This window comes from Copadichromis virginalis, linkage group LG8 (genome assembly GCF_057382275.1).
Source record: "Copadichromis virginalis isolate Kocher_CV1m ecotype Utaka linkage group LG8, C_Virginalis_male_GT1.1, whole genome shotgun sequence".
Lineage (NCBI taxonomy): Eukaryota > Metazoa > Chordata > Actinopteri > Cichliformes > Cichlidae > Copadichromis > Copadichromis virginalis.
Window position 1 is genome coordinate 11,558,051 of NC_140625.1, and position 144,179 is coordinate 11,702,229.

General features: G+C 41.2%; 2 protein-coding genes and 1 long non-coding RNA gene across 3 annotated transcripts; 1 reads left to right on the forward strand and 2 right to left on the reverse strand.

Moving 5' to 3' along the window:
* Positions 1-19,781: 19,781 nt before the first annotated feature.
* Positions 19,782-21,690, reverse strand: LOC146702779 (uncharacterized). The gene is made up of 2 exons (XR_014921901.1): positions 21,208-21,690; positions 19,782-20,208 (listed from the first exon to the last, which is right to left on the reverse strand). It is a non-coding gene; the product is annotated as an uncharacterized LOC146702779 (long non-coding RNA).
* A 5,426-nt stretch (positions 21,691-27,116) lies between these two features.
* On the reverse strand, positions 27,117-111,231 carry trrap (transformation/transcription domain-associated protein). Its single transcript, XM_085465773.1, has 73 exons — positions 111,170-111,231; positions 110,429-110,600; positions 109,326-109,375; positions 108,609-108,719; positions 107,592-107,696; positions 107,257-107,340; positions 106,008-106,064; positions 105,699-105,824; positions 105,058-105,135; positions 104,675-104,763; positions 104,041-104,137; positions 103,295-103,433; positions 102,470-102,548; positions 101,637-101,871; positions 101,198-101,534; positions 100,907-101,004; positions 100,615-100,809; positions 100,318-100,509; positions 100,041-100,206; positions 99,701-99,957; positions 99,315-99,515; positions 97,802-97,953; positions 95,034-95,233; positions 94,558-94,775; positions 94,054-94,251; positions 93,564-93,824; positions 93,163-93,324; positions 92,823-92,919; positions 92,486-92,607; positions 90,914-91,084; positions 90,649-90,717; positions 89,377-89,397; positions 88,709-88,828; positions 87,814-87,933; positions 87,318-87,482; positions 86,971-87,152; positions 86,164-86,362; positions 80,650-80,778; positions 79,400-79,666; positions 76,672-76,878; positions 73,296-73,454; positions 72,803-72,940; positions 71,588-71,698; positions 70,803-70,949; positions 68,836-69,049; positions 68,017-68,145; positions 67,044-67,193; positions 65,739-65,938; positions 65,185-65,306; positions 63,823-64,036; positions 63,508-63,687; positions 63,087-63,233; positions 62,673-62,792; positions 60,982-61,269; positions 60,243-60,380; positions 60,034-60,146; positions 59,428-59,563; positions 57,065-57,256; positions 54,433-54,628; positions 53,609-53,727; positions 53,333-53,479; positions 52,537-52,637; positions 50,260-50,461; positions 48,906-49,067; positions 42,778-42,868; positions 42,313-42,518; positions 41,429-41,690; positions 35,980-36,205; positions 35,473-35,690; positions 34,444-34,628; positions 32,742-32,945; positions 30,429-30,623; positions 27,117-28,258 (listed from the first exon to the last, which is right to left on the reverse strand). The coding sequence occupies exons 2-73, from the start codon at positions 110,526-110,528 to the stop codon at positions 27,974-27,976; spliced, it is 11,553 nt and encodes a 3,850-aa protein (XP_085321899.1). The 5' UTR covers positions 110,529-110,600; positions 111,170-111,231; the 3' UTR covers positions 27,117-27,973.
* A 5,939-nt stretch (positions 111,232-117,170) lies between these two features.
* Positions 117,171-123,196, forward strand: nptx2b (neuronal pentraxin IIb). The gene is made up of 5 exons (XM_085465774.1): positions 117,171-117,908; positions 118,406-118,625; positions 118,939-119,183; positions 119,279-119,458; positions 121,774-123,196. The coding sequence occupies exons 1-5, from the start codon at positions 117,468-117,470 to the stop codon at positions 122,002-122,004; spliced, it is 1,317 nt and encodes a 438-aa protein (XP_085321900.1). The 5' UTR covers positions 117,171-117,467; the 3' UTR covers positions 122,005-123,196.
* The last annotated feature ends 20,983 nt before the right edge of the window (positions 123,197-144,179 follow it).

Below are 144,179 nucleotides of genomic sequence, written 5' to 3' on the forward strand. Positions count from 1 at the left end.
ATCATCAAACAGCTAAGGTCATGCTGTAAGTTTACCCCGCTCAGCATGCACACGAAAAACATGAAAATGCATGCTGACACCTGCACGCATAGCCTCCTTCACCAGACTGTTAAATGTGATTTATTAAAAGTGACAACAGCATCAGTGTTTTTAATTATTAATAGGGAAGAGTCCACGGGAGTCATCTCTCAATCCTCCCCACAAAGGTAATAGGGTTATTTGTTGTGGCGGAGGCCCGTATACTATGATTCATTTGACAACCGTCCCTTGTGTCAAGTGGAATTGCAACGGCACATAGATAAGGAGGCTATTCTCGGTGATCCAGTGACACTGACCTGCCTTACAGGAAGGCACACACACCTGCACACATCCACATTTACAAACACAAAGCCACACACTCACACACACGCACATTTAAACTGATTTGATCTGCCAGGCAGTATTACGCGTCCTCTTACCGAGATAGAGACACTATTACACAAGCTGAAGGTTAACATGTGACCTCTTTTGAATTGCACCTCGGCCGGACGGAATAAAACCAAACACATTAAGAGGTTAAATGAAGGTTAAGTGATGTTAGTCTAACTGTAATATCCGTGTGTGAATCTGAATGCCGATGCCAACGAATTCATATTTATTCAGATTTTAAAATGTGTCCGTGAATGCAATTTTGCATGGTTGCACACGGTGTTTATCATTCAAGACATCTGTCATGCTGCACAGGGGTATGCGCAGCATTTCAATCTGTGCTAATTACAACCCTCCTGTGAAGGAGCACTGTAGTCTGAAACCTTTTCACTGCTCTTTTTGCAGGACTGCAGGAGCCCAGAACAAATTAGTCTAATAGCCAGAAAGTGCCTCCGACGCAGCGGCAGAGGTCAACTAGTTGGGAAACGTAGTCAGCTCAGCTGGACAAGGACAAAGCAGAATGTTGCTCGTGTCACTTCATTTGGATCGGCCTCAAAGATGTTTCTGAACACCGGGCAAATGCAAATTAGAGGCGTAACATAAATATTTCATAAAATCTTTATTTAAAAGAGGAGCTACTATGTTCATTTTCAGATCCATATTTTAATTCTGCATTCTACTAAATAATTCAAATTTTATTTATATAGCACCAAATCAAATGTTTTATATTGTAAGGTAAAGACCCTACAATAAAAGCAAACTACACCATGTGTCTATTCTAAATCTTTCACATATCAGCACATAATTGAAAAAAAAAAAAAATCACCAGGCCTTAAAAATGGGTAAATACAATCTGACATGAACTACGACACACATGCAGCGAAAGTTCATGGAAGAAATTCACAAATCGATGGGGCTGCCTTCCCTAATTACCCATGGAAAACTTTGATTTTGGCAATAGTTTGGAGAAGAGGTGTAGCTAAGAAGTCCGGTTAATAGATCCTTTTCATCTCCTACAGCTAACGTCAGTATACAAAATTAAATAAATAATTACATTACTTTCCATCAACTTCCCTCAACCATCAAAGTATAAAATTTCCCATATTTTAAGCTTTAAAATGTAATTGGGATGGTTTTACTGCATGCTACATTAACAAATCTAAAGTAACCAGGAAATCCATCAGTGCCTGTGTCTAAGATCACGCCCCTGTGTATTTGTTTATCCCTCCAAATCCATCAGCCAACCAAATTAAAACTGATATCTTGGTGTTGCAGGTTTCCCAATATTATATCCAATCAGGGACAAAATTATTCAGCAAAGGTTGTCTGCTATAGTTGGAATAGGTGAGGTTGCATTACTGGGTGGGTACAGTGAGGGCATAATCAACTATAAAATGTGTAGTTATGTAAAAAATAGACTATGAATTAATGAAAAAAACACATGTATGTATAAATATACATATACATTTTAAAACTTTCTACTTAAAAAGAGTTTTAAAATGCGGTCACAAATTTAACATGATTTCACGAACGTGCAAAGAGCCATTCACAGTCAGAGCAGTACGCACAGTCGTAGACTGCCAAACACACCAACCTTAATCGCATTAGCTTGATAATTCACCACACTAACTCTACTCCAGCTTGGCACTAAATCTTTATGACCAGACATATTGCATATAGTTAACAGAAGCGACAGCTACTTACTAAACTGTTACCCCAATCTTCCCTCTTATAATAGATGAGAATGAGTTTGGTAGCAAAGCTAATGATTAAGGCACCGTTACCTTTTTGCACAATAGTTAGCGTTCAGCACACGTGCTTCTTTGGATGTAGGCAGATTTATTTATTCAGCTGTCAGATAGAGTTGGGGTTATTTGTTTGTTTTTCTTCTCTGTAGAGTCATTAAATGATTTATTGGTGACAGGGTTACACAAAAAGACGTACATATTACCACTGTACATGTTGTATTGCATGCTGTCTTTCATGGGTCATGTTTACCATTTACCACCATCATCTACTGTGTCTCACTGTGAGACTTTGTAGCGACCCTTTATATTTACTGTTATTATGCGATTATTGTATAGTATTGGTCTTAACAGGGGTAGTTCATGCGCGTGTTAAGTTTTCCAAATGAGGTATCGGCATTCAAGTAATTACGTTTTATTTATCCAGCAGTCCACATTTATAGCCGAGAAGACCATCAATGCATGTGCAAGTGCAAAAGGCTGTTTACCTAATAAAATGTACAGCTATTACATAGCTCACTCTTAAGTAAATATAATATAATTTCAAGCTACTTTAGAGCTACATAACCTCTTTAGACATGCACACTACTCTGATACTTAGTAACTTACAGACACCGCAAACATGCTGTTTGCCAAAATCTACTATTTTAGTGCTTTTATTGTTAATATAGAACATGTCTGTCACAGAGCAGTCCACATTTAACTACTCATTACTGATTGTGTTTGTGTTTTGTATCACAGATTCTTTTTCAAGATAAAATTCAGCAAAGGATCAAAAGTGGAGAAGAAGACTTCCAGAAAGCATCTGGCCATCAGTCTTTACTGGATAACAAAAAATGTGTGAACCTGCTCTCATCTGTAAAGATAATGGGGTGCCAGTGGCAGACCAGCCAGTTCCTGTATTCTCTGAGGAATGCCAATTGATCTACATGGTGCTGGGCTGTGAGCAAAAGTCCCGCTAAAGGACATCAGACCCTCATGGAATCCTCAGGGAGTCTGTTTCTGGCAGGCTGGTCATAAATATACACATGAGTAGCCCACTAGAGGTCATTTTGCAGTGGCTGTGGATGTTCTGTTCCTGTTTGCACAAAGGACTGGTCCTGCAGCTGGGCTGCTGCCCTTCTACAGCCTCATCCTACTCTCCTCGTGTAACGACCTGTCTCCCAGTACCTCCACCACATTCTTGCTAGTTGCTAAATTTTTTCATTTCATTTTCTGTTCTCGTTATTTGGCTCCTAAAAAGCCACTAAACTTTTTCATTTGTATAACAAATTGTACATAATTTTGAATTTTGTCATCAAGAATGTTGAAAGAAGGGGAAATATTTTCTCTTGTGTTCTATTTGTTAACAAGATTAAGTGTTGAGAACAGTGATGGAAGGTGGGATGAGGGTTTGAACCAGGAACCCTTTTGCTGTGATCGTGTGTAACCACGGTAACACAGTGCCATGCAAAAACACAACAACAACAAAAAAAGTATTTTAAATATTTGAATAATCTTACACTTCACATCATAGGTTTTATGCTCTCAGCTATAACAAGTCTCACTATCACACACTAAAACAAAGCTGCTTCACATTCATTCAGACATTTTCTAATCATTTCCTATATTTCCTCTCATGCTCATCCTTCAGCACCTTCGAAGTTAAAAAAATTTTTTCTGCAAATGTCACGGTGAGGAATATTGTCACCTGCCCTCCTTTCCTCCTACCCTGCCTCTGTCTCCATCTCCCACCGCGCTGCTTCGACAGGCAGCTGAGCCAGAATTACACAGGAGGTGAGGACTAATGAGCGGGTTTGGAGCACTTTCTCATATCTACCCAGATGAACCTGCAGGTCTCCTGCTTCTCCAAACCTCTCTTATTCTGTTGTTGTCTCAGGTTTTAAAAGGGGTTTCTTGTTGTCCTTGCTCTCACTCAAACTGAGACCCAAACGTCAGACTCTTAATAACATTAATAATAACATAACATAAAATTTTAGGTGTAAAACTAAGAGGCATCCAGGAATCCTGAATCGAGCCGTGACCTTTTAATAATAGAAGCAACAGCAGCAATTGTCACAATAAGGTTAGGGGTTTGGAAAGGACTGCTGCCTGATCATAGATAAATAAATATCAATTTCAGGGTTCCTGCTTCTGAACATTTTGATATTAACATTTTTTTATTCTGCCCCACTTAATAAAGACCTACAACCCCCCGTTTCCTCATCAAATGAATCACGCTTTTCTCTTTTACCAGCACTCTTGTGAAAGAGACATCATTGACTTTCAATTACTGAACGCAGGATATAACTGGCCTAATATGGAAATCTTGTAAAACGTTTCACTGGGGATTGCAAAATAGGATTTGTGCTAGATGTGAACATTGGACTTGCAAGGTAATGGAGGATATATCCTTCCGAATATCAGGCAGACAAAGGGATTTGCTTTCACAGAAAATCTTTCCGACCTTGTTCCAAACCCATTTGGAGGTGTAAATTCACCACGCTTCACTCTCACAAGTCAAATTTACCCCTACTCCCTTGATAATTTCTTCCGATCCATCACCCAGCATGCTGATGTGTTGTTAGTGTTTGTAGCTACCGTGCAGCTGTGTCTGCTGCAAAACATACAATCAGGCAGACCTAACAGACACAGAAGAATTTATTTGGTAAACAGGGTTTTATTTGATTTCCCGTTGTGCTGCGGCATACAGTGCAGGGGAACGATATTGTGTTCATTACTTTGTGTGCATTAGCAAAGGCATCTAATGGTTTATGCATACAAGACCAACAGCGGAGGGCTCGGATGATTTAAGATGATGCTCATTTTATGGAAATCAAAGCAAAAAATAAGAATAATTCTTGTAACGCACAGACGTTCTCCCTCCTTCTAGTTTTGTGTCTTGCGGTTGTCTCTGTCAAGACAATTCTCTGCCTTCCTCACCCTCTTCCTCCCCTGATCCTTCCTCACCTTCCCTCCATCCCTTTTTCTTGTTGCTGTCAGAACGCATTAGGACTTTGCTAACGAGTGACTTAAATTAGGATCCCCCACAGTCCTATCCAGGTGCGGGTAATGAGGTGGGAAGACAGGAGATTGGGGCTACCCCCCTAGTCCCCCCCAACCACCCTTCCACTCTTTGACTTGCTAAACAACAGAATAAGATTTTTCGCTGTGTTCCAGCAACACATCAAAATATTCCCCCATGTCCCTTAACAAGGTTATATGCTGGTGATGTGACAGACAAAATGAGCACGCCACAATTTTGGACATAAACTGATGAACAACACAAGCACTGACACTGGCGCATTTGTGACAGCCATTATTTGTTATGTATTGCTGTGGATTTATGGAAACTAGCACGGCAGACAGGCTTAATGATATGGAAATTGAAGTCGTAAGTTTGGGAAATGCAGTCATGAGTTCTCTTCTCAAGGCCATCAGTTAGATCTGAGCTCCGGTGGCTGATTGGCCGTGATCTGCTATCGTCCCTGTGGCCTGGCCTCTCACAGACAGGCTAAATAGGTGGTCTCCCTCCACTGGAGGTGGAAATGAATCTGGCCTCAGATCCCCACTCCTTTTCTGCTCCCTCTAACACCCTGCTTGTCTCCCCGTCTACCTATCTAGGCCATCTCACTTTGTTTGACGTGATGGATCCAAACGGAGAATATGTGTGTGTGTGTGTGTGTGTGTGTGTGTGTGTGTGTGTGTGTGTGTGTGTGTGTGTGTGTGTGTGTGTGTGTGTACCTCTGAGCCAAAGCTTCAACTTTCTAAAAGTACAGAATGATCGACTACAGCACAATTTTATTGAATCCAATTACCTTCAATTCTTTCTCAGGCTGATCTGATGCTCTGAAGCAGCAGTGTCAGCTAAACATTCAGGGACTCACATTTTTCCTGCTCTTCATCACTGTCCTTCAAGCCGCCGTGACTTATCAGAAGCAGCAGAGGCCTTGACAGAGTGACATAGTCGCAAATGATGGTCATGATCTGCCTTGCATGAAAGTTTTGAGAAAAACTAATCTTATTACCATCTCTCCTCGCTGCCTCAGCATGTTTCTGGTCCAGGAGCTTTTACTGTTTGAGTTACAGCAGGAGAAGAAGAGACGTGGAGCTGGACTTTCCATATATATATATATATATATATATATATATATATATATATATATATATATATATATATATATATTAAGGTTCACTTGTCTTTCTACCGGGTTGCTAAGCTGTCACTCCATATACAAGGCTTTGCCTCTTAGCCTCTGCACTCCTTTATTAAACTTTTTGCAGGAGGTCTGCTGTGTGGGGATAATAATGTTAAGTCAACTTGGAAGGTATCACTCACAATAATGCAGATGTCAAAGCTGAGAGCCCTGGATCTGAAGGAAGCTGCAGAGAAGTGGCCAAAAAAAAAAAAAAAAAAGGGTTAGCCAGAGAATAGAGTAGTAGATAGAAGCGCACTTGTGCATTTACATTAAGCTAGTTAGCTTGCCTTTCTGGATTCCTAGCTGTATTGTTGTTGTACTGCAGGACCACTTTTTCAGTAATTAGAATTGCTATTGTTTTTGCTTTATTAAATTAAACTAGTGGTTCAGTAACATTTACTCAAGTGTTGTACCAACTGGAGGCATCAGTACTAGGGTTTTTGCAATTTGTGCAACTTTATACTTCTATTCATCAGGCGCCAGGTTATCTTGGAGCTCTCTGCTCTCAGACTGCTGGCTTACTTGTGGTTCCTAAAGTATCTCAAATTACAATGGGAGGCGGAGCTTTCAGCTTTCAGGCCCCACCCTCAGCCTAGTTCTGCCAGAGGTTTCTTCCTGTTAAAAGGGAGTTTTTCCTTCTCACTGTTGCCAAGTGCTTGCACATAGGGGATCATCTGATTGTTGGGTTATCTCTCATTTATGCCTTACAATATAATGTGGCTTTGAGATAAGTGCTGTTGTTATTTGGTGCTATATTAATTGAATTTTATTCCCAATCACGCCCCTCTAGGTAGCACTGTTGTTGTCCACATAAACGTTGAAGTCTCCCAGTAAGACGACAGAGTTCCCAGATGGAGCACCCTCAAACACCCCATCCAGGAACTACAAGAAGGCTGGGTACTCTGAACTGCCATTTGGCGTATAGGCACAGACGATAGTCGAGACGCATTCCCCAACCTGAAGGTGCAGGGAACAAACCCTCTTGTCCTCCAGAAAAAAAACCCAACCCTACAGACAGAAAGCTGAGGGTATACTAAGATACCCACCCAAGCCCACCGCCCCACTAGACTGAGACAGAGTCCATATCCCAGTAGCTAGTCTCGGTAGATGGGATCAAGCCGCCAGGGGACGTCATTGGCTGAAAACATGGCACACATTACACCTGACCTCTACAGAGCCTCCTGTGGGTGGGCTAAGCCATATTTGTAATATTATTCAAGCACACAGACGCATGAGTGTTATTAATATCATCAATTTCCTTGTAGAGGAAAAAGAAAACGTGAGATTCCAAACAGTGTTTTGTATAATCAGTCTTTAGTGATATTTAAAAATCCTCATAATGAATCTGACTCAACCATGGATTAAAAAAAATCGATATCTGCTGCCACAGAATGCGAAGCATTGTGGAAATCTGTAAATAAGCCCTCTTGTACATATTCTGTGATCTCTAAATGCAAAGATTTGGACCTGATCAAATAGATATGAGAAATCTGTCACAGATAGAGGTAGATCTATCTATCTGTCAGGGTCTCACTGGAAGCTGACTGGACATACTGGACAAGCTCCAGCATGCTGTTGTGTAGAGAGTTGGTCCCCAGTAGCACCTGGTGCTTTGTCTTCACTTTGAACAGCTTCCGTCTTTGTAGCTGGCTCCCTTCCTTGACACAAATCTCCCCTGTGGAAAAGAGAGAAGTGAATTGGTGTCTGCCTTCCTCTCAGGTACATCCTTCTCCCACCTACACACTTCTCTTCCCTCCTCCTCCACTCTCCTGCAATCCGCTGCCCACTCAAGCAGCTGTCAAGGTGAGGCTGTTTTACATGGTGAGGCTCCAATGCCCTTGTCCAATTTCACTTTAGAGTGAAGCTGGGCTGAACATGCCAATCCTGATATTACCAAACAAATTAAATCACGCGGTTGGGCGCAGAGGAGAGGGAGAGTGCTGAGGATGCTGGGATGAAAGAGGGGAGGGAGGAGGGGGAGCAGTTGTCAACTGAGCTGAGCAGCTTTCTGCCTGCTCTGATCAGGACATCCTATGAGGAGAATCACTAATTGGCTTGGGATGGAGGGAAGCACTGGAGGGAGACCATTCAGGTACTGCTGGCCTTGTCCTTAACAAATCCATGATGGTCAGCAGTTAAAAAAAGAGCAAACTATTTCAGCTTGAGGGCCATAATATGCTTTAAATACCAAGTCTATCAAATCTTAAATGTTTACTACATCACGACCTACAAAGGTTGCACTCACATTGCGTGTGCAGTGCACTCTGGGCCTATGACATGAACCGGCTGCGCTCCAGAGCTATCATGACAAGTTCTCTAAAAGTCGGGATTATAAAAAGTATGAAAAAATGTCAGCGTGCGCTGCTCTTGGCTGAACTTCCAGGTCGAAGGAAACGAGTCCTCATTGCTTTCCTGTCAAGAAGAGCAGAACGGAGCGGGGAAGAACTTGGGGAGGGAGATAACTTTCAGAAAAACTCGTGTCTTCAGACAGCGACTAAACAATGGCTGTAAGAACCATGAATTTGACTAGGATTAAAATTTTTAAATGAAATTATTAGTAGAGTCCATGCATATTTTGGAATTAGGATGTTTTATCGAAAAAAAAGAGAAATTAGATCTGTACAATTACCTGCAACAGCTGCTGCCAGAAAGATGAGCTCTTTCTAAGAGACACCAAGGGTTTTGCACAGCGACTGCTAACATCCTGATTCTTTACCAGGCTCGTCTTAGTTTATGTGCTGGCATGCAAACATTTGCTTTGTACTTTTGGCTCAATTACAAAGTGAGCCTTTATATGAGGTTTTGCAAGCATTTCTAGCAACACCACCTAATAATAAAGCAATGAGTGAAGGAGATATAATGAATATCTTCCCCAGGTTCAATGTTAGCTTAGCTAATGGAGGCAAAACCAGGCAAACCATCGACGGAGATGACCTGATGTTTCCATTTGGGTCATTTTAAGTCCCTACCATGGCTAAAAGGCCACTTTTAAACTTTTGCCATGAAAGCCTTTTAATTCATCCTGAAATCCATTAAGAAACAGGGTTGTCGAATTCCCCACCAGAGTCGCATTCGGTGCAGAGCTTCCTGACTCCAGTCGTGCTGCTTTTTTATTTGAAGTGTCTAACAGGGAGTGAGTTTGAAGAGGAACAGCAGGTGTTTTCTATCTCTTATTAAAGGGCTGATTCTGGGAAAACAACAGAATGCGAAGACAGGCCATCACCACGTCCGAGGCTGTCTCTTGACTGGAAAACACGCTGCTTTGCCCTTACAACTTATCATCTATCATACAGAGTTTGCTGCCTCCTATAAGACACATACCAGGGTTGCTTATGGGAAAGTGGCAAATGTCTAATTTTAACTTGGAAGCAGATAAAACTGACGCACCAAAAAGTATACTAAGACACAGAAGAGCTCGTCTGATGACTCGATTGTAAGCTGGTGTATTTGGGGGTGAAATTTTCTTCAAGTAAATGTGGTGCACTATACTAGTAAATGTATCTCATCGTGGGACCATATCTCAAAGCTGATTATTATGTCTTCTATCCTTCTATTGTCTTTCTGCCACCCTCATTAACCTGCTCTCTCCTCTGATTGATCCCTAATTGGCTGATTGGCTTCAGTAAATGTATCATTGAGAGGGTGACCGGGTGAGTGTATGAGGCCAGACAAGGTGATGAAAGTTAGATCCGACTCGTTTCCTCTCACTTCTCCATCAGCTCTGGCATTGTCTTTCTGCTTTTGCATTTTTTGTTTATTAGTTAAGAGTTTATTGTTCATTTCCAGCAGTGCTGCTTTCAGTTTTGGTCCTATTAGTTGAGTTAACGAACACTAGTTTAGGGCAAAAAACAGAATCCACGACTCACTGTGGTTGGTTCTTCTTCTTGTTTTGTTTTCATTATTAAAGGTTTGTTGAACCACAGCAGTGTCGTGACATCTTATATGTTAAGTTCCTCTGAGCCATGGATTTAGGGAGTGTAACACTGGAGAAAGTGTGAAGGACTTTAAATTTTATTGGAACATATCTCATTGCTATAAAAATAATGGGAAGCCGTAGACTTTTCCATTAATTAAAATAATAACTGTGGTATGGAGCAAGAAAGCCGTTTGCAGAATCTGCAGCACTTGTTTGTGAGTATAAATGTGCTCATTCATAGCGCTGTGGAATTTTAAAAAAATAATATTAATAACTAAAAAAAAAAAAGTCTTCTGTTGCCATAAAGTGTACTTCAGCTTTTTTGCTACTGGAGCATTTCAGAGACCTCTCACTCATGGGTTCACACAGTCACCAAATCCATCACCACAACTTGCCTTACAGGTTTGAGAGCCTTTCTAGTGCCTTTCATGCCGCACTGCCAAGGGCAAGCACATTTCTAGCTTTGTACCTAATCAATGTGTCCAGCAGGAGCGGGACACCGATCGCTACTGCGCACAAATTGATTTCGGAAGCAGTGTGATGTGCTAAATAGTGTTTGACACCAGGAATCATGTAAACGGCGGTCAGGCAGTCACTTGTGTGATTAAAACAGGCTTGGATTTAAGGAGAAAATGGGCTTTTCTATTAAATGAAACTGAAGGGACACAAGAAAAGACAAACTGAGAGTGAAACAGGATTGAGTTAGAAGAAGCATGTTTAAAGGGAAAAGGCTCAGCGAGGCTCACTTTAGCACTACTACAAGTTCAGACGGTAAAAGAAGTAGAACAAGTATAAAACCAGATACAACGCGAAGGAGCGCAAACCTCCACCAGGGCAGCTCTCTCTCTGGGCAGTACTTACTTTTAAGGGAAGTGTAGTATGTTTAGAGATGCTCTTCTGCATACTGCCGTTGTAACTAGTGGTTATTGGAGTTACTGTCACCTTCCACATCATATTCAGAGCCACTTAGGTCACCTTTCTTAATCATTCTGATGCTCAGCTTAACTTTTAGCAGGTTGTCTTTACTATGTCTACATGCATAAATGCATTGAGCTGTTGCCATGTGATAGGCATGTTAGGTACGTATAGCTAACAAAGTGGGCAGGTACTCTGAATACAATAGAATACAACAGAATAGAATAGAAATATATACAATATATACAAAACAGCAGAAAGGCACACATTGAACAAAGTGCTTGAAAGTAGTGCAAAGGAGTATAGAGTCTGTATGTGAGTGGTCCGAGTGATGGGGGTTACTCAGGCTATGGCTCAGATGAGGTGGGTGGGCAGAGTTGGGGTGTATGTTAACAGTCTGAATGTAACAGGGGAAAAAGCTGTTTGTGAGTCTGGAGGTGTGGGACCTGATTTACCTGCAGCGCCGACCAGAGTCCAGCAGGTCAAACAGGTGGTGGGAGGGGTGCAAGGGGTGACCTGTGATGGTCCTGGTTTTCCTAGGACGGGAGGATTATGCGCTTCATGTCTGAAGTGTAGCTTCCCTTCATGCACACTTGTACTAACAACACTGAAGTGTGCTATTCAGGGCCGAGCATACTCCAAAATTAATCATCTTCTACTTTAACACACCAGCCAGAAGGCTTGTCTGTACTCCCTTTTTATTTTCGACTGAATTTTAAAAGAAATTACCGAGATACCGAGGATTCACAATACAGCACGCTGTAAATATAGAGCAACATGAAACACTGCACATGAAAAATTACAGACAGCTTAAATAAAAAACAAGGAATCAAAGAAGGTTTTGGCCCTTAACCTACTTTTAAAAAGCTTGAAATTCCACATACGTGCACCTAAGAGAACCTAGTTGATATTTTGTTTGTTTCTTTTTATTTCAACTTTGTTTTATTAATTTCAACAATGACATACAAAGTTAGCAACAGCTAAGTCCATCTTGATTTCAGAACAGTGGTATGTCCATTATACCCTCCAACCCCCCAACCCAAATTCTCCCCCTACCAGGTCTACAATAGACAAAACACTGCAGAAAACCAGTTTCTGCCCACACACACACACACACACACACACACACACACACACACACACACACACACAAAAACCCAAAAAATAAAATAAAAAAAAACAAAAAAAACCCCAACACCTCAGGACCCATACACATAACAAGCATAACCCCCAAAAAACAACAACAACCACAACTCCCCCCCCCCTCCCCCCGCCCCGTAACCAAACAGACAAACAAAAACAAACAAAACAAGAACAGAGAAAACAATAACAGAGAAAGGACCAAGCAAAACAAAAGGAAAAACAAATAGATAAGGTATAAATAAGATTTAAAAAAAAACAAAAAAACATTATAATGTAGCTTCACTCAGTTCACTGCAGACTCAGGAAGTAAAGTAATAGTGTCGACCAGCAAGAGAAATGATTTCCAGATTTTATTAAATTCCCTAATAGAACCTTTTAGAGAGAATCTAAGTTTTTCCAGCTTTAAGTTAAAGAGTACATCTCTCACCCAATGGTCATGAGTTGGGGGGTGGGGAAGCTTCCACTTCAACAGAATAAGCCTCCGGGCCAGTAAAGTGGTAAAGGCTATGGCCTGTTTGAGGGGACCAGATAAGTTCAAGTCAGGAGGAATGCCAAAAATTGCAGAGAGTGGGTTAGGAAGGACAGTCTGGCCATATGCTTGGCTAAGTGTGTTGAATATATTCCTCCAAAATGCACTCAGTTTCGAACATGACCAAAACATGTGGACATGGTTGGCAGGCGATAGTCCACATCTGCTACAGGCATCACTGATGGTTGGATAGATTTTAGATAATTTTGCGTTTGTATAGTGTACTTTATAGACCACCTTGCACTGAATCAAAGCATGACAAGCACAAATTGAAGACGAGTGAATCAATTTCAAAGCACGATCCCACTGCTGTTCTGGCAGGGTTGTCTGAAGCTCTTCCTCCCATCTCAGCTTAATATGAGAAATGGATTTGGGGACCAAAGCATCTAGTATTTTATACAAGGCTGATATCAGTCTGTTTTGATGAGGGTTCGTCTGCAGGATGATATCCAGATTTGTTTCTGGAGGCCGATTGGGAAAGTGAGGGAACTGCATTTTTACAAAATTTCTAGCCTGAAGATAGCGAAAAAAGTTGGAGTTAGGCAGGTCGTATTTGGACGATAGGTCAGCAAAAGATAGAAAGGTGTCCTGACTATACAAGTCCTTAACAGTCCTAAGTCCGTTATCTTTCCAACTACTAAAGGCCGCATCAGTGTTTGAAGGTGCAAAATTAAAATTTTTTGATAAAGGTGTTAGCAAAGACGGTCCAAGTAGCCCGAAGTATTTTCTGAACTGTCGCCAAATAGTTACTGTTTCCTTAGCTATTGGATTATCCCCAACAAAGGTTGGAGAAAAAGGGAGTGGTGAGCTGAGTATTGATGATAATGAGTAACAGCTAGATGCAGTTTCCATTTGTACCCAGGCTGTTACAGGGGGGTCGTTATGAACCCATTGTAAAAGTTTTTGTATGTTAGCTGCCCAATAGTAGTGTCTAAAATTGGGCAAACCAAGACCACCATCACTTTTAGAGGACTGAAGAATAGACTTGCAAATTCTAGCTTGTTTCCCTCCCCATATGAAATGTGACAGAATCTTTTCTAACTTGTCAAAAAATGCCTTGGTAAGAAAAATCGGGACATGTTGAAAAAGATACAAGAATTTTGGGAGGACACTCATCTTTATCAGGTTAACTCTCCCTGCCACTGACAATGGTAGAGAAGTCCAACGGTCACAATCTTTCCCAACATTTTCTAGTAGGGATAGAAAATTCTCCCTCATCATTTTATGTATAGAAGAGGAAATAAAAAACCCCAAATATCTAAATCCGGTTTCTGTCCACTTAAAAGGCACTATTGAGTGGGGAAGAGCACTGGCCAGGGAATTAAGGGGTTGCAACTCACTTTTTTGATAATTGACCTTATATCCTGACAGTGTACCATATTGGTCCAGTATGTCAAAAAGCACCGGGAATGAGTTTAGAGGGTCAGAAATGTACAGGAGCAAGTCATCTGCATAAAGGGAGAGTTTGTGAGTCACACCGAACCTTGTAATGCCTTTAAATCTATCCTCTGAACGCAGCCATATTGCAAGAGGCTCGATAGCAATGGCGAATAGGAGGGGTGAGAGAGGGCACCCTTGCCTAGTGCCCCTCTCAAGTGGAAAAGGCAAAGACAAGTTGTTGTTAGTACGAATACAGGTGGATGGCGAGGAATATAGTAGCTTAACCCAGAGAATAAAGTCAGCCCCCAAGCCAAACCTATCCATCACCTCATAGAGGAAGCTCCACTCGACGCGGTCGAAAGCTTTCTCCGCGTCAAGAGATACCACAACCTCTGGAATTGAGTTGCACGATGTATGGATAATATTCAAGAGGCGTCTTGAATTGTCATATGAGTGCCTGCCGGCCATAAACCCCGTCTGGTCAAAGGCGATAATTTGTGACAGAACACGTTGTAGCCTATTTGCGAGGATTTTAGATAGTATTTTAAAATCAATATTTAAAAGAGAAATTGGTCTGTAACTACTGCACAACAAAGGATCCTTATCCTTTTTCAAGATTAAACAAATAGTAGCTTCGGACAAAGTCTTGGGTAATTGACATTTTGAAAAGGCTTCATTATACATATCTTTCAACAACGGTGCCATAAGATCAGAATTGACTTTATAGTATTCTGCAGAGTAACCGTCAGGGCCCGGCGATTTACCTGTGTTTAAGGATTTAATGGCTTCTTGTACCTCTACTACAGTGATAGGTCCCCCTAATCCTTTCGTCAGATCTCTATCTATTCTTGGAAAATGTATATTTTGGAGAGTTTCTTCTGATAGAGGGGGAGAACTTGAAGTGTACAGATTGGAATAGAAACTTACAAATACTTCATTAATTCCCTCTGGGTCCGATATTATGTCACCAGCAGCAGACTTGACCTTTGGGATTAGCTTAGAGGTTGCTTCGGCACGGGCTTGATAAGCCAGAAGTTTCCCTGCCTTGTCGCCAGATTCAAAAAAGCGTTGCTTAGTCTTAATTAATTGAACCATAGCTGTTGCGGTGGTGGTTAAATTGAGACTGGCTTGAACTTTCACACGTTCTGTATAGAGGTTAGGATCTGGGTTTGATGCATATCTGCCATCTAGATCTTTGATCTTATTCAATAAACTGGACGTGTAAGTTAACTCTTTCTTCTTTAAATTTGACACAAATCCTATAAGCTGGCCTCTCATGTAGGCTTTCGACGTTTCCCATAATACACCTCTTGACACTTCAGTAGAATCGTTCAACTCAAGGAAAAGTGAGAACTGTGATCTCAAAAAATGTGTGTAGTCATCCCTTATCAACAGGCTAGAGTTAAATCTCCAATGTTTAATGGGTCGAGACGGGGTCGCTAATACCACATCAAAAGAAACTGGTGAATGATCTGAAATGGCGATAGCATGATACTGACAATGGCTAATTTTACAGAGAAACCTAATATCAACAAGAAAAAAGTCTATACGTGTATATGTACGGTGGGGATGAGAGAAAAAGGAAAATGCCTTAGTAGTGGGATTCGCATGTCGCCATGGATCCACGATCCCCAGCTGAGTTTTGAAAAATTCTAGGGTTTTAGCAGATTTATTCAGGGAACAGGCCTTAGTTGACGATCTATCCAGCAGAGTGTCCTGAACCAAGTTAAAATCACCTCCAATAATAAGATGATAGTTTTTCAGATTTGGAAGTGAAGAGAAAAGTTTAGCTATAAAAGAGTCGTCATCCCAGTTCGGCCCGTACACGCTAGCCAGTATCACAAGTGAGCCCTGCAAGTTTCCTGACACAAATGTGAAACGGCCATCTGGATCAGCAATAACTTTATGTTGCTCAAACAGAATATTATTACGAATAAGTATGGCTGTCCCTCTGGCCTTGGCGTTAAATTTGGAATGATATATATTGCCGATCCAGTTTCTCTTGAGTCGCCTCACTTCTCTGTTGCAGAGATGTGTCTCTTGAAGAAAAAACACATCTCCTTTAAGCTGCTGTAAATGCGCCATAACTTTGTTAACTTTGGTTGCATTCCTTTGGTTGCATTCCCCACCCCTCTCACATTCCAGGAGACAATTCTAAGACCATTGATTGTGCTCGACATACCTTACTATATTCAGACAGGTCTTTGGTTTGACAAGTTGACCGTGGCCAGGGGAAAGCTGGTGTCTGTATTTGAGGTAGTAGACTGTGAACAGAACAGAGGGGAAAAAAACAGAAAGAAAAATAAGTAAATAAAATAAAATAAAATAAAATAAATAAGACACAACAACAACAACAACAGAAAAAACATAAAACAAGGCAATACATACATGCAGATCGAACAACATAAATTGGACCTGGATACCCCCGAAAACAAAACTTGCAAGTGTCCATTGCACAGCAGGGTGTAAACATTCCCATGTGAAGACTTCGCCATCACAACTCTTATCAAATGGCTTGCTTCCCTGTGGCGGCAAGGTCTCACTATGAAAATATGCCTTGTCAATATTCTGCTAGAAAAAATTGAGGAACTAGGATGTATCTTACTATACAAAAACGGACAGAAGAAAAGCACAAAAAAGGCAGGCTGGGGTATTGTTGTCCCCCATTTGTACATGGCAGGAATCAAACTGTAGGAGAGGCAATAATAATGAAAAAATGTGTGTTTATATAAAGTAAAACAGTATATACATATATGTATACGTAGCAGACTAGCGTGCCAACAGTGATATTAGAACAAAATATAAACAGGTACGGTGGCTGGGAAGTGCAAAGCGCAACAAATTAAAAAACGGCAACAAATTAAAAATCCGCAACAAATTAAAAAACGGCAACAAATTAAAAATCCACAACAAATTAAAAAACGGCAACAAATTAAAAATCCACAACAAATTAAAAATCTACAACAAATTAAAAATCCACAACAAATTAAAAAACCACAACAAATTAAAAATCCACAACAAATTAAAAAACCGCAACAAATTAAAAATCCACAACAAATTAAAAATCCACAACAAATTAAAAAACCACAACAAATTAAAAATCCACAACAAATTAAAAAACCGCAACAAATTAAAAAACCACAACAAATTAAAAATCCACAACAAATTAAAAATCCTTGACGGAAAGGGATTGTCTGAAATACCGGAAGTCGAGAGTGATGTCACGAGAGGGGGCGTGGCCAGGATTTTTGGTTGAGGCGCCATGTTTCTGGGCCGAACAAAGCGCTAGCGAAAGAGGAGCGAAAGTACACGGATAACACCAGCTATGGTTCGTACTTGCTGTGCGGTCGGTTGTAAAGTTAGATCGCACGACCGGCAAGGGAATAAGGTTGAAAATGGTTTATCTTTTCATTCTTTCCCCACCTGGAAGCAACATGAGGCAGCTCATGTATCGGATGTTACCAAAAGAAGGCGTCTAGTCTGGATAGCAGCTGTGAGACCAGCTGATATCCAGTTCTCTTCCATCTCCAAATATCTGTTGGTGTGCTCCAGACATTTTCATTCCGGTAAGTTATAGATCTGTTCATATCACTCTTTATCGGTCTTTTAAGTCTGACATCACTAGCCGTGTCTTGGCTCAAACTCCCAAGAGCACCTGCAGGTCCATAAATCACACGATCACTGTGGCATCACTGAGTGTTGAAAAACTATCTAAAGTCTTTCATCTGTAATAAAATGATCAGCGTTCTGCTCTACCATGTGTAACAATTGAGTTTATCATCCAGGCATCCATGAAAACGAAATTAGCAGGAAGTTAGCTCGCTAGATTCCATCTAAATACAATATAGCATGTCCTAACTGAGGGATTTTGGAAACAAAGTCAAACGTACAGCTCTGCTATCACTTCCAACATAAATGAAGACAGAAAACTAAACAGCAGTGACGTTTGTAGGGTACTGAAGTTTGGCTAGCTGGTGTAAAACGATGTGCTACGTGACCGTTAGCGACACAGCTATGTTAGCATAATATAAACACTAACTTTTTCCACTTGATAAAAGTTATCGTGAGGATTCTCGGTGGTCAGGAACAACGGCGCTTCGTGTCCATCCCGTGTAGATGTTAGTGAAACTGTTGGGAAGACAACATGAACATTTTATTTATACTGTATAATCTGCAGATTCTGACAGAAATCTGCATATCCTTTGAAGCACCGCTCCTCTCTAAAATGGCAATAAGGATAATTATTAGGCCATATGTAAATAACAAAATAACTTAAAGCAAAGTCTGAAACAAGTCTTTATATTTGAGGGCCATCAGTCAAACAATACTGTTTGGTCTGGGTCTAAACGGAGCGTGTTGTGTGTGACATCTGCTTTTGCATATGTGGGCCACTTTGAGGGTTCACAAAGGAGCGCGTTTGCGGTCACATTTTATTTGTAGTGTGAACAAGCAGACAAAAAAATCGGAATTGAGCATTAAGATTTGCAGTGTGAACGTAGCCATAGTGAGTTCAGTGCATTGATGTGACATTGTCCTGAAGGATTTAGTTATTCTCAGTGGTTAAAGAAATTGCAATTATTTATTCATATTTATTAGAAATAATCCTAATTACATATCTTGCTTCCGTGTTTGTGTCCTTTGTCACAAAAATACATTTTTTACTATAATACATTGATTAATGACCTGCAGAATCTCCTTATCATATTACGTGTCCATAATTGTCACCTAAAGTCAAACTTTATGCTTTCTCCATAAAGTGATTACATACTTTAGTTTCATTTTCTGAAGTCAGGTTTCTGAAAGAGAACAGGCAGATTTGGAATATAACATGCAGCGTTCTATAGATGGATACATAAAAAAATGGAAAATTACATGTATGTGCTAACTTTCTAAACACTTTGTTACATTTATGATAAATGGATTTGAAAGTAGATAAAACACATTTATGTTGGCCTTAGCTCATTAGAGTCTTTGTCTTTAAATTAACTAGTAACTTGTATGTTTCAGGTACTGCACTCTCAAAGACTGAATGAACCAGCATTGCAGCCATGGGTCATTGTGAGCATCACAGGGAAGGTTGAAGCCGCCCACTGCACCTGTATGGCCGGAGTCGTGGAGACCTGCAGCCATGTCGCTGTTCTTCTTTTTAAAGTAGAAGCAACAATGCGGATCTGTGGCACAAGGGCTGTTACAGATGAACCTGCATACTGGGTTTTGCTGGGTAATATGACCAAGATACAGCCAGAGGTTGGCCATAAGATAGACTTCTCCTCTTCAGCTGCCCAAAAACGGCTCTGGATCAAAACATAAACAGACCATCCGTATTGACAGGTAAAAGGAGTCGTCCTCAAAAAAGAAAAATCCCACCTGCTACTGTGGAGGAGTTGTCACTGCTATTGGATACTTTGCTGGAGCACAGTAAAGCTGTGGGTTGTGGGAATGACCCATAATGTTTTATATAAGGGTCTAGATTTATGCCTGAAGTGCACTGCCATGTAAATAATTTGCATTTACTGAATATGTACTGACTGAGTACCACTGTTCAAAAGTTCAATAAAGAAACAAACTAATTTTTGCCTCTTTTTTATTATAGAACATCACATCAGTTACAATGTAGAATCCATGTCATTTATAGTTTATAAAAGACAAAATGTTTACACAAAATCATGACAGCATTTACACGATATCACCCACTACTAACACTACTTAATTTACTATCAATTACTTCAATTTATCTTCTGAAAAATTACCGCTATTTATACAGCACAAGACTTAAGAATATTTAACAGGAGCAAGTTTCATTTTCCCCTGGTTTTACTACCACACTGTTCATCAAAACGGCAGCAAACCTTCACCATCTTATCCAGAAGGGTCACCTCTTCACCCTCACATGGAAGAAGTAATCTGATTGGCATGGTGGTATGTTTGAAGCAGGTCCCTTGTGTAGCGCTGGAACCCAGTCACGATGTTTCATCCATTTCATTGGCTGGTCTGCTGCAATAATGCCAAATAATTAGCAAGTCTATAAATAGCACGTAGTTCTGCAAAATCACTCATTAGGATGTTTTTTTTTTTTCTAATTTGCTATGACCTCAGAGTGCATTGAAAAGAAAACTAATAGGCTATCTGGTCTTTAAGTGATGGCGTGACAAATCCTGCTTCCAGGCCTGAAGTAGTCTGCGTTTAATATGGGTTTTGTGTTGTTAACATGTTTAATGTTTTGTATTGTCTTCTATTTAATCTCAAAAAACTCCTAAAAACAGTAAGTGACCACTGTTGGCCTCCCACTGCTTCTATCACCACTAATCATTTGAAAGCTCAGTTTTTAAAACCTTACGATGTAGCTACAGCCCAGCCCATGCAGCAGTATATGAATGACTAATCCTATTCATCCTTGTGGATGGATTATCTCAGTTGTTCTCCTGGCTGAAGTTTGGTCCGTTTACAGCATCCTGCCATGCGATTACATTTGTTCCTGACCACCGAGAATCCTCACGATAACTTTTATCAAGTGGAAAAAGTTAGTGTTTATATTATGCTAACATAGCTGTGTCGCTAACGGTCACGTAGCACATCGTTTTACACCAGCTAGCCAAACTTCAGTACCCTACAAACGTCACTGCTGTTTAGTTTTCTGTCTTCATTTATGTTGGAAGTGATAGCAGAGCTGTACGTTTGACTTTGTTTCCAAAATCCCTCAGTTAGGACATGCTATATTGTATTTAGATGGAATCTAGCGAGCTAACTTCCTGCTAATTTCGTTTTCATGGATGCCTGGATGATAAACTCAATTGTTACACATGGTAGAGCAGAACGCTGATCATTTTATTACAGATGAAAGACTTTAGATAGTTTTTCAACACTCAGTGATGCCACAGTGATCGTGTGATTTATGGACCTGCAGGTGCTCTTGGGAGTTTGAGCCAAGACACGGCTAGTGATGTCAGACTTAAAAGACCGATAAAGAGTGATATGAACAGATCTATAACTTACCGGAATGAAAATGTCTGGAGCACACCAACAGATATTTGGAGATGGAAGAGAACTGGATATCAGCTGGTCTCACAGCTGCTATCCAGACTAGACGCCTTCTTTTGGTAACATCCGATACATGAGCTGCCTCATGTTGCTTCCAGGTGGGGAAAGAATGAAAAGATAAACCATTTTCAACCTTATTCCCTTGCCGGTCGTGCGATCTAACTTTACAACCGACCGCACAGCAAGTACGAACCATAGCTGGTGTTATCCGTGTACTTTCGCTCCTCTTTCGCTAGCGCTTTGTTCGGCCCAGAAACATGGCGCCTCAACCAAAAATCCTGGCCACGCCCCCTCTCGTGACATCACTCTCGACTTCCGGTATTTCAGACAATCCCTTTCCGTCAAGGATTTTTAATTTGTTGCGGTTTTTTAATTTGTTGTGGATTTTTAATTTGTTGCGGATTTTTAATTTGTTGTGGATTTTTAATTTGTTGTGGATTTTTAATTTGTTGCGGTTTTTTAATTTTAATTTGTTGTGGATTTTTAATTTGTTGCGGTTTTTAAATTTGTTGCGGTTTTTTAATTTGTTGTGGATTTTTAATTTGTTGCGTTTTTTTAATTTGTTGTGGATTTTTAATTTGTTGCGGTTTTTTAATTTGTTGCGGTTTTTTAATTTGTTGTGGATTTTTAATTTGTTGCGGTTTTTTAATTTGTTGTAGATTTTTAATTTGTTGCGTTTTTTTAATTTGTTGCGGTTTTTTAATTTGTTGTGGATTTTTAATTTGTTGCGGTTTTTTAATTTGTTGTAGATTTTTAATTTGTTGCGTTTTTTTTAATTTGTTGCGGTTTTTTAATTTGTTGCGGATTTTTAATTTGTTGCCGTTTTTTAATTTGTTGCCGTTTTTTAATTTGTTGCGCTTTGCACTTCCCAGCCACCGTAAACAGGGGTATTATAAAGGAAAATGAGAGAAAAACAGAAAAAACAATGAGGTTAGAATTACTCAAACCATGCTGTCCTCTAGGTACCAAACATCAAACTAAAATGTCATGAGCCCTTCTATGGAAGTGGCAGGATCCAACCATGACCCTCAGATCAGGTTTCCAGAATGTTAGAACTCAGGGGACGGTGTAAGGCGATATAGCTCCGAGCGTCGCCTGGTGACGCCAGTCGCTTCCGGTTCCCTTCGTCAGTCATAACGAACAGTTTGGCCGGGTAGCGAAGCTGAGGCTTGAGTCCAAGATCGTACAACTCCTTCATAACTCCGCGGTAAGCGGACCGTTGTTCCAGCACCTCAGGGCAATAGTCCTCGACAATATGGATGGGGGTGTCCTTATATTTCAGTTTACCCCGCATTTCCCGAGCTTTGCGCACAACGAGCTCACGGGTCTGGTAGCTATGGAAACAGACAACAACCGCTCGGGGTTTCGCGTTGGGGCCTGGTCTTGCCACCAGTGCCCGGTGGGCTCGATCCAACTCCGGGGCCGTTTTCAAAACGTCCACTCCAAATATGTCCACAAGCACCTGAGAAAAGAACACAGTTGGCCTGGGCCATTCATATTTTCAGGGACCCCCAAGAGGCGAATATTGTTGCGGCGGCTCCTGCTTTCAACGTCGATTAGCCTAGCTCTCAGCTTCTCGTTATCCTCCGCCACCACCGCTAACTTAGCCACCACGTTCTGGAGCTCTGCGCTCGTAGTTGTGGCCATAGTTTCCAAGGCTGTAATCCGTTGGTCATGGTTGTTGAGAGTCGTTTGGATGCTGTCCAGCTTGTTTTCAAGTCGCTGAACGGATGTCTTGAATTCTGCCGAAAGCGAGGCTTTGTGCTCGTCCAGCGTGGTCTGTTTGTTTCTTTTTAATCAAAGATGATTTGAGCTTTAAAGCTAATATAAGTTTTTTTTCTCTCTGAGATGAAGCCAAGTTTGTGCTGATGAAGCTAACTACCTACAGGCTCCCAGTCTCTATGCAATTCTATTGCCAAAAAAAGCACCGTTCACTCCAAAGCCCTCTGCTGTCCCTCTCTGCAAAATATATCAGAGCAAGTTTCATTCACAGAAGTGAGTCGTGGACGGGCCTGCCGCATCACTGTCACCCTGACAGAGAGAGTGACTTTGATTGCGTACCATGCTGCTGTGTGTACAGCTTGTGCAATTAAAATCATAATGGCAGATTTTCGAAACACAACTAATGAGCTCAACTCCTCTGAGTGGAAATGCCATTAGAGGTCCTAATGGGGCTCATTCTCCGAGCAACAAAACAAATCCTCAGCTGTTAGATATGAGCTGAGCTGCTTCCCTGGCTGGAGATCAGCACACAATCGTTTTTTGATTAATACTGTTTGTTTACATGAAGACACAAAGAATCGTCTCCCCCCACTGCGCTGCAAAGCCTGTGATATATAATTGAATGCTGGCTGCGAATCCTGTTCTTGAACGATAAATTGTGCAGCGAGGCAAGGAGTGGATTAGGCTGTTTGGTGAAGTACTTTTTCACCTCTGTCTTTTTTTCCTTTTCTTTTTACGCTCAGTACAGCTTCTCCCCAGACTCAACATCTACTGTACGTTTTCATTACGCCGTATCCAAATGTGTCTCTTGTGAAATATTATAGCAGCTTAGTTGCGACTTTGCTGAAAAATTTCCCTTCTTCCACTTCTCCGTTAAGCTCTTTCCCCTTCCCCTACCCTCCCTTCAGCCATCCTCCACGGGGCTGAGGATCATTGGAGAGGGGAAGATTTCATCATCTGGTCCTGCCAGGATCTATTCCTGCTTTGGCATGTCCTTTGAGAGATCTGTTCTGTGCCAGCACTGATGATGATCCAGGCTCTACACCTCCACTCCCAACGGAGCACATCAATCACCTCCACTCCTCACAGTTCTGGGGAAGGGAGGGAGGCGAGGGAGATTTTGTGTGGTGGCGGTGGTGAAGCCTTTGACTCCACTTCACTCATATGATGCGCAGGAAAAAGGGGAATAAAGGTGGAGACGGAGGTGTGGGTGCCGCAGCCGTCACCTCTGCTCCTGTGATGTCTGCCTGCACTCGCAGGATGCCGGGAAAAGAGCCCCAGGAGGCATTTTATGACACATCGCAGGGGAGGTGGTGGGGACGGAGGGTTGTGGGTTTTTGTATGTCTGTTGTGGATTTCATATGTCACGTAATCTCTTTAAAATCAGAACAGACACCTGAGGCGTGAAATAGATGCCTGTCCCTACAGAGGACACCCACAACTGCACACACACATAATTGTTCAAAGAGATTGGACCCCCCCCCCCAAAAAAAACGACTGAATGTGAGCCTGTCTCCACCTAAGTTAATCCTTTCATCATGTTTAGCATCTGAGACTTGACATAAATATCATTTTGTTTTTTGGAGAGCGTGATTAGTTTCAGGTCACTGAGTCCTGCCTGGATTCTGCCCAAACTGACGTGAGTCTGCTGGGAAGTGACGCAGCAGCTAGTGAGATGATGCAGCTGATGTTATGAGCTCTTATATCTAGAGATATATAGCTTATATTCTTATATAAAATCTTATATCTAGATATAAAACATATCTAGTTGTATATTAAATACAACTGTAATGAATATATATGCTGTTGTAAAGATAGCTGTGGTTTGTAGATGCACAAAAGCAAACAGTCATTATTAGAGCTGCTCAGCTTCTTTTTAATGCAAATATCTGATCAGTCAATCACATGGCTGGAGGTCAAGTATGCACTTATGCATGTAGACATGGTCAAGATGCCCTGACAGAGTTTAAATTAAGCATCAGAATGGGAGTAAAAATGGTGATTTATTAGTATTTGAGTGTGCCGTGGTTGTTTGTGCCAAACAAACTGGTGTGAGGATTTTCCCACACAGCCATTTCTAGGGTTTCCAGAGTCAGGAAAAATATCCAGTAATCGCCAGTTTTCTGAGTGAAAAGGTCAGAGCATGACCAGATAGAAAGGCAAACAGAAACTAAAATAACCACTTGTTACAATCAAGGTATGAAGAAGAACATCTCTGAATGCACAACACTGACAGCAGAAGAAGACCACACCGGGTGCCCCTCCTGTCAGCTAACAACAGGAAAGTTAGGCTACATTTTTTATAGGCCAACCAAAATGGGACAATACAAGATTTGAAAATGTTGCCCGTTCTGATTGTTTTGATTTTGATTGAAAGTATGGATCCATCCTGCTTGGGGGATCTTTTTGGCAGAGGGAGCAATTTGGGCTCCACAATACCAACTGAGCCACGACCTACATACAGTATTGTTGCTGACCATGTCCATCCTTTTATAATCAGAGTGTAGCCATCTTCTGATGGCTGTATATAGCAAGATAATGCACGATGTCACACAGCTCAGATCAGCTTACAGTTTTTTTTGTTTACTCTGCTGTGCAAATAGCCTTTGTAGTCACCAGATCTCAATAGAGCACCTTTGGGATGTGGTTAAATGAAGATTAACAACATTAACAACAACTATTTGGGCCTGACTAAGATGTCCTATGGAATTACCTAAAATATTTCAGATTCATGATACCCAAAGGACAAATCCTGTGTACTTAGATGATTGTGACATACCAGCTCAGTTAGACATTCATGGTTCCATGTGATCTATACTGATACTGGCTCAGCAACTATTGAATAAAATGCTTATAAAACTTGGTACATATATCCATACTTACCAGATACGCCCCCCTTCATCTTATCCAAAGGAATTACTCCAGTTTGCATTTTCCCCCTGCAAAACTAATTATGCAAGGATGCTAATTACAGCATGGCAAAGCCGGGTTTTGTAATGTCTGGAAATTCAGGAGCATCAAACATGTTACAGTTATTGTTTGAAAAGGAGAAATGAATTCTTCTTTAAACACGTCCTCTATCATGTTGTTAGCTTAACAAAAACTTAGTCACATTTGAGGGTTTGGGGGTTTAAGCATGGTTAGGGTTGGGTAGTTGCAGAGCTACATGACTTCAAACATCTGACTCACAATGCGAGGAAACAAGACAAGCTTCATTTCAGCTCGTCTTGAAAACATTTCCAAGAATGTGCTAAAGCCAAGAGAAATCCAACAGGGGGAGGGAAAAAAAATCCAACATTTGTATAAACGATCACAGATGCTTTCTGTGTGTACAAAAGCAAGCACCTACCAAAACACTGCAGCCTCTTATCCAAGACGCTTACTGAAATGACAGCTACAAAGAAGGATGTTCACGGTGAATGTTGGAAACTAGCAGCTGCTGCGACTCGCAGACCAAACGCTCTTTTCTTTTTCTTGTGTGGATCAGAAACCTTTGGAGGGAGTGTGTAAACACGTTGAGAGGCAGAGACTGTTTCTATAGAGGCAAACAGAGATATAACCTTTGTTTATGAGTGCAGGCGGGCCGGCTGACAGTGTGTATAAGTCAAGCGAGGCCAGCCCACTCGGAGATCTGCTGGCACGCATTAATCAAGCACCGGCGATGCCTCGCCACACCTCTGCAGGACTTTCTAACCAAAGCGAAGGGGAATGACCACAAGGTTACTGTACCTCCACGAGACAGAAGGCACGCTCTGATTCAACACTGCTGGGAAGAAATGCCTCCCCATAAAAGTCTGCTAACTGTGAACGGCGAGGATGACGGCAATAGACTTTAAACATCAGAGAACGGTTCGTCTGGAGTCATTTCACAGCAAGAGTTATTACAGCAATAATATCCAAGAGTGCGTCCTTCAGGGTGATTATGGCTGTGACAGTGATGCAATAGATGTGAGGCACAGAGGCACATTACTGGCTCTTATTTCTGTTTTACAACTCGTTTAAAAAAATGGGGAGAAGACTAATTGTTAGTTCTGCTTTATGGTAATTGTGAACACAGTTAAAACTCATTTTTGAGATTCATTGGTTTCTTTACAGTGTAAAGAAAACTGCAGGAGATTACAAGCAAAAGGAGCCAACACAGCTTCTCTATTAAAAAAATGAGCATTTTATTACAATAAAATGCTTATTTACAAGGCAAGAGAGAATTCTTCTGTTGGAAACGGTACAGTACCTCTAAAAAAATAAAAACAAAAATAAAGGGGTGGGGTCGGGGGTGCGAATAGCATTCACAGGCAGCTTGGGAATTACATATTTGCATTACAGTGGTCATATAGCTTACTACAACGCCAGCTGAATCCCAAAAAAAAAGAAGAAGTGGAGAACAGAAGCTTTTTACACAGGAATCCTCTGACATCTTAATACAGTTCAAGCAGTGGATGAAATAAAAGTCAAAGAGCAACATCTGTTATTCACAGGGCAACAATACTCCTCATTTAGAAGGTATAGCAAAGAAGCTACAGGTTTGGGAGGACACATGACCATCTGAGAAGAAAACAAATCAAAGTGGAAACGTTCCAAGATCTTGATGCGTGTAAAACACATCGCAAACAACAAACAAAGTGTTTTAATTAGAAACTTCCACAAGAGTAAAAGAGTGGGTACCTAAACAAATCCTTGTAATACCACTTTGTCACAGTAAAGAGAAGGGCCGCTGACATTACGCAGGATCCCTGTCATTCTGATACAAAAATAAATATACAATGAAGGAGGCTTGTGTGTTTTTTCTTCTTTTAAAATAAAAATAAAATAGTAACTGTTGAGAACACAGGCAAGCTCTGACAACCAGGGCTTTTGTCTCAATGTGAATTCACTTTCCAAAGAGCAACATAGATGTAACGACCCTTGTCTGTTTTAATCAAACTAAAAAAAAAAAAAAAAGTGTTTCCCCTTCATCCCGTGAACTCCGCTGTGCCTTTTCTCCTCTCTCGCCTCCGATTTCTCAGAGCCAGGGGTGCCAGGCTGGATCCATGCGACACAGATTGTCGAGGCTGTTTGCTGCAGCCACCAGAGTGTTGACCTTACTCTCGCCTCCCTCGAACTGAGCCAGGTTATGGAGGCGAGTCATGATTGCCGTGACGGCCTTCTGGACCAGCGAGACCAACTGCTGGGAGTCCATGTTCTCTGGCTGCCCGGCTGGGGACAGGGGAATGGACGTGTCCTCCTGGGTCTTTTTGTGCCACGCGATGATCTCATCACGAAGGACGGCCTTCAAGATTCCATCCACCTATGAGAGAAAGGAAATCAGGAGGTCACTTTCAGGAAACAGATTCATTTTTTAAGAAATATACGAGGTCTAGAATTTAAAACATCAACATCCTGATGATAAAACATTTGATTACTAAGGACTGACCACATCAGGATGCAAACAGACTTTCCCTTTTTATACTGCAATGCAACAAATGATGTAAAAACTGAAGTTTTTATACTGCAAACTACAGTCATAGAGTTTGTATGAAGCTCTCAAATATATGATTATATGCCAGTCTCCTGGGCAGTGTGTTCAAACAGTCTGCCGTGGAAATGAGAGCAGTGAAACGTGACAAAAACCTCAGTTTATTTAAAGTCCCTGCTAATTTCAAACATACATATAAAACAAAGCTGTTAACTCCAATTTAGGGCATGGCAGTCATCTGCAGGGAAATCTCTGAGATGTTAACAGCTCATTACGGTGACACAGATCTGAAACGCATAACCATCAAAACCAAGACCTGGCAATCATCGCCTGACTACGTACGCGCCGTTCCCTGCCCTCACCTAAAGTGTTTATTCGGTTTCAGACGGCACTAGACTGTTTAAATAGTTTAAGGCTTCACTATATCTGAGTGGATGATTGTTAAGTGTTTGTGTTTTCCTGTGCTCTGTGGTAATACCTCTCTGCTCTGGCCACAAGCAGCACTGGTCTCTGGCATTCAGTCCCAACTAGTTCACATGGTCAAGTGTTCTGTTTATTTGCATCTTAAGTGCTTCTGTGTCTGGAACATCAGTCAGACTTTAAGTATGAGCTTGACCCATACACAGACACTGCAGGCCTGTCATTACTGCCCTGCTTTACATATATTACACAACCCAACGGCTGCTACTGTTTTTCACTGCTTTGTTTTTAGTTAAGCCTCAGACCTAAACCCAGAGGAAGTTCACCAAGTTTAAGTGCCAGGCAATATCCGGAGAGCGCCGCAGGAGCTTAAATTTGACAACAAACCGCAACGCTCGAGTCACCGCGAGCAACAGCAATGGCAGCCGACTGACCCCACTTCTTCTAAAAGCTTCCAAGACTCATGTGAATAAGTTATATAAATTAAACAAATGTAATTCTTCAAATATATCTGAGATTTAAACGTAAACTCAACATTTTTGACAAGCTCGTGTTACTGAATGTTTTAACAGTGATGTGCTCCTTAATTTTCACGAGCCTAAAACTAACACAATGAGAGAGGTTTACAGTTAAGCTGTGATCTTTTGTGCGACGGTCAGTAGAAGCCAATCCTCTGTGCCATCTTCTGTGTTGTCTTATTAACAAACTAAGGCCAACATTGAAGCGACAAAAAGTGCAGTTCCTCAAATGACCACTTGAGGTTTGCTGCAGAAGTGAGTAAATCTCCTCAGGCTTGCATTTTAAAACAAACACCTTCAGGGATGAAGTTAACATGTTAGCCTCTGGAGATCATTTTTCACCCTCATAAGAACTGTTTAAGGCATAAAATTAGGGGCATGGCGGCACTAATAAACAGGCCGAGGTTGTAGCCAGAAGCAATGTGATAGACCTCACCTGTGCTGAATCACTGAACTGGATCTCACAAATATTATTCCAAGCTCTGAGGTACAGACCATCCAAAAAGCAACTGTACTGAACCGTTTTCAGCTCATAATTTAGCATTTTATTTGTTTGTCCAAGTAGGGTCGCTTCCAGCTCCATGGAAAAAAAACAACCTGGTTTGGATATGCATCATGAAAAGTGAAAGAGATTCAAAAGTGTCCCTCCCACTCGTCCACTAAAGTTAAACCTCCAATCAGAGGCTGTAATCAATCCATGTATTACTTGTTAAAGTACAGGATTTCAAAGTGCTGTGATTTTATGGCTGTTCACCTGTAACAATCAAAACACAGACTGTTAGAAAGAGCGGATTCATGAGCTTCATGTCGTTGGCAGGCAGTGTAACAGCAGCAGCGGCTGCAGTGACTCCAGACATGCTTGCAAAAGTATGATTATCGTATGGATGCATGCCGTGCGCCTGGAGGGGGAAACAATGAGCACTAGAGTTTTGTAAACTTCATATTCAGCCATTTAATTTCAAGTTCACTGCAAGCTTCTATGTCTATTACCCATTACTTTAAAAAGCCGTTCTGATACACTATGTAATGTATTTAAAAAGAAAAAAAGGAAGCAGACGTGGCACCTTAAAGTTTGGCTGTGCAAAGCACCGAGCCACAGCGATCATCGAGGCGGTGAGTGGGCCAGAGACGCCGATGGTGGTCAGGAACTCAGAGATGTTTGGCGTCAAGCGGAATGGAACGGGGCGATTAGCATCCAGGTCACCTGTGGCGTCATTGATGTCGAAGCGGAAGTAAGAAACGTTGAGCTTTCCTGTGTCCTGAAATCAGAGGAGGAAATAAACATAACTTTTATACAATGGCAAAAAACAGAAAATAATCAGGAAATATAATTTTCTGCAGTGTAGTCCACATTCCTTTAACCACATTAGCACCAAGAAAACAACTCCTCGTCTTCAGTAAAGCTGGGAGAGCTACAAAACAAGCTCATGCCAACAAAATGGCTGCAATTATTGATCTTCATGTCCCAGAAACAGTAACATGTCAAACTATCCGCAGCACAGCATCTATAATCCTTAACTCACCTCCACTGCCCCCTGTTCCCCTCCCCCTTTGCTCTCTGCTGACTTAAATATATACGGCCGAGTTTCATCTTTTAAGCCTGCATTTATGTGCGAGAAGGCCGCTACACAAGCGACAATTCCAGGAAAGATAAGCTCCCTTATATGAAAAAGTGAGTAGCTCTGACAGCTTTATAGCAGAGCATTTCATTCCAGCTTGCTCTCCTCCTCCTCTGTCTGGCCTCTTCCCTCCCTCCCTCTTTCTCCTTAACACCCCCCCCTCACCTACATTTCATTTGCTCCTCCAAGCCCCAGCAGAGGGCCTAGAGGCAGTGGGCTGAGACACCAGCAACTCCCAGAAGGGAGTTGCTGCAGACTGTTGGCTGTGAAGGCAGCGCTCAGAATGCTAAAGCACCAGACTAGTGGTCAGCGATGGCTTCATTTAGAGGCCGGTGTGAAAGGAATGATGCAACATTACTGTGCAACGTGAAGTGACTCGGGGCTGCGGGCTTGACGGTGAGAAACCTCAGTGGACAAATTCCACAACAAATGCCAAAGAGCGAAGACACTTAACACTATAAGGAAATTCAACTAATTCTCAAGGCATGATGGGATGCTTTTACTGACCCTTTTTTCCCACAATGGTGTAAAGTATCATATTGGATGATTTGTGATATTCTGGTGCAAAATGAAGATGCATGTTAAGAAAAGGAGGAGGGTTATTGTTGATATCTGGATACAACCTTTGCCTGCAAACTATAATGATGAAATAATGGCTCAAATGTCATTAAGACTGACTCATTTTTACGTTGTTCTGTCGTAAAAATGCTGCCATTGACGTCCATTTCTATCGTCACTGTATGAGCTCAATAATGGCACACGCCCACTGTGCTGCTCTGCACCATCCAGAAAATAATATAATTTCCTTGAGAAGCCCCTGTTCGTTTATTGAGCTGTTGATGTCATGTGTCATTGTGACTGGTGGAGCTGTTCCAGGGTGATTGACTGGTGGAGCTGTTCCAGGGTGATGATACAAGTGATCTGACTGACAAATAGCGAATTTATTAAGCACCACGCCCTCCAATTTATATTCAGTGTCAGTGAAGATGCCACACTGCCTGTGGTGTTTGTACTTGTTGTTGATGTGTAGTTAAATTTGGGCTTATAACTGAATTAAGGACCTATAAACATTGTTTAGCAGTATGCTTGGTGCTGATTCCTAATTGAGCTCTATATGAGTCAACCTTAAGTAAAATACGGTCTTTATTTAGTCAAGATGAGGCACTGCCGCGGGTTGTGATGTCCCGTCCTTGCACATACACTCTCAGTTTGTGTGTGTGTTTATATGTGCATACACTCTTCGCACTAAAATCCGCCTGTGTCTAATGGGATCTGTGGAGTGGAACAGGCAGAAAGGGGGCTTAATACTAGTGCTTAGCTGCCCGGAGGAACGCCTGTCAGCAAAGGCCGATTAGGATCAGAGGGGAGGGGTGGCCGACTGACACAATCATCTTTAATAATGACTTTGAGAAAGCCGCCTGCAGACCCTGAGCAGCAGACAGATGTGTGGAAGCGCACACAAACATGGCCTCTTCAAATTGAAACGTCTTTGATAGCTGAGCAGTGGGACTGAATATAACGCTCTGTCAAAACATCCTTTGCATTGACAGCGGCTGGCTGACTGATAGGCCTAGCGTGAATGTCATGGGGGAGAATGGTAATTCATACAGTCTGATATGGAGAGGGTAATGGAGATCTATTAATGCATCTAAGAGTGTGTATATCTATTGAATTTGCCCCTGTCAAACTGATTTCCCTTTCTCCTTCATAGGAAGTCCAACACATTGCTGTTTGTGTGTGTTTGCGTGCATTTCCCACCTGTGCTATCTGCAGCATCTCAGGGTTGAGTCTGTTGAGGTGGAGCATGAACTCTGCCAGACCAATGAGGGCCAGCTGGATGGTGAACATCTTTCGGAACGTCCAGTAATCAGTGGCGTTGGGGAATGTGTGGAGAGCCCACTCCTTCAGCATGCTGCGGGGAACCATGTTGCCCTGCACCTCTTTGAGAATGTCCCTCAGGACCTGGAAGTATACCATGAACAAGGATTGGAGGTTAGTTGGGCAGGGTCTTCTTTATTTGATACATCAATTGTCTTTTGCCATCATTATGAATTGCACCAGAGGTTTTAGTGGGTTCTCTTTAATAGCGTTATCTGACTATGGGAACGTCTCCTATGTGACCCCATCAGCAAGCTCAGCGATGGCCATGTTAGGAGAGGCTGCCCATGTTAGGAACCCCCTCCCTCATTTAACAGAGTGACATAGTGTGGGATGTCATTCGAAAACCACTTCTCAAATCTCAAGAACTCTGTTGGCAATTGGGCACTAAACTCAACTTTCAAAGGTTTTGAGCGCACCACTGGGACACTAGCACTTTGTTTCCAACATTTCAGTTCTACACGAGCTCACAGTACTAATACTGTTAGTGCTAGTGTTAAGTGGCAATGCTTGCATCCTGAAGAGCAAAAGATTTCCCAAAGTGAAGAAGCAACACTTCACTAATCATGGCTGCAGCTAACAACCCAAACGGAGGCTAGCTTGCTCGGCTAACCTGTCATCATTTTTCCTCCCTTAGCTGAGAGGGGATGGCCAGTGAGTGGCTCAACTTGTGCACAGCTCAATCAGGATCACAAACCATACTGTTGCAGTCGGTCTGTGGTGATTACTTTATCATTGCTTCAGGTCTTGGCTTAAAACTGTAAAGCCTTCTCAATGTGTATTTGGCAGCTATTTCATAAAGTCACAGTGGTTTTGAGGGAAGACCATAGGCTAGCATTTTGTGATACGGCATTTCATGAATGCTGCATGCCTTAAATTACTCACAGAAACAACCGGCTCCATTGTGAGACCTTCACGTAATATTAGCTGCCCTCTTCAGTTCCCCATTTGAACCCCTATAATAGGTTGATTAAAATTGCTTTCCTTGAAGACAGCTCTATTGATTACTTTAGCCTCAGCTAAGCGTGTAGGGGGGATCCATGCTCTCTCAGTGCATCAGACATGAATTCAGTTCTCTCTAGATAACACAAGGGTCAGCATGCAGCCTAACCCCACCTTTATCTTCAACGTTATAGGCATGCTCCCCTATAGATCTGCCTGCGTTTTAAGTGTGCATTAAGCTCAGCAGGTGTAGGAGAGAGTCAGGCTGAACCCAAGAGCTAACAATCTAATATTTTTGCAATTAGATGACATAACAGCTTGCAAAATCAATTTGTTCTTTTCACTTTATTTCATCACTTTTTAGAGAAAATCCTCCCCATCCAGGGAAAACTGAAATCTCAACAATTGCAGATTTTCAAATTAACTTGGGGTTTGAGGGTTTCTTTTCAGGCTGAGAAATTAGTGCATTTCTTATGCTACATTAATCATTTAATATCAATTATTTAAAAATACCCACAGAGCTGAAAACAATTTTCCCCTTAGATGATTAAAAGTTAAGTTTAGCTCAAGTGTGATGTGAAATTTCAAATCAGACACTCTGGATGCATGTTAATGCAGAACAGTACCACAACACAGTTACCTGGTGGCTAGCTTGTGTGCCTCTAGCCTGCACAGTGGCCAGGCGATCGTAGTACCGGGAGATAGGGTTGTCATGTTCGATGCCCTTCTTGGCACAGCGCTGCTTGTAGATTTCTACCAGTGACAGAGATGAAGGATTGTCCTCAACTAGCCGCATCTGAGGCGACACTGCCACCACTCGGGGCACTGAAGAGATGGAAGAAGGAAAAAAAGGTGGAAAACAGGCAAAGGAGAGCAGAGGAAGGAAGTAAAATAGAAAGAAGCACAAGAGAGAAAAATAAGTGGGAGGCAGTGATGGGAACACAGCCACATGAGTGACGCAGAAACTGTAAATATTTGTCTCCGCTTGCTAGATAAACTCCGAGTTACCATTGGAAACCATAAACCTGCAGCTAAAATACTCTGGAGTTTGGGAAAAACAACACTGAAGGCATGCCTTCAGTCAACACCAAGCAGGGTCAAAGAAGGTAAAAGGCTGTGCACAGGTCACACAGTAGAAGCAGTCCAAACATTTACATGCAGTGACACCTCAAATCAAATCAATACCAGCAATTCATGTTTGAAGGAACTGGGTTGGTTTGGGCTGTTTAATGTTGTGTGCAGATTTCCCCTTAAAGACACCAATGAGCAAATAAATGTGTAAAACAAACATCTGCAGAGAGGCAAACCTCTTATGTAATCTCCTCACATAAAGATACTCGAAGAAATTGGTTAAAAAGCAGTATTTTCCAATATTGGCCATGTTGACTGATAATGATATACTGACAAGACATAAGATTACATGTTTTTATGTCTCTGTTTTCATAGTATTTATATGAAGGCCACTTATTTTAATATTGAAGATGTCTTTGTTTTCCTGGCACTAAGGAGGAAAATAACAACTAACAGGAAAAATTATTGGGATTAGTTACCAGCCAAAATACTATTTTAAACATCAGTATCGAGCCACAATTTCACAATCAGCAAATCTCTAAACAAAATCATCCCCTTTCTATTCCTAAAATGCGCCCATGCCTCATTTTAGTCATACCAGTAAAGAAGAGGTGCCTCTTGGTGGTCTCCTTTCTCTTCTCAAGACAAGGGTTTAGGAGCCGGAGAAGCTGCAGGACTCTTTCCTCTCGACGTGACTCAGTCAAGCAGGCATCATTCATCACCAGGTAGGGGTAGATCTTTCCATTGTGGCCGCGGATGTAGAGACGGCGTGCCGCGGTATTGTGTTTCTGAACAATTTCCACTCTGGGCATGAATCTGTACAGCGTTTCAGAGGAACAGAATCAGAGCATTAAACAGTGTGGGAGAGAGGAAGGGTAGGAACAACTGCGATACAAGAATGGCACTGGAGTACATGTGGAAGCCAGAATTTAAAATGAAAGGCTTTAAGATCAGGATAAAATCCCCGGGGGGGAAGCTCCAGTAAAAACAGGTCAATCTGACAATCGTTAGCCACTTAAATAATTTACTAAGTACCAACCATGACTACAGCAAATTCCACATGTGCTTATTAGCCCGGCTGCACCCGTGTAGAATAATGATGTACCTTGCAATCTTGATGTAGTAGTGTGTGGGTTTGGGCATTAGGAATTCGCCCGGAATCTCAACTTCAGCTGTCTGTGCAGAGAAATTGCTGAGGAAGCGACACTTCTCCTCAATGAGGAAGAACTTGGGCAGCTGTTTGGTTTTCGCCTCCAAAATCTTGATCCACTTCTTTAGCTTGGAGATGAGATTGTGAAGCTTCATGGAGCCTGGCACACTGAAGTCAAAGTCTGTAAGGATGGAGAATAGTTATTTCCTATACCCATTCATAAAAAAACAAAAACAAACAAAACAACAGAAAAAAACCTTGACTTGTAGTGAAAGCAGCTTTTAAACAACAGGTCCTTTGACAATTTGATGTTAACTGTATAACTGTATAAAACCACATGCAACCTCTGAAAGTGGTCCGATATAATCTGCATGTGTGCATGGGGGAAAAAGGAGTATGTTACAGTTGTTCCTCCTAAATGAACTACCCTCAAATTCCCCCTTCGGCAAGACATTAATCCCTTAAGTGTTCCAGTGGACCCGCTTTACATCACCAGCAGGACAAGACTGTAAAACTGAGCAGTTTCCGTGTGTGTGACCTTTAACCACCTATATACAAAAAATGTAAAATCATTTTTAAAAGTTCGCTAAAGCTAGAAACTAGAGACCAATTTGCGCTCTGAGGACGTTCCTACTCAAAGCAACGTAAAACATAACTAAGAATAAAAAAAGAAAATATATTTCAAAGCTTATACATCAAATGACATTTCAGTGTTTGCAAGGTCTCTTTGAAACCACATATTAAGATTAATTGCAGTAAGATCTGGGTGTTGTTCTAATCCAGTAACTAAAAACACCTTGTTTTACTCTTATGGTCTACGGCAAGGCAGCGGTAACACACATTTACATCTGGGAAACGGCCTTTTTAAATATTATGTTGCACTGTTGCCCACTCCACTCCAGCAGTGCCTTGCTTAAGGGAACGTCACAGATAAGTTATTCATGGCAGCACAAGGAGAACTGTTTGCTCTATTGACTTAAAACTCCCTGTCGGAGGCCAGGAGCTGATTAAATTAGTGCCATAAAAATGAGAGTCTTGAAGTATTAAATTCCTGTTTCAAGTCACAACTCATATTGCACATAACATATTGAGATGAGCTGCAGCAATAACAACGGAAGGAGGGGAAGTGAGCCAAACAGGTTTTCCATTTTAGAGTAAAGCCCCTAGGACAATTCTGAAACACGAACACACACATACACACACACAGATGTGCACTCGACTACCTCTCCTATTTCAGTACACCCTGTTGTGCCGCCTGTTATAATGAATCCATGAAACTGCAAGGCCTTGCCATTTCAAACCCGTTCAATCTCTCCCAGAGTGAGACCTCCTAATACTTTAAATAAGCCCTTTAAAACAGCCAATGTTCTTTTCGAAGTGGCCCTATTTCGCTATCTGTCCGCCTGCAATTCACCTGCCTTGATAGGAGAGGTAAAATTGATACAGTCCTGTGAAAATTGCAGACCGACAACAATTCAGCACCATAAAAGTGTATAATGCTTACAAATAGAAAAGGTGAGGCACGCGCCACTGTTTCAAAGCCATGAGGAAATACAGTAATTTCACTCCATCTTCATCAAATATAAAACATTCCCTCTGTTTAAAACTGGAGAACCGTCACAATTCATTTAAAAAAAATGAATGAAAAAGCTTAGCGTTTAACATGTTATCATACATGAGCCATCTAATACTTTTCCTGATAGAATCAGAGATTAACATCTCACCTTTCATTATAAAATTTAACTGCTTCAATGTGGTAGTCATCTGCATTATGTTTAGGACTCAATGTGTGAACAGAGACTATACGAACAGAGACTATCGATAAAAAATCGACGCATTACTCATTTTGACTAAGATCCAAATCGGAAATATTTAGTGTCATTTGCAGGCCGTCATTAAAAGGCAAACAAGATACAAGTTGTACAAACTGTGATTACGCCAATTTTAAGAGTGGACATATTCCCTCCTTTTGTATTTAAATCCTGCTCCTCAGATGTGTGCCGACAATGTAAGTAGAGTCTGTTGCTGAGAAATAACGTTTGCTCTGTACCGGGTGCAATACTGAAAGTGAGTGGATAAGGGAATTATTTTCAGTCCCCCTGAACTTATATTTGACCCCTGCTTGGTGGGGAATAGGATGCTGAGAAAAAGAGTGCAGTGTGGAAAGTAGCCAGGCTGTTCTCTGACCTGTGTGTAGAAGTCAGTGCTGCTATTCTGCCTTACCTGGCTGTGCCAGATGGTCTACACTGCTGAAGCCAGGTTATAGATTGTGGAGCTGGAGGTGGGCCACCTTTCTATACAGAACCATCATTTCTTCATGTACTGTCCTGGCCCTGGCTTGTGCCTGGTTGACTTTTCTGTAGCGAGTAAATTCTGCTTTCTTATGGCAGACTGGTGAGCTAAAGTTTTAAAGGTTTCAGAGGTCACCAACATGCAGTATGTTTACACTTAAGACTTCTCACTAAAGACTATATAAAGTTACACAGGTGCTAAGCCAAACTGTTCAATTTAATCATAACACTTAGATTTAACTCTTTAAGTCTAACCAAGAGGCAAAAAAATTCAAAATCCAGGAAATGTGTGTGTTTTTGTTTTAAATATATTAAAAAACAAAACAAAAAACCTTTTCTAACAAAGGTCTCTGGAAAAGATCCACTGCTAAAACAGTAACTCATGCAAATAGCATTCTTCGTAATTGGATTTGAATGCCTCCCTGCTGCCAAATGTTATATGTGCACACATAAACCCATATTTTCCGGCCCACAAACCCTGTGAAAGCGAGTGAGCCACTAACGTGGTGCAGGGAATGGGAGCTTGGCTGCTCTGCAGTTCCGTAAACCCTGTTTGTTCCACTCTGGAGGGCTTGTGTGGTTTCGGTCTCTGTCGGCCCTGCTCCCGCGTAGCCGTGGGGACAGCTGTCTAGTGACGGTCGGCAGGCACCCTGCGAGGCAGAAGCCCTGGTGACGCCTAGCTGCGTGAGCACAGCTGGCGCCGTAACATCTGGTAAGATTCATCATCAAAGTGCTCATTCTGAGTCTGAGCTCTGTCTTGTTTGTGTTGTTCATTCAATCAGTCTGTACACAGCTCCCGAGCTTTTACCCGCCAAAGCCACCACACCTGTCTTCATGGTTTCTCACCGACTTCACATTAGTTTTCTCCTCTCTCTTCTTCCATCATGCGTATTAATCTCGGTCATTTTCTATGTTCATCAGGTCTGGTTAGCCTGCATTACTACTTCTTATTCTGTTTTAGTAAGAAGACATTTTCCCCCAGCTGCTTTTCATGCACTCGCTCTCCTTGTCCTCGGTCTCAGGGCCAAACACATTAGCCGCACTGGCCAGGCTCAGTACTAGTTAAACGGGAATAGCAGATGAGACTAAAGAGCAGGCAGGAGGAGTTGTTTGGAAATGCAACAAATAAAAGGAGGCGCGAGTTTACTGTGGATGCAATTCAGAAAGAAAGCAGAAGAAAACACAAAGGTTTATGTGAACACTGAAACCTGGAGGGGTCTTGCAGATGGTCCATGTTTGAACTGTGGTTCAACTCCCTTATGTAACACGGGAAAACAGACACGTGGCTTCCAAAAAAACAGGAGAATGATTGTTTTGAGGTAATGTCTCAGAGGGGGTCTTGGCTAAAATAAAACAGCACCTGCCTCGCTGCATTCCACAGCTTTCACATGAATCTGAACACGCAGGCCAAAAACTGACCACAGGTTTCATTTACTGCCTTATAAGCATACACAGTGCATGACAGGAATTCGTCTTTTTAAATGTGTTAATTCATAACTGGGAAAAGATCAGAGACTTCCTCTTGTTGCAGAGTCTCATTCAAGCCATTAGTGTCCATGTCTAAGCACTTCAGAGAAAACATCAGGAAAGTAGAACGAATTTTCCAAGGCTCCAGGATATAAAAAAATAGGGAATTATAAGAAATAAACTACATGCTGTCTAGAATTCAGCTGTTAATGGGCCATCTCAATTATGGCATTCTATTTGACATTAATGTGCCTGTAACTGGAGGTCTGCCATCAAGTAAAACAAAATACAGACAAAAAAAACAAAAGATAAAAACAAAGAAAAAAGATGCAACTGGACAAATTCAGTAAATTCTTTTCATTGCTGCTGTATCAGAGGACTTTAGTGAATCCACACTGACAGTAGTTATTTATGTTAGTAATTCACAACCAAATCTATTCCTCTGTAAGTTTTCTATAACAAGAACAAAAATGCCAACCACTATATATCAGGAAAAATGTTTTATCATTATGCTACAGCAGCAGAAGAGAAAGCAGACTTTTTAATTCACCTACTTGTGCCAATACTGTATGAGCTAGATTTAGTTTTGGCACAGCAGACACCTGGTAAACAATGCTCAACAACAACACAGCCAGTACAAGTTTCAACAACAAAGCACCTGACTACTTATGAAACATTTACATTTCAGTAAAATGCCTCGTTTAACCAACACAATTTTATGGAAAGAAATTTTACTCAACTTTTTGTGGTCTGTAAAACCTGAACTGAAAACCGGCTTCACCCTCATATAAAACCCTCGAAAGAAATAAAGTTGTTCATTACAGGGTATTTCAATAAGTTGATAGAGGGTTTTACAGAGTTTTGAAAACCCCCAATGAAACCAGAGAGAACTTGAAATGTTTTGCAGCTTCCAAAAGAGCAGGAGGAAAACAAGTCTTCTGCTTTAAGTCATCAAACTTTGACGAGTTGTTGATATCATCACCGCAATGCTGCACAAGCTTAGAATAGAAATGCTGCTGCCTTGTGTATAATCAAACCCGACGTGGGCGTGTGTACATGCAGTGTAATAAAGGCACAGACAGACACACATGCAAACACCTCTCTGACCAGTCACCAGCCCCAATCCCTCCCTAAAATCCAATCATCTACTTGGAAACTTTAATTACATTGTAGAGAGCCAGTGCTCCAGCTGCTCCGAGCGACAGCGGCAGCCTGCTCTAGCACAGATATGAGCTGCACGAGTGTCTGTGTAGATATAATGTGACCGGTTCAATATACTGTTACAAAAGCCAGCCATACACCTGACTTATCATTTAAATGAGTACAGACGTACAGTCGCACAAGTGCTGCTTTTGTTTGCTGAAGGGCGGCTGGTGTCTGGTGAGGGGCTTCAGTGAGGAGAGCTAGGAGGTGTTGTTGGTTTCACTACGTGGCCACTTGTCACACCTTGTCATACTCTCACAAAACAGCCCCCCCCCCCCACACACACACATTTTACGTCTTTTCATATTCACTCAATGGCTCTGACGAAGCTTGAAAACTGAAACTGAATGTAAACATGGAGAAACAACCTCAAACAAAAACTTCTTCAGTGTTTTGCCTTTTTGTATAGCTCTATTTGACAGTATTTATAAAAGCCAACCAACCTGTTGTGAACTGTCCCTTCATCTTTTGGAAAACAGGATCCTGGGCTGTGGCTTGGGCCCGGCGGGCCAGTGACTCAGAGGCAGCGCTGGAGAACATGTTGGAAACATTGGAAACGTTCTCCAAGCCGACTCCAAAGGTGCTAACGAGCTTCTTGACAAAGTTGAGTGTGTGGGGTGTGATCTTGGCATCAGACACTGCACCACTCTTTTCAAAGGCCACTGAGTAACATTTTGCCAGGCCCTGCTGAAGCTGCCTTAAAACCTGTAGAGAGAAGAAGGAAGAAAAAAGAATAAAGAAATGCTGTAATGATATGGGAATTATTAGAGACATCCTGTCCTTCTTACAGACTTAGACATAAGTCATTTCCTCAGGAAAAAAAAGATGCAGCAATGTGACCAAATTGAGGGAAAGAAGGAAGGCAATGACTATGTTTCCCCTGCTTGCCCAGTGGAATGATGCATAGAGCCTGCAGCTGCTGCCCAGTGCCCCTGATCATCACAGGTAATCACACAGATACACACTCATAGCATCCCTCGCCCCATCCTACACGCTCACAGCACCCATCCATCACTTGTCTTCTCCCCTCTTACTGCATCACCGTCTGCCAGACTTCCCCTACAGAACAGAATAGCTGCTGTGTGTGGAAGCTGCTTAGCAAGGCTAAAACTATTTAAAAGTGCATCAAGTTCAGTTTGGACAGACGCACCTCATTATGTGATGCATACATGCTTAGCTTTAGAGTTTCACATGACCCTTATATACAGAAGATGTTCAAACTGTCATACATGAAAATTCTCAATGGCAGCTGTAATATTTTCTCGCCTTCTGATCTTCTGCTGCAGCAAAATCTGTTCTGCACCTTTTATTACTATTTTTCCCTCACCTCTTCATGCCAGTTCTCTCTGAACCACACCATCTGGTCTACGATGCCCTCCAGGGAGGAAAGCAGTGTGGGGTGTAGCTCCCGCTGCATGTGCATTATACGGCTGCAGCGCCACATCGGGGCAGTGGCCCTGATTGGCCCTGGGTCTGAGGCCCCTGAGTGAGGCTGGGCCCCAATTGAACTGGGCTGCTGCTGTCCAGATGAATCTGGGAGAAAAGAGTGGAAAAGAGGAGAAAGCAACGGAGAAATGATGGATTAGAAGAATGCAGAAAATCAAAAAAAGTGGGGAAAACACAAGATGAGGCCAATTCAACACTGTCCTGATAAATTATTAATAGATAAGGACTTGTTAAAAAACAAAAAAAAACAACAACAACAAACCAGACAAACAAACAAACAAAACCCACCTTTTATTGTTCAAAGTGTGCTAAATCAGGCAACACACTACAGGCACTGTTTACTTACCGCTTTTGTAGCGTTCCCTCTGCTCGATCTTGAGAGTCAGGTAAAGGGTGCGGATGGGGAAGTAGACAGCCTGGGGGTACACTCGTCCCACCTAGCAGATAAAAGAGGGTCACAGATTACATTTCAAAGACTCCCCCTAAGGACTGCAAAGGAGAGAGAGGGGTGTGGATAGAGGTAAAGAGGGAAGCGATAGAAAGAGAGACAGTGAGAGAGGGACAGAGAGATACTGTATGCCTATATGTGTCAGGGTGAGAGAGTGAAAGAGAGAGATCATACAGATACTGCCAAAGACCTGTACTCTTACAGAGGGGGTGTTTGAAGCTTTGAGTCAGTGGAGTTAGGGGAGTTAAAAACATGTCATGGCTGAGCTACAAAACTCAATGTGACTGATGATGAAACTGCCTTCAAGACTTCCAAGAAAAGTCACTGACACCACTAGAAGAGTTAATGGTCAAAGTTGGGACATAAGAGGCTATGAGTTTTAAACGCACAGCAAATTTACCTTTAAGTTACTGGGGTGCAAATCCTTTGATAAGTAATACACCAGGTGAATTTAATGGTCGTCTTTTATTTAAATTTCATGGAAACCCCACGTCAGACACATAAAAACCAAAATTTCCAGAAGCCTCGCAGTTTTGAACAAAGTGAAACAATTCCTTGATAAAGATGCACTTCGTACTCTGTACTGTACCCTGGTTCTTCCATATCTTACATATTGTGTGGAAGTGTGGGGAAACACATATAAAAATACAACTAATCCATTAGTCACAGTACAGAAACGAGCACTGCGTATTATTCACAAGGCTGGTTATCTAGATCATACTCACAAATTCTTTCTTCAGGCAAAGTTACTTAAATTCCAGGATCTGGTTAATTACAATACATCCATAATTTTGTATAAAGCTCTTACTAAACTTTTACTGGCAAATTTACAAACTAGATTTGAAATTCGAGAAAAGGTTTATAATGTGAGAGGCTTTGGAGAATTCAAATTACCCAGAACTCGAACAACCCGTAAAGGTTTTTGTGTGTCTGTATGTGGTGTGAAAATCTGGAACAGTCTGAGTTTACAATTGAAACAATGCAAAAATATTCATAGATTTAAATTTCTCTACAAACAGTTGGTCTGGTCACAGTATACTCAATGATGCTTTTAGTGTGCTCTGTAATGTCTGTTCTCTTACCATTGCTGGTATGGATTCCAAAAAAAAAAAAAAAAAAAAAGTGTGCGTATGTATGTACATATATGTACATGTGTGTGTAGATATATATGTATGTATATGTATGTGTGTTTGTTACTTGTAGTTATTACTGCCTGTTACCTGTGGTAATGCAATTTATAATTTATATATTCTGTATTCAGTTATGAAGGCTCTAATTGTTGTTTGCGAGCTGCCGCTTAGATGCTTGTATGTGCCCGGGGCTGTTGATGGGTCTGTATGCAATGATGGGCGTAGCTGCGGGAAGTTTGTTTTTTTTGTTGATGAGTGAGTATAGGGGTGGGATTTAATAAGTTTTCTTCATCCCACTCCTTTTTCAGGCAATTTTTGTTTTTTGTTTTGTGCATTTTATGTTCAATATAGGTATTTGTTGTGCCTGAAAATGAACAAATAAATGAAATGAAATGTATCTGTTCTAAGCCACTAAGTCATCCATTCTACCATCAAAGTATTGTGTTTTTAAAAAACAAACAATCAGTGAACTCAAACTATTGATATGTGGAATAAATTCTTCTTGATGTTATGGTTTTCTTATATTCTTCCATTTATAATGAAACTACATGATTGGCTGTTTAAAGTAGCTTTACATTATTCATAATTCAAAATAACCCATTATAATCTTCTACTGGGCCTTGGGGCAGTCCTGCAGTTCATCTTCTGTCCCAAACAAGCTGTTTTAGTCCCCTTGCCCCTCCCCCTTTAAGACAACTTTATTTTAAGTGGCTGCCCCCTGTAAACAGAAGCTTTTAACAGCAGGTCAGTGGGACTATAGTTTGGTCATCTAACATAACTGAGATGACCATATTCTAGGTGCTGGCATCATAATTTGACACTGCCCATCTTTAATATGAACATCCACCATGTTATCAGGATACATTGGAGAGAGAATACGCATGACAGATGACAAATTATTGGGGGGGGGGGGGGGGAGAGAGACAAGTCAGTGTTTGTGAAAGCTTACGATGTACCAATGTGACTGAGCTTCAGTTAGCTTTTAAAGTTGGTCACACTGATTTTCTTAAGAAGACATTTCCCTCATTTGGTGTTTTAATAATAGTGGTAGGGAATACTGTCTAAGAAGTTTAAAAAAAACAAACAAACAAACAAAAGAAAAAAAAAAAAACACACCAAAGGTGTTAAATAGGGTGTAAGAAAGCATTCAGTGACCCCTCATACCCTATGGATGGGTGACCGTACTCCCACCAGCATAGGAATATTTCATCTTAGGATAAAGGCGATCACTCAGAACAGCTCTGTATTGATTTACTTTGACAACAAGACCCAAACCATGCCAGCAAAACACAATAACAAAGCCACCAGGTGCCCTTACTGCAGGGGTAAAGAGTTCAGCCTTTCCTTCAGCCTGTAGTTTGCAAATACAGTTCGCATTAACTTGTGACAGAAGATTCAGGTGAGTCTTCAACTAAAGAATCTTATTTTGTCACAGTTGCCCTTTCTCAGGGAGGAGGTAACACATACATTGTCCACTCACTTGCAGTTAATGCACTGAACCTTTAACTGTACACAGGAATCATCTGACATCGCACAGACGTTTTACTAACAAGCTGGCAGGTTGGACACTTGCGCGGTCACATGCACCTCAGCTGGGTGATGTCTGGAAAAGTTCAGGACTGCGGTGTGAATGTGCAAACAGCATCTGAAAGCTCAGATGGTGATATGAAAAGTGTTTGTTTCGATTCACACTGTTTAAACCCTAAAAGTCTTGAACATGCAGTAAAACCTCTGACCAAACATCCATCCACACATTTTCCCGTGGCTACAGTCTGAATTCAAGTCACATTTCACCAAATAACACCAGAATGAATGACAACCCGTGCAAATTGCAATGTAAAGGAATCTCTCTTTGGATGAGCACCGTAAACTTGACACTGATATATGACACATACTCCCTGTCACAGCACAAAGTGAGCGCTTCAAGGCAGAACATGAGTTGTGACAAACCTCACTAAATTTTTTTACAGTATTAAAAACTGTATGCCAAAGTAAAACAAGCCTAGCCACAGTTTTGCTGAACATTTCAAATACAGCCAAATTGGAGAATTGTTTTAAAAGTGCAGTGTAGCTGCCTGCAGGGCAGAAAAGAATCAATCCAAAAATCCAACAAAACTAAGCTCAATGTGGCTAACGGTGGGCCGAGGATCAGTGGTTACAGAGAGAGGGCTACAGTAGTGAGACAGAAGACGACTAGAAGACTGAGGATAAATGGATTTTGGAACCACTACGCTTTCTTTAGCTTGACCCACATTCCTGTGACATCTAGCTGTCTTTAGAAAGATTCTCAGATTGTACAAATCATGATTACATAAAACTGAGTTCAAGTTGAAAACGGATTAGCCTGTGGCTATGTAACACACACTTGTACATCTTCCTTAGGTTACCAAAAGAACCGTTCCAGATCTCAGCTGGTCTGAAAATCTTCAAGAGACGTGGCTCCCAAAAGGAATATAACTCTACACTGGCCCGAAGGTGGGGAAGAGAGAGAGACAGGAATAACAAGGTAGTGAAAGGCTGTGGCCGCTTTGGGTGGAAGCCTAGACATCTCAGACGTCTCATAAAGTCATAAAGGCAAACAAATGATTATTTAATTAGGAAAAACTCTCCACTTCCTCAACTTAATGTGACCCTTGCTCTTAAACAAACACATACATGGGAACTACATACACTATACATATCTAGCAACATTAGTATTCCCACTAATATTTACTAATTTTATATGTTGTACAAAGAGTAAATATCCTGTTTTCACATTTTTCTTTTTCAGTGTCCCTAAAACAGAGAAAATGACTTGAAATGAAAAGTACAATATGGAGCTGACAAGTGAGATGTCAAGAGCAAGTGGAAGAGGGAGTGCTAAGTGTCAGCTAACAGCTGTATTAAAGATGAAAGAGGAAGGAAGGCAAAGAGGAAGAGGAGGAACCAGAGATCACCGCACTAATGGGAAGATAGGAAATGTCATAATTTGGCACGGCTGAGGTGAACTAAGGGGAAGAGGGAGCACGGCAGACACGGTGCAGGCAACGAGGGAGGGAGCATGTGTGGGAAGGGGTGCTGAGATTCTCTGCTAACTTCTGATTCATCTTCCCGCCTGCCCCCAGGCGCTCTTCTCCTCACCTTCATCAATATTTCAACATACGTTTTTTTAAACATCCCGCCGCCACAGAGAAACTCTAAATAATTCAGTCAGGCGAGAGGGATAAAGAATGCCATGCATTAAAATGTGGTTTGTTCTTTACACAAAAGAGGCAGAGAAGAAACGGGTGTCAACCTTTTACACTTCAGTCATAATAGCATGAAAAGGCGGACCAAAAGGAAGAAGTGAGTCTCTATGGAAGGAGAATTTGTATAGTCACAGACTGACATCCATTTTATATACGTACAGAAGCGATTCGGGTTAACTGAGACATTAAAGCTAAGCTTTTTATCAGTCATGTGTCATGGTCTAATATATTTTAAAAAGATTTCCAAAAACCAAAACAGGAAAATGAGGGTTTAAATAATTGGGATTTCCATCAGTTGTTCTAGAACTGAAGAAGCCTCTTGGATGAGAATCATCTTTAAAAATAAAAAAACAAAGAACCTCCACAGACACTAAAGCAAATGAAAATAATGGAGCAAGTTTCTACAGTTGGGCCTATATTTAACTGTATAATATGTATCACAATTGATACATGGGTTTCTGAGAACTCTATTTCATCAACATGATCAATACTTGCCATAATTTCAAAATGTTATGGACAAAACCGTTTTTTGTTTGTCTAAAATTAACATTGTTGTTAACAAGAAGTTGCCAAAAACACCCAATGTATCAAATGCGATAAAAATTTTGAATAAATATATAATAAAAAATATATTATACACAACATGATATAGCAAAAACATTTTTGTGGATTTTGTCATAAGGGTTAATAAACATCTCAGTTCCCCCAAAATCTGAATTTTCTGGCTATTTTTTGATGGGTTGGGTCTTACAGGGTTAACGGCTGACTTTCATAAATGCTATTTCTTAATGGGCTTAACAACCAGCCATCAGTGACATGTTTCCTTTTAATCTGCATACTAAAAAAGTAAGAAAGACTGCTAAAGTAAAGCAATCTTCATTTCTTCACACTCACATGGCGATTATGATGCTACTACACACGTGCCCAAAGGCTAGAGGGGGCCTGTCAATGTAGGCCAATTTAAATTCTAATAAAATGCTTGGATTTGGGTTTATATACATTTTGTATTATATTTTCCTTCTAACCTCTAAGTATGTTTTTTTTATTCAGCTATCCAATGTGTGACACTTTTTAACTTTATCAAAGTCACTTTAAAACCTCGCCTTTTCACTCTCGTCTTTTTATCCTCCTTCACAGTTTCCCTCACATCCTCCATACAACATTCCAGCTCTGTTGAGAGGATGGCTGTTTGTTATAGCAGACTACTCTTTGAAGATCACCCTCTTCAAATTGTGCAGAAATAATACTCCATTAAGCAAAGCAAATTAGTCCTTGGTTTAATTACTAGCTCTGTTCCTGCAGTGCGGATGCATTCAATATTAACTTCATAATCATTTCTTGAACAAATAATTTAAAAACCAATTCACCAGGGACTAGTGGAAGCCAATAAATTGTTGTAAAAGGGGACACTAAAAGAATCTGGATGCTTAATTTGGTAAATAGAAAGCAGGAGAGAGACTACTTTGGCGTGAATGCAGTTAATTTATCTTGATTAGAAAGACGTGCATAAGGACTGACGCTTACACACTAAGCCAGATGTGCTGCCCCAAATGCATACAGAGAGCCAAGCAATACTAAGATTGATGGTGCAGCAAACATCCAGACCCACTGAGAGCTGACCACAAAGATTTTTGACTGAAGCACAAATAGAGTTTTGCAAAAGCCTCACCTGACTTATTAGGTTAAGCAAAGGCTTTCCTTCTGATCCAACCAGGCAGGTCAGAAGCTGTGGTATCCATGCCAACCACTGGATGGGTGGGACTCCAATACAGTACTTGTCAACAGCATCGGCCAGAGTGTTCTTGTCGTCAAAGCTGAGGAGCCACAAGACCTACGGGTGGAAAAAAAAAAAGGTGTTAGAAGGTGGGATGAAAGTCAAAGATAGTTGGGGAGAAAGGACAGAGGCAGAGAGAGAAGAAATAACAAATGTGAAAAAGGTCACATAAAGGTCAATAATAACAGTCACAATTATTTACCTACTGCAAAACACCAAATCGCAAGGTGCAACATTGCTACCACTAACCAGGCGATTGCTGTGCAGAGCAATATACAAGTGCATCTTGGCAATCCTCAGTATGATCAAAGCTGAGCCATGTGGTGGTGATCTCTCCTCCCCTGGTAAGCTTGTGTGTGTGCATTATGATGAAGACATTATCCCCCCACCCCCCTTCCTGTTTCTGAGTACACAGATTGTGCATAATTACTGATAATGACTGGTCATCTCGCTTCATCCATCAGGAGTAAGCGCTGCCAACCCACTTTGGCAGTACAATACTTATGGGTGGGGTCATCAGAAAAAAACAAAACAAAACCCCCCATTTAATATGAAGGTGAAGCTGGCATTAAATTATTTAAACAGAAATCAATAGTAACAGCCGATCTACACACACACACCAAGGTGGCTCTGTGCTGTGGCAACTTTTCGAGAGGCTACACTGAATGAGTTAGTGTCCATTTAAGAAGGTAGGATGGTTGTTAGCAAGAGGTTCCATCTCTTTACCTCCTAGGCACTGCCTGCAGAGTTGCTGTATGGGGGAAATCGGTCAGACTGTTAGAGAAAGGTCAATTCATGTAGAGGGTCATGAGATGCCATTAGTCTGTTGACCCCAAGTGCCAGAGGATGGCCTTCACTCCACCATCGATCTACTGTGGGAACCCATCCCTGCAGCCTACCCTGCTGCTAGACTGTAATCGATCAAATTACTACTCTACTTTTAACCATGGCTAAGCCTGAGAGGTGGAAAAAAGAATGGCTTTCTTCTCATTGGCAGCAATAATGTATGGGGTAGATGAGGTCAGGAAACTAGAGAATGAAAAGTGACTCCCTGTTGTAAAAAAACAAAACATGGCTTTAGGCAGGAAGGTTGCTGGTTTCATTATCAAGCAAACAAAACATTGACAACTGAAATCAAGAGATAAACAAGCAACCACAGAAATGTTGCCATTATCAGCATTTTGCAAGGAGTTTTACCAACCAAGATGATCATACAAATCCCTCCCCAGCATCCCACTTCTCTTATCACCTTTGCGAGGTACTTGCGGGACTTGCTCTCATTTTGGTGACGGCAAGCATGGAGGTAACAGGTGATGGCAGAGACTCCCAAGTGGAGCTGACGATCTTTAACGAAAATGTTCTCTAGGTAGTCGCCCCACATGGCCCAGGCTTTCACCAGAACGTCATGCATCTGTACTGCTGCTGAAAAAGCCTTATTTGCCTCCTCTGACCTAGAACAAGAAAGAAGGGAAAGGAAAAGTGTTAGAGGGTGAAGGGTATATTACCGTTAATGAGTGTCAAGGGCAAGTGAGAAAAGGGAGGTAGCTGGGGGAAAGGAAATAAAATTGAGTGAAAGGTGAATCAGAAGGGAAAAAAGAAAAGGAAATAGGTAGAGATGCTGAAGAGAGCAGGTGTTTACTCTGAATTCAAAATCATTAAGCATTCAAATTTGGTTTATATTGAATTGAATTTCCCGGTGGCTCCTTAAGCAAAATAGGGCGCTAAGAGAGGTTTAAATGCAGATGCCAGCCAAATGGACAGAACCATCTGCTGTATTCACATGAGAAAGAATTGGTCTCTTCATTTAAAAAAAAAAAAAAAAGATAGTTTGGTGGAGTTGTTTGTCATTTGACTTGGTCAGTTTATTGGATATGGTTTTGTTAATTGTTATTTTTCAGTATAGTTCTGTTAAGGTGACCTCTTTTGCTTATGGGGCCACTTATTTCTTAAAATAGCTTATTTTCTTGATGACGGACTCTTGATATCATCTTTGGGGCTTTTTTTGTGTGGGTATAATAAAATCCACATTTTATCTGTGTCTGCACTTATATTAACTATTTGTTCTCATGGTATTATGTAATATATCTTAAACCTAACTGTACAGATATAACTTCATATCTATCCATCCATCACTCCATCTTAATAAATTCTTGACAACTTCTATTGTGGTATTGCGGTCTAGCAATCACACACTTAAGATTCAATACACAAACTATTAAATAGCAGGCTATGAAACAGACAAGTAGACTCTGGCAACCGACCCGAGTTTTGACTGCAACATTTATGCTGACAGGGAAATATATTCTGAATCATCAGCTATTTTCACCATGCCAAGAAGCTTCTAACCGTTGGCACGCAGTCTGAATAATTTTTACACACCTTTCAGTCTCTGATTAATAAATAAGATGCAAGCGGCACCCCGAGACGCACTACCCTGCAGTCAAAACAAGGAGACAGGCCTGTCAATGAAAAAGTCTTACTGAGCTGAAGTTGGTGAATGGACCTCCATTTCAGGAGTGCTTCCAAAACAGCTCTGCCACTTACTTGCAGTGAAATGTCTCCCAAGCCAATCAATTAAAATGTGTTATTATAAAAGGCATTTGGCATGTGATTAAAAAACGGGAGCTTGATTGCTATGGGAGTCAGAGCCGAAGCCCCTCCAGTAATACTTAATGGGGTTTCCTCAGTCGCTTTGTGAGTGTTAAAGTACATTAACGCTTTCTGCTAGCCGGCTCAACAGGAGCACAGTCACCCAACAGACTGTCAAATATTTGACACCCGTTTAATTGACTGATCCCAAAATCCTTAGCACATGTGGTTGCACATGCACACGCACACACATAAGAATCTCTGAACCCCTCACCCCCACTCAGCTGTTAATTCTCCCCTGGTGCAGGGGAAACTTAATGATTGCAATAAACCCTGCTGAGGTGGAGGCAAGTTTTGCTGATCCCAGAGATTCCTGTAAATTGCCTAGAGTTAATTATTGAGCTGCATATACATTTAATAAGCCTTCCTCAATTTGTCTTTCACCCCTCAGGACGCCATGTCATGACAAAAGGACAGGCAAAAAAAAAAGAAAGAAAGAAAGAAAAAAAAAAGCTGGTGCTGAAGAGGAAGGAATGTTAAGGAGTCTGGCTGTGGGTGTGCAAGGCCCAGCTATACATGGAGAGAGCAGTTGTACACTCCACAGGCAAACCCTGCAGCGAGAAACAAATTACTGACACCTGATGGCAAAGATCTCATCTAAGCCATGTCACATGGGTTACCTGCTAACAGAGCTTTAGAGGTGGATTACTCTGAGGCAAGAATTGCCAAGTAAACATAACTGCTATGTACTGGCAGGATGAAACACCCACACAGTGTCAAGGGACCACTGACACAGTTTCAAGGCAATGTGATGATGAATAAAGGGAAGGCAGCGCCAGAAATATAAACTTGGATGTTGACAAAAAAAAAAAAAGCAAAAAAAAAAAAAGCACAATGCATGAAAGGCCATCAAAGACTAAACATCTGGTTAACGTACTTGTTGATTTGAGCCAAGAACATCCCCTTTAGAGCGTAGAACTCGGCCGTCATCTCCTTGGTGAAGTACTTCAGGTTGGTTGACTCTATCACTTCTAAACCCTGACAGACAGACGCCAGAACAACAAAAGTTAAACTTAAAACAAAACTGCAGCAGGTAAATTTTCATCTACGTTAGGCAGAAGATTTCTCAAGAAGTGCCGCAACGTTGTGTTTTAGACAGAGCCATAATCACAGGTGAAGAACAAACAAACTGCTCACTGTTCATTAAGAAGTAAGAGTAGAGGTGTTAAGGGAACTAAACTTCCATTACGGTGAGCCTCTGATTAGGTGTCCCCTATGTACTGCTGTGACAAACGATGTGTAGCAGGAGAAATAGACAGAGAGAACCACAGATGAGATAGAAGGGAGAGAGGGAGAGAAGAGTGTCTACTGGCACTTTTAATGACTTGTGGTGTGTTGAACTACTTCTATTAATCAGAGCACTCCATGGGCTTAAGAGCAAGCTCCTGAGTTACACACTCTCTTATAAGTCTCACTGCTATAACTTGTCACCTAGAGCCTGTGGAGCAGGGAAATTATTTTACTGCAAACACTTATTGCTCTTTCTATAGCTCCCACTCAAAGTACCTCTAACTATGCCTCGAGCTACTGCTGGCAGATATCAGCCCAAATACTTAAATTACTAACGCGTCAAATGCTTCCATGAAAGGTGAAAATGATATATGCAGAAGGTAGCAGTCGCTTCAATTTGATATAGAAGCAGAAAGCAGAACACATGGAGCTTTGTATCTCACCTGCATGCACTCATTCTTGCCCATGACACCTGCCAACTGCAGATAACACTTGACCTGCTGCCTGATCTTCTGGAAACAGTCAACAATGGGCACTGTGGGGATGGTATGGATACGACTCAGAATGTCCAGAGCCACATTCACCAAACCCTGGGGGAAAAAAGTGCGATAGGTTACAATTATTTTTCTTTAAAAGATGGATGCTAAACGTGACATTGATCTTTACAGATTGCATTTATTCATTTTAATAGAAGTCAGTTTGTCGGCTTGAACCAGTACCTGTTTGCGAGCTATCTTGCCGTACTGAATGATAGCAGAAGCTGAGGCATGAACTCCCAACATGGCGTTGTTGTTGTTGGGATCGTGTTGTGTGTTTGTCTCATATGCTGTCACAATGGCTGTGGACAGACAAAAAGACAAAGAAGCATTTTTTTCCCCTGCACAATTGATAAAGTTGATAAAGAAACCTAAAAGAGGGGAGCTTAGGGCAGTCTGAAGGGTGGGGAACTTCAAGCACTCTAAAGGCTCTGCTGTCATAACGCAGGGGAGGGCACTGGGGACACTAAACGTATTGAACAGTAAATGAACCATGGCGATGAATTTCATCAAGAAAATTCCATTTCACTTCAAGTTTGAAGGCTGTCATGTATAAATGAAGTGGATTTTATTGGCATGGTGCTGCAGAACCACCGCTATCATTATTTCAGTGCCTCTCAGTAAGAGTTGAAGCTCAAGTTGCTTGAGACATCACATTTTGCAGTGGCTGCCTTTCTGAATGGTTTCAAAGTCACTGCGGGAGAGAGCTGAGCACTGAGCAAGGTAAACATGTGTGTCTGAGTGTGTGTGTGTTGTGTCCTGCAGTGAAAGAGAGAGTGCTTTAGTGGGCTGACATTTGGCAAGGTACTGAGACCCTGAGGGGGTTCTGCACGTCATGGCCTTTTAAAGAAGAGCCCTTCATGGAAGTAGTGGACACCAAAGCAGCAATGTGAAAGTTTGTCTGCATGAGTGTGGCATCCTGTAACACGTGTACAATGGCTAAATTTATGTTTCAGTATATCATGGTCTTGCATTTAGATGCAGTTGTGTTAGAGCACGTGTCATACCTTGGTAGTGATGTTGGCGCCACATGAATATGCTGCTCCAGTGCGACAGGTCGTCCGAAACAATAGGCAGTCGGTTCCTCCATGTTTTCACCACAGTCTTCATGTCGTGGAGGCTGGTGTTGCGGCCGAGGTTAGCCGTCTGAAGCCCTGCATTAATTTGGGCCGCTTCTTGCAGCTCAATGATCTGCTGTGCAGCCTGGAGAGAAATGATAACTAAACCTTTTTTGTATTTACGATTCAATATTCATGATAAACTTAAACATGCCTGCCTGATTCTTTGACTATTCCTGCTGAAAGTTTTATAACTAAGAAGCTTTCAATAAGAATTTCTTTTACTATCTTATGATAAAATAAATGCTGACTGCATGAGAAAGTAAAGTTAAAAGTAGTTGAAAAGCAATTCTTATTTATTTAGCAAGGACAATGACATCAGGGTAAGTAACCCTCGCCATATTCTGATACCATAGGGAGGTAGGGTTACCGCAGAGGGTTCAAATAGAATGAGAAGAGGTTTGAGTGAGGGAGGACTGATGGAGCTGTACATTACCACTTTAAATTGAACATGTAGAATTTTATTTGAGCATTTGAAGTAGCAGAAATATATCAAATGGTTGTCTTGCTTACAATAACTTTTTCTTTGATGTCGAGTCAAAATTTTGTGTTGCCAGGTCTGCTCCTACAGTCAGCGTTAGAGATTTGGTCCAGAACGTACACCAGCTGATCTTAATCTTGTTAATATTTTGTCTACACACCTAAACAAATGTAAACATCCATCCAGACTTCCTTGCTTAGTTTGCTCTGCGAGATATACACATTGTCCATCTGTCATAAATAACCATCTTGTCAAGAGAATGTTTCGGGGGAGTTTTTCTCGTCTTTTCCTATTTTTTTAAATTTCACTTATTAGCTGTTATAAATGTGATGCTGATGGATCATTAAGTCGGTAATATCAACCCACCGATAAATTGACATTTAGAATTTCGTTAACAGAAAGACACGAGTAGAAGCCATAGCTCGAACAAGAAGGGTGATGGCAAGAAAGATGGCGTGACTGCTGTGTTAACGGAAAGGAGACGCTAATGTAAAAGCATGGAGATTAAAAAGGATGATTTAAAATGCAGCAGGATGAAGGACTGTTAGTCTATTGAGAGATAAGGTAAAAAAAACAAACAAAACAACATCACTTAATCTAACCACATCCAAGTCATTTTCTTGAAACTCATAGTCAAGTACGAGGTCTACAGGTTTGGGGAAAAAAAAAACAGCAATGCCTGCTCAAAACAGTGACACTCTTTATGTAGCAAATATCATCACATTATGAACTTTTACACTATTTATTTGTACATAATGCTTTCAGGCCAATATGCCTCAATTGTTATTGGTCAAAGAAACCTTGTGATACTGCAGATTGTTAAAATGTCACAGGAACAAGAACAAAACACATTGAGTACAATGCAGCAGTAGTTTTTTTTCATGGCAACAAAATTATTTTGCAGGCAAAATCATTATGCCTTCCTACATTATTCAATAGCTAATCTGCTTGGATGTGGCCAGAAAAAAAAGGGAAGAAAAAAAAAAAAAAAAGACACGGAGATGGGGAAAATGTGAAAATGATAAGCGAGGGCTTCTATCTCATTCTGTGAAAAGAGGCCTCATTGATTGGCCCAAAGCAGCATTGTGAACATATAATCAATCATTCTATTATAACTACTCATCAATCAATATTAATGCCAGCCCTCGTAATCAATAGTGTGGATGATAATCCATTGATCGTCAGCCACTGCTGAGAGCTGGGATTTGATGATAACTTGATTCAAATAGTAGTTGAACCTCACTGTATTTGCAGAGTCTGGGCTTCTTGGTCTGTAAGGCTCATGGAGTCGTGAATTTGAGATATAGAGTTTGGAATGGAGATTTACAACAGGCCGCTTGGCTGGGCAGAGGAATAAATAGCTTGTTTTCCCTCGGCTAGGCTAAATAATTGGACTCCACATATCCGAGCACATGCACGAGCATGAACACAAATACACACACACACACTAACGAGGAACATAGTTGCACAATTCAAATACCCATTTTGAAAAGATAAATGTAGTAAATCAGAGCAAGCTGAAGACTTAACCCCCCATTCCGGAATGAAATCTCCCAAAACAAAATAAATTAGGCCGTACAATATTTTTCACAATTATCTGTTAATATCAGCTGATGGCCCATTTCTAACCTTCATTCAGACTATCCCATTCATCATGTAAATGTAATTCTGCTGCAGGTATTTAATCAAATAGTATCTGATGGCAGGGAAGTAATTACAGCCGTTCTAAACTAACTCTTTATTCTTCACTCTTTCTCCCCGTGTTCCTCCATTCTGTTCACTCTCCACCTTTTTCAATTTTCAGTCCCTCAGTCTGCCGCCTTTTTTTCCACTCTCCTTTTTCATCTTTGCCTTGTCTATTGTAATCTCTTGTGGTGGAATCAGAGAGGCTTAAAGGGTTTTTGATTTTTTTTTTTTAATCATCTGTCTCAATTTTACAAGAATGGAGTGAGAAGGTGGGGAGGGGGCTTATCAGCATTTCTCAACAGCACAATGTCTTAGGGTCTAAATCCAAACTCTTTATGTGTTGGGTATACTGACCTGAAGCAATGGCGTGTGCACATGGGAAACAATGTGAGGCAATCTCCTCCACTCACGAATGGCCAGGCTGGAGGCCATCTCCACCAGCCGTTCTATGAAGTTGAGCTGCTGCTCCTCTGGGTTGCAGATTGCCAGGTAGCCACGGTGCATGTTCACCTTCCAAGCCATCTCCTTAGGGCAGCTTAGCTCCACCTGGAAATTCATACAGTAAGAAAATGAAATATTTAAACAAAAATTAATGGTAGCAACTTAGTAGAACAATCACAATTTTGATTCAAATTAGCATACTTTTGCTCAATAACAGTTAAAAGATGAGATCAGTCTCGTACAGCAATGGACTTTTACTATCATATACCTGCCACGATAATTTACAAGAACAGTGCGGTTGTTGAAAATCTATACGTTTCCTTTGTTCATCAGCATAAATGTGTGTTTTGAATCCATCTTATCGTCATTCTATAATCTACTATCTCTGGAAAATGACAATGAGAAACATCTTTCTCTTGCATTTTTTTATGTTGAAAATAAATCTACTTTTCTTTCCAAAAAAAAAAAATAAAAAAAAATAGAGGGAGAAACACAGGATAAAAAAAATCTTGTGAAAAGTGAGTATCAATTTCATTTTAATGTCATTTTCTTACAACGGGTAAAACACAGGCTATGTGAATAACAAGTGCACAACGTTATGCTTCAAATATAAATATACATATGCAATATAAATAGCTTGAAAGAATTAAGAATTTCACACATGAACTTTTGACAATTTTGTGCGTTAGGTTGGGAGGTTTAAGCAAACATCTACATTCTCACATGTACTGCTTTTAGGTAAATTCCAGAGGAGTTCATACTGAATTGCCTGTTTGTTTTCCTGTGTGTATTTGTCACCATAATGTCAAGTAGAACAGCGCACACTCTTCACAGTGCTGTAGCAGTTTTAATTACATGAAAACATCTGAGGGGAAAGGGCCTGTGACATTTTCCTTGTGCAATTTAGTACTTAGACAAATATACAACAATATTGGTTGCGATTTATTTTGTGAATGGGTTCGGCGGAACTTTTGTACTAATGACTAATAAATTTGACACTCCTGACACAGAGGCGAAGAAGCAGAAAGGGCCTTGCTATTGATTAATAAGCTCACCGCATTAGCATCAAACAAATAACACCCGCAGGGAGGCTCCTACGTCACACCTGTGGCCTGCTGTTGTGCGTTTATAAGTGAGCAAGAGACACAGAATGACAGAAGGCCAAAAGGATATAGAGTGAAAAGAGCAAGAGAGTGAGGAGGTATAGGTGTGTGCATTTGCGAAAGCTCTTCCGATGCTGGAGAAAATTACAGTGATCGGTCAAAGCGCACTTATCGGTGGTGACGCTTGATGAATATCCTGGAGACAGGGCCGCCCTTATCAAGAGCCAGCTTTAATTGAAAGCAGGGACATTTGGACTTCGCCTCTGAGCTGGTGAGGAGTGGGCATGCAGGAAACTGAAAGCCTTGCTCCTCTCCTCCACCATAAAACAAATCACCCTGCAGCAGATGCTGGGGTAATTATTCACACACACACAGCTGTCGTAAATATTAGCTGTTGCAGCCAGAGCTATGGAGCGAGGGATGAAGAGATGGGGGTGAAAGTAAAAGTAGGGTGGGCAGTAATAGTAGAAAGAAGACCAAGTAAAGAAGAGAGGTTGGGGAGGCATGAGACAAAAGAAAGAGGAATGAGTAAACAGAGGAGGCAAAAGAATGAAACAAGAAGGAGGGGATATAGTGAAGCTGGTGTTGGCATCCAGACAATTTAATTAGATGTCACCTTCGGACAGAGCTGCTCAATGGATTGGTTCCAAGTCTCCTTGAAAGAGCAAAGTAGGAGTATTTGTTATATGTCAAGTACTATCACACACCCGCCACCCATCTATACTTTGTTTTAGGAAAACATGAGGCCAATAAATTCATGGACTAAACAGCTTAACTGCATTTCCACAGCTTTATGGCCGCCACTCTTATTCTTCCAGGGTGTGTGAGGTTACAGAGAGGTCAGACAGCACCAATATCAAGTTTCTCTACCTCACACTAACATGAGGCCTGGGTTTAATATCCAGGACTGCACTAGTAACAGGAGTAAAAGAAAAAAAGAAAAAAAAGAAAAGTTTAGTGGAGTCTGTCTGGTTCATTGGGTTCATGCCTACAGGCTCCACTGTGTCTGTGACTTTGTTAGTGACAACTTGCAGTTACTGTTTCTATTTCCTGTGAAACTGTTATTGGTACCTTTTGAGGACAGTGAGAGAAGAAATCTACGTGAATGTGTGTAGAAAGAATTACACACACATATATATAAATACTTTTATATTGGAACTGTGCACCCCTCACCTGCACCAGAGCCTCCTTCATAGCAGCCCAGTTGGAAACCCTCCAAGCACACTCGAGCACCAGATAAGGGTTTGAATGGCCTTTAGACTGGCCGTATTCAGTCAGCGGTTCCCACTGGTTCAGTTCCTTAGAACAGCTAAAGACAAAGGAGATGAGAAGTTTAGCAAAGATTACATTTTCTATACTTGACGATAACATTTCTTCAGGTTTTTTTATTTGCTCAATCTACATTGCTATGCCATTTTTAAGGCCATGTTTTTAGCATCAACAGGCTGCTTTGCAACTCACATCCTCGACAGCTCCGCTTTTTCTTCCTGTCTCTCACTTAATCAACATGTCTGCTTTGTTTTCTACAAGTCTTTTTAAAAGTCACAATGTATCATTTAAAACCCTAAACATACTTTCCAAGCGTTACACATTTCTGTGTCCTTTTCATTTTAGGAATGATCTTCATTGTAAAATGCAGCAAACACCAAGTAAATTCACAGCACATTTTTTAAAAAGCACACATAAAAACACAAGAGACAGCTGGATTTGCAGGGAAGCATGAGGGTCATTTCTTGTCATGACTCTATCTTGTATGGACTTAAGAAACATAAATCTTACCGTATCCAGTGGTCCTCCCACAGCTGGTACTCTGGGAATACTGCCGGGGAAACATTGCTCCTCTCGTGCTCTTTTCTAGCCTTCTCCATTGCCTTCTCGTAGCTTTCCTGAGCCTGAATATATATGTTTTGGGTTAACAAAATAGACATTACAGCATAACAGCACCACAAATTACTACCTCAGTGAGTCTACTTTAAGCTTCCTCTCACCTGTTCAAAGAAGCCATGCTGCTCATAGGCAATGGCTGTTGCCGTCTCAGGAAACTTGCACCTCTTTTGCCACAGGCCTGCCCACATGTCCTCCTCTTGGAGTAGAGAGTAGAGCTCTGCCAGAGAGTCCAAAATCTCCTATACGGAAGAAGAACATAATATGGATAGAAGCAGAACAAATTGGATCATCTGCAGTGATCAAACTGTAAATTTAATGAGAGCAGATTTGCTAATGAGTCTAGTTCAGACAGGATAAGAGGGAGATTTTCCAGCTTCAAAGACGAGGCTGCAGTGACGTGACAAATATATGTTTAAACCCTCCACTGTGGAAAAGAACCACTAATGAAAGGAACAGCAGCAATAAGCATGAAAGAGCCAAGTTCATTTTATTTTGTTTAACGCCTGACTCATATCAGTCCACCGACTATGAGAGAGATATCTGCATATCTGTGACCCTACATAATTATAGACCATAATGCAAAAAAGATGCTTGGGTTAGAAATATACTTTATAGCACAATTTATCCAGCAGAGCAGATATCTTGAGCACATGTAGTAGAGCCTGCAAAGCTGAGAAAATGGCAATGACTTCAGGGTTGCGTTGATCGTGTTTCGCAATATCGGAGTTTATTTACTCAATAGAATTCCTGATTTTATTGGACTTTTCTTTGTCTTACAGAGTCCTGATTGTTTAAAAAGCCTTAAAAAGTCAACACACAATCTAAATGAAAACCCATTACCTGCTGAGGTGGCGTGATGCTCTCCTGTTCATAGAACTCTGTGCTCTGCTTGGGTTTACTGTGCAAACTAAGACCTTTTTCAAAGGCCTGCTGCTCCAGCATGAGAGTGGAACGTAGCCAGAGGTTGTGAGTCTTGCCCAAGTACTTCAGGACACAGGGACGGATGGGGATAGGAGGTACACACTGGGACATGGCTTCCACAAAGCAGTTTAGGGCACTCGGCTGGCAGTCCCTCTGGGCCTGGTGGCTGCCACTACAAAGGAAAGGACTCATCTCTCCGGACAAAGCCTGGAGAGGAGAAAAGGCGAGATCATCAACTACCCAGTATTACTTTAGCAGCAGTGCTCTGATACAACATATTGACGAAAGCATTGAATTGCATGTACGGGATGCAACATGATACCATTTTCCAGTAAGAGAGTGCTGTTCAGAAACAGGAAAAAAGAGGTAGAGGATAACACATAAGAGGAATGGCAAGGGACAAATGACACAACTGTATGCTGCTTTTCTGTATCACACCACATCATGATCAACAAGTTAGTCAAGACCAATCAGTGAACCATGTTGCACTTTTACATACATTATCTACGGTATTTTCTGCAATACTGCAAAAACATGGTTACTGCATTAGTAATTAAACCACTTTGTCCAGCTCTTTTTATAAGCTGTCCTTTTTTAAAGTAATGCAACTTTGAAGGAGGTATATATTTATTCAATACAATGTGAAAATCTGTGAAAATGCATGATATGCTAGCTTGAGTTGCATGCTACCACTCTTTGCAATCAGAGACTCACACATTTGGACAGAATAGACCTTGAGTATGATCATGGGGTTAGTGCTCTGAAAATCATGACTGACACACTCTGATGTATTGGTAATGAATGCAATTTTCGCTGCCCGATGACAGCATGGAGTAATTTATGCCTTAATGGTCACTTTAATTAGACTGGTGGTGAACGCCAACGTGTCATCAAAATCCTTCCGATGGAAAATATACTTTTCTGTCATTCCCTTGTAAGAGTCAACCCAGGGATAGAAAGCCTCAATTGCAGTAATCTTTCCATTTTTACCATAAGTTGGCATAATCGCTACATAAAATGCAGAGACAGGCATCAAAATAAATAACTTAAGTATTTGTGGCTTGAGGTCTGGCATAGGAATAAATTATTCAGAATCTGACCAGTGACTGCATCTCGTTTAAAAGTTGAATCACTTTTAATTATTTTGAGACAGAAATAAGACTCTGCCTGTTTGCACAAGTTATTGAAACAGTACAGAAAGGCATGTGTTTGTATATGATGACCACAAAAAGAAAATGTACACGTTAACTAGAAATAACATCTGTTGGTTTTAAGTCTCTACCTGCTAATCGAGCTGCAGTTTACATCTACTGACATTTAATAATAATGTGAACCCTTTAAAGGAATTTCATAGCGGACACAACAAGCCTAAGGGAGCATTTAAATAATATTTCTTTATGTCTTTGGATGTACATATTGCTATTGTTGAAGCTAAAAAGAAATCATCATGTAAATCACAATGCAGCATGCATGTCTTTCTCTTGACTATTCACAGGATATTGGATGGTTTGGTCATGCACGTCACACACTGTTTTTGTCCATTCTTGCTCTGGGAGCCAAAAAAAAAAAAAAAAAGAAGAAGAAGAAAGATGCTAATAAATTATACTTACATGCTGCTGTCTGTCAGACAGGATCTTCCAGAGGCGAGGGAAAAGCTGGACCCAGGTCCTTTCAGCCAGCGGTGTGGAGATGTGACAGAGCTGAACCAAGGCGTTTAAAAGTGCCCCCGTCTAACACAGAAAAGAGACAAATGAAAGCTTCTGGCTGCTGATTCTGCAAGGCACTGACTCTTAATTCATGCTTTTAGGGCTCAAGAATATTGCTGACATTTTCATCCTTCTTGGGGGTTAATGAATAATGCCACTGGAACATGAAAATGTTTTGAAACTATAATTAATTTAATACATAAAACATTGTTTTTGAACTGCAAGTAGTCAACCTTGGATGATCTCTGTAATTTTGCCTACACTCTATCAAAGTTCAATTCATTTCATCAGCCGGTCAAAACTGAAGGCGTGCCTTACCTTGACTTCCCGTAATGAATCAAGAAACTTGTCATGGCGGTTGGTGAGCATGTGCAGTTGGTTGCCTGTGTCTCTCTCTGCTTGCTCCTTAGTCTTGGGAATGGCTGTCTGGTCACCTGGTGCTAATTCTATGTCAATTTCTACATCCTACCAGGGGGTAAATGAGGAGAGGAAAAACATGTATTGTTGTTCAAGCTTTGACATTTAGTCTTCGTGTTGGGCTGTTTTTGAAAGACCATTTTATCAACAGCTTCTTGATAATGGACGAATGACGACAACAGAGACAATTTTTAAGACGAGCAAAGAGGCACAGCATTACTCTTTTCTTAGACCCACAGTATGTAAAAACTCCTAATGGGATAATGTGGCAATTTATGTGAGACACGTTGCGAGGCGTTGTGCGCCTGTCTGTGTATCTCACCTCCTCCTTGGTCTCGGTGTTTTCCCTTTCGCGAGGCTCCTGCTTGACGTGCGTTGCCATGGCAAAGGCGGCGCGGTCGTGGCTGTCAGCCAGGTTGATGACGTTTGTGATAGATGGCAGCATGGATCCCTGGCAGCTGGTGCCAATGATGGTGTTTCTTTCGCAAACTGCCAGTAACAACTATCAAATACACAAACAGGTGCAAAATACATAAAAGAAGATTGGTGACGGTTGGTGGCAGATAACCAGCACGTAGATGCCCGCAGGATAAAAACCTTACGAAGCCTGCAGAAAGACCCGAGACCCACTGCTTACCTCTATGCACTGTTTGATCCAGAAATGGCTGCCCATGGCCTCCCAGTTCTGAGAGCAGCAGATGTACAGTAGCCTCTCATAGACGCGCCGCTTCATAGAGGCATCAAACACCTCAAAAAACTTGGCTCTGATCATTGGCTGACTGCAGCGAAGCCCTGAAAGGAAGGCTGGTTCCAACTTTGATGTGATGTCGCTTCCTGAAAGGCTCTCATCCCTAAAGGGGCAAAAGTTTTGTGAGAAAGAATCTGAGATGCCCGTTACCAAAAATGTTCTTAAAAAATGGGATGTGTGGGCGTGGGGCGATTAGCGCCCGAGTTAGAAAATGTCACCATTAACTTGTAATACAGAGAACTGCACACACAGATAAAACTTGGTGCCCCGTGCACCTGAGAGCTGTTGGCAAAACATGTATATGCCACTGAAACAATGCAGGAATTTGCAACTTGGAAAATACTCTTGTTTTTACAACTTTTTGAACTATTTCTTACATTTGGTGTGGTTAAAACTGAATATTGGGCAAAAGTCTGCATCTTTGACAATAAGACTGATGTAACATTACCTACCTAACTATTGAAACAACAAATGCAATCGTTTCCACGTCATTCTACAGCACTGAATGTGCTCCGAAGCGATGATTCATAAAACAGAAGCAGTGAGAGAGTAGGTGGGATGAAAAGAATAACACGGTGCCACAGCTGCATGTTGCTCGTATTTACACCGTCCTCCTAATCACACTTTGCGCTGGCACAGCTGCTTTATCCTTCCATTATCATTACTTGCTGTCCATCATGGCTTTACTGCTCATTTTAAATCTTTTGGCATCAGGATGCGGATACACTGGGCTGATTAAATGTGTATGTGTAGAAGATGGAAAGGTGAGGAGGGCCACAGTTTGATGAATAGCCGGCAGAGGTGGTCTCTCGCCTTTGACCACCACCTGCTGGGTGTCCTGTCATCAGCTAGCTGAATACTGATAGTACTGTAACCCTATTATCAATCTTCATCAGTCAATCTTTTCGTGGCCATCTTAAATTTTCCAGCTTTTAATTGTTTTTTTGTTGTTTTTTTACAGCTACAATGATTCTAAATTAGTTCATCCAGTTCCTGAGTTTAACAATCTTATTATAATTATTACCATCGTTAATAATTAACTTTTCGTCATAAAAAAGGAAAGGTACACTTCTGGTACTTCAAGCTCTTCCTCTTCATCTTTATTTTCCTTTTTCCCCCTGACCCAACCTTCTGTGTCTTTTCCCCGCCTCAACCGCCCCCGACCTTCACTTCTCACGTTAAGATGGATGCAAGGGCGGTGTGGCGTCAGTGGCGTGGCCATTTAGCCATGTGATGAATGACAGTAATTACCTGTAGACGTAATTAACGAGGTCCAGGAACTGGGCGTTTAACTCAAGTTCATCAGGGAAACGCTTCTCTATGTAGGTCATCATCTTCACCAGCAAGATGGATTTCTCACGCAGGTTTGGCATCTGAAAGGGAAAGAAGAATCGGGTAGAAAGTAGGATAAAGAAAAAAAAAAAATTATGAACAATAGACAAATAGAAAGGTGTGAGAAAAGAAAAATAATCTATTCTCTATTCAGTTGTTTTTCGCAGCTGCACCTGTCTAGCTCAGCTGTGTACCGCTTGCTCTTCTTCAGCTTAAAAGAATATGAAGACCAGAGAGTCCTCTGTAGGTATTATGCTAATGCTAACCTTACTAGATTTAGAAAATGTGCTTCGCTTGTTGTTTGTCCAAAGGTTTCACACCTTTCACAACTTTGCTGATTCAGTTCTTAATTTACACCTGTTTTCATGAGAGGAATTATGCCAGGATCTCTTGAATACCACATTTGTTTTTGTTTTTTTCCTCACTTAATACTGTTTTACTGTCTCACACCTGAACAGTCCCCTCCTCCTTACCTGGTTGGCAGCCATTGGAGAATTGTTTTTCACCCACTCTTCCACGATCTTGACAACAGCACGGAGGATTTTGGGGTCGGGAGACTTCTCAATTAGGGAAGTGAGGATGACCTGGATAAAGTTCTTCCTCATTTCCATGCTCATGACGGACAATCGTGTCTTCACCAGGTCAAGACTGAGCATTATCAGCTCGCTGGTCACTATCAGAGCAAACACATGGAATTATTCAAAGGAAGGGCTGAGACAAACTACAGAACAGATGCATTTATCTGTGCATTTATCCATCTTCCTTCTATTGCAAATTTTCTGGCCTTCAATAAATTGAAATGACTTATCTATTTTTAAATGGTGGCAGCAGTCAGAACTTCACATTTTCAATACAATCAGGATGGAACTACTACAGTTAAGCTTATTAGATTACTGAAACGTGAATAATCTTTAGAGGAAAAAGCCTAATGGTCAGAAGGCCTTTGGTCTTAGTGACTAACTGTTCATGGTGGACAGTTAATGTCTGTGTTTCCCGATACAGTCATTAGGGACCCATTTAAAGCACTGATAGTATCTTACAGTCATTACCTCCTGTCTGAAGAGTAGCAACAGGAATTATGCACTGCCAGACTTTCTGAAGTTCAGAAAAGTAAATGAACAGGAAACCTAAACACGTGTTTTTTCCCTTTCACCCCCCTCACGGATTAATATAAAGGGCAAGTTGTCAAGAGGTTCTGTGTCAAACTGTGACTACCCTTTCAGACCCCACAGCAAAAGAGCACAAGGTGACCATCTGTTGATACAAAAAGAGCAGAAGACAATACAGACTGGGAACCAGAGCTGAGAAACATTTCCCGAGAAAGCATACTATCTGCACAAAGGATCTCTCCTGACCACAAGAGCTATTGAGAACACAGCTGGGGCTATTGATATACAAGTTTTGATACCGTCTTTCTACGGAAAGAGGCACTGGTGAGACACCTGGGATATATGAGCTTTAACAATCTGAGAAAGGCTGTGATGCGAGTGTACATTCATGTCTGTGTTGTGTCCACCTCACACACAGTCAGCTCCTTGTTGGACGTGGGCTGGGGGAAAGTACGAGCAAAAACTTCCCCAATAATGTCAGCCAGGTGTAACTGCAGCCAAGTAGAATAAGTTCAGCTGAAATAGTAGTGGTTATCTGGTGCCAAGTTTGGAGAATAATGGTGACTAATACGTTGTGAACTCAAAATACTGCACATCTTTCCTATGTGATTACTTTTTAAATTACATTTGCCACTGGCTTCCTCACATCTTTCCACTGTATTTATGTACCTGTGCTGGTTTCAGTCACCCCTGGGTTAGCCTGCTGGGGGCTCAGGTGTTCCCGCACCATCTTCTGTAGTGAGCGCATGAACACTGAGATGAGGCGGTCAATGTAGCTGGCATTGTAACTGCAGGCTGACTTCAGGATCATCAGTGTCCCTGTAAGACAAATGAAGGCAGAGGGATAAGAAGTATGGGAAATGGAACAGTTTGACAAGAAGCTTCACTTCTCTGGGGAGAGGTAACAGACACAGACACCTGCAGTCAGCTTGTGTTCATTCACGCAGCTTGATATATATATTTCCCCCCCCTCAAGAGTGTAACAGAGGCAGAAATAAGAATGAGTAATGTTCTTCTTTGTTGCTGTTCCCCAGAGAGGAGACAAATGTTAAAATGTCACCCCCTGGCCAGACGGATGCATCACATCGCTGCGACTTTACTGCAACAGCAGGATACAGAATGCTTTTTTTTATTTTATTGACCACCACTGTAATTTTAGGAAACTGCATAAAGCAGCATTACCTTTGGACTGCTCTCAAATAGCCATTTATCACCTTGAATGGCCTATATTTTGAAACCTACTACATATTTCATCTAAAAGAAAAAAAAAATCAAAGTCTCTTTGAAATAAGCTTCAATGAAAGCTTTTTCTATAAATACTCTGACATCTGGGTGGATAACAGTAATGTTTGTACAGGAAGAGGGGCGGAAAGCAGCAATCCTTCCCAAGACAATCTTTCCCAAACCGCTGGACTGTGGCCCCCATTTAAATAGACCAGATGTTAGCCCGAGCAGCAGAGCCCATCGGCTTGCATTTTAACGGCCCACTCAATGGCTTAACTGGTAAAAGTAACCGAGGGGCCGCTTGGTGCTGTAGTGAGAGTAGGAGATTGACTTTTTTTCACTTCTAAGTATATACCAACACAAGAGTAACCGAGGGCAAGAAAGGAGGAAAAAAAATAAATGTGAGAGTTGGTCTTACCAAAGAGCTGCGTGGGGTTAGTGTTGGTTGTTGCTTTTTCATAGTTGGTAAGCCCCTCGTAGATGACCTTGCCCACAGCAGCATATAGACACTCAAGTTCCTCATACTTAGATGCCACATTTGATGTGCCTAGAAAAACACAGCAATGTTTGTTTCAAACAAAGAACAGCTGAAAATCGAAATCACTGCCGTGCAAAGTGACGCAGTTATATTGCTGCAAGGAATCAGCATCATAATGTATTGATCACACTATGTTTCAAGCCCCTTTAGGCCTTTGTCGAAAGTGCTTTAAAACAATTCATACAATGACCTAAAACAGATGATGCTCTATTCATTTTGTATGGAAAGATGCGGGACAGTTATTCTCCCATAAGCATCTCTCCATATTTCAAAATGACACACAATCAATCACATTAAATTGCACATATATGTTAAAAACACAACCAATTACAACACTACAACAAAACATTAATTTAAACAATTACTTACAGAAATGGCACGTCTTATGAATAAAAATACAGGACTTGCAGCTTTTATAAGTCATAATTTTTTTTGTAATTATGCAAACAATTTTTGTTGGCTGTATCATAATTAGGTTTGTAAAATCCCCAAATCCCATGCCAATGAGTCTCAACACTTAATCCTTTTGGGGAAGCAAGTTTGTAAATTATATCGCCAGTATAATTCACTTCTATTTATAATTTTATCACAGTGTGGCATGACGATTTCTCAGAAATGAATCAGATATATAGTGTTTTTTCCTGTGTGCAGCTGGTCTGGCTTCCAGTGAGAATTTAGAAATAAATCATTGCAGCTTACTAGGCTCAGTTGGGAAGATACTCATGAGACGAGAAAGAAGGGAGTGGACAGCACGTAGCACTTTGGTATTGCCGCAGGTCATGCACGCAGCGATGCCCCGCTGGAGCGGCTTGAAGTGAGCCAGGACGGCTGGGGGCTGCAGCACTGTCAACAGGAAGCAGAGAATCTCCAGTCCTGTGCAGATGTTGGAGATGTTCGCTTGGGCTGGCTGCTCCTGAGAGGTCAAAAAGGAGTAGACATTATAAGTGGAAGGTCATTTTTTTTGGTATTGCTCTTAAAACAGATAGAAATCCATTTAGACTTTTCAATAAAAGCCTCATATCAAAAAAAAAAAAAAAAAATTATTGATATGTATCTTTTTAGCCAAGCGCCCAATGCTAAAACAAAGCAATATAGATAATAGTGCAATTTCATCTGCAGACAGATGAAACAACCGAGTTTTTTTTTTTTATTCCACTCAACTCAGAAATCAATACTGCTCACAAACACACACAAAAACAAGGCATTGTGATGGCTGTTAAACCAAAGATCAATGGGCAGCATCAGTTCCTAATTTTGTCTAAATTGCAAACAAGGTTTACAATGGCAGGGCCAAGAGGGTAATCTGGGACAGATCCATGGCACTGATCTTGCCTAATGAACAAGGTGACTCTGGTGATAAGGCTCCTGCTAGATATTAGGGTAGTATTGATTTGACAGTGCATTAACAGAAAAGGAACTTGTCGCTGCAGGAACCATGCAGATGCAGGCATGCCTGTGAGACTGTATATGTTTTGTGTGTCTCTCAAGTTACACTCCAAATACAACCTCCTCATGCCACTCCCCCCAGACTCTTAATCACTGCTGCGCCGAGACAATGAGATGATAAAAGGTAATCCGATTTACAGCATTGTTCATTAGTCTGAGTAAGGCAGCTAGGCAGGTAGAGCGAGGTCCCAAGGGGGTGGGCCTGCGTACATCTGCATAAAACCTACAGAAGGCCTTGTTTGTTAGACAATCCCCAAAGGGATATGGAAGGGCCGACTGAGTTTGTGTGAATGTGTGTGTGTAGGGAGAGAAAAGGGTGCGGCCGATGAAGTGATCCCCAAAAGAGAACAAGGGCAGTACGTGACAACTGGCAACGCGTGGTGATAACCTTGTCTGAACAGTGACGCCCAATCAGACCAGAGAGATGAGGAGGAAAGGAGACATGGATGAAAAGAAAGAAAGAGAATAAAAGCTGCGATAAGAGGCTGGATGGAAAAGAGATGAGAGGAGAAAGTGGTTAGACACAGAGGGAAAGGCGAGGACAGATGAACAGAGTCACAGTGGGGCGATACAGAAAGCAAGGATGAGGGCTTTAGGATGTAGAGGGGTTTTGGGGGGTTTGAATGAGAAGGCACAGGCCAACCCGGATAGAGTGCTGTTATCTCACCACTGTCATTATTTTGTCATTATGGTGGTTGGCGCCTCACTTCATGCATTACTGATAACAGACAAAGGACTCTGAGGTGTTAGAGCAAACACTAAGACGGAGCTTAAGCGGGGACAGGGAAAACTTCTCTGGGAAGCTATTAGTTATCCTCAGCTGTTTGCTGCTTATTGCTTGGAGCTTGAACAACAACACAAAGATTGAATATTTTGATTTTATTCAGACTAGTTTGACTGAAGTACTTTGAAAAATTCTTTTACTAGTAAGTCCAAATAACAAACTTACATGAATACTCTACACAGATATAGGTTTCTTTTTTAAACATACCCCAAACAGTAATATTCACCATGGTTAAATAGTAGAAACTTTTAGACCAATTATTACTTAGACGGGTCTGAACACAGTCAATGACAACTGATTACTCAGAAAGGCAGTGCAGAATAACAGCAGTACTGACAGGTTTCACACCTAAATTATCACCTTGTATGGATCTGGCAATATGAACCATGCATGAAGTCTAATGTAACAATCATTCTCAAAGTACATGCCATCTTACCACTGTCATTAGCAGCTTGTCAAACCATTGTAGCTTCAGCTCAGCACGAGGCCACATGTCAGGCCTCAAGGCTGTCTTCATCAGGCTGACACAACGGCGAGACAACAATTCCCCTGGAGATCCAGCCACATTGGTGCTATCGTTCACCTAGAAAAGAAAGGAACATATTTGTCTAGGCACTTAATTCATGCAGCTGGAGTTCAAAAGAGGCTGGATGGATACCATCCAGGATGGATACCATCTTTCAATCAACATTCCCTGTGCAAACCTTTATAGTGATAAGCATGCACTTTAGAGAGGTATCCTTGAAAAACACATTGAATCCCTATCAGCGCTAGGTGTGATGTCCTTTGGCTGATCACAATCCCTCGGGCCAGTGAGGACATAATTTTTCTACTGGGATCAATTCAGTATCACACTACACTGTTATCGAGAGGAATACAAAGAAAATATTATGTTGCTATAGAGTGTTCTGTGAGCACCGAGTGATCCCCAGTGGTTATAGGGAAGGTTATATTCAACAGAGATGCTTGGCTGAACAGTGAGAATGAAACTTGGCCCAAAAAATAAAGTAGGAAAAGTCAAGGTGAGTGAAATCTCAGCAGTCTATTTCAGGCCTAATAACCAAGGTCGTCAATGACTCTAGAGTGACTCCATGTGTGTGTGTTTGTGTGTGCGTTATCCTCACCCAAACGAGTGGTTAGAATAATTGTGCCTACTTGGAAGGACTAATGGATGGCAAAACACGTGTGTGTGTGTGTGTGTGTGTGGGGCTGAGGTCTTACCTGGCAAGCAATCCTGATGAGGAAGTTGACCACAGTGTCTGTATGTTGTTTCTCAACAGGTTTGTTGTGCATGCTCTCTGTGCCTGGCATGGACTGGCTGCGGCCAAATACCTACAAACACAAACATTATAATCTGTCAAATATAGATAAACTTTTTTCTTTTTTGACAAAAGAATGATTACAGAAAGTTGTCAAAAGGCAGAAATGCTGTACAAAGGGTTTTTCGGTCTACAAAGAGGAGGCTCCAGCCACAATAAGTCTGATAACTTTTCTGACAACTTTCTGGGCAATTAATGTTTCCTCAGCTTAAGCAGAAACAAATTCTGACAAGTTAAAAAGACGCATTTTTATCTTGACATCACAAGAAGAGGCACAAAAAACAGAAATTATAACAAGAGCACAAATATTTATTACAATAACCTTTAAGTATTTGTTTTACTTTTGTAAGTGTCATTCATCCTTCCATCCTCTTAAAGGTTTTTCCAGTTAAAGATTGTAGCTGGGCTGGAGCCTATTCTAGCTGTCACTGAGCGAGAGACAGGTTTTCACTCTGTTGCAGGGCTAATAAATCTGTGATCTGTAAATCGACATACTTTAAAGGACATTTACATTTTGGAATTCATTATGAACACTTTAATACATAAAACAAGCTTTCTTTAAAACGTGTAGTTACTGCCCAATTATGCCCTCTAATCTACGACATGCAGACATTAAGCTGATTGTGGCAGAACTCCAGATGTGTCAGGCACATCACGAGGCAATTTCAGAGTCTTTAATCTAAGTATAAACTGCCTTTTGAAAGATTGGCATTAGTGCAAATTAACAAATTTGATTAAAATTTTGAACAGGCGATTTTACAACAAAGGTATCCCAAAAGACCTCAAAACAAAAGACCACAGAGGGATATGATGAAGTATATGTGACGCTGCCATACTGCTGTAAGACAAGCTGGATAACAGCAACAACTCTGCTGTCAATCCTGTTAGCAATTTTTCCCCCTCAGACTCATTCAATAAATGACTGTGGAGACAAAAAAGTAAAACTGGCTGTCTTATTAGTAGCTTTCAAACTGCACAACAAACACCCTTAGAGAAGCAAGTAACACAGGGATATCAAGTGAGAACTCTCAAGGTAAGACATTCTGTCTGGGGCACGAGGGCCCATCAGTCACAGCCACATTCGTCTGGCATCTGACTAATTACTAACTGAGCTCACCGTGGAAGCCGCTCCAGTTGCTGTACGGAATCTCTTGACGTCCTGTCCAGCCCCGGCGGATTCTAGAGACAGGCCTCTTTTCACAGCAGCCCCACTGGTCCCTTCACCACCAGGACCTACCTCAGCCTCAGATTCTGGCTGTTGTGCCAAAGAAAGGTACACACAAGAAAGGAGGAGACAAATCCAATTGTTAACACAATATAACCACAGTATGTCTCTTTCTGTACAATGCAATAAAGCTGAAGTTTGTCACTAGCTCATATAGCAACATAAGTAATGAGCATTTATGGTACACGGCTCAAGAAACGCTTTAACTGCTATGATGAATAAGGTTTATTTTGTGACTTAATGAGCGTCTTCAGTCTGAAGGAAAAAGATTTTTGTGAGAAGTGAGAAACATAATTTGGTGACTCTGTATGTCAACATCCTAGACGACCATCCCAAACTGGTACTCCTGACATCAACAGAAGTCAGTAAAAATAATGTGGTTTACCTGCTGGTCTTTGATCCTCTGCAACTCCCACTTGATGACCACCTCAGCCAGGTCCACAGCCAGCTTCCTTTGCTCTATAGTCACACTTGGAGTGAAGCCCAAACGCTGCATTGCACTGATCATGTGCTGCACCAGGTGGTGTCGGACAGGGTAATACACCTGGGGGGGGAGCACCAGGTATAACTTTGAAAAAGTATCATAATGCTGAAGTACTATAAACAAGCAATATTTTCATATCCCTTGTTCTGCTAATATTCAATTGACATCATCCACTTTGACATCAGAGCACTCCAGATTATGCAAAACACAGGTTTGTATTGGTTTTGGTTTTTTGGTGTATGTGGTTTTTTTTTAAAAATTCTAATTATTTTGTAACTGTTAGAAAACAATTACTTAAGTCGCCCTTAAGTCCAAAAAGCCTCATAAGCCATTATTTCACCACAATACATTTGAAATCCTGCAATTACCATGTGATTGAAGTGGTGACTTAATGCAGTGCATCTGTTAAATCCCTTCAACAGTTTAGAAATTGCAGACAATGTTATAAACAGTCACTCCACACTCTTTAAAGAGCTAAATTTGTGTTACTGTTGAATAACCTATGGACCTAACTGTATGATTAAAAGATAGAGTGTCACAAAAGCTTATGTTTAATATTATATACAGAAGCTGTCAGGAGGGACTGGCGCATTTTTTCTTCCACAAAGCACCACAGACAGATAGCACCAATGGTAGAGTTTAAAAGAGGCACAAAAAGTGACTACAATAGCCCCTAAGGCTAACCAGACGAATTTAAACGTCAGTATAAATTGCACTGTGGCTTGGGGCGTGTGTTCCTTTCATCTGTATCTCTCACAACTTGAACCTTTACTCTGTAAAAACCAGATGAAGTCTGGAAGAGTGGAAAACTAGTGTGGATGACAAGATTACGGGTTTTAAAAAAAACAAGCTTGTTTTGCATGAAGTGGAACCACTTAAACTCTGCGAGACCAAAAAAAAACCCCATTACTCATACAAAAACAGTTCTCTGTCGTACTTGCAGCCCAAAAATGTGAGTCCAAAAAAACGTTCCTCAAAAAATTCTGAATATCTTGTCATATTGTGTTATGTTTGATACTTTGCTTAGATTTAATTAAAAAGTTGAGTTAGGTGCCTTTTGTATGCTTGAATATTCACAGGTCAGTGTTAAGAGGCTTTAACTTAAAAAACAAACAAACAGAAAGGCAGCCAACGTTGAAAGAAAAAACCTTCAGAAAGCCTGGAGAACTACTGCTCAAGCCCACTTAAAAAAGAAACAGGAAAATCCGGCTCCTTGGAAGCAAAAAAATAGAAGCAAGGACGAATGCCTCAAGACTTCTGCACAGTATTGTACGAGGCCTTCTTCCACTGCATTAGCAACAGAAGAAGCAACCAAACAATGGCCTACATATGTCATTTGCTGCAGCATCTTGTTCCTGCGCTTCTACTAGAATCACACAGAACGACTCCCAGGAAGCTTATCCTTGTGCTAGCTCCATCTGCTGCAAAACATCTAGTGTAAACCAGGGTGTCAAACTCCTTTTACATGGCGGGTCACATACAGCCCACTTTGATGTTAAAAACGGGCTGTACCAGTGAAGCCTCCTTTTCTATTAGTATAAAGAAGTTACATATTTAACTGTTTTTCTATATGATGAAGAAAACCTGCTGCGGCAAAGAAAGTAATCTGTCAGCGCAACTCTTTGAACTTAATTTGTAAGAAATAAAATGACAGAAATAAAATGAGCTCCTGGTAGCTCATTGCCCAGACTGTACAGATTAGTTTTTTGTTTTTTTCCCTTCCTTTTTCTTTTTTTGTTGTTTTGCCGAATGTGGACAGCGTACGTTTGACACCCCTAGTCTATGCACAATGCACTAATATATGGGAGGTGGACAAAAATAAAGGCAAGTCCACACATGTACAGGAAAAGTTTGTTTTTATGTACTCCAGACCTACCAGTTTAGATTTTAGAGTGATAACACATGCAAAGTTAAATGGGGTGTTCAATCACTTTGAAACTTTTAGTCAGAATAGGCAAACTCTGACATCAAATTCTTACTTAGTCTCAAGGACATGATGACACACACTTAGCCCAACTCAAGTGTCACGCTCAAGAGTCACTTAGCTTCCGAAAACTGAACTGGGACTCTCAAACACACATGCAGACAAAGGAGCTAGAGATGAGATGTCTATCTGAGGGCTTTTGTCAGTGTCAAAGAATATTAAAGCTTCTCACTTTGAGGGTAATTATAGTCGATAGAGCAGGACTTCACAGCCCCTCAATGACAGAGTGGCTAAGCCCTGTCCATCACATGTGCACACAGACAAACACGCACACAATCTCTCCATTTCTTTATCAAACGCACATGCACAAAGTCTCTCATCTGTCTGTCATTATCTCCTCCCCAGTGTAATTATGCTGATGTGATTACATTAGATTAGTCATCTGGCCCAGTGAGAGCGGCCTGTCAGTGAGATAGAGAGGGAAGCTGAGGGAAATGTCAGTCTTCTGCTAAAAGACTGTCGCTCTCTGACTGGTGAGGCGGTGAACATCAGCTGAAGAAGCGAGAGGGCACAAGTGTCTTTCAAGTTTATGGAGGAAAGCGAAAAGCAAGCTCGATGATCATTTGCTTTTGTTGATGACGAGTCCACATGAGCTGCTCTTTGACTCTACTGATCACTGCTGTGAAGGGTGTGTTTAATGCTGTATCTGCATTAAGTCAACTGTGGACACCAGGCGGTTGACATAATTAGACATGAGAGTCCAGCTTTTGACTTGATAACAGAGCAAAGTACAAATGATCTGGCTACAACCAATATAAAACTGAAATTAACAAAAAATCATAAACATTTTTAATTGGTCTGCATAAGATCATCTACATTTTAATGAGTATGCTCCTTTCCCATTAGGAAAGATGTGTCATGTAATTCAGAGCACTTAGATAATCAGTAAAATTAGCGTCTCAACAGTCTCCCCCCACGTGGTTCCCTGCAGTGAGCATGCTGAGAGGAGAGCCGGCAGAGACACTAAATGGATGTCTATGTGTGCACTTGAGTGGCACTTAACATCTCAGTATGTGTGGTGGCAGCTCACCTCGAAACACAAGAAATCATAAAACAGAAAACGCTGATATTTTACTGTCATCCTCAGAAGCATATTACTTTTGCTATTATTAAGTGGTATAACAAATCTGTCATAAATAATTTAAATGACAGAAGGAAGAGCTCCATCCATCCCAGGAGGATATCATGGGGACTCAATACTTTTGGTAGTAGTGGTCTGACATATGGAAGTCTGCTGCTGCCTAAGTTGCATTAATGTGTGTGCTTTTTTTTTTCTTTTTTAAATCTACTCACCCTGAAGTGTTGCACAATGAGATGCAGTATGTGAACCAGCTGTGGTACAGTATGCCCCTCCTCCACAATGATTTTGCGAGTCCAGTGCGTCAACATCTGGTGGCCGTCCTCCATGCGTGCAGGCACTGCCGGAGTCAAGATGGCCATAGCCTGGCGGACTATGGCCCGGGCCTCCATTGTGTGGGCTTTCAACAGGCTGTGGAAGACCTGTACAGAGCAGAGATCGCATGTCTAATTTACCAACATACCATATACTTGGCTAAAATTTACTGTCCCTTAAAAGTGCTGTTTTCCTGCCTACACATTTAGAGAAGATAGAAAAAGCACACAAACCCCACACACACACGCACACACACACACGCACACACACCTTCCTTACAGAGTTGGGAAAAAAATGAAAGAAGCTGATGACAGGCATAAATGCAAATGCTTCATCACTTGAGTTGTTAAGCTGGCTCCACAACTGCTAAACCCATCAACACAAGATACAAAATTTAAAAGTGGGGTAATCTAAGAAGTAGAGCTGGGCGATAGAACGATAACGATATGTATCGCGATATAACTTTTACTCGATAGAGAAATTAAGCTATCGCGATAGACCTCGCCGCTCTTGTCCTCTTAAAAAAAAAAAAAAAAAAGAAAAAGAAAAAGGTCAGCCAATCCAAATTAAGTAGCGCAGAGCCGAACCAATCACAGCCGCAGCGTCACGTCGCGTGACTTGTTACCTACAGCACAAGTGCCAAGCCGCACGTGTGTTTGTTTGGGAAGCAGCCAGCGGGTAATGGAGCCAGCGCGTAATGGAGGAAATGAGTGTGCCGACTAGAAAAATCAACCGAGCGTGACCGAAGAGAAAACAGATGATGGTTCCAATGCCGGAGAGATTGTCGAACGGAAGAGCCATAGAAGTTCCGTAGTGTGAAGGTATTTCGGCTATTTCAAGTCTGACAAAAAACAGAGTAGCGTGCACTGTAAATTGTGCCGAAAGCAAGTCTGGAAATACAATAAACTGGTGCATGCGTCACACTGCGCCACGTTATTGTTTCGGTGAAATGAATTTCTACAATACTGTTAATTCTACTCTCTGCAGTGTTTAAATGCTTACATATACACACAGTTACTGTCCCTCCACACATACGACTCTGTTCTGCTTCTATGCCCCAGCTTTGTTTACTTTTTCCCACCGAGGCTTCTAGACTTCTGATTGGCCAACATTTCTGCACGGTTAGGAATCTAGCGCCACCTGCTGCTTTGGCATGTTCATAGCAGCGTTTTCCTTCATTTCTGCCTTTATGTGTGGACGGGATTATTTTTTAAAACGAAAACGGAAAATCTCCGTTTTCAAAAATACCCGTGTACGTGTGGACGTAGCCTCAGTCTCTGACTGGAAGCGCTAATTCGTCATTCGGCTTTTGTCAGACTAAAGTAACTGTTAAAACTGTTTGAAAAGCTCAGCTATACAACAAGGAGAGATTGAGAATTTCCTTTTAGTTCTCAGTTTATTTGATATTGACAAAAGTTAGTCAGTTTTGTCTGTTCTTCTGTAAAACAAACTAAGATTTATTTTTAGAATTAATATTTTGTTTCTAAGTGGAATTGACAATTTAGTCTGTTTCGTTTGTTCTATTTTGAAACTTAAACGCTTTAGCGGCTGCCTTTTGTGTAGTTTGCAATATTTGCCTTTATTTATCTGAAAAAGTCTCATGTTCCTTAAGTACATCTACCCTGTTGAACTTATTATGGGAAATAAATATTTAAATAAAAACAAGCTGCTGATTATTTCACATTTTACTTGTGAGCAACGGCACATTTAAATCTTACAAATATAGTTATTTGGCTTATATCGTGATAGATATCGTTATCGCCTGAAATGAAAAAAACATATCGTGATATGAAAAAATCTCATATCGCCCAGCTCTACTAAGAAGTGATATTTCAAAAACTCAACATAAAACAAGACGCACAACTTATGAATAATAATATTGCCTTTTCACGCTCATCTGTTAGATGCATGAAAGCAGGCAATACATTAAGTAACATAATGCTGGATATCTAACTCGCAAAACAAAAGAAGATCAGGCCATGCAGATGGCACTCACAGCACTCAAGACTGCCATCTGCATGGCCTGTTCCTGCACTTCTTACTCCCTTGCCTCTTTGCTAACCCAGTCCTTTATATTCCCTCTACCTCTAGACGAAGACAGCCTTTGATTAAAATCTCTGTCCATGTCAGCCACAAGCCTGCACAGGATCTCAGAAGTCTGCCGATGAACGGATTTCTTTCTTAGTTCTTTCTTACATCAGTACATCATAATCTTCTGCAGGCTTGCTCTTTAATGTGACTGCATGCAGTTCAAGCTCCTGCAGCACTGAAAGTGATATGTAAATATTACTAAATCTGACATAGTAGGACCGTCGTCTGAAACTTTTACAGAAAAACCATTGAGGTGCTCATTTGGCCATGAAGCTGACACATTCAGAGGCCGACAGATTAATGGAAGTGCATGGCTGAAAGGGGCTTTAGTGAACCAGGGGCACCCAAAATAGTTCCTCTGACTTCACAACTACACAGCATTTTCTTCATAAGTGTGACTCAGAAAGCAAAGGTACCTTTCTAAGTGTACGCCGTTTTCTACTGTGAATTCATCTGCTATGTTCCATTTTCAAATCCATCTTTTGTCATTTTTCTGTTGTGTCCCTTTTCGGCATTGAAACATTTATTAGCTCTCACCTGCAGGACAATCTTCTTGTGAATGGCAAACTTTGCGATGATGTGGGCCAGCAGTAAGTGACCACTGTATTTACAGGCAGGATCAACGCAGGCTTTAGGCAGAAGGCACGGCCAGGCAAAAGTCATAAGACGACGCAGCTTGCTGTTGCGTGACTTGTTGTTGTCATGAATATGGTGGGGAGCGTGCTCCACTAGCAGGGTGGAGAACTGCAGTAGGCAGATTCGCAGAGAGTCCAGCAGGTCAGCCTGCTTCTCCGGGTCCAGAACCTTGGAGAGGGATAGGAAAGAAGTGCCATTAAAAATTGCTGGGCAATACAGGAAAATTATAACGTTTTTGCAATCTATAGCAGAATTGGCACAGAACATTTTCAGGAGCTTGACTTGGTGGGATGTTGTATTAACACTACTAAAACTTCTCACAAAAAATACTTTAGCCCTGTTATGCTAATTCTTAACAACTCCAGTTGGAGATCAATAAGTCTCCTCATATGTAGATAAACAATAAGCCGAAACTCACTCTATTGAATAATCTGTACTTAAATTTCTAGAGTGTAACACAGTTCATTGATTCTGAATGACACTTTACAACAACACAATCTAATTTTACATATACTGAAAACCTTGCATCACTCAAACCACCCAAATACCAATTCCCCAAAGAGAACGTACAGAAGACAGCACAGTACATAGGGAGACAGGGAGGTGAGGTAGGAAATCAGTTTTATCCAGACTGTAGAGGAGCTATTAGCAGCCATTAGGATTGGTGTTAGTCAGTGATGAGATCTGCCACAGTACAAACAAACATGCCGACCTTTAGCATGGTCACAATGTGACATTTACACCAGAAATTATAGTCTGATGAATCAAACGTGATAACAAACAGAGAGGAGCTTCTGGGAGGAAGAAAGAAAAATCAAAGACATGTAGGGAAAAAAAGGAAGAAGAAAGAGATGAAATGACAGTAATTAAAGTGTAAGGCCATGAGAGAAGAAGATGACTAAATAGGATGTAGCTGATGATGACTCAGAAAGGAGAGATGTTGGGCTGATAGGACATTATGAGAGGAAATGCAGCAGGTAATGAAATCAGAAACAGGAACACAAAGAGTCATGGAATAAACAGACAGCAAGGGTTGTCTGCTGACTGTGAGAAGAAAATGGTAAGAACGGTAAGAAGAGGAAAAATATGAATAACAAGATAATAAATCCATGTATTTTATGGATTTAGACAGATAGAGATAGCATGTGTACCTTGGTGATGAAGACACTGGTAATGCTTTCAGGGTTGTCTCCTTCAGGGTTGGGCGGTCCGAGCAGCTGCTCACCTTCTCCCTTCTCAAAGCTATACAGGAAGGCTGGATTCAAGATGTGCTGCAGCACCTATTAAAGAAGAAAAGTGGAGTTTACAGCTTTGACCCTTTCAAGAGAGATTACAATGGATGATTCCACCGATAGCACACTTTCAAGAAAGGAGAAACTAATCAGTGAAATCACCTAGTGTACCCTTTTCAAACCTACATTAAAGAAAACCCTGCACACAATCAGCCCTCAGTGGCAAATACATAAGTGATTACACAGAAAGGGGTAGGAACAAGAAGAGAATACTTTCCGGACTGATAATAACAGCAAAAAATAAATAATAAAAACAACTGGATTGTACAGAGAGAGAGAGAAAAAAGACACATTTGACCACAGCAATGTCAAATGTGGCACCAAATGATTGCAATAAATAATTTAAAGAGCAAAAAGAAAACAATTTCCTCTCTGAGGCAAAACTAAAGAAACAATGTATTTCCTTAATTAATCTACAAGCATTTAAAGCAAAAACAAAAGTCAATAAGATTTAGAGTATCTTAACAGGGAATGTGAATGAGGGCTTGATTAGTTTGTAAAATCCAACTAACCCAACCACTATACAGCTAACGACTGCATTTATTAAAGAAGCTGCTATCTATTAATGAACACCCCTATTCAATCCATCACTGGGAGGACAGGGCATCGCTCAGTGGAGAATGAGCTGTGGTAGCATATGTTCCATCTCCTCCATTAGCACAATATTCGCTCTCTTTCTCACACACTGAACACACACTGAGCATTACTCTGTTTTTCAGTGTCATCTATTCCTATTAATTCTAAGCTTCTCTGATATCAATCATTGTACGATAACAGCATCATTTTGTAATGCCACTGATGATGTGCTCCTGCAGGAGTTCTGGGCGAGTGGCCTAGATCACATTCTGCAGGTGTCTTAATTATCTTAAATTTCATTTTCAATTCACATATAACAAGTGTGTGTGTGTGTGTGCGCGTGTGTGTGTGTTGCAGTTAGGGCTGCTCAATTAATCTAATTTTAATCACGATTACGATCTGGGCTTTCAACGATCATTAAAAATGACCGAGCCGATTATTAGCCCCTCCCTAATTTATCCGCGACACCTTAAAGGCCGGTTCGTGAAAATATTGTCGGGCATAAACCGGTCCGTGGCGCAAAAAAGGTTGGAGACCGCTGATTAAGAGGACCCGAGGGAAGCTCGGAAAGCTAAGCAGAAGTTATTTGGAGAGTGACTGCCGTTGGTTGAAAAGAGAGTTTAAAAAAAAAAAAAACTTCAGTGGTGTTGCACACTATTTTATATTATTTTTTAAAGTCATTGTTAACCCTTTAAAGCCGGTCAGAGCAGCACGCTCCGTTTTGCGTAACTATTTTTAAATCCCTGTAGAACCTGAACCGTGTAAGCTAGCGCAATAATTTGTTTTGCATATGAAACCGGAGGAGTTGTACTTACATCTGATGCCATCAGCTTGTCCTCGGTCACGGTTTCGTTCCACATATAGCTTTGCAAAAATTGCATAAAAAGCGCTTGCAGGAACAAAAACATAATATTCCAGAAACACGCTTCGCCGTTCCTATCAGCTGTTCGTAACACTTCCCACAGTGAAATGATGCACCTGCTGTTTTCTTTGCAAATTTGCATCATAGGATTGTTTTTTGTTTTTCCTGCAGTATATAAAAATTGCTGTATCTCCAAAATAAAACTATGAAGACACTCAAAATAAATTTCCTGTGGTGGGAAACTATTTTTTGCAACTTTATTGTATTTAAAGTTTTGAGGGATAAGCCTCTTAAATTTCTCCAAGTAGAAATATATGTAAACAAAACAAAAGCGATTTTCAATTTTTTTTGTAGTTTATTGCACTTTTTTGCAATTTATGTAATTACTATGGACTTAATGCATACATATTATTAAAATATGGGCTATAACAGTTGTATTGATGTATAGCAACTTGAAATGCTCCCACAAATGGCACTACAGCATGTAAAAAAAATAATATAAGCTCTGGTGGACTTGGTTCTATAGTAGGTCTTAAAGGGTTAAATAAATATCGTCAAATAATCGTGATCTCAATTTCAGTGAAAATAATCGTGATTATCATTTTTGCCATAATCGAGCAGCCCTAGTTGCAGTGCCCATAGATTTCCTCTCTGAGCTCAATTAAGGGGAGCTGTGATAACTGGGGTGGTGAGTGATGGGTGGTTGAAGGGGGGTCTTTTAATGTCTTTATATAAACCAGAAAAAAATGAATGGCTCGAAGCCACAATGAATGTGTGATGACGACAATCACTACTAGATGTAAACAGTACATTCATTTTACACATGACTAGATAAAGAGATGCAGTCTCCCTTTGAGTGCACATAACCAAGGAGAGTAGATGAAGTTAAGAACTCGGCTTCAATAACGTGATTCACTTAAAATGGTTTGATTATTTGTTTGAATAATAATTATGTTAACTAAAAGACAATGTATGTTAGTAATAGAGTTGCTCAAGAACAATATTTTGAATGTGAAAAATCAAATTAATTTTTAACAATCGTCTTCCTTCATCTAAATGATGTAACTGTCAAGAATCCTTAATCTTCCTCATCGCTGTTTAGATTATTGTGCCAGACAGGGTACAGGTATTAAAAACTTGCACACGTGCTTACTGTTTAATGTCTCTACTCGGGGAAGGGATTAATCGTACATATTGTAAAAAAATGTTCTACTACACTCTTTCTCATGTTGGAACAAAGAAGCAGCAGAAAGCAAAACAGATGCACGGCACATCATAAATTTCATATATTTGTTTGTTTGCTCGTCGACTGGAGATGGATTCTGCAAATAATGAAACGCCTTTGAATAGAAGAGCAGCACAAAAATGGTTTTCTATAAGAAGTGTTTGGATAAAACAAAAAGAAGGAACACAGCAGCAGTACCAGCAGCTCGGGGTCAGCCTGCACTACCGTAGATGATTCATTGCTGCTGTCCCATTCTGCTGTCTCTCTCCTTCTCTCTCTCTAGACACTCCTCTGTTTGAAATACTCTCCTGGACCTTTCTGATGTTCTATACGAACCTGAATTTCTAACTCCCAGATTTCCCGAGAAACTGCAAGCGCACAGACTCACACACTTTCCTATGATAAATGCTACAGGCAATTATTTAAATGTCAATGGAGGCAACACCCACGCTCATTCTCATGCTCACTACTCGTACACCAATCAACACAAACATATTCGCACAGAAACACATCACGCCTGTCAGTCTGGGTCTCTGCCTCATCTGCACAGCCAGCATCTGCTGCACACCAGCGGAGGACAATTAAGGCGGAAAAACAACAATAGGAGCAAAATTTTGCTGGGGGGGGTGGGCTGAGCGTGGTGGGGTGCTGAAGCTCTGCTAGCTAAGAGAGTAAACCTTGCTGAAAATTCTAATGCAGCATTTCCACCCAAAAAGAAAAATACAGAGAAATGAGCTGGCTGAACTCTCTCTCCTCTGCCTTTATTCTGCCTCTCATTTTCAGAGCCCGTATGCAGCTCAAGGAATGCAAACTGAATACAAGCAAAAGGGACAGGTGCAGTGAGCAGCACCAGAAACACTGTTTGTCCTTGGATTTTAGTGGTGTGTGTGCACATGGCATGGTGTGCCTGTGAGTCTACAGTTTTGTGTGCCTACCACACAACCATTTGGGTATGTGCTATTGTGTGCCAGGACAGGCCTTCCCCACTGACCCGTTTGTACTTAACAGCAGTGCTGTTGCTTCTCTGTGCCAGGTTATGTGCCATTACAGCTGTTCGAAATATGTGTTTGTGGGTGTGGGTGTGTGTTTGTGCCGATGCCTGCATGTGGGAGAGGGAGCTTAATTAAAATGCAGCCTGAATGACTGTAATGCTTGCAGCAGCAGCAGCAGGTCAGGTAGAGACTACAGAAGCGTTCATCTGTGAGCCTCTGAGGTCCTAGAACCAGACAAAATGACCTTCCCCACTCTATCAAAGAACTTCTGGTACAAAACACTAACTATAAAAGTCACACAGATCAGGTCCCTAAATGCTGCATGTCCAATAGTTGAGAAGGAAAGTAATCGAGCCGTGGAGAACATAAATTTAGTGTTATTTTCAATGAGTTTTTTAAAAGGATCATATTTATCAAATGTGTTTTGTTTTATTTTTAATAAGGCTGCTTTATAGTATTAAAATTGCTGCATCAATGACAACAACATGTCCTTAGAGTCCCGTTTTAAATTGAAACATCTTGTTTTGCAAAATCCAGCTTTTGTGGACATGCAAACCTGAAGAACTCCACTACATAAAACAAAATAAAGTCCATGATTGCTTGTGCAGACACTGCATCATGAAGCAATAAAACCAAAACATGACACATAACATGCAGCAAAATATTTGCATTATGGCTCGATATCGTTCATTCTGGATGCGTGCCCACACATAATCAGTGTGTGCTATTCAGCCGTGGTCAGTATGGGTCACAGATGTTAAAGTATCTGACAGGAATGGTATTACATATCTACCATCATAATAATCCCTCAACACACACTGCCAAAGCACCTTCCATCCATCATTCGAGTGCCTATTCTACACCAGGCCAAAGGGGAGCTGCAGCCTGTTTTACTTCAGCATGGGGTGGATACATCTGGATGGGTCAGTCTTTCACAGGATTAATATGATGTTTGGTCAACAAATGTATTTAAAATGTGCAAATAGTATGAGATCTCTGGTCAGAGGTGGAGGGATGACTGTTTTAAATTGTCTTAATTGAATTAAACTACACCATTCAAACAAATATCCAATGAATTTCAGTTGATTAATCATTTATTGTCTTACATGTGTGTAACGATGAATACATAAAATTCCAAAATAAGCTTATATTTAATAATAACATAGTACCAATTTTAAAATCAGATATGCTGTCTTTGCATGATTTTCAGTTAAATAGAGGAATGGACTTATTTGCAAAATATTTCACTTTTTCTTTTTCCTTTTTTTTTTTTTTGTTAAATGGGTTATAGGCATTTATCCCCCTGACGCACAATATGTTGTAAGGAAGCGTAGGCAGAGGTTGGGATACTGTGCGTCGTGCTGATTATAGAGACAGAAGTGCTGACCTGAAAGCATATTTAAGTGCACCATCATCGCTAATGTGAGTTACTACATCTGGCCTTGTGGATGCTGCTCGTGTCATCATAAAAGAGTAGACAACCAGTCAGATACTTTAACTACAAACAGTATACCAACAGTATAGTGCTTGTTGTCATGTTATACATTTACTGATCGCGCTATTGGATCAGTTTAGGCTACACTGCTTTTTCAGCATGTCATACGCAAAACTGTATTCTACCTCCAGGCATCACTTCAATGTCAATTTCAAAAGAGGGTAAATATCTGCAGCCTGTACTTATAAACTAACGTTTTTCGTCTGATTGGATGTATACATACCTTTGCTTTAAGCTCATCGTTGAAGTGGGGATCATTAAACTCAACGAAACGGAAGAACAGGGCACGTTTCTGAGGAATGGAGTAATTCTTGGGAATTTCCTCCTCCATATACTCCTTCAGGAAGGTCATGTTGCACAGGAAGCGACCCGTAAAGGCCCTCAGCAGCTGGAACAGCAGCTCAATCTCAGAGTAGTTACGCCTATTAAGAGAGAGAGTGGATAAGTTCAGTGCACAGACACAAAGAGATGTGGCTAACGTTAACAACGGGGACACTATAAAACACAACTTTCAAATAACCTTAGAAACCAACGCACTGTTAATTAGCCACTTTTATATATATTTTTTTCTAAGCAGAACTTTGTTTGTCAAAGGAAGGTTGACTGAACTCATTACACTAAGCTAAAATTTCTGGCTGAAGTGTTTGGGGGTTAATTGCAAGGTCTGAAATAAACATCTGCTAAATGCCTAGTGCACCAAGTGTGCTAGCACTTTCTCAGTGCTCACACAGAAAGGAAAGGGTCAGAAGGTCATTTGTGATTGGAATGTCACTTGAGTAAAGTTGGAAAATGCAGTAACTTTAAAAATGTGCATTATTAACCTGTAGTGCTCACACTACTGAAACTATCAACTAACACTCTAATGGTCACTAAGTCTTCAACAAAGCTCATTAGCACTGCCTGGTTGCTGTTTTTGGGGTTTCACATCAGTCCACTGACAACATTTCATATCAACAGGCAAATTCAGTGTGCAACATCTATGAAAACTGCAACATTTCATTTTCATTACAATTTCAGCAAATCTACTTACTTGCAGTAGCTTAGCAAGCAATAGGCCAGCAGCTTTGGCTCCTTCCAGTTAGTGGCTGCCATGTTGTCTTTGCGATGTCTTTCCTGGAAGGCCTCGCTGACCCAGACTCGCCTCAGCTGGCTGACCAGGGAGTGCTGCCCTGCAAGCCAGCCCTCATCATTCTTCACTATGATGCTAATAATCTGAACAGATGTGAAGATGAACGAGGTTAAATTAGTTAAGGATAAATAACAGAAATATGAGTTAAGCTGTATATAGATTTGGATCAAAAACTGCCGAGACATCCCTGAGTATAACAACTGTGTGAATGTGAGTCCACCTTAAAGAACAGACTGAATTCTGCATACCTTAATAGCTTGAAACTGCAGGTCTAGTCTGGCGGTGGCAGTAGAGGGAGATCCAGGTCGAACAGTTGCTGCAGTGCCAGCAGAAACAAGCAGGGGGACGAAGCGGTTGGGATTAGAGGCCAACACGTCTCGTAATGGCTTGGCATCCTTGTGTTTCAAAAAACTCTGCATGTGAACAAAAACACCTACTGTAACTATAACACAAAAGAAAATGTATACTATAACAATAGACTACAAGGTCCACCCCATTCAATCACCAACAGTGCATAGCAGATATACAGACTTGTGATACTGAACGATGAAGAAAATTAGGAAATTTTACTGGAGCAATCCATCTCAATTCTGTGTTAATAGGACCACTGAGGCTCGAAACACTCAATACATTTCCGAATACAGCCCATTGCAAATGCAACAAAGAAGCAAAATACATTTTTAATGGCAAATGTGTCAATGAAAAGACTGAGGGGACGGCTACTTAGAGCTCCTATTGTCTGACCATGAACATGCGGCTCCACTGGGGGTCGTTGAGTGTAGCCTCCATCATGAAAAGCTCCACTGTCTGAGATGGGTGACGCGTCAGGAACTTGATCAAAGGCTCCCTGAACGGGCTGCCAGCCTAGTGCGAGACAAAATAATGAGGAAACTGAAGGAACATAAGCAAAGGAAACAGCCTGAAGAAGAAGGGATGAGAATTACTTCACAGTAAATATGGACTCCATCACTTCCTTGTGAAGATTTTGATTATAACATTTAATCCTGCATCCTCTAAATCACATATAAAGCATTTCTTTCCCTCTTTTATTGTATTTATTAAATAAGACCCAACACTTACTTTCTGGCCCCATTCACCCTCTTAAACATAACCGGAATAAGCAGAAAAGCATGTCTAATTTCTGACATGTGGCTCAGGGGGTTGGGAATCGCATCTGTAACCGGAAGGTTGCCAGTTCGATCCCTGGGCTCTCTGTCCTGGTCGTTGTGTCCTTGGGCAAGACACTTTACCCTACCGCCTACTGGTGTTGGCCAGAGGGGCCGATGGCGTGATATGGCAGCCGCGCTTCTGTCAGTCTGCCCCAGGGCAGCTGTGGCTACAACCGTAGCTGCCTCCACCAGTGTGTTAATGTGAGAGTGAATGAATAGTGTCATTGTAAAGTGCTTTGGGTGCCTTGAAAAGCGCTGTATAAATCCAATCCATTATTATTATGTCTAAATCCTTAATGATAGATACTTTGTTAATGGAAGAAACAACTAAAACCGCCCTCTTTTTGAACTGTTTGGGAGCGATCTATTTGCTAATCATCCAACTGCTTTCACTGCCTGCCCGATGCAGTTTTACACCACTGTTAGATATTACCTACAACTCCATCTACATAATGCAATTGGTTTCCTACCTCTATGAGCATGGCCCTCTCAGTCTTCATGACCACCTCTAGTAGAGGTTTGACTAGAGTCTGCGGTGCCGCTGGGATCAGGTGGAAAAGGTTAATGATGGCTGAACAGATCTTCATCTCCTACAGGAAGATTCAAAGACATACAACAAAGGGAACAAAGGAGTGGATGAAATTCTTGGACAGATGAGCTGCACACAAACATCATTCCTGACAGACAGTCTTGATCAACAGCCACTGTGGAAAGACGAGGATGAACCTCAGTCAAATGACTGAAAGTGCAATTCGTAATTAATAGGGTGTTAACTTCCCACAGGAAAGGTGCAGAGTACCACACACACCAGCTTTTGGATTAGACAGAGTAAAAACAAATAAAAGGAGCAACATGGTTATTTTATAAATCCTATGACTTTTGCGCTTCCAAGATGCCAGAAGGGAATAAAAGAGCAGAATTCAACATTTCTAGACACTCAAAATTAGAGTTAGAGTGAAGCTGAGATGATGGTAACAATTCTCGAGATGACAACAGACACATGGACACATAAATACAGGGCAACTCCACCACTACCATGACATTGGCTCAATTCACCAGCACGACACTGGATCAGACCAAATTTCAATCACTGACAAAGAGTTACCAACAGAGGGCGCAACACCGGGTCGCATCTCACCTCAACACCTTCCAACGCAGGCTGTGCCAGAATGGGAGACAATGATCAGAGTCAGCAGAACAGCATGTGTGCTTTTTTTGTGAGGCTATCTGTTGTCTGTCTTTGTTCAATATGGAAGGTGAGCTGATAAGATGGGATGATAATGGAGGGGCAGATTATCGCAACCTTTACAAGTGACCGCAGGAAAAACTTTTCTTAGCCTCCGGTGAATAAAAAGGCAAGGGCCACATTGGAAATAGAGGTCAGCTAACATACTGATCGAATGATTTTTTTGGCTTATCGACAACATACTTATATATGTTGCCTGATACACATGGACAAGCCCATCATTTTTAAATTCCAAGATAACTTTAATATACTGTGTATATATATATATTTTTTTTTATTTTAGTTGGGTAACACAGAATCAATGGAATAAATACTTAAGTAACTGAAACAAAGTCTAGAGAGTGAGGGCGAAAAGAAATAATCATATTTCATGCATGCACTGTGGTAAGTTTTGTTTTTTATCTGTCACAAAAACTCTTCCTCGTTACTACACCCCGTCAAAACCCACACATCTTCACACCATCCTCTTCGTCCCTGCTCTATTCCTCCTCCCACACTTTTCTTTTTCCTTTATCATAATTGACTCCCTGACCCTGGTTCTGCTTTCACTTCCAGGTCTGCTGTCAACGGGCACAAAGACCAAAATTTGGAGGGCATGAAAGACAAAAGGCCAATTTGCATCTAATTAAAACAGAACACTTTCAGATGGGTTAGGATGAAGTCACACAGAGTAGGGAGCAAAGAAAAAAAGGCAGGTGTTTTGGCCAATCTTTCTGTCACCTCTTCTCGCTGCCTTTTACAAGGTTATCTGCGGGGAGATAATGAGGAGACAGAGTACGAGGCCAACCACAGCCTGCCTGGTGCCTAATTAATCATTGATTGTAATATGGACACTCACAACTCATCTGGGAGGAGGCCACACAGAGAAGGGGCACTGCATGTGACTAAGGCTTTCTGAAAACAAGGGGCAATTTCTCATTCCCTATTGGTAATGGTATTTGCTTTGGACATAACAGATGACCTGAACAAATATGGCGCCAGCAGACGACCGTATCAACATGGTCCTAGTGGCCGTGAATGCTTTTGTACTACACTGAAGCAGGATTTTAAAATAAGACATACAAAAGAAAAGAAGACAAATACATGTCAAGACTGTACAAAGATTCCCATCTGTGGTATTTTTGCAGTTTTACACGTGGGCAGATCTGAAATGAGTTTACTTACGCTGCCATCGCTCCGCTGGCCTCCTTTGTGTGTTATTACAACTACCTCCATCCACTTCCGCAGGTGTTGCTGAGAAAGAAAAAGAAATAAGATGCCTGTGTTTAAGTAAGGTTTTGATAGCTGACTAAAACTAAACTAAAAACTAAGTGCCAAAAATTTTTAGTTAACTAAAATAAAATCAAAAACTAGTCTTTGAATAAATAAAAGCTGATGCCTTAGTATTAACCTGCCAGTTTTAACACAGAATTCGACTTAAGTTTCTCACCATCATCTGGTCACAGAATTTGTCATTGAAGGAGTTGGGGAAAAGTCGTGTGACAGAGGTCAGGCGGTTCACCACATTGAGAGTCAGGCTGCGGTAATCACCCAGCATCATCAGTAATGGGCGCATGTGAGTGTGGATCTGATCAACCTCAATCGTGGCACCTTCCAAAAACTACAAGAGGAGAATGGACAAAGTAGAAATGTTCAGCAACAAGACAAAGTGACGAGTGGTTTGTTTGCCTTGATTAATAATATAACACGTATACAACACTCAAATATTATTCAGATTTGTGTGGTGATGTTTACTAAAGTTTTGGACACAGTGATTTTAATTTCACCTCTATATTTTTCCCCCTAATCATGAGACTTTTCAGGTTTTCTAGCCCCGTGAACTGGTCACTACCCCTTGTGTCTCCATTAAAGTAATAAGGCCACTCAAATGACAGCATGTTGAGCTGTAAACGAGCACACATGCCAACCAAACACTGATGACGCACACCCACACACCCTCACACACACGGGAGGGAATGATGCATGGCAGCCACATTCATTTTCCTCTCAGCGTTGAGAACAAACACTCCATCCTGTATCGATCTGGCCATGGCAACGCTCATTAGTGCTAGCAGGGCAGAGATGAAAGAAGGGAGAGAACAGAAAATGGCAAGGAAAAAAAAATATCACAGGATAGTGAAAAGGAGTGATGGTGGCAGAAAAAATAAATAAATAAAATAATAAGGACACATAAATTGATAGGAGAGGGGACAAAGAGCTTGGAGTAAATAGATAGAGGCTAAGATGGCATGGATACTTTAATGAAGTATCCAGAGCTGGTTCAGGGACAGTGTGATAAAGCTGACGGGGGTCCACATAAAGATGGAAGTGGGTGCGGAAATGATATGAGGAGAGAATTAACAAAGACCTTACAAATAAAAAACTATGTGTAAAGCAAGAAATGAGAAGAATGGAAAACAAGATAATATACAAACAGAAAAATAAAGAGGAAAAAGTGACACGGTAGAAGGCCATTTCAAAGGTGCAGAAAACCTGACTCTGAAATCAAATAAACGATTGTGACTACATTTAATTATCAGTTCGTGGGTAGATCACCTCATAGTTTAACCAAACAGATTAATGCATATTTTAAAAGGTTACGGCGTCAAGTCTAAGCTCTGTTGTGGCTCCAAGGTAACTGCAGTTAAATTAGGTGCTGTAACACAGATACAAGCTTTCTCAGTAATCGATAAAGTCTTGAAATTAATTCCAAACAATTCAAAAACAAAGCAGTTGCCAGGATAAAGAGCTCTAAATAGAAGAAGTTAAATAAAGACGGTCTCACAAGCAGAAAAACACAACTAAAAGTAGGAGACATTTAGCCTTGCTGAAAATTTGCACCACATTGTGATACTGTAAATTAACAACATGAACCTGGCATCATGATTTCTAACAGCAATATTGAGAACATAAAAAGTTATTCATCTCTTAGAAAAGCATTTTTTTTATATATCTAAAACTACTACAAAAAAGGAAATTTAATTGAGGTGAAAAAATTAACATGAAATGATGTAACACTGACCTTCCTCATGCATCCCTCACCCGCCTCCTGTAGCTCATTGTTGGTGGAGTTGAGGGCTTTGAACAAGGCAGCAATGATCTTCTCTCTGGACTGTGGCAAGTAGTTACAGGCTGCCAGGGCATCTAATGAGGATAAAGAATATTAATGACACTCTACACTTGCATGAATAGACTATAATAATAGTCTTAAGATGTGGTCTACAGTACTGATTTAGACAGGGATTTTAAGAAGGTTTAAATCTGACACGCACACGCACACTCACACATGCACACGAACACAAAAGAAGAGTAACCATCCCTGGTACACTAACAAACAATGCAGAATGGGGCCTACTTACTGAGGGCTGCTATACGGAGGGGAACCAAAGAGGGAAGGCTCTTGTAACAGGGCAGCTTCATCAAAGCAGCATCCTCTGCCTCACATAGGTTCAACAGCTGGATAGTGGAAAAAGCATAAATATGACATAAAGAGCAGAGGTGAACAGGTCAGTGATCCATTAAATTAGATCAAGCTTATATGCACCGTGTAAAAGGATAAATACTTAAAACAGATGAGCCAAAGCCAAGCAGCAAGTTTGAACCCACAATATTGTTTCTTTCAAGGTTAAAGTCCTAACAGTTGCATTACTGTGCAGTTCACAATTAAGAAAGTCAAAATGCTCTATGCTAATGACTCACCTCTGTGTAGAAGACCTTGTGTTCCATGACATTAAGGTCCATTGTAAAGAGGCGGGGCTGCAGAGTAGTGCAGAAAGTGTTACCCTCCATCAGGCCGATTTGGGCGTTGGCAGGCTGGTGACGCAGCAGGTGTTTCTTGGGAGGAACCATATCTTGCAAAACCTAAAGAAAAGACAAACCCATGAAAAAGGCCCTTGTGTTGTCATTACATTTATATTTCAACACTCATCTTTAGATAGAGATAAAAAATTGGCCATGTGTACACCTGCTGCTGACAGAAAGTAATACTGCAGCTTTTTATTGGAGGTCCTTCTATTCATGAATGCATTGCATTTAAGAAGCAACAGCAGCAAAGTATTAATCCGAATTTAAGGTTTAGAGAAAACTGTTAAGACTTTTACCTCTTTGTGTGGTTCCATGATCACAGTAACACTCTTGCCAGTGACCTGGGCTAGCACCTGCAGGGAGTGCATTGCCTGCTTTCTAACAGTCGAGTTGGGGGAGGTGACCTCTCGGACCAAGTCATGGGTGACCATGTGAAAAGACTTGTCCTGTGCAGCTAGCAACTCCTCTGTCTTTTCTTCATCTTTCAGTGGAGTGGCACAGCGCACCAGCAACTGCTCCAGGGTGGTCTTCGCCATGGCTACTGCTCCATTTGACACCTGTGGATAAAAAATAAAATAAAAAAATAAAAAAATTTAAAAAAAAACAGGGGAAAAAAGAAAAATCAGTAACTTAATAAATACAAATGCCTGAACAGGAAGAAAAAAGACATGACAAGTTATACAGTATACAGGGCTTACAAAAAAGCACAACCAGGTAAATCTTTGCAACCACAGTTATTTAATAAATAAAATAAATGCATAACAAGTTGTAATCAATTGCTCTCACCTCTCCTGTAAGGTCCATCATGACAAACAGCAGTGCTTTGAGAAAGGTGAGCTGGTTTTGTAGCACCCAAATCAGAGGCAGTCTCTCCATAAGGAACTTGATTGACACAACACCACCAAGCTTGGCATACCAAGCTTGTTCATAGCAGCAGGCACACAGACGCTCCACTATGTAGGAGAAGAGGGGCAGCTGGCATGCCTGGGGATGTAGAAGCCAGGGTAATTAAGGGCGATTCCCATTTAAAAACTATACACGTAACACAGAGTCATTATTGCAAGATGCTAAAAAATGAATTGAATTTGATCAGAGGCTAGTTGGATATAGAGTTCAAATTTCAATATGAAAATGAGAGTAATCAATTTGGCAGAGTATTCATTTTTACGAGGATGACAGAATGAAGTCTTAGCTGGGTTAGTTTACCACAAATTTGCAGAAAAACAATTCATGCTTTTGTTAGACTGCTAAATAAGTGAACCATATAATGCCCTCCTCTTAGTAACGTACCCTCTCCTTAGACCCAAGGATGATGCTGGCCACGTCAAAGATTACGGCCAGGGCGACTTCCCCGATCTTACACAGCTCCTTCTCCTCGTAGGCCATGCAGATAGCTATGGCGTCAATCAGAACAAGTGGATCCATGCCCTGTGAGCCATTCTCCTCGCTGTGGAACATAGCTGTGCTTGGCTGGCTGCCCAGCTGGTAGCACGGCAGCAGGAAAGGGCCTGGGTTGAAAGAGTAGGACAAGAGGAAAGGATCATGTTTCATGTCAAACATAAGAATGCTACAACTTTACGATAAAGTATGTGTAGATTTTAAACGTCAATTACAAGCATATGTATCACAGGAAACCGGAAATGAACTAATTTTTTTGAACAGCCGAGAATAAAATGTTGATCACAGGGCAAAAGTGAACACTGTTAAATATTAGATCTATATTATCTACTATTAAATCTATAGTACAAAGATTACCAGTCCCTTACCACACTGCTGAGCCACAGCAACCATAGTATAATGGCGAATCAGGCTGGCTACGAAGGGCAGCGCACTGGGCCTCAGGTCTTTTATCACAGCAGACATGAATGCTCCAGTCAGGGCCTGTTCAAAAGTTCGGCGGGCAGGTGTGTCTTGTGCCTTATAGCGGTGAGAAATGATGACACTGGGGATCCACTTCTCAGTAAAGCTAATGAAGGAGAAAACCAAACAATGAATGGGATGTCTACAGATTAAAAAGGATGACATATTGTGGCAGTGGCATGCAAATTTTTTCAAAAAGCCCAAAAGCAATGTAATATGCATTCACACAACATTTAAATGTATATATCAATATCTATTGCCTGTTCTTAAATTTTCTGTCTCCTTTCTGTTCCTTCTGAATTCTTTTTGTCCCGGTTGGTATTTTTGTTATTTAATGCAGCTGAAGGCAACTGAGCCATGATGTGATTGAGCGGCTGCTTTCTCCATGCTTGAGCTTGTGTTTTATAATGCCACATGCCAGGGGCAGACCTGATGGATCGTCTCATTTTATTATTGCCATTTAAAAAAACTGCTCTTTGGAGAACGAGGGAGAAGGAGCGTATGATGCTGTGGGAGGGAAGATGGCAGCGGGCATGGTCTACAGAATGTCAGATCAATTGCCCTTCACTCATTCTGGGGCATGCCACAGTATCACTGCTTCGTTCTTCCAATTTGGCATTTCATGAATTGCAGTGGGGGGGGGGGGGGGTCTCCCATTCTTCTATAGGGCTTTGGAGCGTGATGTCACGGGGGTGGGCGTGGAAAGGATTTTGGCCCGATCCGCCATTTTGGGGGTCTAAGTAAGGAGCGAAAGCATAGCCATGGTTCGTACTTGCTGTGTGGTCGGCTGCAATGTTCGATCTTACGACCGGCACGGGAATAAGTTTCGATTGTCTTTTTATGCTTTCCCAACCTGGAAGCAACATGAAGGAGCTCATGTATCGGATATTACCAAACGAAGGCGTCTAGCCTGGATAGAAGCCGTGAGACGAGCTGATATCAAGTTCTGTTACGTCTCCAGATATATCAGCTGGTGTGCTCAAGACATTTTCATTCCGGTAAGTTCTAAATATGTTCACATCACACTTTATAGCTGAATAATATCATCGTTGGTGGTCTCGGAAGTTATAGAAATTGCGATCAAACATAGAATGGAGTGACTTGATTGGTTGATGTAAAGACAATAAATGAAATGAGACAGGAAGGACACAAATTGGCGTTAATAATTTACCCGATTATCAATGTGTTAATTTGCATGTACTTTACAATTATGGGCATATAATATGATAACGATATTTTAGCAGTTCAATGATAAATGTGTAACATTAATTATGGTGGGGGGTGGAAAATGGCTATTTCACTCGATGCACTCCAGCTGACTTACTTTGACGACGTACTCAGAGTTTGGCGGCTTGAAAATAGCCAAATCTTGCGCCCAGCCATTTGTAAATTGGATGTGCGCCTCCAGTGACTTGTAATTACGAAACTGGTTCGCTGTGTAAGCGCTTACTCCACAAACAAGATACGTGAAGATATCAGGGTAGGACAGTGGCGGTAAGTCGTCTGGGTCTTTACTCCACTGCCGTATTTCATATGGGTCCAGATTTGCGATGCACTCTATTTTTTTTCCAAGTACCGCTGCTTCGCCTCTGGACGCAATCGGTCTCTATACCGTCCGTTTTCTTTTGAGCTGCTTTTAAGCATGTTTCTTGTCGTCGTTGTTCCAACACAGTGTGTTTGTTTTGATTCGTAGACCCCGAAAATGGAGCTGCGCTCCCACAATGCATTGCGGCGTGACGTCAACTCCAAAGCCCTATACTTAGATTGAACAAACACTGAGGCAAAGAGAGATGTTTGAATGATGATGAAGGGAGGGGGAGAAAAAGAGAGAAAATCTTTCAAGTGAGAGAAAAGACAATGCAAATCGAGACGACTGAAGAGGCGATGGCACAGCCCCCGTGATCGTAACTGACACACTTCATTACCCCCATGTGCACAAAGACGTATTTGTGGGCATATGTGTGTTAGTGCATAATGACAGGAGAGTGTAAGGGGCATGGTGTAGAATAAACAGACAGGGGAAAGTCAATTAGCCCCTGCCCGGGGATCAATGATGGTAATGTGACTAACCCACCCGACAACAACCTTCTTTCCTGTTTGTCTGTTCATATATGGGTTTCCGCCTTGCAGCAGAGCCTGCCAGAGGGTGTGTCTGCAAATGTGTAATTAGCAATGCCTGCCCTTGAGAGGGAATTGATGAAGCAGTGTGGGGTGAAGACATCAAGGAGGAAAGAGAAAGTGGGACATGTCAGCAGGTAGCAAGACAGTTGGAGGCGGTGGAGGTAATGTACATAAAAACCTCGTGTGAGTGGGAGAGGGCAGACAGGAAAGGTGAAGTAGATGGCAAGGTCAACTTGTGCCAAGTGAAGGTAGAAAAAGGTAGGTGATTAATCAGAGTCTGGCTGTGTATGTACTCGAAAGTGTAATTTTATCACTTAAGTGGAAAACCAGTGTAGCAGATACAGCACCGTTTGTCAACTCATTTATTCTAGATAAAACTAAGTGAATGTAAACACTTCCTTAGGTAGTGTCAATGATTTTTCTTTGGTATAAACTCCAACACATCTATAATAGAGCAAATAATTTATTACATCAGGAATGGTACCCAGGTGCCATGTGGCAACAATATTAAAGTGTATGCTCCAGTCAAATCAAAGCAAGAATGTTTACTCACTTGGGATGAGACAGAAGCTGGTAGAGCGAGTGCTTGTTGTCATCCAGACTTGTCATGGCCACCAGGAAACACTTAATGACCTCCCAGGCCTGTCGTCTGTAGTATGGCTCAGTGTTGGCACTCTTCAGGCAATCTAGGGCTGTCTCAATCGCCTTAGAGGAAATGCAGCAAATGTTACTTCAAAATCTTCAACATTTTCATTCAGAAACTGCAGATTTCTCCGACTCACAATTCCAATATCCTTAAAATTATTAAAATGGGAATTAAATTGCATATGCTACATATGTGATTAATTGGGAGAAGTAACACAGAGCACCATCTGGTTGAGCAAAGGTCATTATCATTTCTACATTATGGGCTGTCAAGCCACGGCAGCCAGGCACTTAAAGGGAGAAAATGAACTAATTAATGCCACTCAGAACAGGGAAGAGAACATGAGGAGGAATACAACAACTGAGAGAGCATGAGAGGAAATGAAGGCACAAGCAAAACCGAACTGTCGACCTGTCAGTGGATTACTATAACCAGATGTGTTAGTCAGGACTGGGCCTCTAACAAATCCTTTAGTAATTAGATATAACATTTAAAAGTAAGATGTGTTAGAGAAGATTTCTCAGCTGATATGGTAAAAGACAGTTGGACAAGAGCTAAAGAAGACAAATAAAAGCTAGAAAATACAAATATATTAAATTCAGTTACAATGTGCCATTTCTACCTGTTGTACCACAGCAAGTTATGCATACTTGTATTTTTTTTTTTTTTATCTCAGTCTATATAACAGCACCTTCAGTTGCCCTTCCCTAATGTGGCAGCAAACCGCATGGCTGCATCTCAAGCCTGCCAGAGATTTATGCCTTTAGCCATAACATGTGGCTGTGCAGCATGTGACAGTCTGTGTGGGTTTCTGTCGGCTGCCTGCGCCCATGATGATGATGGCAAACACGCAGACTGATAGCCAAAAAGAAGGAGCAGCCATTAGTGAGAGTAAATAATGCCGTCATGGTGGCCCACACTAGATTGATGATTACTGACTGGGGATGAGGAGGAGAAACAAGAGATGAATTTAATTACCTGGAGGACACACACATCTCCTCACTCACTTTCTCTTTCACACACACAAAACTGTGACAAAGACATATTGCTCCCAGTGGAGAACAATAATGAGGAATATCAAACTCTTTTACGTTTAATTCTTTCCTTCTAAAAGTAAATCAAAAAAGGAAAAAAGGGGAAGAAAGAGTCCAACTGGTATAAGAAAGTGCTATAAAGTGAAATACTCCCAAATCTTTTCTCTCTGGCAAAAAGCTAAACAACACTGAGGATAGCATAAGGCCTTTTCCTGGCTCAAAATCGACCTGTGCCGGGGTAATTACGCACATAAAAATATGACATATTTTAACGCAAAATCTATGCATTTTCTTCACATTACAGTTATTGGGGTTAATGTTTTCTGCTCTTTAGAAATATCTACAAAGAAAAGAAAAGGGCACAAAAAGACCTGATCATATTTTACCTTCTCCATGGGTAGCTGTATGGATGCTTTGCAGTCAGTGAATTCAGCCTTGATGCTGGGCCCCTGGACCTCAGTCACTACATAATGTAGTCTCTGAGACTCCTTGAGCATCTTCCTGTTGCTGCCTCCAAACTTTCCCAACACCCGATACGCTACATGGGAGATGCTTTCTGCTGGATTACGGAGAGTACGCCACAAAGCCTAGAGCAAAGAGTAGGAAGGGAATAAACTATAAGTTTAAGAAAAAACACACCAGGTACATTGAGGGGGAACGTGGCTATATGGAAGCTTTTGAGTTATCCTTGTATATAATCAATAAAACATTTTCATTCTCTTCTATGAGAAGAGAAAAAACTGTAATCATTATCACAAAAACAACGCCCTACCTGCATGAGTTCAGCCCTGACAGGTTGGATGTGATCGTAAAGGAAGTCAGGTTGTAGGTTGTCCACACACAGCTCCAGGGTACGAAGGCCTTGGCTGACCAAAGTCTGAGAGCCATTGAGTGCAGATACCAGTGGATCCATTAGCATGGGTAAATATGGCAACAAGGAGCTCAGACGCACTGGCACTGTCAGACAGAGCTCCACAAACAGGTCCTTCATGTGCTGCTTGTGAAGGCCACTCTGAAGCATGTTCAATCCTAATAGAAATGGAAATAGGTGCTTACAATATTTCATACATGAGTTGTCTGTAATTCAGAGTAATGCTGTGTGCGGTTTTTACCTTGTAGCAGGTTAGGCAGAAGGGGTAGAAACTCTTGGTACAGAAGGTCGTGGCTGCCTCCACCAATGGAACGGAAGAGAGCACGGAGAAGCAGGAAGTAGTTGTAGGGCTCCTTAGCTGATTGAGCCAGTTCCATGGAGCTGTTTACTATCTTGTGGAGGTGCGGCTGATGAAAAGGTAAAGTCTTATCAGTAAAACATGGCAATGGTACAGTGAAATAAGTGAAATAGTCTGCCACTACGCCCCCCAAAAAAAACTAAAAGAAATATCCATTTACCTTGAGCATCTGCTCATTCTCAGCAGCAAACAGTGATACTGAGCCAAAAACAAGTTTAAAGAGCTTGAGGTAGAGGTTTGACAGCTCAACATTGGAGCCCATCTCTGGCAGTCTTTCAAGAAGATACTCTACTAGGATCGTGGCAAACAGAGCAGACGTTGAGATGTTGGCCAGGAACGAATTTGCCACGATCTAGAAAACAAAAGAGAACAAGAATTGGAATTTGAGCAAGTGATTAATCAAGACCAAAGACCTTATCCCATGTTATTTTCTCTTGATAGGGGAGACAAGACATACCTGCAGTGCGTAGTTCTTCGAGATCCTCTCCACCATGTAGGGAACGGTGGTCTGAAAAATCTCTTTAAATGTAAGAGGGTTCATCATGGTGAAGACCCCAGCAAAGTGCTCCAAAACTTCCTTCTCCTCCTTCATGCGTACAGTCTGGCAGTTAGCCACCCTGATGTATGTCTGCTGATTATTTGCCACCTGCACCTGGTCATGATACACATGAATTATACCACTACTCCATGATTGTCTGTTATGAGACACCATCACCCCTGCAGTACAGTCAGTTTTTATTAGGTTGTACCTGGTAGATGTCCAAAGCCTGCATGGCATATTTGACCAGCTTAATGTAGATCTGAGTCTCCTTAGGCTGGAGCTGCTTGTTAGGAATGAATTGAGCCTCTGTTAAGGGAGGGGGGGGGGAAATCACATTTTGAGATGATAAAATCTTGAATTTCCTTATGAAATTATTGTTACGTGTGCATTTATACATTTTTCTAGATGCTTTTTAATCAGGCAAGAATAGTCGAGCATGTGGGATTTTATTAGATATCAATAGGTTTGCAATAAGTGCCACTTGTGTGTCCCCACTCACCTCCAGGTGCCTTGCAAGAGGTGATACCCCAAGTAATTGTCTTCACTCCACACACTAAGGTCTTGACCAAACTGCGGCAATCCGACACCTGAAAGGTCTGCTTGTCTTCCTTTTCACCACCTCGGTCAAAGGGCGTTGCAGGTGGTTGCGGTGTCACAGTAACAGGAGTTGGAGGAGCAGGTGGTGGGATGGCAGGGGTGGTGGATGGAGTGGGTGTGGCTGGCACCGCAGGTATCGCCCCTGGATCAACAACACCCATCTCTGACTGAGGTTTGCATTTCTTGAAGATGGACACAAGCTGGTACCGTGCAATGGTGTGAAATTTAAGTACAAACACCTGTTGATAACGATAAGGAAAGAGGGAAAATTTTCAATATTTATCTAGCCATATGTCTATTGAAATAAATAAGACTTTTCAATTGAGCCTTGTGCAACCCACCTCCAGCATCCTCATCAGGATGTCTCGCCCATTTCCGTTCTCCTGCTCTGATTTCGAGCGGATACAATCCACCAGGTTGAGCAGCAGCTTGCAGGACATGGTCTGAATGTTACTGGGAAGTGACTCGTCATCAATGTTTTTAGCAAAGAGCTGCACAGCTAGAGATAAATCTGTCAGGGTCAAGTTCTGGCGCACATGATGCACCAGGTCTGCTAGTGTGCTGTAGGCCAAGGGTCTAGAAAATAAGACAGATATGTAACTGTGACATTTGGAGGTGAATCATAATCATATTTCATTACTAAATAGTGGTACAAACTGAACAGACTGGCTTAGTGAGGAAGCCGTATTTTCTAAAAGGCAGAGAAAAGCAATCAAAGAGGCTGAAAGAACAAAAGGATATGGAAAGTAGCTTTGGGATGAAGAGAGAAAGGGAGAGAGAAGACAAGCTAATGAGTGACAATGATAATCCTGCCAGATCTCATCCAGCTGCCGTGCTTCCTATGTATTACTAATGTGAAATGACAGGCATTTTGTTGATGAGGTGAGCTAGTTTGGCAACTGAGGCGGGTCAAGGAGGTTTTGCAATCCAACTAAAGGAGGATGTGCAAGCAGCCTGCACTCTGGAGACGAGGTTGTACATGACAACTTGACAGTGCCTTCTGTGCTGCAGTGTTTTCAGTCAGCTTCCTTGAGAATTTTGCAGTACTGAGAACTACCTGATTAATATGCTAGGACACTTAACATGCACCTGGCTGAGAAATCATCCATGAGAAAGAGGCTGTTCTGACACAGAGGAGTTCGAATGATCGTGACTACACATACAAAGAACTTACCTAAGCGTCTCCCGAGCAGTGTAGCCAGAACCGATGAGGATGGACTCATCAAAAAGTTTGTCCATACATGGGATAAACTCTGAAACACAATGAAGTAGATATTGTGAATTCAGAGCTGATAGTTGCACCTGAAACAGCAGCTGATGGGTGACAGAATTAAATAAAAGCAGTAAAAGAATATATTAAGAGGGTGTTACTGGAAATGCTTTTATTTGTGATTAATACACGAAAAAAAAACTACATGCCATTTGGTTTATTTAATATTATAAATTTAGCACTGTGCCTGACACTGCTTTGTCAGCAGGAGGTTAACAGCAAACACCTAACAGCGTTGGTAAATCTGTCACAGAAAATAAGCCAAAATCAGTAAAAGTGGTTTGACCTGCAGCAGAAGAAGTAACTTGCAGTAAAATGCAGAAAATCATCCAAAATGTGTCGTGCTATGTCAAGGCTTCACTGATGGATGGTTGTGCTTTCATTCCATTTCATCTACAGTCTCACTTTTAACCTCTCAGTCACCAATTCAAAATGAGGTTCTATAGCTACATTTTGACAGCTAATAAAAATTTTATTTTGGAAAGAGTGAAATGTGTAAGCTCAAGTATGCTTTGGAAAGGATCCAGGCTGCTGGTGTTTTTGACTAGAACAAACACATTAAGTAACACTTAGCATTAACGTTTTAGAAAAAGGCAAAACATGTCTAGTGCCAAAAAAAAGAAAAAAAAAAGAAAAAAGACTTTAAGACTGTAAAAAATATTTTCGAGACATCAAATCATTCTTTGTTAGGATGGATTACACAGAATGTGTTTGTGTCCATATACGTACGGCTACGCAGGTCAGTTGTGAGGATGTGCTTGGCTGCAATCAGCAGTTCTTTGCGGAGATGAGCGGTCTCAGAGGGGCAATTGGTCAGCAACTGCAGCATACCCTTTACCATCTGTTGAGAGTACTTTGCTACCAAGTCCTAATATGGTAGACAAACACATACAGTATGATTAATGATTAGGATTATTTTAAAATGGATTATTCTGAGGGCAGTCACACACCAAAAAACAAACAAAAACAAAACAAAAAAAGAAGGCAGTAATAATACAAAGAAAATCTTTTTCAAGCTCTTTCTTTGCAATGCGGACACACACACACACACACACACACACACACACAAATATAATTCCTGTAAGTGGGTTCTAATTTCTGTCAGTGTTTTTGAAATCAGTACAAGTTGTCTCAGAATGTTTACACACAGTGAATAAAGCAGGTGGTAAATTCAGAGAAGCTATTTGTGCTATTATTATTTATTATTATTATTATTTTGGTTCAAGAAACTAAAGCAAGTGTAACTCAGTTTTAGCTTTGTTTTTCCATTGTCTTCCAATTACTAAACAGAAAATAGTACACCTTTTCCTGCCAATCACAACAGCTATGTGCAGAAACAAAATTCAAACACGTGCAAATGATTCACAACATCATGACACATACAAAGATGCATCTGAAATTACATTTATGTTACTTCACTCAGCAGGATCAAATGACACGGTTTTGCAGTGTCATTAACCATCAATAAGAAGTACCTGGTAGATTCGAATGATGTAGGCCAGGAATGACAGTGTCTTGATCTGGGCAGCAATGAAGTCTGCATACAGCTCCTTGTTATAAAGCTTGTGTTGTCTAAAAAAAAGAAACAAAAAAGTCATTTAGTCCCATCAAAACACTGATGACAGTGTTAATGATGATGTATGCCTGCAGTAATTACAGAGGTTAAAATCGTGGGAGTCAATTCTACAAGGGTGACTTATTTGCTTGCGTCATAGCAGAAACTGTTTCTCTGTATCTGCTAGAGACTGCTCAGGTATTTTGTGTTAAATTAATTCTGCTCCATTTCCCTTCTGTTCAGAATGCTTAACAAAACCCTCTCCCCACCCAGAAAGGTCTCGTATCTTACTAAAACAACAATTTTTTTAAAACAATTTTACCTTCCCCAAGTAGGTTTTAGCAAGCAAGCAAAGAGCCAAGCAACACTGTCAGCTAACTTGGCATTAGCAAAAAAAAAAAAAAAGAAAGAAAAAAAAAAAAGGAGGAAAATGAAATCAGTTCCTCAAACCCATTTCAAAGGCTGTAAATTGGAAATAAAAGTTATTACTCAAACTCGTATCTGAGATACACTCCCACGGCTCACATAGATGCTTTTAGCCGGATATACTTTACCTGGCCTGGGGAGACACTTGAAGCATGATGGTGTTCATGATGAGAGGCACAAATTCTGACACCACATTGTGAATGTTTAGTTTGTACAGCTGAGGAGACAGAGCAAACATACAACCTGAGTTACTACACAAAAAAAACCCTCCAACATTTTGATATACACATTGTAATGTATATACCAAAAATACATTGCTGTTATTTAGTGTTTCCTTTGCATTTAGATTACAAGTTTTAAACATAATATATTATAAAATGTTTTATAAGCAAGAAAACGTCCCATTTTGAAGCAACCTTCATTCTTTTTTTCTCATTCTGGAACAACATTGCCTTATTTTCCTGTGTGAACAGATGTGTATATTACAAAAGTTCAAGAGTATTACACTCACTTGATACATCAGCACCACTATGATAGGCAGCTCTGCTAGCACCTTGAGAGACAAAGAACCCCGCGGGATGATGGTGTGCTTGAGGCAGAAAGAAAAGGACAAATGTGAGTCCTGAGTGACACAAAAGCTGGACATAAAAACTGTTTCCAGGAAATGCAATACTGCTGCATAAAGAGGAGGTAAATAGCTCAGTGGAGTAATAACAACTACTGTTTGCGTTCACATTTTCTGGATTTTTGGAGTTATGCTTCCACTGTCATTTTTGTCCAATGAAGACCAGAACTCATTTTAAGGAAAAGAGTTTATGAAATTTACATTTAATAATGGACAAAGTTTCCTAGCGAGACAAAAATTATATGCAGCATCAGATTAAACTGACAAAACTGTATGGCTTATAAATGTTCAGTTTACCCGGAGCAGAGAATTCATTACTCTAATAATGCTGAAAATGTAAAACAGGTCGCTGCTTTAAAAATAAGAGCACAATGTATTATTTAATACATTTTATATCATGGTATTGTTGCAGTTGCTCTTATTGTATCAAAACAGTGCACTACTACCCTCCACTGGCTGCAGGCAGTACTGTAAAAAGTAGACAGTATTAAGTAGAAACAACAGCTAGAAAGGGGCGGTTAGCTCACTGTTCGTGTTTCACTATCTTCCCTCTCAGGTGCAGTCTTAACCAGCACTGATGTGATCATCCCCACCATTTCTGGTGAGGGAACTGTGTTCTCTGCTATCACCTGTGGATTCTCAAAATACCTCGCCTAGAAGAAAGTAGAAATAGAAGGAAATTACGACTTGATAAAGATACAGGTGGCAAGGAAGGCGAGCAGTGAGAGAAAACAATGGCAACTTAAAAGTGCTTTCACTAAAAACAGAGTCACATCAGAAACAACACTTTTACTATCACTATACCCAAAACCACCTGCTGAAAAGCCTTTACTTACAACAACTTTAGGAAGGTCTTTGTAAATCTGCTTCACAAAGTCCAAAAAGTGGTGAATCTGGGAAGAGAAGAATACAGTAAACATGTTGCTCTAATACACACAAACTACTTAAATGTTCTATTTTTCATGAAAAGTTACACAAGTACTTCTGTCGCTGGTGTCTCTCATTCAAGTCTTGTTCTTCTAAACATGTTTAGTTTGCTAGTCATATTTTTATTGATCACTGTGTGTTTTAAGAGATAAAGTATTTACTGTATTTGTTAATTATGACTCATCACATCTAATGGCCATTTATAAAAAAAAAGTGTCCTTCAAGAGATCATAATATTTCTTCATTAAGGACAGCATTTATGGTAAATGGCCTGCTTTACTTAGTCCCTAAGGACCCCAAAGCGTTTTACACTACATTCAGTCATTCACCCATTCATACACACATTCACACACAGGTGATGGCAAGCTTTATTGTAGCCACAGCTGCCCTGGGGCGCACTGACAGAGGCAAGGCTGCCAGACACTGGCGCCACCGGGCCCTCTGACTAGGGCTGCTCGGTTATGGCAAAAATGATAATCACGATTATTTTCACTGAAATTGAGATCTCGATTATTTGACGATATTTATTTAACAATAACAATGTATTGAATAATGGCTTTAAAGATTGTCAAAAAATAATATAAAATAGTGTGCAAATACTGATAACAGTGCAAATGTTTGCAATATAAAAAATAAATGAAAAATGCAACTTAAAGAAGTCCAGACGCTTTTCTTTGCAAGCTCCTTTGACTACGATGACCTGGATGACTGAGAACCTTCACAGACATGAAAAATGTAAACATCTATGTTTAGTGAACTTTGTTACACGGAGCAGCGTGAGAGTAAAGCACGAGGGAGGTGCTAATAATCGGCTCAGTCATTTTTAATGATCGTTGAAAGCCCAGATCGTAATTTAGATTAAAATTCGATTAATTGAGCAGCCCTACCTCTGACCACCACCGGGTGAAGTGTCTTGCCCAAGGACACAACGACCGAGACTGTTGGAGCCGGGGCTCGAACCGGCAACCTTCCGATTACAAGACGAACTGCCAACTCTTGAGCCACGATCATTATGACCAATGATCAGGGTTTTTTTTAACTGATTATTAGTTAACTAAGAATTCAGACTGAAGACACACATAATATCAGCATCATCACTTTCTCAACTGTCATTACAATGCCCAACAAACTTTAAACACAGAACACAAAGATGCTCACCTCCTGAGAGATTGGAGGCCGGAACTGTTTGTGTAGCTCAATAATGATGCGAAGGCATATCAGCACATTTTCCTCACTTTCAATCTAGAAAAACAAAAAAACAAACAAAGGGGGAAATATAAACATAAAAAGCAGCCACCTGACTTCATGTGTGCAATGCATAATTACATATATGATAAATTACTAATTCCTACTATTCACAGTGAGTGGTAAAAATCAAACATCAAGATGCAAAATATTTACAGTAAGAATATTGACAATATAATTTTAAAGCACCTGACAGGTATAAAACCATAAAAAAAATCACGATGTTGTAAGAAAACAGGGGTTCATACCTCCAGGAAGCGGAACATCACAGAGAGGATGTTCTTGGTGTGGGGACGAAGGTGCTCATTTGTTGGAATGCGATGGATGATTTCCAGCACTAGCTTTCGCAATTGCTTAAAAAATTAAAATAAAATAAATAACAGGTAATCACGTTTAAATTAAGAATTCAAACTTCATTACACTCATATCATTTCAATTCAATTCAGTTCAATTTTATTTATATAGCGTCAAATCACAACAGTTGCCTCAAGGTGCTTTATATTGTAAGGTAAATATCCTACAATAATACAACTTTGATTAAATCCAACAGTCACTAAATTCATTAGATGTGTTATAATGAATTTCATTGACTAATGTACCACAAACATTTAACAGCTCTGTAAGGGGGGGAAATCCATGCTAAACAGTAAGTTTGGGTAACTCAATCAATTCATGCAGCTTTCTCTGGTTCTGTTCATCCTTCTACACTGTTGTGCTGTCAGGCGATAAGCTTTGTTGATATTAGCTGTAGATTTTTCTGCACACTACTGAATATAACGGAAATAAGTTAAAGTAACTCAGTCACTCAATTTGTGCATTTTGCTGTTCATCCATGTAGATTGTTTTGGTGTGAATTGATTAGCTTTGGTGTTATCAGTTGTAGAGATGTCTGCATTTGAAAAACACTTGCCTTGTGGTGCTCTAAGCAAAACCTCATGACTCAATTACTGAAAAGTAGGCACAAGTCATCATCTTCAGGGTCACTGAAGGAGCGACTTTTTCTAATGTTTACATAGAACAACCAAAAGATGCAGCTAGCTAACAGTACAGCTCAGAGACCGCTATCCAATTGATGGGTCTAGTTCAGTTATCCATTGATTAACATTTCAGTAATCGTGTCCTGTTGATTTAATCAAGTGGTGCTTTATGTAGCAAAAAGATGTGATATTAGTTCTATTATAACAAAGAGAAACCAGACACCTTTACAACAGGTATGTTAAAGACTCACACCAATCTAGATAGATAACACATCTTTTTAAAGTTACCTGTGTTGGTTTTTCTTGAAGAAACTGCACCTCTCCATCCTGAAGAAATGTAAGGAAGCGAGGGATGATATGTTCTAAGAAGGTGGAGTACTGAGGTGAAGAGGTCACATTCTGAAATAGTCAAGTACAAAAAAAAAACAACAACTTTGTTACAAGCGTTTTCGTGTTTCTGCAGGCTTACATTAATACATTAGAAGTTCTCATCTGATAACCTAACATCCCATGGTAATGACCAATAGGGCTTCTGGTGTAGCCTGCATTACCAAGCTAATAGACAATATTACCTATACCAATACTTTACTTTATATTCCATCTGTGGGTCTTTGTTTACAGTACAAATATGAAGGCAAGTCAATTTTAAATAACAAAACTGTGTTATAGACAGTTATTTGGAGATTTCCTTTTTCAAAGTTTGTTTACCTACATGCATCCAAAACCAACTCAGATATAACTTCTCATTACTAATGGTGCCACAAATAGATTACAAGTATAAATCCAAAAGTTTCCTGTATCAAAGCATTTTCATCTCTGCAAATATTCTCAACATTTATAATACCAACATTTTTAAGGTTAGGATTCCAGTTACCACTCAAAATCTCACACAATTACATTTTAGTAAGATCCATAAAAACTACCAAAAATCCACCATAATCTATCTTTAGAGACAAAGAAAATGAATCTACTCCATCACAGATTGGAAACATTCATCAAACTCACCTCAAAGTTCTCGCTGACCTCCTGCATCATCTTCAGTTTAGTTTCATCAGCTGGAAGTTGAAGGACAAGAGTGTCACCATTAATCAAACTTGCTAATGATACAGTTCCAGGTGTCATTGTTATCTCCATGTGCTCAGCAGGGGCTCTCAGATCTTATCAGTTTTACTTTCAGCGTCCAGGCTAATCAAAAGGTTCATCAAGAATCACACAGACACACACGCACACACTCACAAGCACTCTCCCACACATACGTACCTTTGACTGGACTAAAGCATATCGCTCTCATCACATCGCTCATGCTAAGCACAGGGACCTCATCTGAGCAATTTTGGACACACCAAACAGGAGTAACGAGCTGCATCTAATAACTAATGTGCATAAGAAATGTGCCTTTCTCACATTAACTATTCCCTTGCCCATCAAAAAATATGTACATTTATTATTTCATATACTAATTGCAAAATTCTGGGTGGACCCTGAAGTTTAAAGGAACAATTTTGCCAACAGCCACTGCTACTGATATTTCAGGGTTTTGTTGTTAATGTCATCTATCTCGCTCTTTATAAACAAGGAATCAAGGAAATCTGCACCGTATAAGATAACTGAATCTTTTAAAGTTGCTCAGCTCCTCATCACATTACCTATGAACATTTAGCTTGTGCAAAATTGATTACCGTTAACTATTGTCATTGGCAAATGTCACTCCCTTTTTGATTAATGGCAAATATCAGTGAACAAGGCCAAAATCAACTGACATGTCCACAACACTTTTATAAAAAAAAAAACTAATGCACACACATCTTCCTCCTAATAACCGTTAAATATGTATGCCAAGTATCCATACTTAAATTGGATAATGCCTCTAAATCCCAACAATTTATCTGTAACTGCTGGATTACTGTTGGATAAAACCTTTTAAACCCATAAGGGCATTTAAGTGTTTAGAGGCTTAAAAATACATGCAGCTATTCAAACAATAAATCTGCATTTTGAAACAGTAATCCTCACAAAAACAAATAGATATTTTCTAAAACTAAGTAATTTTTTCCAGATTTTTCAAACATCTGACACCAAAAAATACACAGCAAGGTTTATGAACTTACGTGTGTTCGCATCTGTTAGAGCTGCCACAAATTGCAGGTACTTCTTCATAAGTGTGGTCTGGTCCACCACAGTGGGACTGGGCGCGGGTACAAAGGCCATGGTGGCAGCACGGACAGACTGGGATGCAGTCTGCACAGGTCTACGCGATCACTTTGAGCTCATGTACACTACCTGCAAGAGGAGATAAATTACTTATCTTTGCATGCAAAAAAAAACAACAGAAGATGTATCTGATGAGCATTCAGGTAAAATTAGTTTGTAACAGGAAACCTGCTGCGTCCCACCAACAAACCGGTAACGTCCATAATAAATAACATGCCAATAAATGGGCGCAGAGTGATGACATCATTATGCATCAGCTAGCACAATTTCTGTGCACTCTAATAGCGTTTGAAAATTTAAATGAACAAACTTGGGGTTTCGGCATAAAACTGGAACCAATGTTTTGTTAAGACGCATTGCAATCTTAATGATTTACTCAATGAAACACAAATTTATACACATTTATTTTAGAGAACCAGCTGTCGAACGGCAATGCTAAGCTAGTTTCGTTAAAGAAAGAAAGCGCTCGCGCATCCCAGAACATTAAACTCCTTTAAGGAGACTATAAACAAGAGCCACAAAAAAATAAAGCACATTTGCTTCAACTAAAACCTACCCCAAAACACCAGTATCTAAGACTCCCCAAAACTGCTTATATTTATCCAAAGTTTGTAAGAGAGAGCGGATCTTTCACTTACCAAACGCCACAGACAGGAAACTGTCCCTCGCCTGTATGCGCCGTGCTCGCGCTCCCGTTTGCGCCCAACGATGTGTGATATCTCTCCGCGCAATGCATATTATAGCTTCTTTTTTAACAATGAAATATGGTATTATGATATCTGTTTAGCATTTATATGTGCATAATAGTGACAAATTCGTTATTAAGCTCTATAATAATGCATTTTTTAAATGAAAAGCTGTTATCCTAGTACCCGCGGAAGAATATACAGTGTAAAACAGTAGCTATAAGACCATCATTTTCGATGGTCTTCTGGCTCCTAGGCTTCTACAGTAGAGGAAGTAGTAGGCTAAGTAACATGGTTCCTGGAGGTAATAGGCTTCCCAGTGGGGCAGACGTTTCACCTTGAATAAATATAATATAAGTGGTCTTTGTGCAAACAATATATATTCAAATATAAGCAATCATTAATAGAGGACTTAAAATAGAAGTTTGTACTGATGACTTCGTTTTAAAAAAATAGGCAATTTGAAGCTTTTTTTTTAGTTATATGGATACCTGCTTGCCATGCTATTCCACAATACTGATGGGACAATACAATACAATAAATAACTACTGTAATTAATAACAGGTCGTGAGTTTGCATTTTGGAAAGCCAACACACATGTAGATGCCTTTCAAATGTTAGTAAAATAATGTTTTAAGGGATGTGTTTACACGGAGTTGAACAGATTTTGCATCAGTAGCAGTGCTGGAGGACAGTAAACGTTGTCCAGGGGGATATTGCTCTACATAGCAAAAGATCAATAGATAATATTAATAACTAATCACTAGTGTATGCGGAATTGTATTTAATTGGCCATGGGATGGAGTGATATTTAATCTGAATTAAGTTTATTGACTAATTTGTTCCATGTCTTTGCGTTGCTTTAGTTAGTTATCGTGAGCTGTTTTAACCACAAGATGGCAGCCTACTGAAGCTGTTTCTGGAGTCTATCCATGTTCTGAAATTACCAGTGCTCAAAGTAAAGTGAATGTGATGCCATCCAGGTCATTGCTGGGGGGGAATCCAGCAATGACCTGACACTGACATGAAAAATCAATCTGGCCCTTCAGTTGAACTCTCACCTGTTCACTGAAGCCTCAATAGAAATGCTCTCAATGGAAGACAGTCAAGCTCATTTGAATAATACAAACTCTGTTTTTGCCTGTATTCCCTTCACCTATTTCCCATTTTCCCAGCAAAATATATTTAAAAAACTAAAGATGCCCCCATACTTTGCCACCTTAAAAAGTTATACATTTTGCAATGAATGTTAACAGTGTTCATTGATCCTCTTGACTCTGTGAAGCGAGTCACAAGCTAAACAGTTATTCTATGAGATCAGAGCATGTAACCTTTTCAAGATCATTTTTAAAACAGCCCCCGACTTTCATTTTGACCACATTAAGTTGCTGTCATGCACGCTTTTGTGGTTCACAAATGACAGTGTAGGGATAAGACTTGAGATTTCTTTCTTTTTTTCATAATGCTTGTTTTAATAGCTCTGGAAATAATGAAGTCTGGTTGAAAGATGATCATTATTTATCTTGCATAATCTATCAAGCATGTGTCCTACCCACAAGCTTTGCTAATGGGTTTTAATTCCCTCCTTCACAGCCCTCCTCCTCCTCCTCCTTCCATAGACTGGAGCCACTGGCACAAAGACTGCAGAATGAGATATCCCTCTCACTGAATGCCACATATGATGTAAGAGTTAATCTGACATATAATATGACTTTCTCATTCTCCTTTGCACTCTATGTTCCCTAAGTAATAATGATCTGCTAAAAGATGTTTGTCTCTGGCTTATTGCGCTGTCCTGTTTGTTTCATCAGTGTTTTTTTTTCTTTCTCTCCCTGATGGGGGCTTTATCCTGAGAGGGAAGAGTGGATGACACACTGGTTTCCAAAACCACTCATCTGTCCATTAGATATGTGTTTTTCTCAGTGCTCTGCAGCGACTGGTGATGCCCTTATGATGAAGCCGCATCGCCCCTGCATTATTTCTTCCATAGAAAGAAGTGCACTTTCCTTGAGACTGGTTCTGAATCATCAACAATACCCAAAAATCTATTCATGCATCTGAAGCGCCCGTGGACATTCACTCTTTTTTTTTTTTTTTAAATCACTCCTGAGGTCTGTATGAATAAGACACATGTTCTCTGTGACACAGGCAAACACTCACAGCAGAATCTCCTCCACGGTGAATATGCTTGTTAATGAAAATCATAATTTTGTAACAGCACTGACGTCCCAAGTTTGTTGGCCATTGCCGGTAGGTGAGTTATGTCTTTATCCTATAGTAAACACAAAGTAGATAGTGAGAGTCAGCGTTAAAGCGTTTGTGTTTAATCAAGACGTGTGCACGAGCACAAGCAACTGAACCCCATGGGCAAACTAACAGCGTTGATGGTCAGTCCCTGCTGTCCATTACTGCTTAAATCATCAAACAGATTTGCAGTAATATTCTCTGAAGGTTTTGGGGCCATCGTCCTGCTGAGCTTTGCACTGACATGAACTAAAACTACGAAAGGTGCCAAGTATCAAACTTTAATTGCTTTAATAATATTAAACCAGTGAGTTCTAACTTTTATGGCCTATGAACCCTTATAAAAAGAAGCTGTGTCTGGACTGGTTGAAACCTCCGTGACACAGTTCAAATGTCCGGGGTGTTAGATGTTTTATTGAAAAGAAAGAAGAGGATCAAGCCCAGTGATTTAAAAAATGTTCTAGACAAAAAACAGAACAATCCGGGTACCACACTTATTTTTTTCTCCACAGTTTTCACTTCCATGTTGATTTTTTGAACGTTAAGTTGCCTCTTGGTTGGAAACCTGACTATATCTAACCGTACTTATATACTGTATGTTGTAATGTTACCCCTAACTATACTAAAGCTTGCATGGCAATTAAAAATTGTTCCAACTAAAGTTCCAAGAGTGACAATAATTGTTGCTCTTAATGAGAATTTTTCACAAATCTGGCTGGAAGACAGCCATGAGTTCTCTGATTCATGTGCTTCCTAATGAGAGCGTGATGAGTCAGACGTGACAGCTTGCGATGCCTTCATTTTATTTAACATGAAAATAATTGTAAAATGTTTAGTCTTTTACCAACTCTGCATGTAATTATCTAAGTCTTTGATCATATCTTTGGAGAAAATCAAAATCTCCACGAGCTTCATTTCTGCTGTTTTAAATCCCAGAATTGAACAGTTTTTGCTCAGCACTGCTTCCATTTTATCATCCCCTAGTGTAAAACAGCTTTGATTGACTTTGTGGTTTGGATCATGGTTGGATGCCATCTTCAAAGCACAGTGGTAGGCCTTCCAGTCAGCACAACAGGCTTTATTGACCTTTTGCAACTAGGCAGGCAACTGTTGCTAATTGTTTACCACCACATCCTGTTTCTCCACCGTTGGCTTTATTGAAGAGACTCACCTGCATTGGGAATCATTTGTTATGTTTTTTCGCAGCTGCAATTCAGTCTCTAAATTGCCTTGAGGCCACGTGTGTTGGTGCAATGTTTGAAAAATTTATGCATCCAAACTCAAATCGATTCTTCTTCTTTTTAAAATTTTTTTTATTGATTTTATTGCAGGACTTCCATAAATGTGTTCTGAAGTTATTCTATTGTTTATTATCCATATACCTCAAATTCTACCACATACAGCGCACGCTCACACATATGTCTGGGGATGGGAACCGGGTAAAAAATAAAGCATGATAACGTGTTGGAAGGCATCCGTATGAAAATAACCACGCCTTCTAATCGACCACACCTTTCAATCCTATCAATTTCCGACAACGACTTCGAGTCTTAGAGTCTTAATCAGCTCAACAAATCACCATTTAACCTTCCTCTCGTGTTAGCTTTCTGTTATCATCTCTTATGTTAGCGGGTCGGTTTTGACCCGTGAATTAAATCAGCTATAAAATATACTAAAAACAATAAGTTATCATCCAATTTGTTTCTCATCTCTTGGTTACCTTGTTAGGCTTCCTTATCCATGAAAATGTTGGTTTTAATACTTTTGGTGTGGGCCTCTGGGTCTTTTTTTGTCACTATACCCCTCGATTTCAATTAAAAAAAAATTGTAAAATTAACCTCAAGAGAATCATATTAATAAATAAAAGGTTTCTGTGTTACCTGAGTATTACTGAGGGGTATAGGACACATCTCTTAAATAAATCTGTTTTATTGATTTTTTTCATTTTAAGATTAATAACTAAAATGACATCGATGGTGTTACGGGTCAATTTCGACCCATAGACATTTACATCAAGAAAAGACAAAAAAAGTTTTTTTTTTTCAGCAGTAGACCTTTAATATAGACTGAAAAAAAGAAAAAGTCCTCTCCTCCTTTGTTTTGGTTATAGCCGTGGGTAATTGTGGGCTTTTTATCACTTCCCAATGATACAGCTTCACCTCAGTTTCCTTTGTGAAGTTCTTGTCCAAGGTCATATCTGGTAAAAAATAAAATAAAATAAAATATCACAGCTGATATTGTGATCTTGCAGTCCAGTGGTCATATGGAGGACCACACATTTTAATTGTTTCTTCTCAGGGGTGCCACTCGCAGCTTTGACTGTGAAAATCTGTACATTCCAGGCATAGTTGGTTTTTGCATCACAGGCTTCCCAGATTTTTCTGCCGTTTTTCCCTTGCTTACTGGGTATATATTGCCGGAAGGGGCATTTTCCTCAAAAAGTGGACAAGACGTTCATCCACTGTCACTGGCCCTGGGATGAACATCAGTGGAAGAAGCTGCACCCATCTCTCCCAGACATCCCTGATGGGAGCAAGTTTGTCAGACCTCGGTCTGGTCTCTCTGTTGTCAAATCTGAGGACTCTTGAATCAAAATGATATCAAATGTGTGAAGTGACATCGTTGCCCAGAAAATGTTTCTGCCTGTCGACGCATCCCATAGACGATCAGTGGCCTCATTGCAGCATCTGTACACTCCAGCAAGAACAATGAAAGCATCCAGGTATTCCTCATCATGTCGCCATGGACTTTTTTTCCTTCAAGGTTTATCATAGTAATGATGATTCTTTCTAGTGACAATGGCATAAATATCTCAAAACATCTCTTGATGTCACTGACTTTGGTCAGAGCAAACCTTGTGATTCCAGGGGTCATTTTGATGACATTTGCAGCAGCTGCCCTGCCATGTACATCATGAGGTACTGAGCTCCAAAAGATCTTACCATTTTTGGACTTGAATCTTTCAGCAGGAGTAGCTTCAGCACCAGCGACCTCCACCTCTGATCAGATGTGTCTGTGTCTTCTGGATGATAGTCCACATTGTCTTCCTCCTTAGAAACCTGCCCATCTGAATCGCTATGCTGCTCTGTGTCCTCTCCTTCATTTTCACCAAAAATATGATCCAGAACTTAGCTCACTGTGAATCTTCTTCTCATTTTTTGTATGCTGCAAATTGTAAATGTGCACTCTGGAAGTCAAATGGCCACTCAAATAGTGAATTCACCTCACATGCCCGTGTTTATTTTGTTTTGTTTTTGTGCAGGTATACTGCAAAAAATATGCAAAATAAGAATCCCCTAAAGCTCATATGATTAGGAGAGGCGCTTGCTGTAAGTGTTTTAGCTGACAGTGCACTTATGATTTCAGTTTTGGCTTTAATTATTGCTTTATACTCATAATATTATACCTGGGTCGAAACCGACCCTAACAACACAAAGGTCATAATTTCAACTAGGGCATTTTATAATTTAGTGAAAATAATTTTTTTTATTTTATTTTGTAGAAATAGAGGTTCCTGACAAAGTCAAAAAGCCTTGATACAATAAACAAATGTATGTGATTTTTTTATGCATTTGAAATTTAAAATGGGTCGGTGCCGACCCTAACACGAGAGGAGGGTTAAGCCTAGACTCGGTGACGTCAGCCTACTACAACACATCCAGGACTTTTCACAGACACCTTTTTTTGGTAATCCTCTTTATCGAGAGGAGCTGTCTGATCAGCACCACACTGTGAGCTCCGTTCGTGCCAGGAATAGTTCCGTTATCACAAGCCACATTAATGGGCTTACACTCCCCTGATCGCATTTTCCACTCCTGATTTTGCCGGTCGCACATCATGTCGCTACTTTGTAAAGATAGTTATACATGATGCTTTTTGCGCAGACCCGTTTGGAGTACACTTTTACGCACTGAACTCAACATCGGGCTCGCGTTGGAGTGCTGAGAATTTAACTGTGAGGTTTTCACCTCTTTCTTGACCTCTCTGAGCGACACAAGCCGCCGGTATGTTTTCACTCTTGTCCGGGATGTTATGTTTTTGTGCTCTGGGATGTGGTCAGCTAACAAACAGGCAGGCGGACGATGGAAAGCGCTACATTTGCCGGGCAATACCCCTCACGGGCGATGCCAGTTGCCCTGTGACTTTGCTACCCGAGTTAAATGCCGGGGGTCAGGAAGAAGAGCTCAGAAACACGGTCATGCAGCTAAGGGAGACGATTTTACAACAGAAAGAAACGATTTCCAAACAGATTGGCACCATCAACGAGCTTACCACCAAGCTGTCTCTGTGCGCGTCAGCAACCACCGATAGAAAGTACGACAAAGGGGGAACATGGGGCAAAGACAAACAAAACACGATGGGGGACGTTCCCGGGGATCCAAATGAAAGTATCGACAATCTTGGAAAAACCATGCAGGGGCTCAAGGACCGACTGGAAAACCTTGAGGTAAGAGTCATTGCGCAAAGCATTGTGCCAAAGCCCGAACCTAAAAACCTGGTTTGCTTACGGATTACGGATTTAAGGGGATTAAAACAAACTGTCGATTCGCACAAAAGCAGAGCGTGACTTCTAAGAATTGTTACTGAGTTTATCGTGGAGAATCAAAGCAGTATGTGGGAAGAGATTATACAGCTAACTGGTTAATTTCTCGTGTGACCTGCCTTCACTTTGCTTGCGCTTTCAATAAATTGAATAGTCTTTTGTTCCTAGTCTTACCATGACTACCACACAGTATGAAAATACTCAGTTTCAAGCCCAGTATGTGCCTCCCACATTAAAATAAATGAGTGGATTCTCCTGACAGGAGAGGAAAACTGACTGAAAGACTTTTATTTAAACTCAATCTGTAAACCTGCCAATCAGTCACACAGAAGCTCACAGCTCTCAGGGGGGCTTAGTGCACATCCTGCTTATGATAACTGGTGATGTTGATCCTTCCTTAGCAACAGCAAATGAGGGCCAACATATCTGGAGCCTCGTTCCCCAGTGAGCTCCGTGACCTGCTGCAGCAACGTCTTGGAGAACTGGAGAAACAGCTCCTGAAAAAAGTCAGCACCTTGGAGGCGGAAAAGAGCATGCTGTCCAATGCCACAGCTGCCTACAGGCTGAAAACAGAGAGCACTCTAAACGCATTGGTAGAGAGGATCAATGAGTTGGAGAAAGGTACAGCCAAGCACAAACTCACATATTTACATTACAATAGCTGTAGAGAACAAATCAAGAGGAAATGTTATTTTGAGATATAAATAGGTTTCAATGACATACAGCCCATTTAACAGATTGGATGACTACACAGAGAATAGTCCCACACGAAAGGAAAATTACAAGAGTGGAGAAAGGCTGCTGCCCTCTGCACTCAGAATAGTCAAGATGATCTTATGAATCACCAAAGGTGAAATAACGGGTGAGAAGATTAGCCTCATGGGTCACCTCTCCCTCCTTACACCACGGGTCTTTTCTGCCGATCTTATTACAGGCGGAGGAGACTTCATATCCCCAGAACAGTTTAAGCTGTCCCTGCCCCAGCGTACCAATTACCTGTATGGCCGTATCACCAAGAGCTTGCCAGAGATGTATGCTTTCACTCTCTGCATGTGGATCAAGTCCAGCGCCAGCCCTGGCATAGGCACGCCTTTTTCTTACGGTGTACCAGGGCAAGCAAATGAGATTGTGCTGATTGAATGGGGCAACAACCCAATTGAGCTTCTCATTAATGACAAGGCAAGTAATTAAATCGGATTGAAATAGTGATTTAGTAAAAATCATATTTGTACCAAAACACACGTTTCAAAATTATAATGTCTTTTTGACCCTAGGTTGCTCAGCTTCCCCTGGAGGTTCGCGACGGCAGGTGGCACCACATCTGCATCTCTTGGACCACGCGAGATGGTCAGTGGGAGGCTTACCAAGACGGGGAGAAGCTGGGAGCTGGTGACAACCTGGCAGCCTGGCACCCCATCAAACCTGGAGGAGTGATCATCCTGGGGCAGGAGCAGGTGAAATGATACAGTAAAATCTTTGATGAATGTCTTTTTTTTTTTAGATTCATCGTCAAAAAAAGAATGTGTTGCAGCTATGTGCACTCAACTCAACACGCTCACATTACTGCAAGAAGAAAATAACTTGAAAATGCTGTACCAAGCGCTTCGACTAATAAGACGCACTATTTATGAGGTGTCTCTGCAAATTGCAGATGGAAAGAAGAAAATTACCCAGATTTAAAGCGGCACAAATGAGATCCAGGCTGATTATCAGAACAAAACAATTAACAGAAACAACAGTGAATCTATCACTGCCCACAGCTGCTGAGGTCGCTAAATGAATCAATGTATTATTACCTCTGCCAAGCAGGTAATAACGCATGTTTTTATTGACGTTTGTTTGTGTCCCTTTTAATGGCTTTACACAAAACCTGCCCAGTCTATTTTCGTGACACTTCGTGTTGAGGGAAGAAGCCATTAAATATTTGGTGTGCATCCAGATCCCTCTTTAAAAGGCATGAATGGCCGTTTGCTGAGGCTTGTGGTCTTTGAGTGCTGTTATCGTTTAAAAAAAAATCATATTACTGTTCAGTTCTGCAGGGAACATTTGGTATCCAAATCACTGCTAATCAAAGTTTACATAGCAGCATGCAGAATATTTATGTGATTGAAGGGAACCTAATTTCCACTTCCATATTTATATTCTTGGTTTCTGTTAGAGTAGCTTTGCATGATTCACAGTACAAAATAACTCCTCAGTTCCTCCTCTACCTGAGACGAGCCTTTTTACTCCTCTCCCTTTATAACCAGACTCCTTTTAAGCCAGCTTTCTTCTGAATGGCTGCCCCTTGCACTCAAAACAGTAGATCGGTTGGGACTGCTATTCTCACAGCCAGAGTTGTGTGTCTGAAATGACCATATTTAGTATATCCACTGTCTTTGACATCATACAGATTCAAGACTAGAAGAGTACATACATCACCAAAGCCGATGTCAGTTCTCTATCTTAATAATAATAATGGATTGCATTTATATAGTGCTTTTCGAGACCCTTAACGCGCTTTACAATTCCACTATTCATTCACTCTCACACACTGGTGGAGGCAAGCTACAGTTGTAGCCACAGCTGCCCTGGGGCAGACTGACAGAAGCAAGGCTGCCATATTGCACCATCGGCCCCTCTGGCCATCACCAGTAGGCGGTAGGTGAAGTGTCTTGCCCAAGAACACAACAACCAAGACAGACAGAGCTGGGGATCGATCGATAGGATTCATGAAATTTAGCTTGGTAGTTTTATCATACTCTTGATTGCAAACACATAAAACCACTGGACTTTATAGACTACACCTAACAAGGATTGCAACTGCAGTGCAGACAGATGACTGTGTCAGATGATTGCTTCAGGTCTTCAGGTCAAGCTTCTCAAAATTGTGTGAAGATGGTGTGAAAAGGTGCTTCAGCTGTAACAAGGACCAGCTTGACCAAGGTCAGGAGAATTGTTTGTCTAAGGACTTTGCACTCTTATCTGTCTACCACAAATTTTCTACCAGATATGACTAATAAATATTAAGTATTTTTCATATTTTCATTTTGAAATCAACAGTTTTAAAATCCGTTTCCTAAGTTTTGTTTCTCAAGCAGTTTATCCGTCAAGGGAGAGAGATTGAGTGAGAATCTGAATGTGAGGCAGAGGCTTAAATAACTGAAGGCGAGCCACAGGAGATCACAGCAGGTGGCACACAGGGAAGCATGATAGATGCTTTGCCAAAGTGACAAAGGAAAAACAGGACTATATAAACACAGAGGGCACAGCGGGAACTAAAAGAATAAAAATGAAGGCATGAACCAAAAAACAAACAACTGTAAAACTGAAAATTAAAAGAGAAGAAAAAAGTCAATAATATCACAAGAAAAAAAACTCAACCTCTGTTAAAATAATAAATTAATCAAATCAGGAATTCAACCATTCAGTGAACACATAATCAAGATTACAAATGCTAGAAGAACAATAAAAGCCAAACAAAAACCAAATATATTAACCGTGAATCTAAAGTTCAAATCAACATGAATACCCATGATGCTCTCACGTGATCGCTTAGTGTTACTAAATTATGAAACATAAAGTCTTTAAAAAATGACACATTTCTTAGAAAACAGATAAAGGACTTGACCTCGTGTCCAAGAGTACTTTAAAAGACAGTACAAAAGTTTAATGAGCAGTTCATTCCCACTGACTGGCTCTTCCTCCGCACTGGAACAGGTAATTACGTTTGATGATGTTGTTGTCGATGCGGTTTAAATTCACATCCTGCTGTTTATGGCTCTTCCAGGACGTGGTGGGCGGGCGCTTTGATGCCGGACAGGCTTTCGTGGGCGAGCTGAGTCAGGTGAACATTTGGGATCGCGTTCTGAAGCCCGTCGAGATCCAGTCTATGGCCAACTGCACTTCGTACGTCCCTGGGAATGTCGTCTCCTGGCTGGCGAGCAACGTCGAAGTTTTCGGGAGGGGAGCGTTCAAGCGGCCCTTGGAGATATGCCAGGAGAGGTTGCCCAACGCTTAAAAAAACCTCTCAGCCTGTCATTTGATTTGTTAATGTTTCCATCCATTCAACTTTTTTTATTTTAAGTAGTCTGTTCATACTGTGAGGCAGCTTGTTCATTTTATTTTTTTATAGTTGGATGCTTTTCGTAGTCTGGTTTACATTTACAGCTTTGAGATTACTGAACCAATTCTGAAAAAGACCCCCTGAGATTACAGCTGTGACATTTTGACCGTTTGGTGTGATCCAGCGTTCAGGGCCACACATCTAAGTGTGTATTGTTTCGCCCAGGCTGATCACAATCACCTCTGCTTGCGGTTTCCAGTGGCAATTAGAGCGCTCCTTAGTGACAGCAGTTTCTTCATCACGATTAGGATACTTGGCTTCAACAGCCGTAGTAACATAAGGCCGTAGGTATTGGTGCTAAGACGTAAAATGACCCCCCCCCACACACACACACACACACACACTCACTCTGAAGCTCTGAAGTAAAGAAAATCCACTCTAGTGCAGCACACTTGTAGTATGACAAACACATTAAGGTTCAGACCGACGTTGCCATTAACATGTGAGCGAGTGTTGCGTGCTGTGTAGGAGGAAAGATTAAAAGGGTGGCTAATGTTATGCCACCTCTTTAACCAAGCAATAGCACTGAGCCAACAGCAATCTGATCCTCACATGTTTGGCTCTTTTAAAGGGATAATACTAAAAAAAACAAAACAGAAAAACCCAAAGACCATATTTCATGTGGCGCTGATGGATGAAGCACATCAGCGATTGAAATAAATCTGTGTAAGACATGCTGCTGATTTCATTTTATAGCTTACGTGGTGAAAAACAAAAGTGGGATGCATATCTGTCACCAGTGCTGCTGCTCATCACTGTTCTCTCTTCCTGGCTTTTTCCATCACAGGAAATGGTGAATCATTTTGAAAACATACACACAGCTTCTGTGTTGTGATGACAAAGAGTGAAAAAAAAATTTAAAACCTTATAACATGTGCTTGAATGTAAATTTGAATGTAACTTTCCATTATGTAACGTCTCTGTCCAGAAAAAAAAGTATTTTTTTAATGTGGTCTGTTTTTAGCACATTTGTAAGGCTTTCTCCACCTTGTCCTGTGGCCTTTTCATAGAAGTGCCATTAAATGTTTTCTAAGTGTTTCCAAATGTTTACCATGTACAGAAAATGTGGAAAATAAAGATAATTATTCCTGCAAAATGAATTTACAAGTGAACACGAGTACTCTCTGTGAGACTGTTTAAAAAAAATCATATGAATCTTATATGCCAGTTTTAAAACCATCTTGTTTGTTAGGCGTCACACGAGTAAGACAGACTTACTGTCTTACGGCTGTTCAGACTCTGATGGCTTCAGTCAAACAGCAACAGATGTCCCGGGTGGATTTAGCAACTCTTAACAGATGAGAAAGGTCAGGGGTGACATCACGGACACTCTCTATTAGACAAGTCTGCCACAGCCTTGAAACTACATGACACACATTCATTATTTGAGTTATTTAAGTTTAAGTTTCACTAAAATCCAGAATTATGAAATCATATAGAATACCATCTTTTTATATGTTAGCTTAGCCGCCCAGCTTGAGCAAAACAAAGCAATCGGTTAAGTTTGACAGGTGAAAAATATTTTTTGCATTTCTCAAAACCAAGAATTGTCAAAACCTGTTATACTCTAAGGGTCTTTGAAGATGGGAATATTAACTGTGCTCTTGTGGATTAGTAGCGAAGAATAATTTATATAATTCACACAGGTTGTTTTCAGGAGAGGTAAGCATTTAAGAAGCTTAGGCTGGTCAAAAGAAAGCAAACCCTTAAAGGTTCAGGACATAATAAAAATAAGCTGGTTCTTAGCAGGTCTTAAAAATGTAATAGACACACAGAAGTAGTGTGTAAAAACTAAGTACACCCTTCCTGCTTCCACAGGAATTAAGAGGGTAAGTATCAGCCAGATGCTGCTTGATGAATCCACTTGATTAACTGATCATCAGAAAGTGTGGCCATTTCTATGAAAGCAGAAGCTTTTGCAGTTCGCTGCTCTGGAGCATTCAGGTATTTGGTAACACAATGCCAAGGAGGAAAAGCATCAGCAAGGATCCTAGTAGAAACAACTATTGCTGCCCATCAATCAGGGAGGGGTTATAAGGCCAACAGATTGAAGTCCATTATCTGCCAATCTTCTCAGGACTGTGCAGACCCCAGGTGCAGGCTGTGTAAAGATGCCCCTGAGACAATCCAGCACATAACAGAAGGATGCAAGATGCTAGCAGGCAGAGTATACATGGAACTCCATAAATAAGTGGCCAGCATAGTATACAGGAACATCTATGCAGAATATGGCCTGGAAGTTCTGAAGTCAAAATGGAAGAGGCACCCAGTGGTGGTCAAGAATGACTGAGGTAAGATCCTGTGGGACTTCCAGATACAGACGGACAATCTGGTGGACAAACGGACAAACTGGACATAGTAGTGGTAGACAAGCAGAGGAAGACAGCCGTAGAGATAGATGTAGCGATACCAAATGACAGCAACATCAAAAAGAAGGAACACGAAAAAGTGGAGAAGTACCAAGAGCTCAGAGAAGAGCTCGAGAAGATGTGCAGGGTGAAGGTAACAATGGTCTAAATGGTAATCGGAGCACTTGGTGCAGTGACCCCCAAGCTAGGGGAGTGACTCCAGCAGATCCCAGGAACAACTTCCGAGATCTCTGTCTGGAAGAGCGCAGTCCTAGGAAAAGCTAAGATACTGCAATGGACCCTCAAGCTCCCAGGCCTCTGATAGAGGACCTGAGCTTATTAGGGCCCGAGCACCGAGAGTGCGAAGGCCCTATTGTATCTGCTCCGTTTCTTATTATTAGGGCCCGAGCACCGAGAGTGCGAAGGCCCTATTGTATCTGCTCCGTTTCTTATTATTAGGGCCCGAGCACTGACTGTGCGAAGGCCCTATTGTATCTGCTCCGTTTCTTATTATTATTAGGGCCCGAGCACTGACAGTGCGAAGGCCCTATTGTAATTGCTCTGTTTATTATTATTATTATTATTATTAGGGCCCGAGCACCGAGAGTGCGAAGGCCCTATTGTATCTGCTCCGTTTCTTATTAGGGCCCGAGCACTGACTGTGCGAAGGCCCTATTGTATCTGCTCTGTTTCTTATTAGGGCCCGAGCACCGAGAGTGCGAAGGCCCTATTGTATCTGCTCCGTTTCTTATTATTATTAGGGCCCGAGCACCGAGAGTGCGAAGGCCCTATTGTATCTGCTCCGTTTCTTATTAGGGCCCGAGCACCGAGAGTGCGAAGGCCCTATTGTATCTGCTCCGTTTCTTATTATTATTAGGGCCCGAGCACTGAGAGTGCGAAGGCCCTATTGTATCTGCTCCGTTTCTTATTAGGGCCCGAGCACTGACTGTGCGAAGGCCCTATTGTATCTGCTCCGTTTCTTATTATTATTATTATTATTATTATTATTATTATTATTATTATTATTATTATTATTCAGGCAAAACAAGGGCCTTTTTGAGGGCCTAAACATGCTCAAAAACTCATGAAATTTTGCACACATGCCAGGTCTGGTGAAAAATTTTGTATTTTAATGGTTTTACATATGAGCACTGGGAAATGGCTCTACAGCGCCACCTATGCCTTGTAAAATGCAGCCCTACGACCACATCGTTTGTGCTACATGTATGAAATTTGGCACACATGTGTATCATGCCAAGACGAACAAAAAAGTCAGTGGGCCCATTGATGCAAACCCAACAGGAAGTCCGCCATTTGGAAGAGAAGGTGACATTTTGGCTCTAATTTTGCCATTTCCATGCCTCGAACTTTTGCGAACTCCTCCTTGGGATTTGGTTGTATAAGCTTCATCTTTGGTCAGTGTCAACTACACACCTGGGCCATGTTAAATTGCGGAGCTTTTGAGTTTTCACAATACTATGAGGCCGTGGCGCCATGGCGAATTTCGATGACTCGCCATGAAAATCTTATTGCCTCTCATTTTGTCATACATTTTCTGACCTTGACCAAAGTGAACACATATGATAAGGCTCCACCCCTGAACATATTTCAACTGCCATATTTGACACCAGGGACAGCGCCACCTAGTGGGAACAGGAAATGTCATGTTTTACACTTTGGGGTACAGTATAGTGATGGGTGACACCTGCAGCCTCAAATTTCTCCAGGAAAGCCTTAAGGAGTTGGTCTTGGCTTACAGTGAAAACTGTGACTTTTCGCAAAAGGGTGTGACCCCAGCAGCATGGCGAACTTTGATGTCACGCCATGAAGAAACAAATTAGTATAACTCAATGAAATCCAGTCTGTTCAGTACCAGACTTTACAGGCATGATGTCAGACCCGCCCTGAACAGATTGATGTGCCCATTGTCGGGAATACGTACAGCGCCACCTAGTGGCAACAGGAAATGTCATGGCTTTAATTTTGTTGTACTGATTTTCACAGGTTCATCGTGGCCACCTCAAAAGCGGTGAATATCAACATCAGTCCCTCGTGATGCTTTAGTGCAAAAATTGTGACTTTAAACTGAACGGCGCACCCTGGTGGCAACGCTGTTCACCGTGAAAAATGAAGTGGCTTTTGAGGGGCTTGGAAAGTTTATAGAGGCTTGAAATTTGCCGCACACCTCCATTGTGCTTAAGGCTTTGTTGTTATGTGATCATTTTCATTGAATAGCGCAAAATGGCTCCACAGCGCCCCCTACAAAATTTCAAAACATCAGCCCCAGCTCTGTGTTTTATCTATGAGTCTGAAACCTGGTAAGCTTATAGGAGATATCAAGATGTACAAAAAAGTCTCTTGGAGCAATATCCCAAATCCAACAGGAAGTCAGCCATTTTAAAATTAATGTGTAATTTTGATGACATTTTCCCCCCTTTTCAGGCCTCATACTTTGACGAACTCCTCCAAGGGATTTCATCATATTGAAGCATTCTTCAGTGTGTAGAATCTAAAGACCTTTGTGATGTTAAATTGCGAAGCTTTTTCCGTTCAGGGAAACGGGGTGGTCATGGCGGCACGTAGAGTTTCAATCACTCGCAAAAAGCAGTAATCTGCTGTCACTAAAAAACACAATGTCCAATCTCTCCCAAAGGTCGCAGGTGTGATGAGACTCGAGCTTGGAAATGTTTGTTATGCTATTTGTCAATAATGGTTAGAGCGCCACCTAGTGGCATGACTATAATCCTGGTTGAATAAGATGAAATGTTAGCTGGTGATTAAAAGCATGAAATCCATCAATGTGACATCACATCGGACGTGCCGGTTTGAGGTGTTGGCAGTGGCTCGACGTGCCGGGGGTGCGAGGGCCCTCATAACGCTGCTTGCAGCTTTAATTATTATTATTATTATTATTAGGGCCCGAGCACTGACAGTGCGAAGGCCCTATTGTAATTGCTCTGTTTATTATTATTATTATTATTATTATTAGGGCCCGAGCACCGAGAGTGCGAAGGCCCTATTGTATCTGCTCCGTTTCTTATTATTATTATTATTATTATTATTATTATTATTATTATTATTATTCACCCCAAACAAGGGCCTTTTTGAGGGCCTAAACATGCTCAAAAACTCATGAAATTTTGCACACATGCCAGGTCTGGTGAAAAATTTTGTATTTTAATGGTTTTACTTATGAGCACTGGGAAATGGCTCTAGAGCGCCACCTATGCCTTGTTAAATGCAGCCCTAGGACCACATCGTTTGAGCTACATGTATGAAATTTGGCACACATGTGTATCATGCCAATACGAACAAAAAAGTCTGTGGGCCCATTGACGCGAACCCAACAGGAAGTCCGCCATTTGGAAGAGAAGGTGACATTTTGGCTCTAATTTTGCCATTTCCATGCCTCGAACTTTTGCGAACTCCTCCTTGGGGTTTCATTTCATAACCTTCATATTTGGTCAGTGTCAACTACACCCTTGTGCCATGTTAAATTGCGGAGCTTTTGAGTTTTCACAATACTATGAGGCCGTGGCGCCATGGCGAATTTCGATGACTCGCCATGAAAATCTTATTGCCTCTCATTTTGTCATACATTTTCTGACCTTGACCAAAGTCAAGACATATGATAAGGCTCCACCCCTGAATATATTTCAACTGCCATATTTGACCTCAAGGACAGCGCCACCTAGTGGGAACAGGAAATGTCATGTTTTACACTTTGGGGTACAGTATAGTGATGGGTGACATCTGCAGCCTCAAATTTCTCCAGGAAAGCCTTAAGGAGTTGGTCTTGGGTTACAGTGAAAACTGTGACTTTTCGCAAAAGGGTGTGACCCCAGCAGCATGGCGAACTTTGATGTCACGCCATGAAGAAACAAATTAGTATAACTCAATGAAATCCAGTCTGATTAGTACCAGACTTTACAGGCATGATGTCAGACCCGCCCTGAACAGATTGATGTGCCCATTGTCGGAAATACGGACAGCGCCACCTAGTGGGAACAGGAAATGTCATGGCTTTAATTTTGTTGTACTGATTTTCACAGGTTCATCGTGGCCACCTCAAAAGCGGTGAATATCACCATCAGTCCCTTGTGATGCTTCAGTGCAAAAATTGTGACTTTAAACTGAACGGCGCACCCTGGTGGCAACGCGGTTCACCATGAAAGATGAAGTGGCTTTTGAGGGTCTTGGAAAGTTTATAGAGGCTTGAAATTTGGCACACACCTCCAAATGGATGTAGGCTTTGTTGTCATGTGATCATTTTCATTGAATAGCGCGAATTTGCTCCACAGCGCCCCCTACAAAATTTCAAAACAACAGCCCCTGCTCTGTGTTTCATCTATGAGTCTGAAACCTGGTAAGCTTATGGAAAATATCAAGATGTACAAAAAAGTCTCTTGGAGCAATATCCCAAATCCAACAGGAAGTCAGCCATTTTAAAATTAATGTGCAATTTTGGCGACATTTTCCCCTCTTTTCAGGCTTCATACTTTGACGAACTCCTCCAAGGGATTTCATCATATTGAACCATTCTCCAGTGTGTGGAATCTAAAGACCTTTGTGATGTTAAATTGCGAAGCTTTTTACGTTCAAGGAAACGGGGTGGTCATGGCGGCACGTGGAGTTTCAATCACTCGCCAAAAAGCAGTAATATGCTGTCACTCAAAGACACAAAGTCCAATCTCTCCCAAAGGTCGCAGGCGTGATGAGACTCGAGCTCGGAAATGTTTGTTATGCCCTTTGTCTATAATGGTTAGAGCGCCACCTAGTGGGACGACTATACTCATGGTTGAGCCAAATGAAATGTTAACTGGTGGTTAAATGCATGAATTCCATCAATGTGACATCAGATCGGAGGTGCTGGTTTTAGGTGTTGGGCGTGGCTCGACGCGCCGGGGGTGCGAGGGCCCTCATAACGCTGCTTGCAGCTTTAATTATTATTATTATTATTCCGGCAAATGAATTGGCCGTTTGAGGGCCTAAACATGCTCGAAAACTCATGAAATTTTGCACACGCGTCAGGTCTGGTGAAAATTTACGTATTTTAATGTTCTCAGATATGGCCAGGGAAAATTAGCTCAGTAGCGCCACCTAGAAAAATGAAAAACGCGAGCCCCCGGTATGGGTATGACCTACATGTTTGAAAGTCGGTACACCTATATAACGTTCAGAGTCGAACAAAAAAGTCTATTATGGCAATGTCCTAAACCCAACAGGAAGTCCGCCATTTTGGATTGAAGGTGACATTTTGGCTCTGATTTTACCATTTCCATGCCTCGAACTTTAACGAACTCCTCCTTGGGGTTTGATTTCATAACCTTCATATTTGGTCAGTGCCAACTACACCCTTGTGCCATGTTAAATTGCGGAGCTTTTGAGTTTTCACAATACTATGAGGCCGTGGCGCCATGGCGAATTTCGATGACTCGCCATGAAAATCTTATTGCCTCTCATTCTGTCATACATGTTCCGATCTGGACCAAAGAGCACACATATGATAAGGCTCCACCCCTGAACATATTTCAACTGCCATATTTGACATCAAGGACAGCGCCACCTAGTGGGAACAGGAAATGTCATGTTTTACACTTTGGGGTACAGTATAGTGAAGGGTGACATCTGCAGCCTCAAATTTCTCCAGGAAAGCCTTAAGGAGTTGGTCTTGGGTTACAGTGAAAACTGTGAGTTTTCGCGAAAGGGTGTGACCCCAGCAGTATGGCGAACTTTGATGTCACGCCATGAAGAAACAAATTAGTATAACTCAATGAAATCCAGTCTGATCAGTACCAGACTTTACAGGCATGATGTCAGACCCGCCCTGAACAGATTGATGTGCCCATTGTCGGAAATACGGACAGCGCCACCTAGTGGCAACAGGAAATGTCATGGCTTTAATTTTGTTGTACTGATTTTCACAGGTTCATCTTGGCCACCTCAAAAGCGGTGAATATCACCATCAGTCCCTCGTGATGCTTCAGTGCAAAAATTGTGAGTTTAAACTGAACGGCGCACCCTGGTGGCAACGCTGTTCAACATGAAAGATGAAGTGGCTTTTGAGGGTCTTGGCAAGTTTATAGAGGCTTGAAATTTGGCACACACCTCCAAATGGATGAAGGCTTTGTTGGCATGTGATCATTTTCATTGAATAGCGCGAAATTGCTCCACAGCGCCCCCTACAAAATTTCAAAACCACAGCCCCTGCTCTGTGTTCTATGTATGATTCTGAAACCTGGTAAGCTTATAGGAGATATCAAGATGTACAAAAAAGTCTCTTGGTGCAATATCCCAAATCCAACAGGAAGTCAGCCATTTTAAAATTAATGTGCAATTTTGGCGACATTTTCCCCTCTTTTCAGGCTTCATACTTTGACGAACTCCTCCAAGGGATTTCATCATATTGAACCATTCTCCAGTGTGTGGAATCTAAAGACCTTTGTGATGTTAAATTGCGAAGCTTTTTACGTTCAAGGAAACGGGGTGGTTATGGCGGCACTTAGAGTTTGAATCACTCGCCAAAAAGCAGTAATCTGCTGTCACTCAAAAACACAATGTCCAATCTCTCCCAAAGGTCGCAGGTGTGATGAGACTTGAGCTTGGAAGTGTTTGTTATGCCATTTGTACATAATGGTTAGAGCGCCACCTAGTGGAACGACTAACTAATCATGAATGAATGAGTTGAAATGTTAGCTGGTGGTTAAATGCATGAATTCCATCAATGTGACATCAGATCGGACGTGCTGGTTTTAGGTGTTGGGCGTGGCTCGACGCGCCGGGGGTGCGAGGGCCCTCATAACGCTGCTTGCAGCTTTAATTATTATTATTATTATTATTCACCCCAAACAAGGGCCTTTTTGAGGGCCTAAACATGCTCAAAAACTCATGAAATTTTGCACACATGCCAGGTCTGGTGAAAAATTTTGTATTTTAATGGTTTTACATATGAGCACTGGGAAATGGCTCTACAGCGCCACCTATGCCTTGTTAAATGCAGCCCTACGACCACATCCTTTGGGCTACATGTATGAAATTTGGCACACATGTGTATCATGCCAAGACGAACAAAAAAGTCAGTGGGCCCATTGACGCAAACCCAACAGGAAGTCCGCCATTTGGAAGAGAAGGTGACATTTTGGCTCTAATTTTGCCATTTCCATGCCTCGAACTTTTGCGAACTCCTCCTTGGGATTTGGGCGTATAAGCTTCAAATTTGGACAGTGTCAACTACACCCTTGTGCCATGTTAAATTGCGGAGCTTTTGAGTTTTCACAATACTATGAGGCCGTGGCGCCATGGCGAATTTTGATGACTCGCCATGAAAATCTTATTGCCTCTCATTTTGTCATACATTTTCTGACCTTGACCAAAGTGAACACATATGATAAGGCTCCACCCCTGAACATATTTCAACTGCCATATTTGACACCAGGGACAGCGCCACCTAGTGGGAACAGGAAATGTCATGTTTTACACTTTGGGGTACAGTATTGTGATGGGTGACATCTGCAGCCTCAAATTTCTCCAGGAAAGCCTTAAGGAGTTGGTCTTGGGTTACAGTGAAAACTGTGACTTTTCACGAAAGGGTGTGACCCCAGCAGCATGGCGAACTTTGATGTCACGCCATGAAGAAACAAATTAGTATAACTCAATGAAATCCAGTCTGATCAGTACCAGACTTTACAGGCATGATGTCAGACCCGCCCTGAACAGATTGATGTGCCCATTGTCGGAAATACGGACAGCGCCACCTAGTGGCAACAGGAAATGTCATGGCTTTAATTTTGTTGTACTGATTTTCACAGGTTCATCGTGGCCACCTCAAAAGCGGTGAATATCACCATCAGTCCCTCGTGATGCTTCAGTGCAAAAATTGTGACTTTAAACTGAACGGCGCACCCTGGTGGCAACGCGGTTCATCATGAAAGATGAAGTGGCTTTTGAGGGGCTTGGAAAGTTTATAGAGGCTTGAAATTTGGCGCACACCTCCAAATGGATGAAGGCATTGTTGTTATGTAACCATTTTCCTTGAATAGGGCAAAATGGCTCCACAGCGCCCCCTACAATATTTCAAAACATCAGCCCCTGCTCTGTGTTTCATCTATGAGTCTGACACTTGGTAAGCTTGTGTAAGATATCAAGATGTACAAAAAAGTCTCTTGGAGCAATATCCCAAATCCAACAGGAAGTCAGCCATTTTAAAATTAATGTGTAATTTTGATGACATTTTCCCCCCTTTTCAGGCCTCATACTTTGACGAACTCCTCCAAGGGATTTCATCATATTGAAGCATTCTTCAGTGTGTAGAATCTAAAGACCTTTGTGATGTTAAATTGCGAAGCTTTTTCCGTTCAGGGAAACGGGGTGGTCATGGCGGCACGTAGAGTTTCATTCACTCGCAAAAAGCAGTAATCTGCTGTCACTAAAAAACACAATGTCCAATCTCTCCCAAAGGTCGCAGGTGTGATGAGACTCGAGCTTGGAAATGTTTGTTATGCTATTTGTCAATAATGGTTAGAGCGCCACCTAGTGGCATGACTATAATCCTGGTTGAATAAGATGAAATGTTAGCTGGTGATTAAAAGCATGAAATCCATCAATGTGACATCACATCGGACGTGCCGGTTTGAGGTGTTGGCAGTGGCTCGACGTGCCGGGGGTGCGAGGGCCCTCATAACGCTGCTTGCAGCTTTAATTAGGGCCCGAGCACCGAGAGTGCGAAGGCCCTATTGTATCTGCTCCGTTTCTTATTATTATTATTATTATTATTATTATTATTATTAGGGCCCGAGCACCGAGAGTGCGAAGGCCCTATTGTATCTGCTCCGTTTCTTATTATTAGGGCCCGAGCACCGAGAGTGCGAAGGCCCTATTGTATCTGCTCCGTTTCTTATTATTATTATTATTATTATTATTATTATTATTATTATTATTATTATTATTATTATTATTATTCAGGCGAAACAAGGGCCTTTTTGAGGGCCTAAACATGCTCAAAAACTCATGAAATTTTGCACACATGCCAGGTCTGGTGAAAAATTTTGTATTTTAATGGTTTTACATATGAGCACAGGGAAATGGCTCTAGAGCGCCACCTATGCCTTGTTAAATGCAGCCCTACGACCACATCGTTTGAGCTACATGTATGAAATTTGGCACACATATGTATCATGCCAAGACGAACAAAAAAGTCTGTGGGCCCATTGACGCAAACCCAACAGGAAGTCCGCCATTTGGAAGAGAAGGTGACATTTTGGCTCTAATTTTGCCATTTCCATGCCTCGAACTTTTGCGAACTCCTCCTTGGGGTTTGATTTCATAACCTTCATATTTGGTCAGTGTCAACTACACCCTTGTGCCATGTTAAATTGCGGAGCTTTTGAGTTTTCACAATACGGTGAGGCCGTGGCGCCATGGCGAATTTCGATGACTCGCCATGAAAATCTTATTGCCTCTCATTTTGTCATACATTTTCTGACCTTGACCAAAGTGAACACATATGATAAGGCTCCACCCCTGAACATATTTCAACTGCCATATTTGACACCAGGGACAGCGCCACCTAGTGGGAACAGGAAATGTCATGTTTTACACTTTGGGGTACAGTATTGTGATGGGTGACATCTGCAGCCTCAAATTTCTCCAGGAAAGCCTTAAGGAGTTGGTCTTGGGTTACAGTGAAAACTGTGACTTTTCACGAAAGGGTGTGACCCCAGCAGCATGGCGAACTTTGATGTCACGCCATGAAGAAACAAATTAGTATAACTCAATGAAATCCAGTCTGATCAGTACCAGACTTTACAGGCATGATGTCAGACCCGCCCTGAACAAATTGATATGCCCATTGTCGGAAATACGGACAGCGCCACCTAGTGGCAACAGGACATGTCATGGCTTTAACTTTGTTGTACTGATTTTCACAGGTTGATCGTGGCCACCTCAAAAGCGGTGAATATCACCATCAGTCCCTCGTGATGCTTCAGTGCAAAAATTGTGACTTTAAACTGAACGGCGCACCCTGGTGGCAACGCAGTTCATCATGAAAGATGAAGTGGCTTTTGAGGGGCTTGGAAAGTTTATAGAGGCTTGAAATTTGGCACACACCTCCAAATGGATGAAAGCATTGTTGTTATGTAACCATTTTACTTGAATAGCGCAAAATGGCTCCACAGCGCCCCCTACAATATTTCAAAACATCAGCCCCTGCTCTGTGTTTCATCTATGAGTCTGACACTTGGTAAGCTTGTGTAAGATATCAAGATGTACAAAAAAGTCTCTTGGAGCAATATCCCCAATCCAACAGGAAGTCAGCCATTTTAAAATTAATGTGTAATTTTGATGACATTTTCCCCTCTTTTCAGGCTTCATACTTTGACGAACTCCTCCAAGGGATTTCATCATATTGAAGCATTCTTCAGTGTGTAGAATCTAAAGACCTTTGTGATGTTAAATTGCGAAGCTTTTTCCGTTCAGGGAAATGGGGTGGTCATGGCGGCACGTAGAGTTTCAATCACTCGCAAAAAGCAGTAATCTGCTGTCACTAAAAAACACAATGTCCAATCTCTCCCAAAGGTCGCAGGTGTGATGAGACTCGAGCTTGGAAATGTTTGTTATGCTATTTGTCAATAATGGTTAGAGCGCCACCTAGTGGCATGACTATAATCCTGGTTGAATAAGATGAAATGTTAGCTGGTGATTAAAAGCATGAAATCCATCAATGTGACATCACATCGGAGGTGCTGGTTTTAGGTGTTGGGCGTGGCTCGACGTGCCGGGGGTGCGAGGGCCCTCATAACGCTGCTTGCAGCTTTAATTAGGGCCCGAGCACTGACAGTGCGAAGGCCCTATTGTAATTGCTCTGTTTATTATTATTAGGGCCCGAGCACTGAGAGTGCGAAGGCCCTATTGTATCTGCTCCGTTTCTTATTAGGGCCCGAGCACTGACTGTGCGAAGGCCCTATTGTATCTGCTCCGTTTCTTATTATTATTATTATTCACCCCAAACAAGGGCCTTTTTGAGGGCCTAAACATGCTCAAAAACTCATGAAATTTTGCAGACATGCCAGGTCTGGTGAAAAATTTTGTATTTTAATGGTTTTACTTATGAGCACTGGGAAATGGCTCTAGAGCGCCACCTATGCCTTGTTAAATGCAGCCCTACAACCACATAGTTTGAGCTACATGTATGAAATTTGGCACACATGTGTATCATGACGAGCCGAACAAAAAAGTCAGTGGGCCCATTGATGCAAACCCAACAGGAAGTCCGCAATTTAGAAGTGAAGGTGACATTTTGGCTCTAATTTTGTCGTTTCCATGCCTCGAACTTTAACGAACTCCTCCTTGGAAATTGGTCGTATAAGCTTCATATTTGGTCAGTGCCAACTACACCCTTGTGCCATGTTAAATTGCGGAGCTTTTGAGTTTTCACAATACTATGAGGCCGTGGCGCCATGGCGAATTTCGATGACTCGCCATGAAAATCTTATTGCCTCTCATTCTGTCATACATTGTCCGATCTGGACCAAAGAGCACACATATGATAAGGCTCCAGCCCTGAACATATTTCAACTGCCATATTTGACGTCAGCGACAGCGCCACCTAGTGGGAACAGGAAATGTCATGTTTTACACTTTGGGGTACAGTATTGTGATGGGTGACATCTGCAGCCTCAAATTTCTCCAGGAAAGGCGTAAGGAGTTGGTCTTGGGGTACAGTGAAAACTGTGACTTTTCACGAAAGGGTGTGACCTCAGCAGCATGGCGAACTTTGATATCTCGCCATGAAGAAACAAATTAGTATAACTCCATGAAATCCAGTCTGATTAGTACCAGACTTTACAGGCATGATATCAGACCCGCCCTGAACAAATTGATGTGCCCATTGTCAGGAATATGAAGAGCGCCACCTAGTGGGAACAGGAAATGTCATGTCTTACACTTTGTTGTACTGATTTTCACAGGTTCATTGTGGATACCTCAAAAGCGGTGAATGTCACCGTCAGTCCTTCATGATGCTGCAGTGCGAAAATTGTGACTTTATACTGAACGGTGCACCCTGGTGGCAACGCTGTTCACCATGAAAGATGAAGTGGTTTTTGAGGGGCTTGGAAAGTTTAAAAAGTCTTGAAATTTGGCCCACACCTCCATTGTGCTTAAGGCTTTGTTGTTATGTGATCATTTTCATTGAATATCCCAAAATGGCTCCACAGCGCCCCCTACAAAATTTCAAAACCACAGCCCCAGCTCTGTGTTTTATGTATGAGTCTGAAACCTGGTAAGCTTATAGGAGATATCAAGATGTACAAAAAAGTCTCTTGGAGCAATATCCCAAATACAACAGGAAGTCAGCCATTTTAAAATTAATGTGCAATTTTGGCAACATTTCCCCCTCTTTCCAGGCACCGTTCTTTGACGAACTCCTCCAAGGGATTTCATCATATTGAACCAATCTCCAGTGTGTGGAATCTAAAGACCTTTGTGATGTTAAATTGCGAAGCTTTTTACGTTCAGGGAAACGGGGTTGTCATGGCGGCACGTGGAGTTTCAATCACTCGCCAAAAAGCAGTAATCTGCTGTCACTCAAAATCAAAATGTCCAAACTCTCCCAAAGGTCGCAGGCGTGATGAGACACGAGCTAGGAAATGTTTGTTATGCCATTTGTCAGTAATGGTTAGAGCGCCACCTAGTGGAACGACTAACTAATCATAAATGAATGAGTTGAAATGTTAGCTGGTGGTTAAATGCATGAATTCCATCAATGTGACATCAGATCGGAGGTGCTGGTTTTAGGTGTTGGGCGTGGCTCGACGCGCCGGGGGTGCGAGGGCCCTCATAACGCTGCTTGCAGCTTTAATTATTATTATTATTATTATTCACCCCAAACAAGGGCCTTTTTGAGGGCCTAAACATGCTCAAAAACTCATGAAATTTTGCACACATGCCAGGTCTGGTGAAAAATTTTGTATTTTAATGGTTTTACATATGAGCACTGGGAAATGGCTCTACAGCGCCACCTATGCCTTGTTAAATGCAGCCCTACGACCACATGGTTTGAGCTACATGTATGAAATTTGGCACACATGTGTATCATGCCAAGACGAACAAAAAAGTCTGTGGGCCCATTGACGCAAACCCAACAGGAAGTCCGCCATTTGGAAGAGAAGGTGACATTTTGGCTCTAATTTTGCCATTTCCATGCCTCGAACTTTTGCGAACTCCTCCTTGGGGTTTGATTTCATAACCTTCAAATTTGGACAGTGTCAACTACACCCTTGTGCCATGTTAAATTGCGGAGCTTTTGAGTTTTCACAATACTATGAGGCCGTGGCGCCATGGCGAATTTCGATGACTCGCCATCAAAATCTTATTGCCTCTCATTTTGTCATACATTTTCTGACCTTGACCAAAGTGAACACATATGATAAGGCTCCACCCCTGAACATATTTCAACTGCCATATTTGACACCAGGGACAGCGCCACCTAGTGGGAACAGGAAATGTCATGTTTTACACTTTGGGGTACAGTATAGTGATGGGTGACATCTGCAGCCTCAAATTTCTCCAGGAAAGCCTTAAGGAGTTGGTCTTGGGTTACAGTGAAAACTGTGAGTTTTCGCGAAAGGGTGTGACCCCAGCAGCATGGCGAACTTTGATGTCACGCCATGAAGAAACAAATTAGTATAACTCAATGAAATCCAGTCTGATTAGTACCAGACTTTACAGGCATGATGTCACACCCGCCCTGAACAGATTGATGTGCCCATTGTCAGGAATATGAAGAGCGCCACCTAGTGGGAAGAGGAAATGTCATGTCTTACACTTTGTTGTACTGATTTTCACAGGTTCATCGTGGCCACCTCAAAAGCGGTGAATATCACCATCAGTCCCTCGTGATGCTTCAGTGCAAAAATTGTGACTTTAAACTGAACGGCGCACCCTGGTGGCAACGCTGTTCACCATGAAAGATGAAGTGGCTTTTGAGGGTCTTGGCAAGTGTATAGAGGCTTGAAATTTGGCCCACACCTCCAATGTGCTTAAGGCTTTGTTGTCATGTGATAATTTTCATTGAATATCCCAAAATGGCTCCACAGCGCCCCCTACAAAATTTCAAAACCACAGCCCCAGCTCTGTGTTTTATGTATGAATCTGAAACCTGGTAGGCTTATAGGAGATATCAAAATGTACAAAAAAGTCTCTTGGAGCAATATCCCAAATCCAACAGGAAGTCAGCCATTTTAAAATTAATGTGTAATTTTGGCGACATTTTCCCCTCTTTTCAGGCTTCATACTTTGACGAACTCCTCCAAGGGATTTCATCAGATTGGACCGATCTGAATTTTGTGGAATCTAAAGACCTTTGTGATGTTAAATTGCGAAGCTTTTTACGTTCAGGGAAACGGGGTGGTCATGGCGGCACTTAGAGTTTCAATCACTCACCAAAAAGCAGTAATCTGCTGTCACTCAAAAACACAATATCCAATCTCTCCCAAACGTCGCAGGTGTGATGAGACTCGAGCTCGGAAATGTTTGTTATGCCATTTGTCGGTAATAGTTAGAGCGCCACCTAGTGGGACGACTATAATCATGGTTCAATGAGATGAAATGTTAGCTGGTGGTTAAATGCATGAATTCCATCAATGTGACATCACATCGGACGTGCTGGTTTTAGGTGTTGGGCGTGGCTCGACACGCCAGGGTGCGAGGGCCCTCATAACGCTGCTTGCAGCTTTAATTATTATTATTATTATTATTATTATTATTATTATTCAGGCGAAACAAGGGCCTTTTTGAGGGCCTAAACATGCTCAAAAACTCATGAAATTTTGCACACATGCCAGGTCTGGTGAAAAATTTTGTATTTTAATGGTTTTACATATGAGCACTGGGAAATGGCTCTAGAGCGCCACCTATGCCTTGTTAAATGCAGCCCTACGACCACATCGTTTGAGCTACATGTATGAAATTTGGCACACATATGTATCATGCCAAGACGAACAAAAAAGTCTGTGGGCCCATTGACGCAAACCCAACAGGAAGTCCGCCATTTGGAAGAGAAGGTGACATTTTGGCTCTAATTTTGCCATTTCCATGCCTCGAACTTTTGCGAACTCCTCCTTGGGGTTTGATTTCATAACCTTCATATTTGGTCAGTGTCAACTACACCCTTGTGCCATGTTAAATTGCGGAGCTTTTGAGTTTTCACAATACTATGAGGCCGTGGCGCCATGGCGAATTTCGATGACTCGCCATGAAAATCGTATTGCCTCTCATTTTGTCATACATTTTCTGACCTTGACCAAAGTGAACACATATGATAAGGCTCCACCCCTGAACATATTTCAACTGCCATATTTGACACCAGGTACAGCGCCACCTAGTGGGAACAGGAAATGTCATGTTTTACACTTTGGGGTACAGTATTGTGATGGGTGACATCTGCAGCCTCAAATTTCTCCAGGAAAGCCTTAAGGAGTTGGTCTTGGGTTACAGTGAAAACTGTGACTTTTCACGAAAGGGTGTGACCCCAGCAGCATGGCGAACTTTGATGTCACGCCATGAAGAAACAAATTAGTATAACTCAATGAAATCCAGTCTGATCAGTACCAGACTTTACAGGCATGATGTCAGACCCGCCCTGAACAGATTGATGTGCCCATTGTCGGAAATACGGACAGCGCCACCTAGTGGCAACAGGAAATGTCATGGCTTTAATTTTGTTGTACTGATTTTCACAGGTTCATCGTGGCCACCTCAAAAGCGGTGAATATCAACATCAGTCCCTCGTGATGCTTCAGTGCAAAAATTGTGACTTTAAACTGAACGGCGCACCCTGGTGGTAACGCGGTTCACCATGAAAGATGAAGTGGCTTTTGAGGGGCTTGGAAAGTTTATAGAGGCTTGAAATTTGGCACACACCTCCAAATGGATGAACGCTTTGTTGGCATGTGATCATTTTCATTGAATAGCGCGAAATGGCTCCACAGCGCCCCCTACAATATTTCAAAACATCAGCCCCTGCTCTGTGTTTCATCTATGAGTCTGACACTTGGTAAGCTTGTGTAAGATATCAAGATGTACAAAAAAGTCTCTTGGAGCAATATCCCAAATCCAACAGGAAGTCAGCCATTTTAAAATTAATGTGTAATTTTGATGACATTTTCCCCCCTTTTCAGGCCTCATACTTTGACGAACTCCTCCAAGGGATTTCATCATATTGAAGCATTCTTCAGTGTGTAGAATCTAAAGACCTTTGTGATGTTAAATTGCGAAGCTTTTTCCGTTCAGGGAAACGGGGTGGTCATGGCGGCACGTAGAGTTTCAATCACTCGCAAAAAGCAGTAATCTGCTGTCACTAAAAAACACAATGTCCAATCTCTCCCAAAGGTCGCAGGTGTGATGAGACTCGAGCTTGGAAATGTTTGTTATGCTATTTGTCAATAATAGTTAGAGCGCCACCTAGTGGCATGACTATAATCCTGGTTGAATAAGATGAAATGTTAGCTGGTGATTAAAAGCATGAAATCCATCAATGTGACATCACATCGGACGTGCCGGTTTGAGGTGTTGGCAGTGGCTCGACGTGCCGGGGGTGCGAGGGCCCTCATAACGCTGCTTGCAGCTTTAATTATTAGGGCCCGAGCACCGAGAGTGCGAAGGCCCTATTGTATCTGCTCCGTTTCTTATTATTATTATTATTATTATTATTAGGGCCCGAGCACCGAGAGTGCGAAGGCCCTATTGTATCTGCTCCGTTTCTTATTATTATTATTATTATTATTATTATTATTATTATTATTATTATTATTATTATTCACCCCAAACAAGGGCCTTTTTGAGGGCCTAAACATGCTCAAAAACTCATGAAATTTTGCACACATGCCAGGTCTGGTGAAAAATTTTGTATTTTAATGGTTTTACATATGAGCACTGGGAAATGGCTCTAGAGCGCCACCTATGCCTTGTTAAATGCAGCCCTACGACCACATCGTTTGAGCTACATGTATGAAATTTGGCACACATGTGTATCATGCCAAGACGAACAAAAAAGTCTTGGGGCCCATTGACGCAAACCCAACAGGAAGTCCGCCATTTGGAAGAGAAGGTGACATTTTGGCTCTAATTTTGCCATTTCCATGCCTCGAACTTTAACGAACTCCTCCTTGGGATTTGGTCGTATAATCTTCATATTTGGTCAGTGTCAACTACACACCTGGGCCATGTTAAATTGCGGAGCTTTTGAGTTTTCACAATACTATGAGGCCGTGGCGCCATGGCGAATTTCGATGACTCGCCATGAAAATCTTATTGCCTCTCATTTTGTCATACATTTTCTGACCTTGACCAAAGTGAACACATATGATAAGGCTCCACCCCTGAACATATTTCAACTGCCATATTTGACATCAAGGACAGCGCCACCTAGTGGGAACAGGAAATGTCATGTTTTACACTTTGGGGTACAGTATAGTGATGGGTGACATCTGCAGCCTCAAATTTCTCCAGGAAAGCCTTAAGGAGTTGGTCTTGGGTTACAGTGAAAACTGTGAGTTTTCGCGAAAGGGTGTGACCCCAGCAGCATGGCGAACTTTGATGTCACGCCATGAAGAAACAAATTAGTATAACTCAATGAAATCCAGTCTGATCAGTACCAGACTTTACAGGCATGATGTCAGACCCGCCCTGAACAGATTGATGTGCCCATTGTCGGAAATACGGACAGCGCCACCTAGTGGCAACAGGAAATGTCATGGCTTTAACTTTGTTGTACTGATTTTCACAGGTTGATCGTGGCCACCTCAAAAGCGGTGAATATCACCATCAGTCCCTCGTGATGCTTCAGTGCAAAAATTGTGACTTTAAACTGAACGGCGCACCCTGGTGGCAACGCGGTTCATCATGAAAGATGAAGTGGCTTTTGAAGGGCTTGGAAAGTTTATAGAGGCTTGAAATTTGGCACACACCTCCAAATGGATGAAGGCATTGTTGTTATATAACCATTTTCCTTGAATAGCGCAAAATGGCTCCACAGCGCCCCCTACAATATTTCAAAACATCAGCCCCTGCTCTGTGTTTCATCTATGAGTCTGACACTTGGTAAGCTTGTGTAAGATATCAAGATGTACAAAAAAGTCTCTTGGAGCAATATCCCAAATCCAACAGGAAGTCAGCCATTTTAAAATTAATGTGTAATTTTGATGACATTTTCCCCCCTTTTCAGGCCTCATACTTTGACGAACTCCTACAAGGGATTTCATCATATTGAAGCATTCTTCAGTGTGTAGAATCTAAAGACCTTTGTGATGTTAAATTGCGAAGCTTTTTCCGTTCAGGGAAACGGGGTGGTCATGGCGGCACGTAGAGTTTCAATCACTCGCAAAAAGCAGTAATCTGCTGTCACTAAAAAACACAATGTCCAATCTCTCCCAAAGGTCGCAGGTGTGATGAGACTCGAGCTTGGAAATGTTTGTTATGCTATTTGTCAATAATGGTTAGAGCGCCACCTAGTGGCATGACTATAATCCTGGTTGAATAAGATGAAATGTTAGCTGGTGATTAAAAGCATGAAATCCATCAATGTGACATCACATCGGACGTGCCGGTTTGAGGTGTTGGCAGTGGCGAGACGTGCCGGGGGTGCGAGGGCCCTCATAACGCTGCTTGCAGCTTTAATTATTATTATTATTATTCACCCCAAACAAGGGCCTTTTTGAGGGCCTAAACATGCTCAAAAACTCATGAAATTTTGCACACATGCCAGGTCTGGTGAAAAATTTTGTATTTTAATGGTTTTACATATGAGCACTGGGAAATGGCTCTACAGCGCCACCTATGCCTTGTTAAATGCAGCCCTACGACCACATCGTTTGAGCTACATGAATGAAATTTGGCACACATGTGTATCATGCCAAGACGAACAAAAAAGTCAGTGGGCCCATTGACGCAAACCCAACAGGAAGTCCGCCATTTGGAAGAGAAGGTGACATTTTGGCTCTAATTTTGCCATTTCCATGCCTCGAACTTTAACGAACTCCTCCTTGGGATTTGGTCGTATAAGCTTCATATTTGGTCAGTGCCAACTACACCCTTGTGCCATGTTAAATTGCGGAGCTTTTGAGTTTTCACAATACTATGAGGCCGTGGCGCCATGGCGAATTTCGATGACTCGCCATGAAAATCTTATTGCCTCTCATTTTGTCATACAATTTCTGACCTTGACCAAAGTGAACACATATGATAAGGCTCCACCCCTGAACATATTTCAACTGCCATATTTGACATCAAGGACAGCGCCACCTAGTGGGAACAGGAAATGTCATGTTTTACACTTTGGGGTACAGTATAGTGATGGGTGACATCTGCAGCCTCAAATTTCTCCAGGAAAGCCTTAAGGAGTTGGTCTTGGGTTACAGTGAAAACTGTGAGTTTTCGCGAAAGGGTGTGACCCCAGCAGCATGGCGAACTTTGATGTCACGCCATGAAGAAACAAATTAGTATAACTCAATGAAATCCAGTCTGATCAGTACCAGACTTTACAGGCATGATGTCAGACGCGCCCTGAACAGATTGATGTGCCCATTGTCAGGAATATGAAGAGCGCCACCTAGTGGGAACAGGAAATGTCATGTCTTACACTTTGTTGTACTGATTTTCACAGGTTCATTGTGGACACCTCAAAAGCGGTGAATATCACCATCAGTCCTTCATGATGCTGCAGTG

Excerpts from the sequence above, each read along its gene's own strand:
- trrap (XM_085465773.1), bottom strand. The coding sequence starts at position 110,528 with ATGGCCTTTGTACCCGCGCCCAGTCCCACTGTGGTGGACCAGACCACA. Across the intron at positions 102,549-103,294 it reads CACAACTGACCTGCGTAGCC|AGTTTATCCCATGTATGGAC; the intron begins GTACGTATATGG and ends ATTGTGTTTCAG. Across the intron at positions 68,146-68,835 it reads TATCTTCCCAACTGAGCCTA|GCACATCAAATGTGGCATCT; the intron begins GTAAGCTGCAAT and ends GTGTTTTTCTAG.
- nptx2b (XM_085465774.1), top strand. The coding sequence starts at position 117,468 with ATGTTTTCACTCTTGTCCGGGATGTTATGTTTTTGTGCTCTGGGATGT. Across the intron at positions 117,909-118,405 it reads ACCGACTGGAAAACCTTGAG|CAACAGCAAATGAGGGCCAA; the intron begins GTAAGAGTCATT and ends ATCCTTCCTTAG. Across the intron at positions 118,626-118,938 it reads GATCAATGAGTTGGAGAAAG|GCGGAGGAGACTTCATATCC; the intron begins GTACAGCCAAGC and ends ATCTTATTACAG.